This window comes from Gasterosteus aculeatus, chromosome 15, assembly GCF_964276395.1.
Source record: "Gasterosteus aculeatus chromosome 15, fGasAcu3.hap1.1, whole genome shotgun sequence".
NCBI classification, from domain to species: domain Eukaryota; kingdom Metazoa; phylum Chordata; class Actinopteri; order Perciformes; family Gasterosteidae; genus Gasterosteus; species Gasterosteus aculeatus.
Window position 1 is genome coordinate 320,001 of NC_135703.1, and position 130,000 is coordinate 450,000.

At 47.2% G+C, this 130,000-nt stretch overlaps 15 protein-coding genes and 13 long non-coding RNA genes across 36 annotated transcripts in view; 21 read left to right on the top strand and 7 right to left on the bottom strand.

Annotated features, from left to right (window-relative positions):
- Positions 1-1,605, top strand: part of lgals3b (lectin, galactoside binding soluble 3b) — a 5,270-nt gene extending 3,665 nt beyond the window's left edge. Inside the window, exons 4-7 of the mRNA XM_078089156.1 lie at positions 1-311; positions 590-678; positions 764-935; positions 1,118-1,605. The exon at positions 1-311 is cut by the window's left edge and continues 30 nt beyond it. Of these exons, the coding sequence (XP_077945282.1) occupies positions 1-311; positions 590-678; positions 764-935; positions 1,118-1,276 (731 nt within the window). The 3' untranslated portion in view covers positions 1,277-1,605. The remainder of the gene's footprint in view (positions 312-589; positions 679-763; positions 936-1,117) is intronic.
- A 1,849-nt stretch (positions 1,606-3,454) lies between these two features.
- fbxo34 (F-box protein 34) lies at positions 3,455-7,874 on the top strand. Its single transcript, XM_040198646.2, has 3 exons — positions 3,455-3,658; positions 4,276-4,422; positions 5,682-7,874. Exon 3 carries the CDS (start codon positions 5,689-5,691, stop codon positions 7,243-7,245), a length of 1,557 nt encoding a protein of 518 aa, XP_040054580.2. The 5' UTR covers positions 3,455-3,658; positions 4,276-4,422; positions 5,682-5,688; the 3' UTR covers positions 7,246-7,874.
- Positions 7,875-7,887: 13 nt separating this feature from the next.
- jmjd7 (jumonji domain containing 7) lies at positions 7,888-11,044 on the bottom strand. Of its 2 annotated transcripts, none has more exons than XM_040198652.2 (9): positions 10,863-11,044; positions 9,829-9,982; positions 9,621-9,759; positions 9,411-9,522; positions 8,763-8,819; positions 8,588-8,683; positions 8,441-8,517; positions 8,199-8,358; positions 7,888-8,044 (listed from the first exon to the last, which is right to left on the bottom strand). In XM_040198652.2, exons 1-9 carry the CDS (start codon positions 10,909-10,911, stop codon positions 7,956-7,958), a joined length of 933 nt encoding a protein of 310 aa, XP_040054586.1. In that variant the 5' UTR covers positions 10,912-11,044; the 3' UTR covers positions 7,888-7,955. The 2 variants fall into 2 exon arrangements, with proteins under 2 accessions (XP_040054586.1, XP_040054587.1); XM_040198653.2 differs by having other exon boundaries at positions 9,850-9,982; positions 10,863-11,003.
- On the top strand, positions 10,929-16,239 carry tbpl2 (TATA box binding protein like 2). 4 transcript variants are annotated; one of them, XM_040198650.2, is made up of 11 exons: positions 11,073-11,330; positions 11,673-11,869; positions 12,049-12,236; positions 13,131-13,296; positions 13,392-13,602; positions 13,690-13,777; positions 13,850-13,941; positions 14,117-14,284; positions 14,494-14,533; positions 15,527-15,622; positions 16,108-16,239. In XM_040198650.2, the coding sequence occupies exons 3-10, from the start codon at positions 12,189-12,191 to the stop codon at positions 15,581-15,583; spliced, it is 870 nt and encodes a 289-aa protein (XP_040054584.1). In that variant the 5' UTR covers positions 11,073-11,330; positions 11,673-11,869; positions 12,049-12,188; the 3' UTR covers positions 15,584-15,622; positions 16,108-16,239. The 4 variants fall into 4 exon arrangements, with proteins under 4 accessions (XP_040054581.1, XP_077945281.1, XP_040054584.1 ...); XM_040198647.2 differs by lacking the exon at positions 16,108-16,239 and having other exon boundaries at positions 10,929-11,330; positions 14,494-14,588; positions 15,527-15,643; XM_078089155.1 differs by lacking the exons at positions 15,527-15,622; positions 16,108-16,239 and adding an exon at positions 15,307-15,439 and having other exon boundaries at positions 10,929-11,330; positions 14,494-14,629.
- A 1,454-nt stretch (positions 16,240-17,693) lies between these two features.
- Positions 17,694-23,230, top strand: atg14 (autophagy related 14). The gene is made up of 11 exons (XM_040198658.2): positions 17,694-18,181; positions 18,871-18,933; positions 20,091-20,133; positions 20,978-21,059; positions 21,245-21,482; positions 21,607-21,836; positions 21,978-22,095; positions 22,203-22,293; positions 22,381-22,466; positions 22,556-22,730; positions 22,818-23,230. Exons 1-11 carry the CDS (start codon positions 17,913-17,915, stop codon positions 22,938-22,940), a joined length of 1,518 nt encoding a protein of 505 aa, XP_040054592.2. The 5' UTR covers positions 17,694-17,912; the 3' UTR covers positions 22,941-23,230.
- Positions 23,231-24,117: 887 nt separating this feature from the next.
- LOC144388407 (uncharacterized) lies at positions 24,118-28,838 on the top strand. Its single transcript, XM_078089517.1, has 4 exons — positions 24,118-24,720; positions 26,049-26,132; positions 28,542-28,604; positions 28,750-28,838. Exons 1-4 carry the CDS (start codon positions 24,198-24,200, stop codon positions 28,836-28,838), a joined length of 759 nt encoding a protein of 252 aa, XP_077945643.1. The 5' UTR covers positions 24,118-24,197.
- Positions 28,839-29,337: 499 nt separating this feature from the next.
- LOC144388359 (uncharacterized) lies at positions 29,338-29,967 on the top strand. Its single transcript, XR_013452708.1, has 3 exons — positions 29,338-29,415; positions 29,772-29,834; positions 29,905-29,967. It is a non-coding gene; the product is annotated as an uncharacterized LOC144388359 (long non-coding RNA).
- Positions 29,968-30,639: 672 nt separating this feature from the next.
- On the top strand, positions 30,640-31,257 carry LOC144388360 (uncharacterized). The gene is made up of 3 exons (XR_013452709.1): positions 30,640-30,705; positions 31,062-31,124; positions 31,195-31,257. It is a non-coding gene; the product is annotated as an uncharacterized LOC144388360 (long non-coding RNA).
- A 672-nt stretch (positions 31,258-31,929) lies between these two features.
- On the top strand, positions 31,930-32,547 carry LOC144388361 (uncharacterized). The gene is made up of 3 exons (XR_013452710.1): positions 31,930-31,995; positions 32,352-32,414; positions 32,485-32,547. It is a non-coding gene; the product is annotated as an uncharacterized LOC144388361 (long non-coding RNA).
- Positions 32,548-33,219: 672 nt separating this feature from the next.
- Positions 33,220-33,837, top strand: LOC144388362 (uncharacterized). Its single transcript, XR_013452711.1, has 3 exons — positions 33,220-33,285; positions 33,642-33,704; positions 33,775-33,837. It is a non-coding gene; the product is annotated as an uncharacterized LOC144388362 (long non-coding RNA).
- A 672-nt stretch (positions 33,838-34,509) lies between these two features.
- On the top strand, positions 34,510-35,127 carry LOC144388363 (uncharacterized). The gene is made up of 3 exons (XR_013452712.1): positions 34,510-34,575; positions 34,932-34,994; positions 35,065-35,127. It is a non-coding gene; the product is annotated as an uncharacterized LOC144388363 (long non-coding RNA).
- Positions 35,128-35,799: 672 nt separating this feature from the next.
- LOC144388364 (uncharacterized) lies at positions 35,800-36,417 on the top strand. The gene is made up of 3 exons (XR_013452713.1): positions 35,800-35,865; positions 36,222-36,284; positions 36,355-36,417. It is a non-coding gene; the product is annotated as an uncharacterized LOC144388364 (long non-coding RNA).
- A 1,410-nt stretch (positions 36,418-37,827) lies between these two features.
- On the top strand, positions 37,828-38,445 carry LOC144388365 (uncharacterized). The gene is made up of 3 exons (XR_013452714.1): positions 37,828-37,893; positions 38,250-38,312; positions 38,383-38,445. It is a non-coding gene; the product is annotated as an uncharacterized LOC144388365 (long non-coding RNA).
- Positions 38,446-39,855: 1,410 nt separating this feature from the next.
- On the top strand, positions 39,856-40,473 carry LOC144388366 (uncharacterized). Its single transcript, XR_013452715.1, has 3 exons — positions 39,856-39,921; positions 40,278-40,340; positions 40,411-40,473. It is a non-coding gene; the product is annotated as an uncharacterized LOC144388366 (long non-coding RNA).
- Positions 40,474-41,145: 672 nt separating this feature from the next.
- On the top strand, positions 41,146-41,763 carry LOC144388367 (uncharacterized). The gene is made up of 3 exons (XR_013452716.1): positions 41,146-41,211; positions 41,568-41,630; positions 41,701-41,763. It is a non-coding gene; the product is annotated as an uncharacterized LOC144388367 (long non-coding RNA).
- Positions 41,764-42,435: 672 nt separating this feature from the next.
- LOC144388368 (uncharacterized) lies at positions 42,436-43,067 on the top strand. Its single transcript, XR_013452717.1, has 3 exons — positions 42,436-42,501; positions 42,858-42,920; positions 42,991-43,067. It is a non-coding gene; the product is annotated as an uncharacterized LOC144388368 (long non-coding RNA).
- A 658-nt stretch (positions 43,068-43,725) lies between these two features.
- On the top strand, positions 43,726-44,343 carry LOC144388369 (uncharacterized). The gene is made up of 3 exons (XR_013452718.1): positions 43,726-43,791; positions 44,148-44,210; positions 44,281-44,343. It is a non-coding gene; the product is annotated as an uncharacterized LOC144388369 (long non-coding RNA).
- Positions 44,344-44,699: 356 nt separating this feature from the next.
- LOC120833034 (cerebellin-1) lies at positions 44,700-47,587 on the top strand. Its single transcript, XM_078089518.1, has 8 exons — positions 44,700-44,739; positions 45,019-45,081; positions 45,438-45,500; positions 45,571-45,633; positions 45,968-46,030; positions 46,164-46,226; positions 46,746-46,874; positions 46,968-47,587. Exons 1-8 carry the CDS (start codon positions 44,700-44,702, stop codon positions 47,246-47,248), a joined length of 765 nt encoding a protein of 254 aa, XP_077945644.1. The 3' UTR covers positions 47,249-47,587.
- On the bottom strand, positions 47,353-67,808 carry mapkbp1 (mitogen-activated protein kinase binding protein 1). 2 transcript variants are annotated; one of them, XM_078089161.1, is made up of 31 exons: positions 67,012-67,808; positions 66,003-66,094; positions 62,445-62,507; positions 62,245-62,302; positions 62,001-62,171; positions 61,126-61,446; positions 60,955-60,972; positions 59,732-59,892; positions 59,432-59,630; positions 57,749-57,880; positions 57,457-57,665; positions 57,260-57,351; positions 56,792-56,917; positions 56,631-56,701; positions 55,982-56,103; positions 55,826-55,901; positions 55,643-55,754; positions 54,243-54,306; positions 54,021-54,149; positions 53,780-53,910; positions 53,583-53,611; positions 53,084-53,224; positions 52,855-52,992; positions 52,641-52,768; positions 50,938-51,065; positions 50,429-50,605; positions 50,214-50,295; positions 49,769-50,124; positions 48,816-49,478; positions 48,520-48,605; positions 47,353-48,148 (listed from the first exon to the last, which is right to left on the bottom strand). In XM_078089161.1, the coding sequence occupies exons 1-31, from the start codon at positions 67,129-67,131 to the stop codon at positions 47,915-47,917; spliced, it is 4,629 nt and encodes a 1,542-aa protein (XP_077945287.1). In that variant the 5' UTR covers positions 67,132-67,808; the 3' UTR covers positions 47,353-47,914. The 2 variants fall into 2 exon arrangements, with proteins under 2 accessions (XP_077945287.1, XP_077945288.1); XM_078089162.1 differs by lacking the exon at positions 60,955-60,972.
- A 5-nt stretch (positions 67,809-67,813) lies between these two features.
- mgaa (MAX dimerization protein MGA a) lies at positions 67,814-90,032 on the bottom strand. 4 transcript variants are annotated; one of them, XM_078089158.1, is made up of 26 exons: positions 88,156-90,032; positions 84,307-85,447; positions 79,413-81,075; positions 78,458-78,563; positions 78,218-78,316; positions 77,839-77,955; positions 77,589-77,705; positions 76,748-77,517; positions 76,337-76,622; positions 75,542-75,669; positions 75,310-75,417; positions 75,053-75,128; positions 74,526-74,845; positions 73,544-74,137; positions 72,826-73,072; positions 72,277-72,561; positions 71,281-71,717; positions 71,053-71,175; positions 70,868-70,973; positions 70,656-70,789; positions 70,412-70,491; positions 70,235-70,322; positions 69,951-70,062; positions 69,368-69,838; positions 69,204-69,284; positions 67,814-69,013 (listed from the first exon to the last, which is right to left on the bottom strand). In XM_078089158.1, exons 2-26 carry the CDS (start codon positions 85,386-85,388, stop codon positions 68,313-68,315), a joined length of 8,331 nt encoding a protein of 2,776 aa, XP_077945284.1. In that variant the 5' UTR covers positions 85,389-85,447; positions 88,156-90,032; the 3' UTR covers positions 67,814-68,312. The 4 variants fall into 4 exon arrangements, with proteins under 4 accessions (XP_077945284.1, XP_077945285.1, XP_077945286.1 ...); XM_078089159.1 differs by having other exon boundaries at positions 87,879-89,396; XM_078089160.1 differs by having other exon boundaries at positions 89,053-89,193.
- A 103-nt stretch (positions 90,033-90,135) lies between these two features.
- Positions 90,136-98,790, bottom strand: tyro3 (TYRO3 protein tyrosine kinase). The gene is made up of 18 exons (XM_040199830.2): positions 98,504-98,790; positions 97,565-97,748; positions 97,094-97,194; positions 96,832-97,002; positions 95,536-95,622; positions 95,207-95,319; positions 94,936-95,116; positions 93,980-94,122; positions 93,633-93,892; positions 93,456-93,550; positions 93,057-93,152; positions 92,886-92,966; positions 92,581-92,673; positions 92,386-92,507; positions 92,099-92,208; positions 91,837-91,996; positions 91,609-91,745; positions 90,136-91,273 (listed from the first exon to the last, which is right to left on the bottom strand). The coding sequence occupies exons 1-18, from the start codon at positions 98,565-98,567 to the stop codon at positions 90,880-90,882; spliced, it is 2,592 nt and encodes an 863-aa protein (XP_040055764.1). The 5' UTR covers positions 98,568-98,790; the 3' UTR covers positions 90,136-90,879.
- Positions 98,181-98,823, top strand: LOC120833041 (uncharacterized). Its single transcript, XR_005714262.2, has 2 exons — positions 98,181-98,323; positions 98,405-98,823. It is a non-coding gene; the product is annotated as an uncharacterized LOC120833041 (long non-coding RNA).
- Positions 98,824-99,222: 399 nt separating this feature from the next.
- Positions 99,223-102,962, bottom strand: lrrc57 (leucine rich repeat containing 57). Its single transcript, XM_040199835.2, has 6 exons — positions 102,749-102,962; positions 102,165-102,480; positions 101,779-101,914; positions 101,187-101,455; positions 99,836-100,021; positions 99,223-99,698 (listed from the first exon to the last, which is right to left on the bottom strand). The coding sequence occupies exons 2-6, from the start codon at positions 102,246-102,248 to the stop codon at positions 99,657-99,659; spliced, it is 717 nt and encodes a 238-aa protein (XP_040055769.1). The 5' UTR covers positions 102,249-102,480; positions 102,749-102,962; the 3' UTR covers positions 99,223-99,656.
- Positions 102,963-103,925: 963 nt separating this feature from the next.
- On the top strand, positions 103,926-106,313 carry haus2 (HAUS augmin like complex subunit 2). The gene is made up of 7 exons (XM_040199836.2): positions 103,926-104,080; positions 105,231-105,314; positions 105,406-105,504; positions 105,624-105,693; positions 105,770-105,902; positions 105,972-106,080; positions 106,149-106,313. The coding sequence occupies exons 2-7, from the start codon at positions 105,231-105,233 to the stop codon at positions 106,254-106,256; spliced, it is 603 nt and encodes a 200-aa protein (XP_040055770.2). The 5' UTR covers positions 103,926-104,080; the 3' UTR covers positions 106,257-106,313.
- Positions 106,314-106,643: 330 nt separating this feature from the next.
- On the bottom strand, positions 106,644-107,174 carry LOC144388370 (uncharacterized). Its single transcript, XR_013452719.1, has 2 exons — positions 106,994-107,174; positions 106,644-106,871 (listed from the first exon to the last, which is right to left on the bottom strand). It is a non-coding gene; the product is annotated as an uncharacterized LOC144388370 (long non-coding RNA).
- A 22-nt stretch (positions 107,175-107,196) lies between these two features.
- hikeshi (heat shock protein nuclear import factor hikeshi) lies at positions 107,197-108,780 on the top strand. The gene has a single exon (XM_040199837.2). It carries the CDS (start codon positions 108,107-108,109, stop codon positions 108,689-108,691), a length of 585 nt encoding a protein of 194 aa, XP_040055771.1. The 5' UTR covers positions 107,197-108,106; the 3' UTR covers positions 108,692-108,780.
- Positions 108,781-109,203: 423 nt separating this feature from the next.
- Positions 109,204-114,957, top strand: LOC120832737 (dehydrogenase/reductase SDR family member 13). The gene is made up of 6 exons (XM_078089163.1): positions 109,204-110,429; positions 112,127-112,245; positions 112,719-112,842; positions 113,191-113,363; positions 113,588-113,741; positions 114,620-114,957. Exons 1-6 carry the CDS (start codon positions 110,303-110,305, stop codon positions 114,874-114,876), a joined length of 954 nt encoding a protein of 317 aa, XP_077945289.1. The 5' UTR covers positions 109,204-110,302; the 3' UTR covers positions 114,877-114,957.
- A 4,376-nt stretch (positions 114,958-119,333) lies between these two features.
- mdga2a (MAM domain containing glycosylphosphatidylinositol anchor 2a) overlaps positions 119,334-130,000 on the bottom strand; it is a 33,433-nt gene continuing 22,766 nt past the window's right edge. The window contains exons 7-17 of the mRNA XM_078089164.1: positions 129,204-129,533; positions 128,492-128,794; positions 126,575-126,847; positions 124,538-124,686; positions 123,605-123,782; positions 122,828-122,848; positions 122,520-122,675; positions 122,202-122,360; positions 121,901-122,031; positions 121,649-121,748; positions 119,334-121,548 (exon numbers count right to left, since the gene is read on the bottom strand). Of these exons, the coding sequence (XP_077945290.1) occupies positions 121,460-121,548; positions 121,649-121,748; positions 121,901-122,031; positions 122,202-122,360; positions 122,520-122,675; positions 122,828-122,848; positions 123,605-123,782; positions 124,538-124,686; positions 126,575-126,847; positions 128,492-128,794; positions 129,204-129,533 (1,889 nt within the window). The 3' untranslated portion in view covers positions 119,334-121,459. The remainder of the gene's footprint in view (positions 121,549-121,648; positions 121,749-121,900; positions 122,032-122,201; positions 122,361-122,519; positions 122,676-122,827; positions 122,849-123,604; positions 123,783-124,537; positions 124,687-126,574; positions 126,848-128,491; positions 128,795-129,203; positions 129,534-130,000) is intronic.

A 130,000-nucleotide genomic window follows, 5' to 3' on the forward strand; every position in this document is an offset into this window, starting at 1 on the left:
GTCAGCCTGGAGGAGGAGGGGCCTGGCCGGGACAGCCGAACCAACCAAGCCAGCCCGGTTGGCCTGGACAGCCCACCCAACCCGCCCAACCAAGCCAGCCCGGTTGGCCTGGACAGCCCACCCAACCCGCCCAACCAAGCCAGCCCGGTTGGCCTGGACAGCCCAACCAACCCAGTCAGCCGGCCTGGCCCTCTCCCAGTCCCCAACCATCTGCACCTGGAGGTTGGACCAATCCTTCTCCCGGACCTGTAATTGGACCTGGACCTGGACCCGGTTTTGGACCTGGACCCACTGCCCCCCAAAAGATTGTGGTGAGATCAGAATCAGAAACATGTATTGTCAAAGTATGTTGGACATACAAGGAATTTGAAATGAAAATGGATTGTCAATGAATGGATGGTCGATGATGGTTAATGGATGGATGGTTGATGCTTTATTATTGATGGATGGATGGTTGATGGTGGTTGATGGATGGATAACGGTTGGTGGTTAATGGTTGATGTACGGATGGTTGACAGATGATGATGGTTGATCGTGGGCAATAGTTGATGGTTGATGGGTGGTGCTAACAGCTGTTTCCCATTGACAGTCGGTTCCGTACAACGACACTCTGCGTAACGGAGTTTATGACAAACTCCTCATCACCATCGTTGGAACCATCAACCCCAAAGCTGACAAGTCCGTATGAACATTATATTATTAACCATGGACGGATGACCGGTCACCTCCGGATTTTCCGTTAAGTGAGCTGGTTCTGTTTCAGGGTCACAGTGGATCTGTCATCAGCACAAGACCTGGCGTTCCACTTCAACCCTCGCTTCAATGAAGGAGGCAAGAAGACGATCGTGAGGAACAGCTGCATTAGCACGAAATGGGGGAAAGAAGAGAGAGACCTTTCAGGGAGCTTTCCCTTCACCGCAGGACAGCCATTTGAGGTCAGAAAGCTCATTTAAGTCAAAAATACTAATCAATACTGAGTCCTTCTTAGCTTTTGTTTGTCTTCTAACTATGTAGTTGAAGTGCCGGAGAATACTTGAATGAAGCATAATGTGTGTTAAAAGTGCCAGTCCGTGAGAAAGCAGGTTGATGATGATCAGTTGGTGGCTTGTCGTTGCAGATGAAGATCATGTGCACCAACACAGAGTTTAAGGTTGCCGTCAACAATTCCCACGTGTTGTCGTACAAGCACCGGGTCGGCAACCTGAATTCCATCAACCGCCTCAGCATCTACAACGACCTCACCCTGAGTGACGTCCGCATGGAGACTGTGGCCTGAGGCACTTCATCCGAGGGTTAGGGTTAGGGTCCATCCAATTTAAGATCCACTAGAGATCTAGGGTCAATCTGCTGGAGATCTATGGATGACCCACTCAAGATCTATGGTTGATCTACAGATCCAACAGAGATCTGCTTGAGATCTTTCCAAGATCTACTGGTGATGAACCAAAAGTCTACCCGAGATCGTCATTAGATTGTCAGCTACAACAAAATGTATCTTTAATAAATCGGTGATTCATGTTACATCAACATTCCCAGAACGTTGTCATTGGATTCACTTTTACTGAGTTTTTTTTGCCTCAAATAAATCAAAATTTAATCTTAAAATTGAGTTATGTCTCATCATTCCTACTATTGGTTCGACTACTGCTAACTAACTAACCCAGTGTCTGGAGGAAGGACCTGCGGTACCTCTATTATATACTACTACTATACTATTACCACTATTACTTCTACTGCTGTTAACCTTATTAAGTCCATAAAGGATTATACAATCACCAGCAACGTGTCCGGCGGACCCCCCAGCATACTGCCGGCCATCTTAATCAGTTTATTCAGTCTCTTTCTGTCAGCTGTGCTGATCTAGAACAGTGGTTCTCAAATGGGGGTTCGTGTACCCCTGGTGGGGTACGTGAAGGTGCTCCATTGGTATGTGAGATTTTTTTAAATTATTTTAAAATGACCATCCATTCAAAAATCCTTTTAGAAATAGTTATTTAATAAATATTCAACAAGTGCAAGTTCATGAACTGAATTTTTTATTCAGTACGCTATTGAATAATAGAATTGAGTCTCCCCCCCACCAGGTTCCCTGACATAACCCGGCACGCCCCCCTGTCATCACCTGTCAATCACTGCTGACTTGAGAGTCGTGGTTGAAGCGCAGCTGAAAACAGGTGTGAGGGGAACAGTTTATCAAATCACACACTGACTGTTCACCTGTCGAGTACTTTTCAACCAATGCTGTGCACTAGGGCGAACGATCCACAGGGGTGCCCACCTGTAACCCTCCCCTGTATGACCATATTCTGAGCGTCACAGCAGTTAAATTCACTCTAGTGGTTGAGACCTGTGACCACTGACTGACATTAATACCACTGCTCACCGTCTTCTTTACTCACTTCATCTCTTCCGTCAGTCTAACTTTGTTTTAGGTGTCCGGCCCGCAAGTAAATATCACATGTTTGTCATAAGTGGCCCACTGGTCAACAGGACGCACATGGCTGACTCAAAAAGTCCCAGAACTTATATGATTTTACCACTCAATGTCTGTTCCCTGGATGTTCACTGGTGTTTTCCCGGCAGAAGTCCACCACGAGCTCTTTGGTTTCACCAGAGCGGATGTGACCTTGCTCTTGTGTTAGGGTCGCCACTGACGCCTTTTAGGTTTTTAGATGCATAAAAGAACCACATGCATTTGTTTATTGCATCAAGGCTTTTTTGACTTTGTCAGGAATCCCTATTTCAACAAAATAAAACAATGTTTTTCACTAAATTATAAAATGCTCTGGTTGAAATTATGACCTTTATTTTGTTTGGGTCAGTTTCAACCCAGTTATATCAATCAGAGCCAAAACTAAAATCATAAGTGTATTGTCAGCCAACACACTGACAGCCAGCTGCTCTCCCAATCGTTTAAGCTTTAGGGGATTCAGATTTTGCTTTATTATCTCGTATAACTGCACAAAAACCAACAAAGACAGCACATGAGGTCAATTCAGTATAGAGGCGGTGACTTCTAGCTGACAAAGGAAAGGCCTAGAGGCTCATACCAAATATATTAAATCCAATATTTTCATGGATAAGGAAGCCTAACAAGGTAACAAAGAGATGAGAAATAAATTGGATGATAGATACATTTTTGTGGATTTTACAGTGGATTTAAGACACAAAAAAGATGGTAACAGAAAGCTAACACAAGAGGAACGTTGAAGTAATACATCGCTCAATATGTTTAAATATTTTGGCCAATAAATGTTTCCTGAAATAGCTCCATTTATTTCTGCGAAACATAACAAAAAGTATTTGCAAATATGAAACTGAAATTGATTAACTTGGTCAAATGATAACAAAAGTATTTTTCAGATATTGTGTTATACCAAAGAAGGGGGGAAAGGCATCCTGTCAAACATAGAAGATCTTTGGTGGGCTTCTACGTCATGACGCAGCGACCGCCGCTGGACGTCGGTGGGTAAGTAACGTTAGCTAGTTGTTAGCTCAGAGGAGCAGAACAGAGCTCCGCTTAAAACCGATTTTGCGGTTAAACGCATCGTTTCACCAGCAGCGGACTGGAGGCACCGACGGACGGGAGGGTCCAGAATTAATGGGACGAGCCGAGGAAACCGGAGTTCTGTTGGGTTTCAGTGAGAGGCTCCTCATGGTTAGTTTGACCCTCGGCCTTTTCCCCGTCAGTCTGTTAGCTTCTGGAGCTAAGCTAGCGCCGTGTGAAAGCACGAGCTAACATGTAAACAAGCCAACACAACACGCTCACATTTACTCTAAATACCCTGACTGTGACGTGTCCTTCACCGCATCTCCGCGGGAGTTAGCCTCAAAGGCTAATCAGTTAGCCCGGTGAATCGTGGCTTTAGACGGCGGTTGGTACTAGCATGCTAGATAGTGTTTGTATTGTGTGTGTGTGTGTGTGTGTGTGTGTGTGTGTGTGTACATATAATATGTATGCATATGTGTTTGTGTATAATATGTATATGTATGTAGTATGGTGTATCCATGTAATGTGTGTGTGTATAATATCTATGTGTGATGAATAGGTCTGTCATGATATGTAATATATTTACCATATAAATGTTGGTGCAATAATCGCACAACAACAATTTGATATGTGACAGCCCTACATGTGTGTGTATAATATGTATGTGTATATATATATGTGTGTGTCTGTCTGTGTATAATGTGTGTGTAGTATACATCATACAGTCTGATCTGATGTGTGTGTGTGTGTGTGTGTGTGTGTGTGTGTGTGTGTGTGTGTTCCAGAGAGACAGTGTGTGTGTATCCTGAGGAGGAGGAAGAGACGTTGAACATCTGAGAGAATGTGAAGCTGAAGGATCAGAGGAGCTGTCACTCAAAACAGGACCACGCCCCCTCCCCCCCACCGTCAGCCAATCAGCACGCGGCCTGGAGGTAAACCCAGTGTGACAGGGAGTTCAGGTTATTCTTTCACATTCATTACTCAAGTAGAAGTCTAGATACTCGGCTTTAAAACGACTTCTGTAGAAGTATCAACTCAAGCTTACTTATGTATAAAAGTAATGTAAGGGAGAGAAAATGTCCATTAAGGACAAACTCTTAACGTGTAACCTGAACACAGAACATGTCAGTCCGTTACAATGTGATCGAAGGAGCCTTCAGATCACGTGACAACAGCAGAGGGACAATGTGTCCACCCGCGTGATGTACAACAACGGATAAAAGCAGAACGCACTTCACAGTGACGACTTAATGACACGGGTCGGAGGACGGACACGTTGTTCCCGGTGATTCGGCAGACTGCAGACTATAAAGACTGCAGGTTATCAATCAAAACATTGATAACCAAATGACCCGTTTCAGTCCCTATGTGTTCATTTCTAAAGCCGCATTAAGACACACATCACTTTATTTAAGACGCTGCGCTACTTGCAAGTCTCCGTGTGGTGCCAGACTCTCAATAAAGTAAGAAAAACCATTTACGGCGAACCCGCGGTCATGAGGATTCTCATCCAACGTTACGTGGAATCAGCATGTCAGGAGTAGAAAGTACAGACTGTAAGGAGAAGAAGTAAGGAGGAGTCTGAAAAATAAATACTCTCCTAAAGTATAGATACCCAAAATTTCTGCTTAAGGTAACGAAGTATTTGTACTTTGTTACTGCCCACCAGAGGTGTCACGTATCTGCTTTTACTTTAGTAAAGCAGAACAGCAGCTTTAGTGGTGTCCCTGCAGCTGTGGGAGGTTTGTCTGAGAGAAATGTCCCTTTATCTTATATGTTCTGTTGTTCGCTTCTAGCGCTGATCAATATGTGCACGATGTAGTTTGTTTGCATACGATATTTTATACCTGTAATACTTGTTGGAGTTGTGTTTGGAGCGTGTTCAAATGCATATGTTTGTCTTTGTAGTCCAGACTTGAAGCTCTCCAGCAGGTGTAGCTTAATGATTTGGGTTCATGACGAGTGTTCTAGATGTTGTAGACACAAACGGCAGAATGGCGGCGTCTCAGGCTTCCTGTCGCCGGCGACGGGGTTCGCAATGACACTTACTCGTCTCTATGAACAGAAGAAACTGTTCAGCTTAAATATTAAGTCCTTGTTTGCTTGCTACAGAAAATAAAAATAAGACCAGTTTTCATTTAGTCAAAATAACCTGAAAATTCTGATTGACCCGTCTGTCTGTCTCTCTCAGGACCATCATGCACCTGAAGTCTCACCCTAAGCTCGCCCGCTCAGAGTTGCGTCTTGGCGCGTCCGGCGTTCAGGCGTCTCTGTGCAGCCTGTTTGTGAGGACATGCAGCGGTAGCCATGGCAACATCAGCAGCAGCCGGCTCCAGCTCGGATTCATCGGCAAGAACAAAGTGGTGGTCACCGAGGAGGACGCCGACGCACCGCCGGACATCTGGACTGTCATCAGGCCCGGTCACGTGCGAGAGAAGATCGCCATCTATGCCTCGGACTCGCGTGACTCGCCCGGCCCCGTGACGGGACTCTTACGGGCCGGGAAGGTGAAGGGAAGCTGGGAGGAGAACTGCGGCTTCAAGAGGCGCCGCAGGTCAGGGAGCAACCAGAAGCTCCAGAGGAACCGGGTCCAGGATGCACTGCATCCGTCTCCATGGCAATCCGGCAGCGAGGCGCTGACGGAGGAGCAGAAGGTCTCGGTGGTGGAGATGGTGGCGTTCCTGGAGCAGAGAGCCAGTGAGAAGCAGCTAGACTCCAAACCACTGCTAACCCTGCAGAGGAGCTCCACCACCCTCACACTGTCCAGAGCTCCGCCCCCGGAGGTCAGGGAGGAGGAGCCAGAGAGCGTCAGGGTGTCTGACATGGTGGCCAAGCTTGAGTCCGAGTCTCTGAAGAGACGGTCGGAGGGAGATCTGTCGAGGAGCAACAGCCTGAGGGCGGTGGGACGTGCGCTGCCCGCCGCTGGAGATCAGAGCCCCGCCCCCTGCCAGCCTTCATCAACGACGTCATCGCCAGTGGCTCAGAGTTTGGGCAGAGTGCCAACCGGCTACCCAGAACCAGCTCCGTCCACGCCCCCCTCGGTTAAGGCCCAGGGGGTGCAGACGCAGAGAGGAGCCCCGCCCCCTCTGCTCAAGGAGGCAGAGCCTCTGCCAGGCTTGTTGTTTCTGTCTCCACCTACCACCCCACAGCCCCGCCCCCCTCATTACGGAATTACCTACAGCACGGAGCACCACCCACATCCTCCCGGTTTGGACTCCAGCGGCCAATCTGAGAAGAGGAGGAGGGCGGATCAGCCCCTGGACGAGGAGGACGCCGCTAATGTGCCTCCGAATCGGCGTGCGTCACAGGACTTCCTGACAACACGGCGCCGCCTGCAACAGCTGCTGGAGCCGCGGCCGTTCCTCGCCGCGCTGCCGCCCCACCTCCTGCTGGCTGTGCTGCGGCTGCTGCCCACGCGGAGCCTCGCCGCGCTGAAGTGCAGCTGCCGGTACTTCTGCTTTGTCATCAACAACTATGGCGTGCGACCCGCCGACTCGCTGTGGGTGTCTGACCCCCGGTACCGCGACGACCCCTGCAAGCAGTGCAAGAGGCGGTACGGGCGTGGCGACGTGTCGCCGTGCCGCTGGCACCACAAGCCGTTCTGCCAGGCGCTGCCCTACGGGCCCGGCTACTGGATGTGTTGCCACGGCGCGCACAGGGACACGCCCGGCTGTAACGTTGGTCTCCATGACAACCGCTGGGTGCCGGCGTTCCACAGCATGAACGTGCCGATTTACAGGACGAGCAACCACTGACTGTGTGTGTGAGAACTACAGTTCCCATCATGCAACATTAAAAAAGTCCTTACCTGCAGCTCCTCCGTCTCCTCATGGCTCCGTCACACGATCGGAGCAGGAGGAGGAGTCTCAGACAGGACCTCCCCCAGCTCCTCTTCTTCACTTTCTTCCTCTCTGTCATCCTCCTCACTGCTGCTCAGATGATGTAAACCTATATTTCATATCTTGATTTGAACTAAACTGTAATGGATTGATTATGATCGTTGATGCTGACTGTTCAGACCCCTCTCTTCATCTTCATCACGATGAAGAGTCAGGTCACTACAGAATGATCAATCAGCTGTTCTTAACAGATCAACTGCTGCCTTTGAGGAGGCGGAGCCTCAGAGGGATTTAATCTGCACCTTGTTTGTGTTTACACTTGTACATAAATCATAAAGTCTAAAGGAAACATGAGCTTCAATCAGCTGATCGATAATCATCTTATTGTTTGAAGGGAAAAAGGAAAACGTGGCCTTGTGTCCGGAGACGCTGCAATATTACAGATTATATATATATATATAAAAAGGTTTTGTTTTTAGAGTTGGTGGTTTTCAGGCTGCACTTCCTGTTTAATAAAGAGCTTTCTCATCTTGTTCAGGTTCAAAGAGACTCGACTCGTTTCACACGCTGGAGGAACCTTTATTTCTGTCTCATGTCCACACGCACGATGATGTCATGCTGTGAGGTCACGGCGGCCGTGTGACCTCAGACAGCGCCTCCAGCAGCTGGAAGTAGTTGTACTTGATGTCGTACTCCATGTCGTACCAGAAGTTAACTGCAGCAGAGGAAACAACGTCAGTACTGATTGTTGTCTTTAAACTGAGCAACTGGTTCCTTTATTTGCCTCTATATTGTTATTATACCTGTGGTGTGTTCAGGCTCCCCAGTGTTTGTATGTGTGGTGCGTTCAGGCTCCCCAGTGTTTGTACCTGCTATGCAGCCATGTGACTGCTGCACGTGGTGGAACCACAGCGACGGGAGGTACAACATCTCTCCGGCCTTCACGCTGCAGCGGAGTGGGCGAGCTCTCCGGTACTCGGGGTACCGGTCCAAATCTGGATCCAGAGGGTCCAGAGGGATCCACGGTACCTGGGCGGGGTGGAGGGGTTAGTTCAGCAGGGTATTAAATAGAATAGAGCGCTGAGATTAACTGGCAGTCGCCTGAACGCACCTTCTCAGAGTCGCTTTGGTTGACGACCTCAAACTCACCGTCATCCCGCTGCCGGTAAACGGCCGGCTGGTACACACCTGACGGACGGGTTGTCATGGTTACTGCATGGCTGCTCTAAAGGATGGCAGGCGTGGGCGCTATGGTTACCGTAAGGAATGAAAGGTCGGTCAGTGGGCGGCAGCAGGATGAAGTTCTTCTCCCCAGAGATCACGCAGTACAGATTCTCATAGTGATCTTTGTGCACTAAAAACACACACACACACACACGTGTGTACTAACACGTGTTACACACTATACAACGGGTGTGGCGTTCAGGTCTTACTGGAAGTCACAGCGCTCGCCTCTCCGAGCCAAAAGTTTACGGCGTCTGGTAACTTTCCTGGTGGAAAAAAAATAATAGAGACTGAACGTGATCTGATGCCATTGAATATTATTACATCAACATAATGGAAAGGGAGTAGTGAAGAACGTGCACATGGCTGCTGTAGTTCCATCTTGGATTCTACTGTCAGCTCCATCCGACTAACGAGTTCATGACCCCGTTGACCCTCGGCCACCCCCAGGTCCACGTTCCCTCCTGCAGGAACGACCTAGGAACAGATTGGACTACTGCTGAGGACGATGATGGAGTCTTCTGCTGTTTCAGGAGGAGGTGAAGAGTTTGTGAAGACAAACACAAAGACCCTTTGGGGTCATTTGCTTCAGTCACGTCGGAGATGGGGAGGGGCTTATCTCCATGGAAACCGTTGTCAACTATCACAGGAACAACCTGTTTGGTCGTCTCCAAACGGGGGGTGGGGGGTTGTAGTCGCGTGCTACAGTGTGACATCGGAACATTCTACATCCCATAAAAAGGACAAACTGAAGCTTTAATGTTAAATACATATAAATACGGTTGAGGTCATCACTTTAATCTTAATAAAACGTTTTTGAACGGTTTGTCTTTCTGTAACACGCGGTGTGAACTCACCCAGCGCGTCGCTCATCCAGGGAACGTGCGACTCGAGGTCGTCTGTGAGCTCCGGGAGCTCATCCAGAAGATTGGAGGACTGCTTCTGAACGTAGAACACGCCCACGTGCTCCTGCAACCAGAAGACGTCATTATTCAGACTGACATCTATGATAACTGATAATCTGACGATCAGCGGATCAATGACTTCCAGGGGGCGGAGCCTCTCACCTTCCCCTCAATGACGTCGAGCACGGAGGAGAAGCTCATGCGTCTCTCCTCGGGGGTCACGAAGCGGTCCCCGTTAACCGCGTCGGCATAGCCGTCGGGCGTCACCGCCACGGTAATGACCTTTGACCCCACCTTCTCCCTGTGGACAACAGGAAGCCGACGTGAGGCCGCGTTCCAACACCACAAAGAAGAAGAGCGGCGTCCTCACCGCAGGTACTCCGGCGTCCACCTGGTCAGAGCCGGCCAATGGCTGCAGGCGTTGCGGATGATGCAGGGCTTGTTTGGACCAATCCAGTCGCGGTAGAACTGCAGCGGATCAGGTGACCCCTCCAGGAAAGGCACCGATTGGTTCAGATACAGATCTGAAAGGTAATCAATAAATAGACACCCTGATAATGTTACTACTACTCGCTAGTACTACCTGTCAGGAGCAGTATCTGCAGTATAAATAGTACCTGTACTAGTCACTACCCACCAGTACTGGCAGCCATTAGTAGTACCTGAAGTATCCATAGTATCTGTGCATGTTGTACTTTTATTAACAGTGTGAGTAGTAGCAGTACTGTAGTGGTACTACTCGTGCCAGTCCGTAGTAATACCTGTAGTAGCGGTAGTATTAGAATTAGTAGTAGATGTAGTAGAAGTGTGGGTATTAGGAATCAGGAAACATTTATTGCCATAATATGTCAGACTTACAAGGAATTTGACTTAAACAAGAAAAAATAAAATAAAATCAGGGTTATAATTCTGTTCATTTTTTATTAAATAATAGCATTATTAGTATAAAACCTTGATGATAATTTATAATTCACTCAGATCTGTGTTGCACACTATCACCAGTATAGGTTAATGTAGTACTAGCATTAATACTCGCAGTACTAGTAGTATAGCTAGCTGTAGTGCTAGCAGTAGCACTAGCAGTATACCTAGCTGTAGTGCTAGCCGTAGCGCTAGCAGTAGCACTAGCAGTATACCTAGCCGTAGCGCTAGCAGTAGTGCTAGTTGTAGACCTAGCAGTAGTGCTAGCTGTAGTGCTAGTTGTAGACCTAGCAGTAGCACTAGCAGTAGTGCTAGCTGTAGACCTAGCAGTAGTGCTAGCTGTAGTGCTAGTTGTAGACCTAGCAGTAGCACTAGCAGTAGTGCTAGCTGTAGACCTAGCAGTAGTGCTAGCTGTAGTGCTAGTTGTAGACCTAGCAGTAGCACTAGCAGTAGTGCTAGCTGTAGTATTATCTGTAGTCTCACCATGAGCCTCTTGTGAAAACTCGGCCACACGCTTCTTCAAAGACTCCATCTTGTTTCTACGTCATCACACATAAACAACCGGAAGTTTGTCAGGGAGGAAACATCCGCGATGTGATCTTTCTCCTTCATGTTATTTGGGTTATTAGCTGTGGCTCAAGGTCGCTAGGCTGCATCCATCGACCGCATACGTCACTTCGGCTGCGACTATATATTTATGCTATATATATATATATATATATATATATATATATATATATATATATATATATATATATATATATATATATGCTATATATAATATATGCTATGTTCTCTGCTGCTCATATATAATATATATATATATATATTCTCTATGTTCTATGCTCATATATATATTACACACATATATATATATAGGTAGCCTCATTGATCACTACCACCACACAGATTATCAGCCTCTTAAATGTTTGAGTAACAAGAAGACAAACGGTAGGTGTGTGTGTGTGTGTGTGTGTGTGTGTGTGTGTGTGTGTGTTACTATCCAGTAAAATACTGTTTCATTGTTGTTACTGTATCCAACCTCCTCTTACTTTATGAAACCTGTATAAAGCTTATGCAGTGTGATGTAATACAACAGCCCTGAATTAATTGTTCACGTCAGTAACGTTTTATGTGTTTCTTCCATCTAATATGAATACAAATGAAACACCTGTCAGTGTGATCCAGTAAAGAACTACAGCTGCTCCTCTTCATCTTCTTAGAAAGATGTTTGACTGTATAACAACTGTGATCTGATCCTTTGAGACATTGTGCCTAATTATTCTGTGGCAGCTGTTCCAGCTGTGACCGGTCTCCGTTCTCCCGGACTCCCCGGTCTGGTCTCGCGGGAACGCAAGTCCGTTCTCGCCGTCTGATATTGATCGAACGATCATCGATCACCAATGAACTCCGTCGGGAGACCACGGCGCCATGCTGCTCTGTTTACACCCGCTGCGCATGCGCAGGACTGGGTCCCCGGAGCGGTTGAGGTGAGCAGGTCCCCCTGCAGGTGGGAGGATGAAATAAACAAAGAATTTAAAATTAGATCTGAACTAAGCAACGGGATATGAAGGAGATAACAACCGTTGTCATTTCTTGTGTTTATTTATTTTCATCATGTAATGGTTTGTAGTTCACTGTTGTACCTGCGTGTTGTCGTCTGGTTCAGTTCACACGCTGTGTCTTGGAGGACCTTCTCAGTCTGTTGATGAGCTCAGGATTGGAGGCACCTGTGCAGCTCTCAGTGTGGACCCAGAAGGTTCCGGATCAGGTCCTGTCTCCAAAATACAGTCCGATGGTGCTTTTCTCATGGACGAGTCGGCACTGGAACGTTACTTCGATGACTCCATTGCAAATGTAAGTAGATGTGGTCTCATATGAGAAAGCTTTGCTTAGATCATCAGGGAACATGTGATGAGCTGAGAGTTAGGCCCAATCCCAATATCCCTCCTGACCCCTGACCCCTCAGGGACTCACTGAAGTCGCCTGGTCACAAAAATACATATACATATATATAAATCTCATTAAAGAATGAGCCCAAATATGTGAATGAGTGAGATCAGAACTGCTGTCCAGTCTGTAATGTTTCTGATGAAGATGAAGAGGAGCAGCTGAACTTTACTGGATTACACTGAGATGTGTATATCTAATATTTATTCACGTTAAACACAAAGTACAGAGATGGTTTGATAAAGTAACAATAATGAATCCGTTCATGTTTTAATGGAAAGGGACACATTCCACACACACACCTACCGTTTGTCTCAAACATCAAGAGGCTGATAATCAGTGTGGTCCTCGTACAGGTAAATGCACAAACATCACTAGAAATGAAGTTGAACCTCTTCTGTGTGTCTACATCGATAGTGATTAATATAGTATTTAATATCTATGATACAGTGACAATGAGGCTGTAGGTGGAACCATGAAATGAATAGAAACATTCAAGCATGTAAGCAAGCAGCTCACCACACATGAAAGAAACATGTACTTCTTATATATATTGTAAAGAATCAAGTGTAAACGAGCATCTGTGACGTGGGAGACCAGCCCCCCACACTCCGTGTGTGTGTCAACTCTGCTTCTTTTTACACCGTGTGATAAAGACTAAACTTCCGTCAGCTGACAGTCTCTTAAAATTGTTTACGAAAGATTCACCTGTCAGAAGGTAAAACTAACAAAATAATACAAAACAATATGAAACAACTTCTCAATAAAAGCATGATTGTTTTACTTGACTTTTTATTGCAGGAATCTGACTTTCTTCTGGGGGAGGAGCTGGACCTTCAGAGCCCGCCCCCCCCGGGGAAGGGTCCCGCCCCCTCAAGGGGCGTGCAGGTGGCTGAGGAGCTCGACCTCAGCTTCCTACCTGATGAACTCAGTTCACGGGATGAGCAGAGTCGCCACGACAACACAGGTACGACGTCAACCGAAGACGTCCATGTCCTCGTGACTGGATGAGGGGCGTGGCCTCTTGGAGGTCACATGATGACCTCTGTGCTTTGGTTCCAGCTGACAGTCAGATCGTCCCTCTGGACGTGTCTCAGGACAGCGGCATCAGTGGAGACTACAACTCCCAAGATGCCACAGCAGAGTCCGAACAGGGGCCGTCCATGTCCGGACCGGGGACCGGCGTCTCCCCCTTCTACCCCATGACCCCAATGACCCCCATGACCCCTATGACCCCTGTGACCGAGAAGTCAGGAATCATCCCCCAGCTACAGTAAGCTACTGCTTCATCTGAAGTACTAGCACCTCATCTGTAGTATTAGTACTTCATCCGTAGTAATAGTACTTGTGTGTCCCACAGGAACATCGTCTCCACAGTGAACCTCGGCTGTCCTTTGGATCTTAAGTTCATCGCCCTCCAGGCCAGAAACGCAGAGTACAACCCGAAGGTACTGTGGGGTGTAATGGTTAGCCTTAGCTTAGCACGCAGTAAACGTGGAGTGATTGTTGTTGTGTTCCAGCGTTTTGCAGCTGTCATAATGAGGATCAGAGAACCACGAACCACCACACTGATCTTCAGCTCCGGGAAGATGGTCTGTACAGGAGCCAAGAGGTCTGTCTGCCCACCTGATCACCTGCTTACCTGTGTGTCTGTACCTGTCTGTCTGCCCACCTGATCACCTGCTTACCTGTGTGTCTGTACCTGTCTGTCTGCCCACCTGATCACCTGCTTACCTGTGTGTCTGTACCTGTCTGTCTGATCACCGGTCGGCCCGTCGACCACGCAGTGAGGATCAGTCTCGACTGGCGGCCAGGAAGTACGCTCGAGTGGTTCAGAAACTCGGGTTCCCCGCCCGCTTCATGGACTTTAAGATCCAGAACATGGTAGCCAGCTGTGACGTGTGCTTCCCCATCAGGCTGGAGGGACTGGTTCTGACCCACCGGCAGTTCAGCAGGTAAAGACCAGGACAGGGACTTAGTCTACATTCCAAAAAAATACTGTACGCAGGGCGAAACGGCTCTGTCAAACCAGAATAAACCAGCTCAGGTAACAAGATGTCAACTTGTAGTGTTTGTCAGCCTGGAAGCCGCTTCTAGATCTTTGTAGCTGTTTCCTTGAACAATCAGGTTATTGTGACTGATGAAAAGGTTCTCGTGTCTGCAGCTATGAACCGGAGCTGTTTCCAGGCCTCATCTATCGAATGGTGAAGCCCCGAATCGTCCTGCTCATCTTCGTGTCGGGGAAAGTGGTTCTGACTGGTAACGTGTGGAGGTCTTAGAATGGGGGGCCCTGACAGGAAGGTTTAGAGCAGGGGTCTCAAACTCGCGGCCCGCGGGCCAATTGCGGCCCTCGGGACGATATTTTGTGGCCCCATCCTTAATATGAAAGTGTAATGTTAGTGCGGCCCGCAAGTTTTATACTGTAACCCCACTGTCAGCTGCTGTGTGGGACATGTTATGATGTTCTGGTTTCCTACTGTGTGCTTGTCCAGTGAACGTGGCATGCATGTGACTGACATGGGGGGCGGGTCGTGTGTGTCGGCCGAGGTGCAGAGAGCAGGAGGGTGAAATTCAGTTTCCTGCCCTCTTTCGCGCAGGTGATCATGTGACTAACCGTCAGCATCGCTCGTTTAATAAAGTTTTCCTTTACGACTCACACTAACAACACATGAAGCATCTGACGTCACCGACGAGCGTCTCCGTCCATCACTACGCAGCTTCGATTCACGTAACTTCACGTTTGGCTATAAAGGAATTCCACGGTCACATGACCTTAGGTCTCCCCCGCTGAGTTAAAGGAGGACTAGTGTTGTAGTCTCATTCGGACCGATCCCCCAGGGTGGGGTTCAATGACTGCTTTTGAAAGTGAGTGTTAAGTTGTGTTATTGTCGACCATGCCGTTCGGACGCTAGTCTGGCCCGCGTTCGGTTGAAGTGGGCTGCATCTGGCCCGCAGCTGATTTGAGTTTGAGACCCCTGGTTTAGAGGGTACCGGCACTGTAACGTGGTTCAGAGGAGCGCTCACTTTAATCACCTTTAAACCTCAGACTCATGTTGTTGCCATAGAAACTAATGTGTTGTGTCACAACAATCAGTGGATGTAATCATAAGACAACATGTGCGTGTTCAGGTTAATGATGTGTGGCTCGCTGGTTCGTTGAAGGTGTGATAACTGCAGAGCTGTGTGTTTGATTCCAGGAGCCAAAGAGCGAGAGGAGATCTACGAGGCGTTTGAAAACATTTACCCGATCCTGAGAGGCTTCAGGAAACAGTGACATCACTTCCTGTTTATCTGTAAATAAATCATCTATTTTATGTTTGTTAGTGAGTTTCTGTTGAACGTTGCGCTCTCCAGAAAGAAAATAAATGTGTTAAAAAATGTTGATTATGTATTTTTAAATCCAATTTAAGCTGATTAAACCCATGAATATACAGCATGAAGTCAGAAATATCTGATTTAAATCATTTAGATTTCAAATAATGAAGAACTTAACTCTTTTTAAAATGTTATTTCCATTGTAGCTATCTCAGAACTTTTTATTTACTTATTCTAAATACAGTGGGTACAGTATTCAGACCCCTTTAAAATGTTCACTCTTTTCGTCAAAAGTTCATTTTATTTCTCATTAATTTACTCCACAGAAAAAAAACAAATGTATTAAAAAAGAGAACCTGAAACATCACATGGTCATAAGTATTCCGAGCCTTTGCTCAGTCTTGAGTAGAAGCTCCTTTGAGCTGCTGCAGCCATGAGCCTTCCTCCTCTGCTGCTCCGTCAGGTTGGATGATGAACGTTGGTGAGCCGCCATTGTCAGGTCTCTCAGAGATGTTCTGAAGCCACTCGTTGACATTGTGGAACCTTCTCCCGTCTCCCTACTGCGTCTCTGGAGCTCAGCCACAGTGATCTTTGGGTTCTTCTTCACCGCTCCACCTCACCAAGGCTCTTCTCCCACGATTGCTCAGTTTGACTGGACGTCTCAGGTCTAGGAAGAGTTCTTCTTCCATTAAAGGGTCATGGAGGCCACTGTTCTGAGGAACCTTGAGTGCTGCAGAAATTCTTTTGTTACCTTGGGCAGATCTGTGCTGTGCCACGATTCTGTCTGAGCTCCTTGGACAGTTCCTTCCATCAGAAGTTCTCAGTTAGAGTCTGACGGACGTCTCTCAGTGGATCCGCCCACCATCTGAAAATCAACCCCGACAGACTGAACTACTTCTCTTTCCAGGAAAAGATTCTCCTTCACAGGACCTGACTGTTAACTTTGAGACTCCGTCTTAACGTCCACTTTGACAGCAGGAACCTCGGCGTGACGTCGACAGCCGACTCTCCCTGACTCCAACATCACTGACAACACCATCCTGTAGATACTCGCTCTACAACATGAGGAGAACACGTCCTCTTCTCACTCAAAAGGTACTGATTCAGGCTCTTATCGTCTCCCTCCTGGACTACTGTAACTGTCTCCTGCAGGTCTCCTGCTACCACCATTCAGCCTCTGCAGCTCATCCACAATGCAGCAGCTCCACTGGTCTTTAACCTTCCTAAGTTCTCCCTCACTCCTCCACTCCTCCGCTCTCTTCACTGGTACCGGTGGCTCATCCAGTTCTAAACTCTGGTGCTCACGTACCAGGCTGTGAATGGATGGGGTCCAGCTTACATCCAGGACCTGGTCCAACCCGACATCCCGACCCGCACTCTCCGCTCTGCATGTGATAAACTGCTTGTTCCTCCTCACTGAGAGCAAAACACTCGACTAGATCTCCACTCTTTGCTGTCCTGCTCCTAAATGGTGGAAGGAGACATCAGGACCACAGAGAGCCTTCACATCTTCAGACTAAAGACACACCTCTTCACACTCTACCTCCACTAACACACTAACTAACTGCAGCACTTACATTGGACTTATAATGGTTCTTATCTACAGCAAGTTGGACATCGGCTTGTTTGAGGAAATCACACTTTCTTGTTCTTCTGAGTTTGTGTCCTTGTGGTTGATGCACTTATGGACTCGCTTTGGATAAAAGCGTCAGATAACTGGCATGTTATGTAATGTAGACTTGATGCAGCGCCTCAATTCATGTTCAATGTTCAGCTTGAGTCTGTATTTTGTTTAGAGAGGCAACAGCAGTCCGTTTAATCTGTACTTTTGTAAGATGGGAAGTTCGCAATAAAGTTCTTGAAATGAAATAATTGCGATGCGACGCACCTCCGGTATCACAGACACACTAGATGCTCTGTGCAATGTGTCATGTGTACAAAATAAAATGAATTGAATGGAATAGAGGGTCGCGCCCCTCAGTTTGAGAGACACTGGTGTTACTGAAGTTGCAGCGTTTCACTGACTCCGCCCACAACGATTACGTCACTTGATAAACAAACCGGTCACGTTTTTCAGAGGAAACCGGAAGTGGCGGACTCGTCGCTCGCGCATCAAAACAAAAACACATCTGTCCCTCGCTGTCTGTTCTGACCGTTAAAGCCACGTGACCGACATGGAGGAGTAGAACGCGCGGACAGCTCGCGCTAGCTTCAATACCCCAGCTTAGCTTAGCCAGTTAGCTTAGCTAGCCCCTAGCTTTCCCGTCCATGGCGTCCCCGGCGGGGCTCCAGCCGCTCGGCCCGGATCGCGCCGCCTCATCCTCCGGCGGCGGGAGGCCACCCCTCCGGCCCCAGCAGCCGCACGCGGGTCCCTCCGCGCCGCGCTGCCTGATGGTGGAGTCGGTGGACGACGCGGAGGGTCTGTACGTGGCGGTGGAGCGGTGCCCGCTGTGCAGCACCTCCCGCCGCAGGCTGACCTGCGCCCGCTGCGTCAAGGCCGGAGACTTCGTGTCCCTGGACGGGAGGAACGCGGAGAGGTAGGGCCGGTGTGTGGAGCTCCAACTCCCCCGCAGTCACACACCACACGTCGGCTTCCACACGACGTTTCATCGTTGTGTTCAGTTAATTCCAACAAATCCTCAACTTTTGCTGATTCACATCGCTGAAGTTGTTTTGGAGGAATAAACAAGCGATCAGCTGTTTGTACAAATAATCCGATTGAAAAGTGAATATCCATAATGAAAACAATAATCCTGTATTTTGTATCTTTGTTGTTCCGATATCATTTTCAGGTTGAATAGATTTTAGTTTTATATATACGGGTTTGCTTCTTATCAGATCTAGTTTCAAGAATCCAATTGAATCTCAAATAACTCGACAAGTAAGTTTCTTTACATGTTTGAAATCTAATAATCTAGTAATCTAGTAATCTAGTCGCCCCACCAACTCAATAGAGCTGCATTGTTTAGTTAGCATTAGCAGCTAACCAAGAGCAGTGATTGTGTTCAGGTTACGTGTCTCTGCTCAGTAAGACGTCCCCCAAATAACTGTCCTCATGTCAGAGGTCTGTTTCCAAAACAAGGCCTCAGAGACCACCAGGAGACCACCAGGAGACCACCAGGGGGCCACTGCGAGACCACCAGGGGGCCACAGCAACAAAATAAAGAACTATGACATCATTCTCTGTGCTGATCTGATCTACATATTTTAATATTTTGTTGTGCAGATACACTGAAAAGTTGGAGCGACTGAAGAAGCTGAAGGAGGAAAAGGAGCAGCTACAACAAAGGTGAAACGGGTGGAGAGGGTGGAGGTCTGAGAGGTGGGGGGCAGGTTGTTTAGGGTCATATTTGGATAGTGGAGGTTCCGTAGGACCGGGTGATGTGCTCATAGCGGCGGGTGGACGTGAGCAGTCGAACCGTTTGTTGAGGATCTTGTTGGGGGGCCGTAGAGGATACTGGTGCAGCAGTCGAGTCCGGAGGTTCTAGGGGCATGGATGAGAGGGGGGGGTCTCGTACGTCAGAAACCTCCTGCTCGAGTGATAGCGAAGGAACTTTCTTATCATTCTCTCGTCACTATGACATGGGAGGCTCTCTTACATGGCCATGGGGTCATGACCTCAGGGTCAAAAGTCTGAATCTGAAAAAAACAGTGAAAGTGAAAATATAAGTTTTGAATCAGAAAATATAAAATCTGCAATCAAAAAATATAGTGAAGTGAATATCGAAAAATATATATAAGTGAAGATTGAAAAAATATATTTTATTCAAAAAAAATATAGAGCTGAGTCAAAACTATATTCATCCTGAAATATATATTATTATATATAATATTTTTCGTCCACTTATTTCTATTTTGAATACATTGTTGTATTTTTCAATGTTCAACAGCAAAACTTGAACTTTCAGGTTCACATTTGTTTTTCAAATGAACAAAACTTTTGACCTGGATTTGGCTCCATAGTAAAATACCACGGGTCCTTTAAACCACAACATGAGTACACATGGTTTGATGCATAGAAACATCAGTGGAAACTCCTTAAAATGCTAACGTTAATATTACAACGTAGACGTTGTTAATACATTACATTCCATTACATGTCATTTAGCTGAGAGAATTAGTTGGTGTCATCAGCATCGCTGTGGTAGGAGAAGTCATGTGAGCGCAGGACAGCGGCGAGAGAGTTGGTGTAGAGCGAGAAGAGGAGGGGACCCAGGACGGAACCCTGAGGAACTCCAGTAGTAAGAGGACAAGGTTCCGACACAGATCCTCTCCAGGTTACCCGGTAGGTGCGTCCGTGGAGGTAGGACGAGAGAAGGGAGAGAGCAGAGCCTGAGGCACCAAGTTCCTGAAGGGAGGAAATAAGGATCTGGTGGTCACAAGGTGGTCATGGCAACATAAACTTGGAAGACGTTGAGATGATGCTGACCTAGTCTGTCCTCGCAGAGTTCTCCAGGACATGGACAGAAAGCAGCAGGCAGATAAGATGGTGAGTTTGTAAAAATACAATTTATTTTGACTTGTACACATACACAGCGTCTTGCATAAGTATTCACCCCACTGGGACCTTTCTACGTCTCGTCATGGTAGAACTACAGATTCAAATTTCTTTAATTGGGGTTTTATGTAAAGGACCAATATAAAACAGTCCATCATCTGGAAGTCAAGGAAAGTTTACATGGAAAGGTGATCTGCTCAGAGAAGACCGAAACCCAACACCACCCTGAGCACACCACGTGGTGGTAGCACCATGCTGTGGGCTGCTTCTCTTCAGCAGCTACAGGAAACGAATCACCATGAGGCAAAGCTCGCTGGAGACCAATGCATGAAGAGAACATGATGGTCTGCAGAAGACTTGAGACGGGGGCAGAGCTTCATTTTCCTGCAGGACAATGACTCTCAACATACAAGCAGAGCTACAATGGAATGTTCACATGTTCACGTGTTAATGGTTTAAAACGACCAGTCAACCCCATCAGAATACATGGTGAGATTTAAGTGACCGTTCGACGTCTCCATCCAGTCTGACTGCGCCTACAGAAGAACGGAGGAACATCTCCATCTGTAGATGTGCAAAGCTGGTGGAGACATTCTTCAATGTCTGTGTGTGTGTGTGTGTGTGTATACGCGTGCATAATTGACTAATTAATCACACATTTTGAAATTATTTGTGATCATTTGTGATTTATAAGTTTGTTATACTTGTATACATTCCTATCGTCAACATCTAGGAAGAAATCATAATTAAACATTAGTTATATATATAATTGTTACCCAGCACCAGTATCTATATAGATAATATGTTACTATTATTAATATTATACTGATCTCAGAAATGGAAGATCATGTCGTGTAAGATGAAGATCGAGCAGCTGAAGGAGGCGGTCGCCGGGGGCAACGCGGAGGTAAAGGGTGGTGAGTCATTTTGTTGTTGTTTTTTCATCATTTTGTCCGGTTTAGTTTTTTATTTTTCACTTTCCAAAACCCCTTTTGTTTGTAAAGTTTGAAGAGTGTTTTGTTGTTTTTATTATCAGTATTGCAGAAGTAACTGCACATCATGACCTCTCCTTCACGCTCCTCCTCTCCGTGACCTCCTGCAGATAAGGAGCTCCTGCTGCGCTGCCAGGAGGAGAGCCAGCGGCTGCAGCGTCGGGCCGGACGGCACCAGGAGAAACGGGACAAGATCGAGCGCCACAACGGGCGCCTCGGGGACCTGCTGGAGAGACGCAGCCGGGAGCTGCAGGGATGCCTCGGACAACTGGCGGCTCTGAGACGAGACCACATCCTGGAGCTCACCACCCACATCTTCCACACGCAGGAGGACAAGCAGGGCAGCAGGTGAACCCACCGGGGTCCAGAGGGGTCCAGAGGGGCCTGCAAAGCTGGAGCGTTTAGGTTGAGGTTGTCTCTTTGATGAAAGGTGCAAACACACCTGTCCTCTGGCCCTGCGTGTGTCCCTCAGAGACCCCGCAGACGTGGTGGCGGAGTGCGACCCTGCGTTGACCTCCAGCACAGTGAGCGAGCTGGCCGAGGCCCGGAGGACCACCTACCTGTCGGGCCGCTGGATCTGGGACGACCAGAACGGAGAGACCAGCATCAGCATCACGGGACCTCCCGTCACCTTGCCTAGCAACGGGGACTGCTCCGCCTACTACAGCTGGGTGGAGGAGAAGAGAACCAATCAGGGCCCAGGTGAGGGGGGGGGTTACAAACAGTTAATGAATCAACCAGCCAACCAATCAGCTAATATTATTGATTTAAATAATTCAATAAAACATTCTCTTTTAGAAGCTGCTCCACTGTCTGTCTGACCTTTGACCCCTGTCTCTTCAGAGCTGGACCACATCAACCCGGCCCACACCATCAGCGCTGCTCTCTGCTACGCCACGCAGCTCGTCACCATCCTGTCCCACATCCTGGACGTCAACCTGCCCAAGAAACTCTGCAACAGGTGAGACAGGAAACGCCTGCTGCTGCGTTCAGGGGCTCGTCACAACGTCTGTAAAGCAGAGCGTCACCTACTTTTCACAAGTTTCTCATGTTTGTTTTTTCCTTCAGTGAGTTCTGTGGAGAGAACCTCAGCCGGTACCGCTTCACCAGAGCCCTGAGCAAACTCAACACCAACATCCTCCACCTGTGCTTCTCCCAGGTGGGACTCGACGGGACTCTTAAAGCCTCACAGAGACCCTCTCACATAAATGATGAATAAAAAGTGGTTCCTCCTGTGTGTCTTCAGCACGTAGACAGCGAGAAGCTCCACCCACATCACACTCTGAGGAACATCATGTTTCTGGTGTCCCCCGACAACACCAACCTGGGCAGGTGTGTCTTTGTCTTCAGCTGAGGTTCTGTTTGTAGGAATGCAGACTCGCGCTCTTATCTGACTGGTCTCTGTTCCGGTTCTGGTCTAGAACGGGTCCGTTTGAGGTGAGCGCCGACCTGGAGGAGTCAATGGAGTTCGTGGAGCCGGAGGCCGCCGGACCAGCAGAGGAGAGCGGAGACGAGGCAGTGACGGACGAGGAGACGGACCTGGGGACGGACTGGGAGACTGTGCCGAGTCCTCGGTTCTGTGACATCCCATCGCAGGTAGAACCTGAACCCATCTGTCCGTGGCTCAGACCAGGTCCGTCCTTTCACTTGGTAAAACTACATAACGTGTCTCTTCTCCTTCAGTCCATGGATCTTTCCCAGAGTGCATTGCAAGTGTCGCAGCCCTCTGCTAACGCTGGAGGGATGATCTCGTCTGCCGCCGCCTCCGTCACCTCCTGGTTCAGAGCTTACACCGGCCAGCGCTGAGCCGCTGGAGGCCGGGCCTCCTGCAGGTCTCAGACTTTGGACTAAGGTCAGAGGTCATCGGCTGTACGAGGATGTCAATATCCAGTCAGATGATAATGTCCTGTGTGAGGTGTCCCGTGGCCTCTACAGGAGCAGGTGGGTCAGAACCGAGGGTGAAACGCATGAGTGGAGTTTAAATATTTAAGTGTAGAGACGAGAACTTGTGTGTTCTTCTTTCAAAGGAACAAAGTGTGTTTTAAAGTTTGTGTATTAAAACAATTTAAAATAAAATCCTGTTTCTTGGACATTGACACTTTTCATGTCAATCTTTTTTTTTAAGACTTGAGGTTTTCCATTAAGAAAGCAAAGTAATTAAATGGAGTTTTAGACGTCACCCTGTGGGGCGTTTGGTGGTTCGTGGATTCCTTTTCACCCACATCTCATTCAACTGATTCCGTCAATACAACAAAAAGGCCTCCGAACCTCCTCAAACATAACGTGGGCCGGTGTGGACGTTTCATTTACAGACTCGGATGCTGGTAAAGGAGAACTACAACAACCGGTGGGAGTAAATATCAACTATTATTGAGTCAAACAGAAGAGTAACTTTACTTTAACTACATCTGGATATTTCACCTGAAGCATGAAAACAAGGATTCACATGTAACTCACATCTTTAACACACCGTCGGCACGCACGTGACCGTTTAGTGCACAGATCCCTTGAGCTGCAGATTAGCGTGTTAGCTATGTTTGGTATGCGGCGCTGCAGAGAAACAACCGAGCTGAACCGAAGAAGTTTCACGTTTCTATGACCGGATCCACGTTGTTGTGACAACGTTTGTCCACCAGAGGACGTCGGCGAGTTCAAACCTCCCATCACATCATCATATCTTTTTATTTTCACACCTGTCGTCTTTCTCTACAATGTTTTGGATTTTTAAGTAAATTCCTGGAGATCCGATACAAGAGGTCGACTGTCGAGCTCCGGAAACTACTTCACCTCTGGAGCTTTGGGCCAAATAACATTAGGGACGTGTAGATTTATCATTGGGGTTCGATGTCTCACTCCAACGCAAATCCCTGAACCAACCAAATCTACTTCAATCATTCAGCACATGATTGTATTAGAAAGCTCCAGAATTCTATATAATCTACGTGACGAAAGTCATTGATCCATGCTGAAGGTTTCCACCAGGATTACTGTGTGTGTGTGTGTGTGTGTGTGTGTGTGTGTAAGCTGTTGGACTGTTGTTCAGCAGCAGGTTTTGGTTTCAGGATGAATTCTGCCGTTCTGGTTCTGCTGCTGTTCTGTTTGTCTCCAGCCGTCAGTCGGGGACAGTTGGTGGATTCTGTCCCTCAACAGCACGTATTGGAGACTAGATTGGAAGATGTTATAACAGAGGAGGACATGAAAACGGAGGACGATGTGGCGACGGACGACATTATGAAGATGGAGGAAGACGACGTGACAACCAGATTGGACGACCTGAGGACTGAGGCCGGCGTCCCTCCAGAGCTCGCTGTTCTCTGGGACGAGCTGAGGGGTCTGAAGGAGCTGGTCCTCAGCGTGAAGACGGTGGAGGTGGAGCGGCGTCAGGCCCTGAGGAGCATGGAGAGCCGGCTGAGGGACCGGGAGGTGGAGGCCTGGCTGCAGAAACGCAGCCTGGACGGACTGGAGGAGACAGCGGTTCGGCAGAACGAGGAGCTGAGGAGCACCGGGGAAATTATGGAGGCCAACAGGAAGCTTCTGAAGGAGCTGAACTCCGATCTGAAGAGGAAGATGGAGGAGCAGAGCAGAGGTTGGTGAAGGAGGAGTTTAAAAGTTCTATAAAAATGACCCTCATTAGTTTTTGTACGAGACTTTGTTGTTCATGGAAACCATCTGTTTTCTTTGACCGAAGTGAGCCGATAAAAGATCATGAATGTGAAGACTGCTTCAAAAATGTATTAATGACGTGTCCATAGGACCCAGGATGGAGCATTGTGAGACACGTTAGTTTCTAAAGTCTCCCATATGGACGTACAAGTGACACAAAACCGGGTCAGAACCAGAGACATTTCGGCTATTCATCATGAAAAAATGACTGCTTCACGTGTTCTGGCTACAATAAGCTACGATCCACTTGAAAAGTACAACTTCATTCAGTGTAATGTTAGTAAAATAAATGTAGTCCTTCCATGCTAAATGCTGCCATGGCAACACAAACACACCAAACAGCATCAGCAGATCACCGTGAATCTAGTGATGTAGTTTCCTCTCAGACAAACCAACCTACAGCAGTAAAGCCACCAAGCAGAAGGATGTCAGAGCGCCGCATCCACAACAGAGCGTCTCATCAGCAACACGGAGCTGCATGCATCCATCGTTTGACCCGTAGCCACAAAATACTCCAAACTAGCCAGTGCAGTGAGAGTAAAACAATATTCAATGCGAATTCATCCATAGATTTTGCACTCGGTTGTACAAAAAAACATTTCCGATGCTAAATGCTAAACGCCTAAGGGGGTGCTGCTGACCCGGAGATATCTTTAACATTTCTCTCAGACAAACCAGGCCGACATTTTTTAATCTCAAAATGTGAACTTTTTTTGTGTGTAGTATTGATATATTTCTTCACCAGTATGAACTGGCCTTTACACACCATAGCGCTCACGAGGTTCCCCTTTATCCCCACAAAGAGAATCGTCCAAATTGACAAAGCGGTTCCTGAGTTGTTGCACTTTTTATCGTCCATGTGCCATCAGGTTAAACAAGCTAGAATATATTACAACTTGGACACTTTGAATTGTTTTCAAACTATTCAATGTCTTTTGGAGAAACATTTCTTTTTACATTTGTGACGTCATTCAGCAGCTAAAAGTCATGTATTTGCTTAATGTGACACATAGATTCACCCGTCTGTGTCAAGTTCACCACTAGAACAGGTCAAGAGCACCAAGCTGCTGGTGTGGTCCCCAATGAACAGCTGGGTGGTATTAATAACTTCATTCCTGTTATAAATAAAGTCGTTTATTACTAACTTTGGTAATGAATAACATTGGTTATTAATAACTTTGGTTAATTAATCACTTAATTGATAACTTTGGTTAATTAATGACGTTGGTTAGTAATAACTTAACTTGTCAGCTCTGGCGTTGGAGCTTTCCTTCCTGCAGACCAGACTGAGGGCGAGTGAGACCACTGTGGAGCAGCTGAGGAGAAAAAGCACAGGTCGTCATCTTCATCGTCTTCACGAGTATCAACAGTTTGTCTCTTTGTGACCTGGTAAACTTTGGACGTCAGATTCATGATGACTTTGACTGAAGGCAGAAAGCCCCGTGACATTGGATGTAACGTGATGACTCGTGTTGTGTTTGGAACATTTATTGCCAAAATATGTTATACAAGGAATTTGACATGGTGGTCGTTAGCAAGTAGGAAACTAAATCATTGACATCAATAGAGTCAATGTCAAGATTATTAACAACATCTATGTACATGGTATAATCTACCATATACCCGCCATGACCAGTCTATACTGGTCTACCATATACCAGCCATGACCGGTCTATACTGGTCTACCATATACCAGCCATGACCGGTCTATACTGGTCTACCATATACCAGCAAGACCACTCTATACTGGTCTACCATATACTCGCCATGACCAGTCTATACTGGTCTACCATATACCAGCAAGACCACTCTATACTGGTCTACCATAAACCAGCCATGACCAGTCTATACTGGTCTACCATATACCAGCCATAACCACTCTATACTGGTCTACCATATACCAGCCATGACCAGTCTATACTGGTCTACCATATACCAGCCATGACCAGTCTATACTGGTCTACCATATACCAGCAAGACCACTCTATACTGGTCTACCATATACCCGCCATGACCAGTCTATACTGGTCTACCATATACCAGCAAGACCACTCTATACTGGTCTACCATATACCAGCCATGACCAGTCTATACTGGTCTACCATATACCAGCCATAACCACTCTATACTGGTCTACCATATACCAGCCATGACCAGTCTATACTGGTCTACCATATACCAGCCATGACCAGTCTATACTGGTCTACCATATACCCGCCATGACCGGTCTATACTGGTCTACCATATACCAGCCATGACCAGTCTATACTGGTCTACCATATACCAGCCATGACCAGTCTATACTGGTCTACCATATACCAGCCATAACCACTCTATACTGGTCTACCATATACCAGCCATGACCACTCTATACTGGTCTACCATATACCAGCCATGACCAGTCTATACTGGTCTACCATATACCCGCCATGACCAGTCTATACTGGTCTACCATATACCAGCCATAACCAGTCTATACTGGTCTACCATATACCAGCCATGACCAGTCTATACTGGTCTACCATATACCCGCCATGACCACTCTATACTGGTCTACCATATACCCGCCATGACCACTCTATACTGGTCTACCATTTACCAGCCATGACCAGTCTATACTGGTCTACCATATACCCGCCATGACCACTCTATACTGGTCTACCATATACCCGCCATGACCACTCTATACTGGTCTACCATTTACCAGCCATGACCAGTCTATACTGGTCTACTATATACCCGCCATGACCACTCTATACTGGTCTACCATATACCCGCCATGACCACTCTATACTGGTCTACCATATACCCGCCATGACCACTCTATACTGGTCTACCATATACCCGCCATGACCAGTCTATACTGGTCTACCATATACCCGCCATGACCAGTCTATACTGGTCTACCATTTACCAGCCATGACCAGTCTATACTGGCCTACCATATACCAGCCATGACCAGTCTATACTGGTCTACCATATACCAGCCATGACCAGTCTATACTGGTCTACCATATACCAGCCATAACCACTCTATACTGGTCTACCATATACCAGCCATGACCACTCTATACTGGTCTACCATATACCAGCCATGACCAGTCTATACTGGTCTACCATATACCCGCCATGACCAGTCTATACTGGTCTACCATATACCAGCCATAACCAGTCTATACTGGTCTACCATATACCAGCCATGACCAGTCTATACTGGTCTACCATATACCCGCCATGACCACTCTATACTGGTCTACCATATACCCGCCATGACCACTCTATACTGGTCTACCATTTACCAGCCATGACCAGTCTATACTGGTCTACCATATACCCGCCATGACCACTCTATACTGGTCTACCATATACCCGCCATGACCACTCTATACTGGTCTACCATTTACCAGCCATGACCAGTCTATACTGGTCTACTATATACCCGCCATGACCACTCTATACTGGTCTACCATATACCCGCCATGACCACTCTATACTGGTCTACCATATACCCGCCATGACCACTCTATACTGGTCTACCATATACCCGCCATGACCAGTCTATACTGGTCTACCATATACCCGCCATGACCAGTCTATACTGGTCTACCATTTACCAGCCATGACCAGTCTATACTGGCCTACCATATACCAGCCATGACCAGTCTATACTGGTCTACCATTTACCAGCCATGACCAGTCTATACTGGTCTACCATATACGTTGATCTTTAGTTTGTTTCCACAGTTCTGGCAGTCAGATTGTGTAACACTGAGCGTCTGATGGAGGAGCTGACGAGGCCGACATCAGGTCAGATTCAACCCTCTATTTCCTGTACCCTCTGATGGATCATTACTAATCAATATATAAACATGAGTTGATTAACAGGGTATGTAGCGGTGAGCAGATCTAATGTGTCTAAATAAGTTACCTTAAAGCTTTTACTTTCCAGCAGTCCAGAATTCTAACAGTTCTTCTCAGGCTGCATCGTCTGATCTGGAGGAGCTGAACACAAATACTCGAGGTGACCGCGGATCTCATTGATCAATTATTACAGTCACAGGACGTTTGTTCTTCTTTGTTTGTTTAGTCTCCAGATTGAGAACGTGCTGCAGACAAATGACGCTGATGTGTCTGTCTCTCTGCCTGTCTCCGATGTAACATGAGAGAGTGAGAGAGATGTAACACACATAGACTGAGACTGATATGACCGAGTGATAAAGAAGAAGACCGCAGCAAGTGATGGGAACCTTTATGATCAAAATATTGATTACTTTATTTTGTATACCTGTAAAATCGTATGAATCCAACAGAACTGTATGACTTTGATACAAACATTTTAGCTTGAAAAGTTTGAGATACAAACAGAACATAATAATCAATCTGGGTCAATCTGAGAATAGTTTAAATCTGATGAAGATTTTGAACGTATTCTGTCTTTTCATCTCAACGACATTCAACACAACAGTGTTTGCAAAGAGAAATCAGTGATGTGTAGTCAAACTCCATGTTGGTTCCCTAAGGAGTTCTGTTCTAAACAGAAATGTTCCCTCCTCAGAGCTAGAGGTCAGACTGAGAGTCAGTGAGGAAGATCTGGAGAACCTGAAGAGGGAGCATACAGGTAACGCTCTGAAGGTTAAAAAGTAACTGAATATTAGTACATTTCATCTTAATAAAGTGACACAAGGTTGAATATGATTGATTTGAGCTCTGATCGCAGATGTAATTCTTCTTCTAACTAAAGTTGTTGAGGATCTAGTGGGGTTCCCTGAGGAACTCCATCTTCCTGATGGTTATTGTAGGAACCTTTTTATAATTTCTAAATATAAAGGAATTCAAGCTCCACTATTCATAACATAATCAAATGCCTTGATTGGTATGTTGTAGTGGATGTACGTTTCTGCTTCTGCGGTATGTTTTCCCATAGAAGTCATCAAAATGTCACAAGTCGTTTATTCTGATTTTTTGTGTTTTCAGTTCAGTCTGTCCAACTTTCCTTGGTGGAGTCCAGACTGACAGAGAACCACAACAACACAACAGGTATATCTATATTCAATTTATTAAACTAATGCCGCAAGTGTTAATCAGATGTCTACTGTTTTCTCCTCAGAGCTGGAGGTCAGACTGAGAGTCAGTGAGGAACATCTGGGGAACCTGAAGACTGAAAACACAGGTAACACTCTGAAGGTTTATATTCATGTGTTGTATAAATATATTCACAATGACATTCATACAACATTTAGAGAAACTACCTATAGAGGATGTTAAGAGTTTAATGATGAGGGATCCAACATTGTTCCCTGAGGAACTCCGTCATGAACACGGAGGAAGCCTTGTGGTTCTTGTGGGAACGTTAGGTTTAGAGGATTCTTTAAGGAACCTGCTTCTCCTCTGAGCTCAGTGAGAGACTAATAATATTGAGTTTTCGTATTTTTTTCAATTTATTGCAATATACCTTATTGTTATAATTTCCTAGACATTTGATGATTCTGATTATGTCTTTTAGTTCAGTCCGTTCAACTTTCCTTGATGGAGTCCAGACTGACAGAGAACATCAAAAACACAACAGGTAGAGTCATATTTCCAGCAGTTATTTAAGTATCTATTAATGATGTAGTAATGCGGTTGATATAGACTCTACTCAATAGTTGGAATACCGACCCATTAAATATATGAATAAATCCATTGTGAATGTCCATCAGCTCTGGAGGTCAGGCTGAGATCGAGTGAGACGCAACGGGAGCAGCTGCAGAATCACACTGCAGGTAACATCACCCACTCGCCAGGATTACTTTTAATAAATAGAAAAATAAACCATTAAAACAAACATGCTGCTTTGGCTGTTCAGCTCTAGAGGTCAGACTGAGAGTCAGTGAGGAAGATCTGGAGAACCTGAAGAGGGAGCATACAGGTAACGCTCTGAAGGTTAAAAAGTAACTGAATATTAGTACATTTCATCTTAATAAAGTGACACAAGGTTGAATATGATTGATTTGAGCTCTGATCGCAGATGTAATTCTTCTTCTAACTAAAGTTGTTGAGGATCTAGTGGGGTTCCCTGAGGAACTCCATCTTCCTGATGGTTATTGTAGGAACCTTTTTATAATTTCTAAATATAAAGGAATTCAAGCTCCACTATTCATAACATAATCAAATGCCTTGATTGGTATGTTGTAGTGGATGTACGTTTCTGCTTCTGCGGTATGTTTTCCCATAGAAGTCATCAAAATGTCACAAGTCGTTTATTCTGATTTTTTGTGTTTTCAGTTCAGTCTGTCCAACTTTCCTTGGTGGAGTCCAGACTGACAGAGAACCACAACAACACAACAGGTATATCTATATTCAATTTATTAAACTAATGCCGCAAGTGTTAATCAGATGTCTACTGTTTTCTCCTCAGAGCTGGAGGTCAGACTGAGAGTCAGTGAGGAACATCTGGGGAACCTGAAGACTGAAAACACAGGTAACACTCTGAAGGTTTATATTCATGTGTTGTATAAATATATTCACAATGACATTCATACAACATTTAGAGAAACTACCTATAGAGGATGTTAAGAGTTTAATGATGAGGGATCCAACATTGTTCCCTGAGGAACTCCGTCATGAACACGGAGGAAGCCTTGTGGTTCTTGTGGGAACGTTAGGTTTAGAGGATTCTTTAAGGAACCTGCTTCTCCTCTGAGCTCAGTGAGAGACTAATAATATTGAGTTTTCGTATTTTTTTCAATTTATTGCAATATACCTTATTGTTATAATTTCCTAGACATTTGATGATTCTGATTATGTCTTTTAGTTCAGTCCGTTCAACTTTCCTTGATGGAGTCCAGACTGACAGAGAACATCAAAAACACAACAGGTAGAGTCATATTTCCAGCAGTTATTTAAGTATCTATTAATGATGTAGTAATGCGGTTGATATAGACTCTACTCAATAGTTGGAATACCGACCCATTAAATATATGAATAAATCCATTGTGAATGTCCATCAGCTCTGGAGGTCAGGCTGAGATCGAGTGAGACGCAACGGAAGCAGCTGCAGAATCACACTGCAGGTAACATCACCCACTCGCCAGGATTACTTTTAATAAATAGAAAAATAAACCATTAAAACAAACATGCTGCTTTGGCTGTTCAGCTCTAGAGGTCAGACTGAGAGTCAGTGAGGAAGATCTGGAGAACCTGAAGAGGGAGCATACAGGTAACGCTCTGAAGGTTAAAAAGTAACTGAATATTAGTACATTTCATCTTAATAAAGTGACACAAGGTTGAATATGATTGATTTGAGCTCTGATCGCAGATGTAATTCTTCTTCTAACTAAAGTTGTGGAGGATCTAGTGAGGTTCCCTGAGGAACTCCATCTTCCTGATGGTTATTGTAGGAACCTTTTTATAATTTCTAAATATAAAGGAATTCAAGCTCCACTATTCATAACATAATCAAATGCCTTGATTGGTATGTTGTAGTGGATGTACGTTTCTGCTTCTGCGGTATGTTTTCCCATAGAAGTCGTCAAAATGTCACAAGTCGTTTATTCTGATTTTTTGTGTTTTCAGTTCAGTCTGTCCAACTTTCCTTGGTGGAGTCCAGACTGACAGAGAACCACAACAACACAACAGGTATATCTATATTCACTTTATTAAACTAATGCCGCAAGTGTTAATCAGATGTCTACTGTTTTCTCCTCAGAGCTGGAGGTCAGACTGAGAGTCAGTGAGGAACATCTGGGGAACCTGAAGACTGAAAACACAGGTAACACTCTGAAGGTTCATATTCATGTGTTGTATAAATATATTCACAATGACATTCATACAACATTTAGAGAAACTACCTGTAGAGGATGTTAAGAGTTTAATGATGAGGGATCCAACATTGTTCCCTGAGGAACTCCGTCATGAACACGGAGGAAGCCTTATGGTTCTTGTGGGAACGTTAGGTTTAGAGGATTCTTTAAGGAACCTGCTTCTCCTCTGAGCTCAGTGAGAGACTAATAATATTGAGTTTTCGTATTTTTTTCAATTTATTGCAATATACCTTATTGTTATAATTTCCTAGACATTTGATGATTCTGATTATGTCTTTTAGTTCAGTCCGTTCAACTTTCCTTGATGGAGTCCAGACTGACAGAGAACATCAAAAACACAACAGGTAGAGTCATATTTCCAGCAGTTATTTAAGTATCTATTAATGATGTAGTAATGCGGTTGATATAGACTCTACTCAATAGTTGGAATACCGACCCATTAAATATATGAATAAATCCATTGTGAATGTCCATCAGCTCTGGAGGTCAGGCTGAGATCGAGTGAGACGCAACGGGAGCAGCTGCAGAATCACACTGCAGGTAACATCACCCACTCGCCAGGATTACTTTTAATAAATAGAAAAATAAACCATTAAAACAAACATGCTGCTTTGGCTGTTCAGCTCTAGAGGTCAGACTGAGAGTCAGTGAGGAAGATCTGGAGAACCTGAAGAGGGAGCATACAGGTAACGCTCTGAAGGTTAAAAAGTAACTGAATATTAGTACATTTCATCTTAATAAAGTGACACAAGGTTGAATATGATTGATTTGAGCTCTGATCGCAGATGTAATTCTTCTTCTAACTAAAGTTGTTGAGGATCTAGTGGGGTTCCCTGAGGAACTCCATCTTCCTGATGGTTATTGTAGGAACCTTTTTATAATTTCTAAATATAAAGGAATTCAAGCTCCACTATTCATAACATAATCAAATGCCTTGATTGGTATGTTGTAGTGGATGTACGTTTCTGCTTCTGCGGTATGTTTTCCCATAGAAGTCATCAAAATGTCACAAGTCGTTTATTCTGATTTTTTGTGTTTTCAGTTCAGTCTGTCCAACTTTCCTTGGTGGAGTCCAGACTGACAGAGAACCACAACAACACAACAGGTATATCTATATTCAATTTATTAAACTAATGCCGCAAGTGTTAATCAGATGTCTACTGTTTTCTCCTCAGAGCTGGAGGTCAGACTGAGAGTCAGTGAGGAACATCTGGGGAACCTGAAGACTGAAAACACAGGTAACACTCTGAAGGTTTATATTCATGTGTTGTATAAATATATTCACAATGACATTCATACAACATTTAGAGAAACTACCTATAGAGGATGTTAAGAGTTTAATGATGAGGGATCCAACATTGTTCCCTGAGGAACTCCGTCATGAACACGGAGGAAGCCTAGTGGTTCTTGTGGGAACGTTAGGTTTAGAGGATTCTTTAAGGAACCTGCTTCTCCTCTGAGCTCAGTGAGAGACTAATAATATTGAGTTTTCGTATTTTTTTCAATTTATTGCAATATACCTTATTGTTATAATTTCCTAGACATTTGATGATTCTGATTATGTCTTTTAGTTCAGTCCGTTCAACTTTCCTTGATGGAGTCCAGACTGACAGAGAACATCAAAAACACAACAGGTAGAGTCATATTTCCAGCAGTTATTTAAGTATCTATTAATGATGTAGTAATGCGGTTGATATAGACTCTACTCAATAGTTGGAATACCGACCCATTAAATATATGAATAAATCCATTGTGAATGTCCATCAGCTCTGGAGGTCAGGCTGAGATCGAGTGAGACGCAACGGAAGCAGCTGCAGAATCACACTGCAGGTAACATCACCCACTCGCCAGGATTACTTTTAATAAATAGAAAAATAAACCATTAAAACAAACATGCTACTTTGGCTGTTCAGCTCTAGAGGTCAGACTGAGAGTCAGTGAGGAAGATCTGGAGAACCTGAAGAGGGAGCATACAGGTAACGCTCTGAAGGTTAAAAAGTAACTGAATATTAGTACATTTCATCTTAATAAAGTGACACAAGGTTGAATATGATTGATTTGAGCTCTGATCGCAGATGTAATTCTTCTTCTAACTAAAGTTGTGGAGGATCTAGTGAGGTTCCCTCAGGAACTCCATCTTCCTGATGGTTATTGTAGGAACCTTTTTATAATTTCTAAATATAAAGGAATTCAAGCTCCACTATTCATAACATAATCAAATGCCTTGATTGGTATGTTGTAGTGGATGTACGTTTCTGCTTCTGCGGTATGTTTTCCCATAGAAGTCGTCAAAATGTCACAAGTCGTTTATTCTGATTTTTTGTGTTTTCAGTTCAGTCTGTCCAACTTTCCTTGGTGGAGTCCAGACTGACAGAGAACCACAACAACACAACAGGTATATCTATATTCACTTTATTAAACTAATGCCGCAAGTGTTAATCAGATGTCTACTGTTTTCTCCTCAGAGCTGGAGGTCAGACTGAGAGTCAGTGAGGAACATCTGGGGAACCTGAAGACTGAAAACACAGGTAACACTCTGAAGGTTCATATTCATGTGTTGTATAAATATATTCACAATGACATTCATACAACATTTAGAGAAACTACCTGTAGAGGATGTTAAGAGTTTAATGATGAGGGATCCAACATTGTTCCCTGAGGAACTCCGTCATGAACACGGAGGAAGCCTTGTGGTTCTTGTGGGAACGTTAGGTTTAGAGGATTCTTTAAGGAACCTGCTTCTCCTCTGAGCTCAGTGAGAGACTAATAATATTGAGTTTTCGTATTTTTTTCAATTTATTGCAATATACCTTATTGTTATAATTTCCTAGACATTTGATGATTCTGATTATGTCTTTTAGTTCAGTCCGTTCAACTTTCCTTGATGGAGTCCAGACTGACAGAGAACATCAAAAACACAACAGGTAGAGTCATATTTCCAGCAGTTATTTAAGTATCTATTAATGATGTAGTAATGCGGTTGATATAGACTCTACTCAATAGTTGGAATACCGACCCATTAAATATATGAATAAATCCATTGTGAATGTCCATCAGCTCTGGAGGTCAGGCTGAGATCGAGTGAGACGCAACGGAAGCAGCTGCAGAATCACACTGCAGGTAACATCACCCACTCGCCAGGATTACTTTTAATAAATAGAAAAATAAACCATTAAAACAAACATGCTGCTTTGGCTGTTCAGCTCTAGAGGTCAGACTGAGAGTCAGTGAGGAAGATCTGGAGAACCTGAAGAGGGAGCATACAGGTAACGCTCTGAAGGTTAAAAAGTAACTGAATATTAGTACATTTCATCTTAATAAAGTGACACAAGGTTGAATATGATTGATTTGAGCTCTGATCGCAGATGTAATTCTTCTTCTAACTAAAGTTGTGGAGGATCTAGTGAGGTTCCCTGAGGAACTCCATCTTCCTGATGGTTATTGTAGGAACCTTTTTATAATTTCTAAATATAAAGGAATTCAAGCTCCACTATTCATAACATAATCAAATGCCTTGATTGGTATGTTGTAGTGGATGTACGTTTCTGCTTCTGCGGTATGTTTTCCCATAGAAGTCGTCAAAATGTCACAAGTCGTTTATTCTGATTTTTTGTGTTTTCAGTTCAGTCTGTCCAACTTTCCTTGGTGGAGTCCAGACTGACAGAGAACCACAACAACACAACAGGTATATCTATATTCACTTTATTAAACTAATGCCGCAAGTGTTAATCAGATGTCTACTGTTTTCTCCTCAGAGCTGGAGGTCAGACTGAGAGTCAGTGAGGAACATCTGGGGAACCTGAAGACTGAAAACACAGGTAACACTCTGAAGGTTCATATTCATGTGTTGTATAAATATATTCACAATGACATTCATACAACATTTAGAGAAACTACCTGTAGAGGATGTTAAGAGTTTAATGATGAGGGATCCAACATTGTTCCCTGAGGAACTCCGTCATGAACACGGAGGAAGCCTTATGGTTCTTGTGGGAACGTTAGGTTTAGAGGATTCTTTAAGGAACCTGCTTCTCCTCTGAGCTCAGTGAGAGACTAATAATATTGAGTTTTCGTATTTTTTTCAATTGATTACAATATGCGTTATTGTTATGATTTCCTAGACATTTGATGATTCTGATTTTGTGTTTTAGTTCAGTCCGTTCAACTTTCCTTGATGGAGTCCAGACTGACAGAGAACCTCAACAACACAACAGGTAGAGTCATATTTCCAGCAGTTATTTAAGTATCTATTAATGATGTAGTAATGCGGTTGATATAGACTCTACTCAATAGTTGGAATACCGACCCATTAAATATATGAATAAATCCATTGTGAGTGTCCATCAGCTCTGGAGGTCAGGCTGAGATCGAGTGAGACGCAACGGGAGCAGCTGCAGAATCACACTGCAGGTAACATCATCCACTCGCCAGGATTACTTTCAATAAATAGAAAAATAAACCATTAAATCAATCATGCTGCTTTGGCTGTTCAGCTTTAGAGGTCAGACTGAGAGTCAGTGAGGAAGATCTGGAGAACCTGAAGACTGAAAACACAGGTAACACTCTGAAGGTTTATATTCATGTGTTGTATAAATATATTCACAATGACATTCATACAACATTTAGAGAAACTACCTATAGAGGATGTTAAGAGTTTAATGATGAGGGATCCAACATTGTTCCCTGAGGAACTCCGTCATGAACACGGAGGAAGCCTTGTGGTTCTTGTGGGAACGTTAGGTTTAGAGGATTCTTTAAGGAACCTGCTTCTCCTCTGAGCTCAGTGAGAGACTAATAATATTGAGTTTTCGTATTTTTTTCAATTTATTGCAATATACCTTATTGTTATAATTTCCTAGACATTTGATGATTCTGATTATGTCTTTTAGTTCAGTCCGTTCAACTTTCCTTGATGGAGTCCAGACTGACAGAGAACATCAAAAACACAACAGGTAGAGTCATATTTCCAGCAGTTATTTAAGTATCTATTAATGATGTAGTAATGCGGTTGATATAGACTCTACTCAATAGTTGGAATACCGACCCATTAAATATATGAATAAATCCATTGTGAATGTCCATCAGCTCTGGAGGTCAGGCTGAGATCGAGTGAGACGCAACGGAAGCAGCTGCAGAATCACACTGCAGGTAACATCACCCACTCGCCAGGATTACTTTTAATAAATAGAAAAATAAACCATTAAAACAAACATGCTGCTTTGGCTGTTCAGCTCTAGAGGTCAGACTGAGAGTCAGTGAGGAAGATCTGGAGAACCTGAAGAGGGAGCATACAGGTAACGCTCTGAAGGTTAAAAAGTAACTGAATATTAGTACATTTCATCTTAATAAAGTGACACAAGGTTGAATATGATTGATTTGAGCTCTGATCGCAGATGTAATTCTTCTTCTAACTAAAGTTGTGGAGGATCTAGTGAGGTTCCCTGAGGAACTCCATCTTCCTGATGGTTATTGTAGGAACCTTTTTATAATTTCTAAATATAAAGGAATTCAAGCTCCACTATTCATAACATAATCAAATGCCTTGATTGGTATGTTGTAGTGGATGTACGTTTCTGCTTCTGCGGTATGTTTTCCCATAGAAGTCGTCAAAATGTCACAAGTCGTTTATTCTGATTTTTTGTGTTTTCAGTTCAGTCTGTCCAACTTTCCTTGGTGGAGTCCAGACTGACAGAGAACCACAACAACACAACAGGTATATCTATATTCACTTTATTAAACTAATGCCGCAAGTGTTAATCAGATGTCTACTGTTTTCTCCTCAGAGCTGGAGGTCAGACTGAGAGTCAGTGAGGAACATCTGGGGAACCTGAAGACTGAAAACACAGGTAACACTCTGAAGGTTCATATTCATGTGTTGTATAAATATATTCACAATGACATTCATACAACATTTAGAGAAACTACCTGTAGAGGATGTTAAGAGTTTAATGATGAGGGATCCAACATTGTTCCCTGAGGAACTCCGTCATGAACACGGAGGAAGCCTTATGGTTCTTGTGGGAACGTTAGGTTTAGAGGATTCTTTAAGGAACCTGCTTCTCCTCTGAGCTCAGTGAGAGACTAATAATATTGAGTTTTCGTATTTTTTTCAATTGATTACAATATGCGTTATTGTTATGATTTCCTAGACATTTGATGATTCTGATTTTGTGTTTTAGTTCAGTCCGTTCAACTTTCCTTGATGGAGTCCAGACTGACAGAGAACCTCAACAACACAACAGGTAGAGTCATATTTCCAGCAGTTATTTAAGTATCTATTAATGATGTAGTAATGCGGTTGATATAGACTCTACTCAATAGTTGGAATACCGACCCATTAAATATATGAATAAATCCATTGTGAGTGTCCATCAGCTCTGGAGGTCAGGCTGAGATCGAGTGAGACGCAACGGGAGCAGCTGCAGAATCACACTGCAGGTAACATCATCCACTCGCCAGGATTACTTTCAATAAATAGAAAAATAAACCATTAAATCAATCATGCTGCTTTGGCTGTTCAGCTTTAGAGGTCAGACTGAGAGTCAGTGAGGAAGATCTGGAGAACCTGAAGACTGAAAACACAGGTAACACTCTGAAGGTTTATATTCATGTGTTGTATAAATATATTCACAATGACATTCATACAACATTTAGAGAAACTACCTATAGAGGATGTTAAGAGTTTAATGATGAGGGATCCAACATTGTTCCCTGAGGAACTCCGTCATGAACACGGAGGAAGCCTTGTGGTTCTTGTGGGAACGTTAGGTTTAGAGGATTCTTTAAGGAACCTGCTTCTCCTCTGAGCTCAGTGAGAGACTAATAATATTGAGTTTTCGTATTTTTTTCAATTTATTGCAATATACCTTATTGTTATAATTTCCTAGACATTTGATGATTCTGATTATGTCTTTTAGTTCAGTCCGTTCAACTTTCCTTGATGGAGTCCAGACTGACAGAGAACATCAAAAACACAACAGGTAGAGTCATATTTCCAGCAGTTATTTAAGTATCTATTAATGATGTAGTAATGCGGTTGATATAGACTCTACTCAATAGTTGGAATACCGACCCATTAAATATATGAATAAATCCATTGTGAATGTCCATCAGCTCTGGAGGTCAGGCTGAGATCGAGTGAGACGCAACGGAAGCAGCTGCAGAATCACACTGCAGGTAACATCACCCACTCGCCAGGATTACTTTTAATAAATAGAAAAATAAACCATTAAAACAAACATGCTGCTTTGGCTGTTCAGCTCTAGAGGTCAGACTGAGAGTCAGTGAGGAAGATCTGGAGAACCTGAAGAGGGAGCATACAGGTAACGCTCTGAAGGTTAAAAAGTAACTGAATATTAGTACATTTCATCTTAATAAAGTGACACAAGGTTGAATATGATTGATTTGAGCTCTGATCGCAGATGTAATTCTTCTTCTAACTAAAGTTGTGGAGGATCTAGTGAGGTTCCCTGAGGAACTCCATCTTCCTGATGGTTATTGTAGGAACCTTTTTATAATTTCTAAATATAAAGGAATTCAAGCTCCACTATTCATAACATAATCAAATGCCTTGATTGGTATGTTGTAGTGGATGTACGTTTCTGCTTCTGCGGTATGTTTTCCCATAGAAGTCGTCAAAATGTCACAAGTCGTTTATTCTGATTTTTTGTGTTTTCAGTTCAGTCTGTCCAACTTTCCTTGGTGGAGTCCAGACTGACAGAGAACCACAACAACACAACAGGTATATCTATATTCACTTTATTAAACTAATGCCGCAAGTGTTAATCAGATGTCTACTGTTTTCTCCTCAGAGCTGGAGGTCAGACTGAGAGTCAGTGAGGAACATCTGGGGAACCTGAAGACTGAAAACACAGGTAACACTCTGAAGGTTCATATTCATGTGTTGTATAAATATATTCACAATGACATTCATACAACATTTAGAGAAACTACCTGTAGAGGATGTTAAGAGTTTAATGATGAGGGATCCAACATTGTTCCCTGAGGAACTCCGTCATGAACACGGAGGAAGCCTTATGGTTCTTGTGGGAACGTTAGGTTTAGAGGATTCTTTAAGGAACCTGCTTCTCCTCTGAGCTCAGTGAGAGACTAATAATATTGAGTTTTCGTATTTTTTTCAATTTATTGCAATATACCTTATTGTTATAATTTCCTAGACATTTGATGATTCTGATTATGTCTTTTAGTTCAGTCCGTTCAACTTTCCTTGATGGAGTCCAGACTGACAGAGAACATCAAAAACACAACAGGTAGAGTCATATTTCCAGCAGTTATTTAAGTATCTATTAATGATGTAGTAATGCGGTTGATATAGACTCTACTCAATAGTTGGAATACCGACCCATTAAATATATGAATAAATCCATTGTGAATGTCCATCAGCTCTGGAGGTCAGGCTGAGATCGAGTGAGACGCAACGGGAGCAGCTGCAGAATCACACTGCAGGTAACATCACCCACTCGCCAGGATTACTTTTAATAAATAGAAAAATAAACCATTAAAACAAACATGCTGCTTTGGCTGTTCAGCTCTAGAGGTCAGACTGAGAGTCAGTGAGGAAGATCTGGAGAACCTGAAGAGGGAGCATACAGGTAACGCTCTGAAGGTTAAAAAGTAACTGAATATTAGTACATTTCATCTTAATAAAGTGACACAAGGTTGAATATGATTGATTTGAGCTCTGATCGCAGATGTAATTCTTCTTCTAACTAAAGTTGTTGAGGATCTAGTGGGGTTCCCTGAGGAACTCCATCTTCCTGATGGTTATTGTAGGAACCTTTTTATAATTTCTAAATATAAAGGAATTCAAGCTCCACTATTCATAACATAATCAAATGCCTTGATTGGTATGTTGTAGTGGATGTACGTTTCTGCTTCTGCGGTATGTTTTCCCATAGAAGTCATCAAAATGTCACAAGTCGTTTATTCTGATTTTTTGTGTTTTCAGTTCAGTCTGTCCAACTTTCCTTGGTGGAGTCCAGACTGACAGAGAACCACAACAACACAACAGGTATATCTATATTCAATTTATTAAACTAATGCCGCAAGTGTTAATCAGATGTCTACTGTTTTCTCCTCAGAGCTGGAGGTCAGACTGAGAGTCAGTGAGGAACATCTGGGGAACCTGAAGACTGAAAACACAGGTAACACTCTGAAGGTTTATATTCATGTGTTGTATAAATATATTCACAATGACATTCATACAACATTTAGAGAAACTACCTATAGAGGATGTTAAGAGTTTAATGATGAGGGATCCAACATTGTTCCCTGAGGAACTCCGTCATGAACACGGAGGAAGCCTAGTGGTTCTTGTGGGAACGTTAGGTTTAGAGGATTCTTTAAGGAACCTGCTTCTCCTCTGAGCTCAGTGAGAGACTAATAATATTGAGTTTTCGTATTTTTTTCAATTTATTGCAATATACCTTATTGTTATAATTTCCTAGACATTTGATGATTCTGATTATGTCTTTTAGTTCAGTCCGTTCAACTTTCCTTGATGGAGTCCAGACTGACAGAGAACATCAAAAACACAACAGGTAGAGTCATATTTCCAGCAGTTATTTAAGTATCTATTAATGATGTAGTAATGCGGTTGATATAGACTCTACTCAATAGTTGGAATACCGACCCATTAAATATATGAATAAATCCATTGTGAATGTCCATCAGCTCTGGAGGTCAGGCTGAGATCGAGTGAGACGCAACGGAAGCAGCTGCAGAATCACACTGCAGGTAACATCACCCACTCGCCAGGATTACTTTTAATAAATAGAAAAATAAACCATTAAAACAAACATGCTACTTTGGCTGTTCAGCTCTAGAGGTCAGACTGAGAGTCAGTGAGGAAGATCTGGAGAACCTGAAGAGGGAGCATACAGGTAACGCTCTGAAGGTTAAAAAGTAACTGAATATTAGTACATTTCATCTTAATAAAGTGACACAAGGTTGAATATGATTGATTTGAGCTCTGATCGCAGATGTAATTCTTCTTCTAACTAAAGTTGTGGAGGATCTAGTGAGGTTCCCTCAGGAACTCCATCTTCCTGATGGTTATTGTAGGAACCTTTTTATAATTTCTAAATATAAAGGAATTCAAGCTCCACTATTCATAACATAATCAAATGCCTTGATTGGTATGTTGTAGTGGATGTACGTTTCTGCTTCTGCGGTATGTTTTCCCATAGAAGTCGTCAAAATGTCACAAGTCGTTTATTCTGATTTTTTGTGTTTTCAGTTCAGTCTGTCCAACTTTCCTTGGTGGAGTCCAGACTGACAGAGAACCACAACAACACAACAGGTATATCTATATTCACTTTATTAAACTAATGCCGCAAGTGTTAATCAGATGTCTACTGTTTTCTCCTCAGAGCTGGAGGTCAGACTGAGAGTCAGTGAGGAACATCTGGGGAACCTGAAGACTGAAAACACAGGTAACACTCTGAAGGTTCATATTCATGTGTTGTATAAATATATTCACAATGACATTCATACAACATTTAGAGAAACTACCTGTAGAGGATGTTAAGAGTTTAATGATGAGGGATCCAACATTGTTCCCTGAGGAACTCCGTCATGAACACGGAGGAAGCCTTGTGGTTCTTGTGGGAACGTTAGGTTTAGAGGATTCTTTAAGGAACCTGCTTCTCCTCTGAGCTCAGTGAGAGACTAATAATATTGAGTTTTCGTATTTTTTTCAATTTATTGCAATATACCTTATTGTTATAATTTCCTAGACATTTGATGATTCTGATTATGTCTTTTAGTTCAGTCCGTTCAACTTTCCTTGATGGAGTCCAGACTGACAGAGAACATCAAAAACACAACAGGTAGAGTCATATTTCCAGCAGTTATTTAAGTATCTATTAATGATGTAGTAATGCGGTTGATATAGACTCTACTCAATAGTTGGAATACCGACCCATTAAATATATGAATAAATCCATTGTGAATGTCCATCAGCTCTGGAGGTCAGGCTGAGATCGAGTGAGACGCAACGGAAGCAGCTGCAGAATCACACTGCAGGTAACATCACCCACTCGCCAGGATTACTTTTAATAAATAGAAAAATAAACCATTAAAACAAACATGCTGCTTTGGCTGTTCAGCTCTAGAGGTCAGACTGAGAGTCAGTGAGGAAGATCTGGAGAACCTGAAGAGGGAGCATACAGGTAACGCTCTGAAGGTTAAAAAGTAACTGAATATTAGTACATTTCATCTTAATAAAGTGACACAAGGTTGAATATGATTGATTTGAGCTCTGATCGCAGATGTAATTCTTCTTCTAACTAAAGTTGTGGAGGATCTAGTGAGGTTCCCTGAGGAACTCCATCTTCCTGATGGTTATTGTAGGAACCTTTTTATAATTTCTAAATATAAAGGAATTCAAGCTCCACTATTCATAACATAATCAAATGCCTTGATTGGTATGTTGTAGTGGATGTACGTTTCTGCTTCTGCGGTATGTTTTCCCATAGAAGTCGTCAAAATGTCACAAGTCGTTTATTCTGATTTTTTGTGTTTTCAGTTCAGTCTGTCCAACTTTCCTTGGTGGAGTCCAGACTGACAGAGAACCACAACAACACAACAGGTATATCTATATTCACTTTATTAAACTAATGCCGCAAGTGTTAATCAGATGTCTACTGTTTTCTCCTCAGAGCTGGAGGTCAGACTGAGAGTCAGTGAGGAACATCTGGGGAACCTGAAGACTGAAAACACAGGTAACACTCTGAAGGTTCATATTCATGTGTTGTATAAATATATTCACAATGACATTCATACAACATTTAGAGAAACTACCTGTAGAGGATGTTAAGAGTTTAATGATGAGGGATCCAACATTGTTCCCTGAGGAACTCCGTCATGAACACGGAGGAAGCCTTATGGTTCTTGTGGGAACGTTAGGTTTAGAGGATTCTTTAAGGAACCTGCTTCTCCTCTGAGCTCAGTGAGAGACTAATAATATTGAGTTTTCGTATTTTTTTCAATTGATTACAATATGCGTTATTGTTATGATTTCCTAGACATTTGATGATTCTGATTTTGTGTTTTAGTTCAGTCCGTTCAACTTTCCTTGATGGAGTCCAGACTGACAGAGAACCTCAACAACACAACAGGTAGAGTCATATTTCCAGCAGTTATTTAAGTATCTATTAATGATGTAGTAATGCGGTTGATATAGACTCTACTCAATAGTTGGAATACCGACCCATTAAATATATGAATAAATCCATTGTGAGTGTCCATCAGCTCTGGAGGTCAGGCTGAGATCGAGTGAGACGCAACGGGAGCAGCTGCAGAATCACACTGCAGGTAACATCATCCACTCGCCAGGATTACTTTCAATAAATAGAAAAATAAACCATTAAATCAATCATGCTGCTTTGGCTGTTCAGCTTTAGAGGTCAGACTGAGAGTCAGTGAGGAAGATCTGGAGAACCTGAAGAGGGAGCATACAGGTAACGCTCTGAAGGTTAAAGAGTAACTGAATATTAGTACATCTTATCTTAATAAAGTGACACAAGGTGGAACATGATTGATTTGAGCTCTGATCGCAGATGTAATTCTTCTTCTAACTAAAGTTGTGGAGGATCTAGTGAGGTTCCCTGAGGAACTCCATCTTCCTGATGGTTATTGTAGGAACTTTTTTATAATTTCTAAATATAAAGGAATTCAAGCTCCACTATTCATAACATAATCAAATGCCTTGATTGGTATGTTGTAGTGGATGTACGTTTCTGCTTCTGCGGTATGTTTTCCCATAGAAGTCGTCAAAATGTCACAAGTCGTTTATTCTGATTTTTTGTGTTTTCAGTTCAGTCTGTCCAACTTTCCTTGGTGGAGTCCAGACTGACAGAGAACCACAACAACACAACAGGTATATCTATATTCACTTTATTAAACCGATGCCACAAGTGTTAATCAGATGTCTACTGTTTTCTCCTCAGAGATGGAGGTCAGACTGAGAGTCAGTGAGGAACATCTGGGGAACCTGAAGATTGAAAACACGGGTAACACTCTGAAGGTTTATATTCATGTGTTGTATAAATATATTCACAATGACATTCATACAACATTTAGAGAAACTACCTATAGAGGATGTTAAGAGTTTAATGATGAGGGATCCAACATTGTTCCCTGAGGAACTCCGTCATGAACACGAAGGAAGCCTTATGGTTCTTGTGGGAACGTTAGGTTTTAGAGGATTCTTTAAGGAACCTGCTCCTCCTCTGAGCTCAGTGAGAGACTAATAATATTGAGTTTTCGTATTTTTTTCAATTTATTACAATATGCGTTATTGTTATAATTTCCTAGACATTTGATGATTCTGATTTTGTGTCTCAGTTCAGTCTGTTCAACTTTCCTTGGTGGAGTCCAGACTGACAGAGAACCTCAACAACACAACAGGTAGAGTCATATTTACAGCAGTTATTTAAGTATCTATTAATGATGTAGTAATGCGGTTGATATAGACTCTACTCAATAGTTGGAATACCGACCCATTAAATATATGAATAAATCCATTGTGAGTGTCCATCAGCTCTGGAGGTCAGGCTGAGATCGAGTGAGACGCAACGGGAGCAGCTGCAGAATCACACTGCAGGTAACATCACCCACTCGCCAGGATTACTTTCAATAAATAGAAAAATAATAACAATAGTAGGAATTCAAGCTCCACTATTCATAACATAATCAAATGCCTTGATTGGTATGTTGTAGTAGATGTATGTTTCTGCGTCTGCGGTATGTTTTTCATCATCAGTGATATTGAAAAAAAGTTGAATTTGAAATAAATAGCCTATGCATTTGTAAACTGTTTAAATGGTAGTTGTTGCTGAAAGATTGAGGAAGAAGGATTTGAAAGTTGAACTTTGAGAGGATTTGAAAAAAAAAATCCATTGGGAACCATTTAAGAAATAGTATGAAAGGTACAAAGCTGAAAAGTAAAAGTGGCTCAGTTGTTTAATAGCTGAAAGTTTGCAGGACTTGAAAGGTGCGACGGAAGAAATAGAATAAGTTGAATAAAGATTCAAGCAACAATAAGTGGTTGAGAAATATTGCCATCAGAATATTAAACCGGTTTTTATTACGTTAGAACATTAATATCAAACTTATTCTCGAGGTGAGCTGAAGGTGGCGTTCTCAGCTGGTCTAACTGACCTAGGATCAGTCGGACCATTTGACGAGGAGAGGACTCTGATCTTCTCCAAGACCATCACCAACATCGGCCGAGCCTACAACCAGACTGCAGGTAAACCCCGTCCCGCTAAGACCCCGTCCCCTTAGGACCGTTACAACCTAGAGAAGGACTCGTGTTGACGGTCACCTGCTCTGTGTCTCTCAGGTGTCTTCACCGCTCCGATCAGAGGACTTTACTTCTTCAGCTTTACGGCCACAGATTACCTGAAGGGGTACATGGGTCTCCACCTGTACAGGAACAACCAGCCTATCGTCTTCAGCCTGGACCTGAACGACCATGGTGGCTACGCGTCCACGTCCTGCGGCGTGGCGCTCCAGCTCGAGGCAGGCGACGGCGTTCGCCTCAGCCTGCCGGCCAGCTACCGGCTCTACGACGACTCGCGGAACTTCAGCCTCTTCTCCGGCTTCCTGCTGTTCCCACTCTGACCCCGAAACAGCGAGAGCTCCTCTCAGCAACACACTCACTTTAGGTATCAGACCGGACTTTTATTTTAGGGCCCTGGGATGGACTAACGCCTGAATAATAACGATTTAAGAAAATTAACTCAAACTTTTATTACATTTTGATAAAAACAGAAACTTAACTTTGACCTGTTTGTTAGTGTTAAAATATTAAAGTGTTGCTTTGATGCCATACAAAAACATCAAGGTGTGACCTCTGGAGACAAAGAGTCTGATCAGTAGAATAAACACAAACTACAAATGTTGTTGAGTTTCAAGTGAACTCAGGAACAAAGATTTACATCAAATAAAATGTTACACAGTTTGTCTTCTTCTCTTTGTCTCTGCGGTCCAACATATCATCTTATCAAATAAAACACTCGGTGCTGAAACATCCTTAAAAAAACACGACTCAAGAGAAACTTTTGTCCTTAAAGGTTCCAAAAGATGGAAGTCGTTCCTTTAAGACGAGAGAGATTGTTGCATACAAATAAAGAAGGCGAAGAAAAGTGGATTCAGATCTTCATCTGTGGAGACGAGGAGGAGACAAGAAGGTAGAGGTCCGAGGAGAAGAGAAAATAAGAAGACAGTAGTAAGAAAGAAGAGAAGGAATAATTGGACAGGAAGCTGAGGAGGAGAAGATGAGGAGCATCAGTGGCGCGTCTCCATATTGTCCATCCTGCGGTGAACCGCCTGCAGCAGCAGCAGAGAATATTCCTCCAGCAGAGCTGCCGTCTTCCCCTCCCCCACTTCCCCGAGCCCCCCCCCTGCTCCCAGCACGGCCGACGCGCCGACCGGCAGACAGTTGAGCTCCGCCCTCATGGCCTGGAAGGCCTCGGATAGGATGCCTGCCATTTGACGCTGGTCGGGGGAGGAGCCACTCACCTGGAGGAGAGAGACCGGTGAAGAAGATGTCAGATCTCACCTGACAAATGATGGGTTCTTTTTATATTAAAAAGTCAAAGTGAATCCGGGAAATGTACCACAACCCTCCACTTCCTGTTAAACAACTTCTGATTCTTTAAAGTGAAGTCGAAGCTTCATCTGTAAACATGAGTTTATGGTCTCAGTCTCTAGTCTTCTTCATGCAGCATGATGTTCATTTAGTGAATTATGGTCCGTGTGGAGTCAGACAGACCATAAAGCAGGGGACGCTTTAGGGCGGGGCTACACGCTGACTGACAGACGTTTTAAAGGATGAGTTCACGTAAAACGTCTGTAATTTATGAACTTCAGGTATAAAGGTGACGACTTGCCTTCCTATACAGGTGTGTTGCTCTCTTGAAACAACTCTGCAGCTCATTGGTCAGAGCTCTGCAGGTCTCCACACTGATTGGCTGGTCTGATCACACACACACACACACACACACACACGCACACACACGCACACAGAGAGAGGGGTTAGGTCACTCTACCAACAACACACAACGGTTCAAAATCTTACATTAGGGAAACATCAAAGCCTTAGAAACAAACCGTTTCTAAGGCTTTGATGTCAGGAGGAAGAGGAGGGGGCGGAGCCAAGAGGTGACAGGATGAAGGAAGTTCAAACCTGCGTAGTCTGGTAGCTCTCTGATGCCGCCACCGCCTGCAGGAGTCTGAGGCTCCTCCCCCTGCCGGGGGGGAGTCAGTGGGGAGGCGGAGCCCGGAGGAAGCCACACAGAGGAGAAGGAGGCGAGGGAGGGCTTGTCAGGGAGCGGTCTGCTGTTGCCGGGTATCCGGGCCTGGAGGCCACGAGGGAAAGGGGCCGCCTGGTTACCATGGTTACTTAGAGACGAGGAGGCAGCAACGACAACGGGAACAATGGCAGCCTGGGGGGGCGTGGCCTGAGCAGTGTTGGAGGGCACCACAGCAGCAAGAGGGGGCGTGTCTTTGATCTGAGAGGAGGGGGTCACTGTCGACAATGAAGATGATATCACTGGGGGCTCCTCGCCAAAGTCTGACATGTTGATTTCGTCGCCCACTGAGACGGAGCGAGACATTTTGGCCATGGAGCTCGCCGTTGGGCTCATGTAGGAGCGCAACGGCGCCAGCGTGGAGGAGGAGGACTTCCTCAGGATGCCGCTAGCAGACAAAGTTGTGGGCAAGATTGCGGCCTCCTGTAGGGGGGAGCTGGGTGTGTGAGGGGCCGGTAGGGTAGTGGGGCGCTGCAGGAGAGGGAGCAGCTGAGGTCGGCCCTCTGTGGGGGGACAAGAGGTCGAGAGGGACGAATCACCTGAGCGAGAGACGGAGAGGTTTGGGTCATTATCCAACTCACCCGTGCTTCTAGAGCAGAGAACTCAAAGAGGTGCTTTTAAAAGGAAATAATGTGACTGTTGATTGTGATTTAAATAGATGATAGACTGGTATCAATATCTGCATGTAATCAATACACAACTAACCCACTACTGTAAAAACTAACACAGATGCGTTTTGAATCACAGCCGTCTGTTTTAGCTTCTGGGTCTGGATCCGGACCGCGGTCCGCCAGTTACTGACCCCTGTTCTAGACCTTCTGTGTGTCACCTGTGTCGGTCAGCAGGTTTTGGACTGACTGAGCCTTCCGAAGTCCGGACAAGGAACTCAGATGTGAGGCGGCGGCTCGGGCCGTCGGGCCCAGATTCCTCTTTGACTCCACCGCGGTTTGGACCTTCTTCTTTAGTGGGTTGGGGCGGTGGGTCGGCTGTGCCGCCACCTGGAGGTGACCTGCACCCTGCTGGTTCTGTGCCTGGTCGTAAGCTGAGGAGGTTTGGTCCTGGTTCCACGAGACCCTCCGGTCCTGGTTCTCATCCATCAGAGGGCGGACCTCTGAGACCAGAGGACGGGCCTTCACCTCCTCTCCTCCTCGGGTGGTCCGAGATGGGAGAGGAAACAGAGTCCGACTGAGGAGGAGAAACAGTACCTGGAGGTTCTAGTCTCAGTTGACTACTGATATGCTGAGTCATTACAAAGTGTGGATCTGATGTTTTACCTTCCAGCTGGATTTTGGGAGAGGAACCTGGAGGAGATGCTGATGCTCTCGCTGGAGCTGTGAGAAGCTTTGCTTGGACTTCCTGTCAATACACAGTTTATATTTTAATCCTCCAGATTATCGCAGAGGGCAAGAATGTCGGATACAGAGACAAAGTTCAGTTAAACCAAATCTTGAACTTCTCCAGAGTCCAGATGTTGCTGTGTGTTACAGACCTGGTTTTGAGAGGTTGGCCAGCGTTACAAAGTGTTCCTTCAGAAAGGCTTCCTGGTCTGGAGTCTGGGGAACCAGTTGAGAGGTCATGACATCTGGTCCTCCTCCTGCTGCGCCTCCTCCGTCCTCGTCCTCCTCCAGCTCAGAGGAGTTTCCATCCACACTGAGAGGCTCTGAGTCTACGAGGACGGAGACAGGTTAGGGGGTGAGAGACAGACAAGAGAGGTCTGTCTGCCTCGCTTCATCTGTCTGTCTCACCGTTTCCTGCAGGTTTGTCTCTCTGTATCTGTCTATGTCCTGCAGGTTTGTCTCTCTGTATCTGTCTATGTCCTGCAGGTTTGTCTCTCTGTATCTGTCCATGTCCTGCAGGTTTGTCTCTCTGTATCTGTCTATGTCCTGCAGGTGTGTCTCTCCGTATCTGTCTATGTCCTGCAGTTTTGTCTCTCTGTATCTGTCTATGTCCTGCAGCTGTGTCTCTCCTTATCTGTCTGTCTCCCGGTGTCGGTCTCACCATCTCCTGCAGGTCTCACTGGACTGGACAGCCTGGAGCTGAATCCCAGTGAGCAGCCGCTGTCTGGACTGGGTTTGTCCTGATGTTTGTCTGCAGCAGTAGGACACGCCTCCTTCACCTGGAACTCACTGACAGGAAGGGGCAGCGTTTAGAGGGGCGGCGTTCCAACATCCTACAAGCAGAATTAATTCACCTGGGACAAACTACTTCCTAAAATGGGACATTGAACTCTGACCCTGTTTATCATATTCAATTAATTGTCCTTAAATCCTTTTGTAAGGAGACGGTGTAAATATAAACGACCTGATGACCTGCTTGTGTTTCAATCTCTTCTCTCCTCTTTTTCTGCTTCTGTCTCTGCTGCCAAAAGCTCTTTCTACCGATCCAGAATCCAATCTTCATTTTCTAACCCAAAAAAACTATTTTCGATATTCTCCAACCTCCTCCAACCCCCTAGTCCTCCTCCCCCCTTCTTCTGGGTGACTGTCACTACTTTACCAAGAAAATAGCTGACATACGCTCCTCTTTCTCAAACCCACCTCCTACTTCTTGCTTCCCACTGGCTTCACCTCTATCGCCCTCACTTTCCTCTTTCACCCCCCCCGTCTCCTAACCAAGTTCTTACCCTAGTAACCTCTGACCCTCCGACCACCTGCCCTCTTGACCCCATTCCATCACATCTTCAACGGACGCTCCTACCGGGTAACCTGGAGAGGATCTGTGTCAGAACCTTGTCCTCTTACTACTGGAGTTCCTCAGGGTTCCGTCCTGGGTCCCCTCCTCTTCTCTCTCTACACCAACTCTCTCATTCGCTCACTTGGCTTCTCCTACCACAGCGATGCTGATGACACCCAACTAATTCTCTCCTTCCCTCACTCGGATCTCTGCCTGTCTGACTGACATCTCTCAGTGGATCCGCCCACCACCTGAAAATCAACCCCGACAAGATGGAACTACTTCTCTTTCCAGGAAAAGATTCTCCTTCACAGGACCTGACTGTTAACTTTGAGACTCCGTCTTAACGTCCACTTTGACTGCAGGAACCTCGGCGTGACGTCGACAGCCGACTCTCCCTGACTCCAACATCACTGACAACACCATCCTGTAGATACTCGCTCTACAACATGAGGAGAACACGTCCTCTTCTCACTCAGAAGGAGGTACTGATTCAGGCTCTTGTCGTCTCCCTCCTGGACTACTGTAACTCTCTCCTGCAGGTCTCCTGCTACCACCATTCCACCTCTGCAGCTCATCCAGAATGCAGCAGCTCCACTGGTCTTTAACCTTCCTAAGTTCTCCCTCAATCCTCCACTCCTCCAGTTCTAAACATGGTGCTCAGGTACCATGCTGTGAATGGATGGGGTCCAGCTCACATCCAGGACCTGGTCCAACCCGACACCCCGACCCGCACTCTCCGCTCTGCATGTGATAAACTGCTTGTTCCTCCTCACTGAGAGCAAAACACTCCACTAGATCTCCACTCTTTGCTGTCCTGCTCCTAAATGGTGGAAGGAGGTCTCTGAAGACATCAGGACCACAGAGAGCCTTCACATCTTCAGACTAAAGACACACCTCTTCAGACTCCACCTCCACTAACACACTAACTGTAGCACTTACATTGGACTTATAATGGTTCTTATCTACAGCAAGTTGTAAATTGAAGAAAGGATATCTGATTGTGGGTCAGAGTACAATCAACAGACCTTCCTGCCAGGCTCACTCTGTCCTCCCATTGGTCGGGATACAGAACCACAGCCTCCCCGTCGGGGCTCTGATTGGACAGCGGGATGAAGTCTGGCCTCTGATTGGTCCATGTCTCCCCGTCCTCTGCCTGGACACACAGAGAATATTTATAACTTCAAGGTGCTCAGCGGTGATGTGAGCTGGTACCTGAGCGAATTCAGCTGGAACGCTCACCCAGGCAGTGTTGACCTGCAGACTGACGGTGCTGCCCAGCTCCTGATTGGTCCTGTGAAGCCCCTCCCCCACACACTGGCCCATCCCACTCGGGCGACGGGGGTGGGGGCTGACCTCAACGGGGCGTGTCGTCTCCACCTGGGTAGGAGGGATAAAGGGGGCGCTTTAAACGCTGGATTTTCCTAATGGAGTCTGGTTGGTCGTAGTTTCTCCCCGAGAGCTTCCTGACCTCTCGCTCCACCCGCTGCTCCACCGGTCGGTCGCAGTACGAGTCCAGTAGCCTCAGGTCCAACATGGACTTCACCATCGGTGTGCCGTTACATGTCCTCCTGGACCAGCGGCGGCGGGGGAGGCGCTTCCCCGCCGCACCCTGAGGAGTCCCAGGAAGATTATTGTTTATACTGTTTATATTAGCGCTGCCAAAGTTAGCGCGTTAATCTGAGAGATTATTGTGGCTGAGATTAAGGCGATGAAACATTTTAAACGCAGCTTTGTTTCCTTCTGGTGTGCGTTGACCCCTGACCCCTGACTGCAGTCAGTTAGATGGAGAGAAGGGTCTCAAACAGGAAACGAATCACTTTAGGACTGATAGTGCCCGGAACATGTTGCTAGCTGCTAGGCTAAGCTAGCTGCTAGGCTACTTATCATCTCAACATCTACATTCAATGAGACTTTTGTCTTCTGGTCCTGTGAGGACATTAAACTCTGTAAACTAAATGTCTTCTCACCTTCTGTCCGAACTTTTCCTCAGACGTTTCTGTGGAACAAGCGAAAGAAAGTCATTTATGATCCGCTGCTGATCCGTAGTTTCATTTCATCAACATTATTATTATGAGAACAAAAGGTTCCACGTTAAGAGTTAATAACACCATCCCCATTGTTAGCTCGCTTTCATCGCTTTAGCATGCTGCGTCGCCACGGTAACCTGTCTCCTCCGGCAGGCATCCTGCTGTGACCATATAAGGACTCCGGCACTCCTCCTCCTCCTCTTCCTCTTCCTCCTCTTTGTCACTGTCAGACGACATGTTGACGACACGAGGAGACGACGCCTCCTGGCTACACACACACACACACACACACACACACACACACACAGTTAATTCAACAAGTTAGTTCTGGTAAATGATCACATAACAAACAACAGACACTTAAAGCCAAATGTTTACCTGAGGTTCACCACTTTTTGCTGAGGTGCATTCTGGGAGGTTTGAGTGATGCTGGAAGGTCGAAGGTCAGCGAGCCGCTGCCTCATCCTGATGGTCAACTCTGGACTGAGACGCCACACGAAGATGCAGCTACACACACGCACACACACACGCACACACAGGTTTGACTAAACTGTGTGAAATGGTTCCATGAGAGCTGATTGGAGGTCAGTGAGGACGCACCTGTCTCCAGAAACTGTGATCAGGTGTCTGCAGTCACTGCTGAACCTCAGACCTGTGACTATCTCTGAGAGAGACACACACTGTGAGTACACACACTGAGAGACACACACTGACAGTACGCACACTGAGAGTACACACACTGAGAGTACACACACACACACACACACACACGCACACTGTGAGTACACACACTGAGAGACACACACTGACAGTACGCACACTGACAGTACACACACTGAGAGTACACACACACACACACACACACACGCACACTGTGAGTACACACACTGAGAGACACACACTGACAGTACGCACACTGACAGTACACACACTGAGAGTACACACACACACACACACACACGCACACTGTGAGTACACACACTGAGAGACACACACTGACAGTACGCACACTGACAGTACACACACTGAGAGTACACACACACACACACACACACACGCACACTGTGAGTACACACACTGAGAGTACGCACACTGTGAGTACACACACTGAGAGTACACACACTGAGAGTACACACACACACACACACACACACGCACACTGTGAGTACGCACACTGTGAGTACACACACTGAGAGTACGCACACTGTGAGTACACACACTGAGAGTACGCACACTGTGAGTACACACACTGAGAGTACGCACACTGTGAGTACACACACTGAGAGTACACACACTGTGAGTACACACACTGAGAGACACACACTGAGAGTACACACACTGAGAGTACACACACACACACACACACACGCACACTGTGAGTACACACACTGAGAGACACACACTGACAGTACGCACACTGAGAGTACACACACTGACAGTACACACACTGACAGTACACACACACACTGAGAGTACGCACACTGACAGTACACACACACACACACGCACACTGAGAGTACGCACACTGTGAGTACACACACTGAGAGACACACACTGAGAGTACACACACACACACACACACACGCACACTGAGAGTACGCACACTGACAGTACACACACTGAGAGTACGCACACTCAGAGTACGCACACTGAGAGTACACACACACACACACACACACTGAGAGTACGCACACTGAGAGTACGCACACTGAGAGTACACACACACACACTGAGAGTACACACACTGAGAGTACGCACACTCAGAGTACACACACTGAGAGTACACACACTGAGAGTACACACACACACTGAGAGTACACACACTGAGAGTACGCACACTGTGAGTACACACACTACACAAGCACCATGGATCACAGGGGGCGTGTTTTTAAATGGTGGAACCAGGTCCTAAAGCCCTCCATGTACTGCGTCTCATGAACAATGTAGCACGATGCATCTAACCAGCAGTACGTAGAGTCTGTACTCAGGTGGTAACTCACCCGAGTGTCCGAACATGGTGGCCACGCACTCTCCAGAGTAGAAGTCAAATATGCTGATGTTCTTATCTGAACAGGAAGTGGCGATGTAGAGACCCGACGGGTCGATCTGTACCTGAAGGCAGCAGACGAGGGGCAGTTAGCGCCGCAAACACCTGCTGTCACTACGGAAACGCCACTACTCACCTTGATGAGAGTACCGTCTTCTCCCTGAGAGCCTTTATACATCTTCTTCTGTTTACCATTACTGATGTTAAAGATCCTGGGGGGGGGGGGGGGGGTCATCAATGTAATTCAAGGACACAAAGACAAGAATGTTTGCTGAACTGAGTCTCTCTCTACCGGATTCTGCGGTCCTGACAGCCCACCGCTGCGTACTTCCTGGTTGGTTCCACGTCCATGTCGTACAGAGTCGTCTTCCTCACTACGTGATGAGTGCGAGTGAACTCCAGCCCCTCCTCCACCTGAGGGGGGCGGGGGGAAGAAAATCATGTCTAAGGGCCGAGCGATTCACCTCCAGAACAACAGGTGGAGTCACGTGTTTTGTAGAAGACGACCTGGAGAGTCACGTCTTTGTGTGTGGAAGTCGCTGGTTGCTTTATTTATTTATCATAGACTTTATTGCCCCGTGCATCCACACTGCTGCTTTTCATCAAGGACACATTTGTCCCGTATTTTCCTCCACAACTTTGTTCCCCTCGTTTGTGGAGATCTCCCTCCATGAATCAGAGGCCATCCGGCGTCCTCATAGTCCGCCAATGACGGCTTGTACAAGCGCTCATATTTAAAAGCTCTTCAATCTGATCCGTTCTCTCGTAAACGTTCTTCCTTTTAATAACGGCCGTATTGTGCTGTGAAAACGGAGACGTGAGAAAGGTGTGAAAAGACACACAAGCGTCTCTGAAAACGCAGACGCATAAACGAGGCTTCAGGGTCCCTGTCTTTTGTCCTACCGGCTCCTTGCTGACTCCCCCCACGTTGAGACTCTCACCTGCTGAGCGGTGCGGAAGTAGACGCTCTTATCGGCCCCACAGCTGATCATCCTCACCTTCCCCTCATTGGCTGACAGACAGGAAGAACAGGTAGAGGTCAGAGCGATGACATAATTCATAGCGGCACCAACGTCAGAGGTCAGAGGTCACATTGTCTGACCGGCAAACCGGACGGCAGTGATGGAGGACGAGTGTTCGTCCAGCGTCTGGAGCAGACTGTAGTCTCTACCGGCATCGAGCACGTGGATCAGGCGATCCCGACTGGCTGTGGCTAACAGCTGGAGACCTGGGGGGGGGGAGAAGGTGATGTCACTCCTGCTGTGTGTGTAAAAGAATCACGACCTTAAACTGCTTGGACAAAAAAAGAGATCTGCGGTCGTGGCCGTATTTTTGTGCAGGTAATATGTTGTTAAATCGGTTTAAACTTAAATAAATTACCTGTACAGGTAGTTCTGTCTTGTTGTATCAATTTGTCCCGTTATTGACGCATCTAATGTGCAACCAGATGTTCAAATGTCTGTGATTTTTTAAAGCGAACATACGAACGCCATTTTTGACCATTTTTGACCAGACTAGTTTACATGTAGGGTTTGTAGTATGTAGTATGTAGTATGTAGTGTTTTCCCACCCGTGTCTGGTTTGGAGAACTCCAGGCAGAGGATCTCGGAGTCGTGAGCCTGAACATTCAGGATCTCCACCATTCCGTCCAGGTCATGGATCCTACAGTAGAAGAAGAAGAAAAGCAAGATGTCTGACACGTTCTGTGATGTAGCATTCTGATGTCTCAGGCTTTTATTGTGAAAGGTAGGAAGGGAAAGAGCTCACCTGAGGACTCCCATGCGGTCTCCAGAGGCCAGGTGCTGTCCATCAGGACTGACCCTCAGGGTCCTAATGCCCGCTCTGCTCTGGTCGGTTTGCAGCCCGTCTGAGCCCGATGACCCCCCCTTCTCCAGGTTTCCCCCCGTCACTGAGGTGCTGTCCGGGTCCAGGAGGGTGGAGACGTTGTCGTCCATGTAAATCACCTTCTGTAGATCCTGGGGGGGTCAAAGGTCAGTGTAGGTCAGGTTCCCAGGGTTAGATGAGGTGTAACAGGAGCTGCAGGTGTGTCTTCTCGTACCGGGCTCAGGATGTTCCTGGTGACGAGCTTGTGTCCCTCGGTGTTCCACAGGCGGATGGTGTTGTCTGAGGAGCAGGACAGGTACGATCCTGGGGGGAGACGTGCCTCCCCTCCCCCCTCCTCTGGGTACACCTGCAGGACGCACAATGGAACGTTTTAGAAAGCTACAGTTTGTTCACTAAATCAATGCCAGGGGCGAAAGACCAGGGGGCTTCAAATCAAATGTGTGGAGGAAATGTCCAGAAGATCATAATGTGACGACTCCTCACGAGCTCATCGAGCCTCACGGTGGCTTCACACGAGACGCTTTAGTGCTGCAGTGGGAAGATGAACAGAAACCAGTCCGTCCCTCACGGATCGAACGCTCCACTGTCCATTTCTTCCTCATTTTTCACTCGTCTTTTTCTAAAATGTTCTTTCTTTTCTTCCCACCGTCTTTTTATTTGTCATTTGCCGCGACCTCTCGTCTGTCATCGTCCTGCCTGTAACGCAGCGACTCCATTGGTCGAGTAGTATCACTCCTGTCTCGCGATCGAGTATCGCTTCTGGGTCCGGATCCGGACCGCGGTCCGCCAGTTAGTGACCTCAGTTTTAGAACAAAGGTTCTTTTTTCCAGACCAAAGCTTTTTTTTGAGACCCCAAATTTTTGTTTTGCAGCCAAAAATTCTGGTTTTATAAGCAAAACTAACCAATAATTATTCTCAGTTTATATATTTTTACTTACAAACTAGATTTTTGTTTGCAATGCAAGAAATTTCCTCTCAAAATGGGTTTTTTTGTTTGCATAATAAAGACACAGATCTACCATCATAGCAGTAGCAGCAACTATAGCGACAGCAGCTAACATTAGCATGTCAGGCTAACTTACATATTCAGTAGTAACTTAGTGCTTCCTTCCATTTATAACTCAACTCATTATTGTACCGTAGATTCTAGCAGAACGACTTTTGTCTAAAAGGCACATGAACGTCACGTGTAAGAGCCGAGGTGTGTCAGCTGATTGATGGGCGGGTCGGAACCTTTGGGGGCTCGGCAGGTGTTTCCAGCCGTGCCGGGTGGGTGTTTCTTAAATGTGCGACAGGAGAAAGTTGGCAAATAAATGGACTCGTTTTCAACTTAACACAGAGGCTACAGGACACAGAGGCTACAGGACACAGAGGCTACAGGACACAGAGGCTACAGGACACAGAGGCTACAGGACACAGAGGCTACAGGACACCGAGGCTACAGGACACAGAGGCTACAGGACACCGAGGCTACAGGACACAGAGGCTACAGGACACAGAGGCTACAGGACACACAGGCTACAGGACACAGAGGCTACAGGACACAGAGGCTACAGGACACAGAGGCTACAGGACACCGAGGCTACAGGACACAGAGGCTACAGGACACAGAGGCTACAGGACACAGAGGCTACAGGACACACAGGCTACAGGACACAGAGGCTACAGGACACAGAGGCTACAGGACACAGAGGCTACAGGACACAGAGGCTACAGGACTTTCATCCCTCAGGTTTCCGGACAAAGCGTCTGATGTGGTGCAGCAGATTGGAGCTGAACAGCACCATGACAAACATGACAACACGTTTGAATATATTCATGCATCTATGACTTGTTATTCCTGCAGACTGCTCCTTGACCTCTGACCTCTCGCTGGCCCACGTGTGGACCCACTGACCTCTAGGCTCCACACGCAGGACGAGTGGTAGAGGGCGGAGTAGAGTTTTCCCGCCCTGCGGGGGTCGCGGATGTCACGGACGTCCCACACGTAGACACTGTGGTCGTTGTAAACACACGACAGCCAGCAGCTGGCGGGGTCGTAGGTCACCGCCACCGTGTCCGGGTACCGGGCCTCCGGCCGGCCCGAGAACAGCTGACTGGGTAGAGGGGGGGGACAGAAGGACGGCTGATGGGGCTGTTTCCACGGTAACCTGTCTACGTGTCCATGGTTCAGTGTGTGTGTGTGCGTGCGCGGTACCTGGCGTCCACCATGCTCGCCACGTCGGCCCCCAGGCAGTGGGGGCGGGGCAGAGAGCACAGGAAGTGAAGGTTGACGGGGCTGAAGGCTCGAACCGTCCCGTCAGAGCAACCACAGAAGATCAGCTCGTCTGTGACGGACAGACAAGTGGCCTGAGACGCCTGTGGGGAGACACACAGGGAGACAGACAGGGGAGTCAGGTTGTCCACTGTGTCTCGCTGAGTCCTCAGGACACCACGAAGATGAAGACTGACTTTGTACCGTGTTGTTGTGAATGAAGAGAGAGAATGTGAGTGGAGGAGACAAAGAGGCTGTTTACTGAGTTTATTTGATGTATTTATACTCTAGTACTGAAAACTGGAGTACTGCAATTCTGGAATACTGTTGCACTGTAATACAGGGATACTGTAGTACAGTGGTACTATTACTGGTCAGTACGACCATATTAGTACCACAGTAGCAGCTGATGCTGCCTTCAGGCTCCTCTGTGAACCACAGTGTGCAGGAGAACAAGGTTTCTCAGCCAATCAGGTGGACTGAATGAATGAGCGCGTGCTGTGAAATCGACCAATGGGGTGAAAGGAGGCGGGCGTGTCTTCATCAGTCAGCTCAGCCAGTGAAGTTGAAGATGGAGATGATTTCAGTCTGATATAAAAACGTAATAGTTTATTAATAAATCAGTGTTTCCCCAAACATTGTAGTTAGAAATCTACAGTGATGAATGATTCACACGTCTGATTATCATCTTATTATTATCATTTCAATATTATTTTAGCCGTAGCAGCTAAGAAGCTAACTCTGTAGCTTCAATGGTCCAGCTACATACTGACGTTTAGGGCGAATGAGCTAATTAGCTTTTTAGCTATTGGGTTGTTTGACGCTAGAGGGAACCAAAACTGCTAAAAGGGTTTTATTGAAGGAATAAATCAAAATTGGCATCATTATGTCAGCAGGAAGACAGCATGTTGTCAGCTAGCTAGCGTGTTAGCTCAGGCGGTCGTGCTTTATAGTTTCTGTTCTGTACCAGCAGCTCCATATAACACGGTTCAGCTCACACGTAAAAAGTAATCAATCAATCTGGACTCATGTCGACTTTAGTTAGTTTGAGTCGTTGGTTCTGGAGTAAAACCTCACAGCCGGATGATGATGATAAATATGGAATTGGTCCATAATCAACGAGTCACAGGCTGAGCCAACCGAGTCCAGGTGAGGTGACGACTTACGGACGCAGAGTCGACTCTCTGCACAGGAAGCACGAAAAGAAGCAGAGGAACGTCAGGTTAAAGAGACACAGAGACTGTAAACGCCTGTGTCATCACGCCTGTGACATCACGCCTGTGACATCACGCCTGTGACATCACGCCTGTGACATCACGCCTAGAGGCTGAACTCACCCGCAGCTCCACCCATTTGTCGAGGAGGCGCCGGTCGTTGAACTCGCAGAGCAGGCCAGAGGAGGTGATGCAGAAGGTGGAGGAGGCCTGTCGGCCCCGCCCACACGCCACATCGCTGAAGAAGTTGTTCCTGAGCTCCCCCAGCAGCCCTGAGCGCCCCAGCAGGGGGACGGTGGCGTTGGCCTTGGAGGTCTTGCCGTGGTCCAGGTACCAGAACTTGACGTGGCGGTTGCCGGCGGTGACGAAGTAGGAGCTGTCGTCCGAGAAGGAGACAGCCGTCACTTTGCTGGACACCTTGTTGGCCGAGACGACCACGTTTTTCTGATAAATAGAACAAGTCAACAGAAGAAGAAGAAAGCAGTACCTTAGTGTTTGAGGGCTTCAATGCTGCGTGAAGCCTCACGGCCTCAGGGGGTAATTCTGCCACATAATAATAATAATAATAATAATAATAATAATAATAGGGTCTATTTGTATGTTTCCAGCCTCATCAGGATCCTGGCTGTTTGGGATGTCTTGTAGTTTCAGGAGATTCTTATGATCTCCACCTGATCAGTATCAGCTGGTCACTGAGGACGTTTCCTCCTCCGTCAAAAGAATAAAAACACACTTCGTTGATGAAGTCATCAATAACTCAAAGAGTTTCTTCATGTTTCTGTCCCCCTGCAGCACTGTCCCCCCTGTGCGTGTCCCGCCTGTGCGTGTCCCGCCTGTGCGTGTCCCGCCTGTGCGTGTCCCGCCTGTGCGTGTCCCCCCTGTGCGTGTCCCGCCTGTGCGTGTCCCGCCTGTGCGTGTCCCCCCTGTGCGTGTCCCCCCTGTGCGTGTCCCCCCTGTGCGTGTCCCCCCTGTGCGTGTCCCCCCTGTGTGTGTCTCACCTTCCAGCTCCACACGTTCACCATCATGTCGTGTTGGTATCCCACGCTGACGATGTACTTGCCGTTGGGGGAAAAGGACACGCAGGAGACGCCGTATTTATGCTGATGAAGCTCAGAGACCTGAAGCCGCTCTGAGACGTCCCAGACCCGAACCGCCGGCATGTGACCGCTCTGAGGAAGAGGAAGACAAACGGTCCGTCCTGTTGTCCTTCTGGTGGATCGATAAATCAATCAAGTGACTCACTTCTCCGGTGACGACGTACTTCCCGTCTGGAGAAAAGGCCAACGTGGTGATGGCTTTCCTGAACAGGTTAACCATGCATATCATTGGTGCTATGAATCATGGGAAATGGAGTTCCTATGTCGAACTATAGCAACAACAACAAAAATGCAAATATAATAAACAAATAAAGTAAAAAGACGAGAAAAGTGACGGAGCTTCACCTGCAGCTGTTGAAGATGTGAAGCTGTTTGTTTTTCCGAGGATTCAGCAGGACGACGACACACCTGCAGACACACAACAATGCTGGTAAACATTTACAGGCATTTCACACTGTACAGGTCTGAAAGACAACAAGGACACGACAACAAGACAAAAACAACACGACAACACAAAAAAAACAACACGACAACACTACAAAAACAACACAACACGAAAAAACAAGACGACAACAAGACAAAAACAACACGACAACAAGACAAAAACAACACACCACTCACAGGAAAATGACCAAAACCTGGTTTTATTTTATTTAAAACTATTTTAAAGAGTGTTTCTGCTCATGTTCTCACTCACACACACACACACACACACACACACACACACACACTCTGCTGTGTAAACAGTCAGCGGCTTTAATGAGTCTCTTTTTGGTGACTCAGTCTGTCCAACCTGAACCTCCATAAACAGCTCTCAGTGTGGACCAGTCTGTCTCTCTCTCTCTCAGTGTGGACCAGTCTGTCTCTCTCTCTCTCAGTGTGGACCAGTCTGTCTCTCTCAGTGTGGACCAGTCTGTCTCTCTCAGTGTGGACCAGTCTGTCTCTCTCTCTCAGTGTGGACCAGTCTCTCTCTCTCAGTGTGGACCAGTCTCTCTCTCTCAGTGTGGACCAGTCTGTCTCTCTCAGTGTGGACCAGTCTCTCTCTCTCAGTGTGGACCAGTCTGTCTCTCTGTCTCTCAGTGTGGACCAGTATCTCTCTCTCAGTGTGGACCAGTCTCTCTCTCTCAGTGTGGACCAGTCTGTCTCTCTCAGTGTGGACCAGTCTCTCTCTCTCAGTGTGGACCAGTCTGTCTCTCTCAGTGTGGACCAGTCTGTCTCTCTCTCTCTCAGTGTGGACCAGTCTGTCTCTCTCTCTCTCAGTGTGGACCAGTCTGTCTCTCTCTCTCTCAGTGTGGACCAGTCTGTCTCTCTCAGTGTGGACCAGTCTGTCTCTCTCAGTGTGGACCAGTCTGTCTCTCTCTCTCAGTGTGGACCAGTCTCTCTCTCTCAGTGTGGACCAGTCTCTCTCTCTCAGTGTGGACCAGTCTGTCTCTCTCAGTGTGGACCAGTCTGTCTCTCTCAGTGTGGACCAGTCTCTCTCTCTCAGTGTGGACCAGTCTGTCTCTCTCAGTGTGGACCAGTCTGTCTCTCTCAGTGTGGACCAGTCTGTCTCTCTCTCTCTCAGTGTGGACCAGTCTCTCTCTCTCAGTGTGGACCAGTCTGTCTCTCAGTGTGGACCAGTCTCTCTCTCAGTGTGGACCAGTCTGTCTCTCTCAGTGTGGACCAGTCTGTCTCTCTCAGTGTGGACCAGTCTGTCTCTCTCTCTCTCAGTGTGGACCAGTCTCTCTCTCTCAGTGTGGACCAGTCTCTCTCTCTCAGTGTGGACCAGTCTGTCTCTCTCAGTGTGGACCAGTCTGTCTCTCTCTCTCTCAGTGTGGACCAGTCTGTCTCTCTCTCTCTCAGTGTGGACCAGTCTGTCTCTCTCTCTCTCTCAGTGTGGACCAGTCTGTCTCTCTCAGTGTGGACCAGTCTGTCTCTCTCAGTGTGGACCAGTCTGTCTCTCTCTCTCAGTGTGGACCAGTCTCTCTCTCTCAGTGTGGACCAGTCTCTCTCTCTCAGTGTGGACCAGTCTGTCTCTCTCAGTGTGGACCAGTCTCTCTCTCTCAGTGTGGACCAGTCTGTCTCTCTCAGTGTGGACCAGTCTGTCTCTCTCAGTGTGGACCAGTCTGTCTCTCTCTCTCTCAGTGTGGACCAGTCTCTCTCTCTCAGTGTGGACCAGTCTGTCTCTCAGTGTGGACCAGTCTCTCTCTCAGTGTGGACCAGTCTGTCTCTCTCAGTGTGGACCAGTCTGTCTCTCTCAGTGTGGACCAGTCTGTCTCTCTCTCTCTCAGTGTGGACCAGTCTCTCTCTCTCAGTGTGGACCAGTCTCTCTCTCAGTGTGGACCAGTCTGTCTCTCTCAGTGTGGACCAGTCTGTCTCTCTCTCTCAGTGTGGACCAGTCTGTCTCTCTCAGTGTGGACCAGTCTCTCTCTCTCAGTGTGGACCAGTCTGTCTCTCTGTCTCTCAGTGTGGACCAGTATCTCTCTCTCAGTGTGGACCAGTCTGTCTCTCTCAGTGTGGACCAGTCTCTCTCTCTCAGTGTGGACCAGTCTGTCTCTCTCAGTGTGGACCAGTCTGTCTCTCTCTCTCTCAGTGTGGACCAGTCTGTCTCTCTCTCTCTCAGTGTGGACCAGTCTGTCTCTCTCTCTCTCAGTGTGGACCAGTCTGTCTCTCTCAGTGTGGACCAGTCTGTCTCTCTCAGTGTGGACCAGTCTGTCTCTCTCTCTCAGTGTGGACCAGTCTCTCTCTCTCAGTGTGGACCAGTCTCTCTCTCTCAGTGTGGACCAGTCTGTCTCTCTCAGTGTGGACCAGTCTGTCTCTCTCAGTGTGGACCAGTCTCTCTCTCTCAGTGTGGACCAGTCTGTCTCTCTCAGTGTGGACCAGTCTGTCTCTCTCAGTGTGGACCAGTCTGTCTCTCTCTCTCTCAGTGTGGACCAGTCTCTCTCTCTCAGTGTGGACCAGTCTCTCTCTCTCAGTGTGGACCAGTCTGTCTCTCAGTGTGGACCAGTCTCTCTCTCAGTGTGGACCAGTCTGTCTCTCTCAGTGTGGACCAGTCTGTCTCTCTCAGTGTGGACCAGTCTGTCTCTCTCTCTCTCAGTGTGGACCAGTCTCTCTCTCTCAGTGTGGACCAGTCTGTCTCTCAGTGTGGACCAGTCTCTCTCTCAGTGTGGACCAGTCTGTCTCTCAGTGTGGACCAGTCTCTCTCTCAGTGTGGACCAGTATCTCTCTCTCAGTGTGGACCAGTCTGTCTCTCTCAGTGTGGACCAGTCTCTCTCTCTCAGTGTGGACCAGTCTGTCTCTCTCAGTGTGGACCAGTCTCTCTCTCTCTCTCTCAGTCAAAGGAGAGACAGACTTGTCCACCAACTCTGTCTCTCCTTTGACTCTCAGCAGAAGGAAGAAGAAGACACAGCTGATTGTTTTGTTTTGACGCCCTGTGACATCATCGTCTGAGGAGGTGGGAGCCAATCAGAGCAGAGAAGAACAGCGACACACACTCATGCTCGTATTCCTGCCCTTGTGAGGACCACCCTTTGTCACCTCCGTGTTGAAAGGTTTCTGGAGTCTCGTGGAAGATAAAAGAGCAGGACTCCTAACGAGCCGCTGTGTGTGTGTGTGTGTGTGTGTGTGTGTGTGTGTGTGTGTGTGTGTGTGTGTGTGTGTGACGCCTTTAATCTGATAATCTGATGATGTCATTAGTCTTTAGAATCCTGAACATATCTGAGGCTTTAATCCTCTGAACATGAAGCAGCAGATACACAACAAGTGTGTTGCTCACGCTTCTCTTATCGCTTCAAGTCCTTTTACTGACAACACTTTGACAGAAGTGCGTCCACTTTAACGCACAACGATGAAACTTCATCATTTCAGTGATTCTGTCAACGTGCTCAACCGAACGCTTCCACTGCTCCAGAACGGTGTTCTCACCCGGCAGGATAAGCCAACAGTCCGGTCCGCGGGTCGCAGGCTAGAGCTCGGTTCCCCGGAGCCGTGATTCCCAAAACTTTCTCCAAGGTCACCTGGAGGGCAGAGGTCACGAAAGGTCATTGATCAGACAGGGAAGCAGAGCTACAACAGTAAGTGGACCAATCACATTGCTGTGTGGTCCGTCAATAACAGCTGTTAGCATGTTAGCACGTAATCAGCGTGCTGCCTCTGCGTTTTGGTGAAGTATTGTGCAACTCGATGAATCATCAGCTGACTTTATTCACGCCGTTGTCTACAGGCTAAAACCGACCCACAATCCTTCAGGGCGAGGAAGTTACCGTCACTAATGACAGTTCAACTGTAACATGAGTTAAAGCGCATCAATCGTTTTTAAAAAGAGACATTTCTGCGTAATTACACACGTCTTTCTTCTTCTGTGGTGAATCGCTGGGTGGCGCCTCACATTTACACGGCCCTTTACGGGGTCCCAACCCTCAGGTTGAGGAGGTCTTGTTTTCTTAGAAGCGGCGCATTCTGGGAGCTTTAGAGGCTACTCGCAGAGGGACAAACAGACGGGCGGACTGGGCGAACGGGAAGCTGGCTGAGCTTCAATCAGTTAACGAGAGAACTGGTTCTGGAGAACCACATCACGGTCAGACTGGACCTTCAGAAACACCCCACAAGTTTCTATTTTGTAATTCCCTCCTAAATACGTGGAGGGCTGTGGGGATTAGTTAACAAATGAAAGTAAAATATCTATTACCTATTCTAATTTATGAGCAAAGCTAACTGAACCGTTTTTGTCTGAATGTTTCAAAATGAGCGAAATTATGTTAAATAATCTAAATAATCACTATTTTCGATTGATTTATTGATCAATCGACTAATCGTTTCCTTCCAAAGTGAAAGATATGTCACAAATCAAAGAGATAAAACATATCCAGCAAGTTAAGAATCAAAAAATAATTTCGTAAATTGACAGTGTGCGCATGCGCCGCGCGGCGTCCACCTTGCCGCTCAGGTCCTCTTTGTGCCGCGCCGCGCCGCTCCGCCGCCTCAGTTTGATGGACGGAGACCGCAGCAGGTTCTTGATGCGGCTCCGGATCGTGCCGCTTCCCTCCGCGGCCATCGCGCGGCTAGCTGACGCGGCTAGCTGACGCAGCTAGCTGACGCGGCTAGCTGCGTCTCTCAGCGGCTGGAGCTCCTGTCTGTCGCGCGCTCCTCCCGTCAGTCATGCCGTCAGCGGGCCGAGCCGAGCCGAGGATTGGGAGAGTCTATCTAGGGTTCTGGTTCGGGGCTGATCCGGGCTACGGAATCCGGTTCCGCTCCGCATCTTATTCCTCCGCCGCTGCGGAGACACGATGAAGAGGAGGCGGCTTGTTCACAGGAGCCGGACCGGACTGAGCCGAGCGTCAAGACCGCGTGCGGCAACGTCACGGACACTTCCGGCCTGGCTTTTCAGAATAACGCTGCAAGGGACTCTGACTGAGCGGTTATGGAAAGTAGACCTTCAGTTTTGGTTTTACAACAACTTTCCGTCATAGAGATTATATGAAATGATATAAAGTACTAACTACACGATCGCAGTATTATGCAGCGGTACTTTCGCTCCAGTACGAGAACGACACCGCCGTGATTTTATTTCAACTCTAGATCCTGTGTTTGTTCCGAAGCTTGTTGACGCTTCAACGGACAAAACGTCCAGCGGCAGCGCCGCCCAGCGGCAGACACGCGAACTACAGCTCAGCGCGGGATGTTTGTCCGACACACGATAGACACATTAATACATTTAATTGACAAATGGACACAGGTTTAAATATAAACTTTATTTACATAATATTAGAGTTGTGATATGTGCAATTATTTACGTCAAAGTCTTAACACATACAAAAATGCAAATTCAGGAAAAAAAAGTGGCGGAGCAGCAACTTATATAGATAGAGTTTCTATATCAACGGAATTTTAAATGTAATACTTTACATTTGTACAATATTCAGCAGCTTTCAGACGGTTCAGATTTATTATGGACTCTGAATAAAAGTGTTTCTAAATAAAATCAGTTTAGTGCGAATCCTTGAAATTACAATGACACACAGACATAACATTGTGAAATTATTGCGGTTATGTGTATGTAACATGACTTTGGTCTTGCATGTTTCCTCAGTGAATCTGATATTCAAAGTAAACAAACTGCAGCAGAAACGAAGGTTCAGACTGAACAGCCAATCAGTCTGCAGACGACCCATGAGGTCATGCCTCTGCTGTGACATCACAGCGGGAGTCTGGTGATGTCTGCGGATCTGTGTGACGTCAGCTGGGGGGGGGGTTTCCTCTCAGTCCCAGAGGAACCAGCCTTGGCATCGGCCTCCAAGCCACGCCCCCTTCTCTCCTCCAGCCGCCTCCCCCTCCTTTCCCTCCAACTCCTACGTCGCTGCCGGCGGCGTCCACCACCTTGGCACCGCCCACCTTCATCTGGAGCGGAGGGGGCGGAGCCAGGGCATCAGCATTCTTGGTGGCGGGTGCGAGCTGCGTTTCATCCCGCGTGGTCGGTGCCACCGCCGCCTCCTCAGAGGAGGAGTTCTGCTGATTGAGGAAGAAGAGCTCGTCGAGGAGGGAGGTCAGACTTTCATCCTCCCCAGTCCGCTGCTCCGTACCAAGAGCGCCCCCCACTGTCACGTGAGCCTGACCAACGGCCCTCGGACCTGGGCACGGACATAAGGACGGGCCCCCCTGCGTGAAGGCCTCAGGCTGGTCCTGGTCCGATCCAGCAGAGACCGGGAGGGACGGACGAGCTGGCGGAGGCGACGGGGGAGGCGGGGATCGTGCTGGCATCTGCTGCGAGTGTAGTAGTATTTGTTGTTGTTTTGGTGGTTGTAGTATTTGATGTGGTAGTAGTGTTTGTTGAGATGGTAGTATTTGGTGTGGTTGTAGTATTATTTGTGGAAATGGGAGTATCCTCTGTACTCTGGTTGATGGTTGGAAACCCGGCAGCACGTTGTTGATGTTTGCAGCTGTAAACAATAAAAAAACATCAGCTGATGGCAGATGTTTACCTTCAATAAGTTCATTTAGTGGATGGGGAGCTAGTTATTGATTAACTACATTAAAGAGTCAATCAAGAAGTTGGTTAATTGAGTTAGTCAGCTGGTTCCTTAGCAGAGTTTAATGACAGTTATGGGGGCGGAGCTGCTGACATCTTACCGATTGGGGGGTGGGGCATTGAGGTGAGGCGGATCTGCTGGTTGGTCAGATTGGAGAGGTTAAGGGTGACGGTGGGCATGCCTACAGACAGGAAGAAGGCATGTCTTACTTCAAAATAAAAGCATCGTGAGGCAGAGCGTGGCGTGGCGGTGAGCGGCTCGTACCTGGTGAAGGTGACGTCTGCAGAGGACTCACTGCCAGGACCTGTTGCCCCGGCAACGCAGCACGGACCAGCGACCGAATTCCTTGTGGTGACAAAGCCGGCAAGGACGATGACGGAGCTGGGTTCCTACGCCGAGACAGGATATTGGGGAAAGTCTTTGGCCTGTCCCTCGCCACTGATGCATTGTGGGATACGCCAGGAGGAGCCAGGACGGACTTGGACACCGGAAGGACACTCTGAGGCCCCTGAACACATTCAGTGGTGGGAGGAGCTTGTGGTGCCAGCTGCCGCGGGTCGGAGGTCGGGATCGAGATGACGTAATCGGTTTTGCTCGAGCGCCCTGCCAGAGGAGCCGAGGCTCCGCCCCCTGCCGCTGGCGGCTGATTGGCTGTTGGGGATCTTTCCCCCTCCATCTTCCTCTGGCAGGTCGACTGGTTCTGCACCTCCCTGCAGATCGTCAGAGGACTTTTTCCTGCAGTAGATATAAATAGGTTTTAATAGCACACTACTCTTCCATCTGCAGCTCCTTCCTCCCGTCTGAGGCCATACTACTTAACAAACATGCCATCCTGTGACATCTTCACCTGATCGGAGGGAGATGTCTCTGACGAAGGCGTTTCTTTGCTGGCTCAGACACGTCTTCATACTCGTCAGTCTGGCCAACTCACTGTGGAGGGTCAGGATCTCCTGACGCGCCTGAAACACAAGAACATACAGTGTGTTCTGATGTGTTCAGACTCCTCACAGGTACCATGTCGATAAAAAGTAGTCCCCCCCCCCCCCTCCAATGGATGTTTTCCCCTTTTGTTGCTTTTATACATGAAACCATGGTCAGTATGAAGAGGAGGAGGGTGTTTCTATCTGGTACCTGGTCCAGCAGAAGTCCCTCTGAGCAGCAGGTGGTCTTCATGACCTCACACAGACGTCTAAAGGACGACGTGAGCCTCAAACTGCTCCTGGAGACACAGAACCAGCAGTATGAAGTAGTGTTCATCAAAGACAGGTGATGAGATGACGACATCATAGAGGTAGTTGATAATCTCACTCAGAGTCCACGTTGCTGATGTTGGAACGATAGCTCTCCTCTGCCGTCTCTATGGCAACGGGCCGGTCCTCACCCTCCGCCTGGCGAGACGATACCATCCTCATGTCAAAACTCATCGTCATTAATGTCACCCCTTATGTCTCCATGGCAACGTCTGTCTTAATGACTGATATTGTTGTTTTGTTTCTTGAAAACAGTTCAATAAACAGTCATATTTTACAGTTACAACCAAAACATTTCGTACTTTTGTCGTCATGGTAACAATGCTCGACCCGTCTGATTCCGATCCTGAATCAGACGAGTCGAGCAGATCCACCTCCATCAGGTCAGCGTCGCTGCTCCCTGTGTCTCCTCCCTCTGACAGCTCATCTGATCTCTCTGAGGAAGGAGGACATCATTGATCCCTTATTGGTCCCTGAGTGGAGAACCTCCTGCCTGCCTGAGTGGGTTTCGTACCTCCAAGGATGAAGCTGAGGTACTTGTCCCTTCTCTTCATCAGCCTCTTCTTCTCCTTCTCCAGATCGGAATTGTCCGTCTTCAGCAGCTGGATCACCTCCACCGCCTGAAATCCAAACAACCACTTACATTCTGGACACCAGAAACTCTCACATCTCTGAGGAACGTGAACGTAAGAGTCTGACCGTGTTCAGTGTGAAGATCTTTGACGTCTTCTCTTCAACCAGACCGACTTCTCTCCTCAGACCTTTGAACAGCTGGAAGAGCTTCCTCCTCCGACGCTTCTCCAGCACGTTGTGAAGGTGACGCTGCACAAGAACATGAGAAAGAACATCTGTAAAGAACATCAGCACATCACTCCGAGAGAGAGAACATCTGTAGATACTTTAAAAGATCTTCTCATTGTGAATTACCCCTTTCTCTCTTTCATCCACCTCGTCGGAGGGACTCTTCCCCTCTTTGCTGTCCAGCTCGTCCTCAGAGTTTGACGAGTTGTCCATCTCGCTGCTCCCTCCCTCTGACTCCCCCGGTTGGGGGACAGGTTCAGGAGGATGGCTTGAAGGTCGGGTCTCTATAGGGGTCTGGAGTGTCCTTCCACCAGAACCCGGAGACACAGTCAGCGCTTTGTCACCGAGATCGGCCCCCCCACGGGAGGGCTTGAGGGAGATGAGGCTCGGTGGAGCCGCCCTGGAGGAAACGTTAGGACAGGACAGGACGATCGGGTCCTTGCTGGAGTCGGACGGGAGGCTTTGAAAGGTGGTAGAGGAGGCGAGGGGGGAGGTGGGGGTCACTGTGGTCCTTGGAGTGGTTTGGTTATCAACAGGAGCCTGGAGGGATACAGAGGGGAAGACTGGGGGAGGGTGGAGGGGGGTGGGGGTCAGAGAGGAGATCGTTAAACGCATAGAAGCTCCTGCACATCACAAAGCCGCTTATCCTTCAGACTGGAACACAGGGAGGGGGGGGGGGGGTCTATCCCAGCTGACATCGGGCGATAGACAGGGTTTACCCTGGACTGCTAACACCAACGACTAGAAGGTCCTGAACACCAACGACTAGAAGGTCCTGAACACCAACGACTAGAAGGTCCTGAACACCAACGACTAGAAGGTCCTGAACACCAACGACTAGAAGGACCTGAACACCAACGACTAGAAGGACCTGAACACCAACGACTAGAAGGTGCTGAACACCAACGACTAGAAGGACCTGAACACCAACGACTAGAAGGTCCTGAACACCAACGACTAGAAGGTCCTGAACACCAACGACTAGAAGGTCCTGAACACCAACAACTAGAAGGTCCTGAACACCAACGACTAGAAGGACCTGAACACCAACGACTAGAAGGTGCTGAACACCAACGACTAGAAGGTCCTGAACACATCTGGTCAATGATCCTGCTGACTTACTTCTCTGGACAAACGTGCGGTTCTTGTTGACTGAGTTTAGTTTGCTGATGGGAACCAGTTGGACCAGTCGCCCGTCTTGTCTGCGGTAGTACTGCACGCCGGTCTTTGACCGGACTGGCCGCAGGAACATCATTGGACGGGTGGAGGAGGGAGGGGGGGGGCTGCATGAAGCCTGAATCGGCGAGGGAAGTTTCCCAGGAGGTGCTGGGGCCTGAAGCATCAGCAACAAGGCGCCATTGGGCGCCAGATTGACAGGTGAGGCCACGGAGCTGCTCACATGAGAGTCTGAAACACACCAGACCGAATGGTTCTCAACATGAGGTTCACAACCCATCGGAGTCACAACATAGATCTTCTATCACAGAGCTATAACATTAAGACACGAGGAATCTCTTTATATATTAGGCTGAGGTTGTTTTGTAAAAGCTTTTCAGTGAGAAAACGTGGAATCATCAACATTCATCTGTGTGTGTAAAGAGAATGAAGAAAACTATGGAGATACCCTGGAGATGGAGCTCTGGGGCCGAGGGAAGGGCAGATGAAGGTTACCTGAAGGGGGGGCCGGCATTGTGACTGATGGCTGAGACCTGGGTGACGGGGTGGGAACCACGAAGGGAGCTGGCAGGGAAGTCGGTCCTGCACTCTGGTTTTTGGGAGGTTTGGAGGACGAGGAGCCTCTGTGCTTCCAGTTGGGCCCCACCCGGCCAGTCAGATACGCTGCCAGCCGGTTGGCCGGATGGAGCGCTCCCATCTTCCCCAGCTGGATCTTAGCCAGAGGATAGAGCTTCCCATTCACCTGCCAAACAACGAGGAGACACGTCACAGATCACAGATTCATTTTCTACTCTTAAATTTAAATGCTTTTGTGTAAATCTGAAGTCATGATAAGAGTTCCATCCATCCATCTGCAAACCGCTCATCCTGCACACGGGGTCGGGGGGGGGCTGGAGTCCTGGACTGGTCGCCAGCCAATCACAGAGTCACACTCACATTCATGCTCACGAACATGCAGACTCCACACAGAAAGGCCACTGGGCGGAGTGGAACCAGGACCTTCTTGCTGTGAGGTGACGGTGAAAACCACCACACCACGTGCCGCCGTGATAAGAGTGGAAAGTGAAAAGTAGAAAAACAAAGATGTCGGCTGCAGCTCCATATGAAGTCTGAGGGCCAACCAGCTGCATCAGAAGATGGAAGATACTCTTGAAGATGAACCACCAAAATGGTTCAAATCCAAAACCTGTCGGGAATTTTAATGAACCCTCACCTGGACCCCGTGGTCTGTTTCTCCCAGCTGTTTCCTATTGGCTGAGAGGAAACCGGCGGGGGAGACTCCCGTCAGGAACGGCAGCGCCATGCTGACCATCGACTTCCTCTTCGATATTATCTTGATCACCTTCCTGCTGCTCAGATCTGTTGATCCCTCCTCCTGATCACCTTCCTCCACCTCCTTTTGTTCCTCCTTGATATCACCTTCCTCCACCTCCCGCTGCCACTCTTCAAGAGGCTCCGCCCCCACCTCCCGCTGCCACTCTTCAAGAGGCTCCGCCCCCACCTCCCGCTGCCACTCTTCAAGAGGCTCCGCCCCCACCTCCCGCTGCCACTCTTCAGGAGGCTCCGCCTCCACCTCCCGCTGCCACTCTTCAGGAGGCTCCGCCTCCACCTCCCGCTGCCACTCTTCAAGAGGCTCCGCCTCCACCTCCCGCTGCCACTCTTCAAGAGGCTCCGCCTCCACCTCCCGCTGCCACTCTTCAAGAGGCTCCGCCTCCACCTCCCGCTGCCACTCTTCAAGAGGCTCCGCCTCCACCTCCCGCTGCCACTCTTCAAGAGGCTCCGCCTCCTCGAACTTTTTGAGGGCCTCCTGTTCAAAGACACAGGCTGTGTTCAAAACACTTCCAAAAGCCCGTAAAGCAGCCCGCTCACGTCCTGGCTGACCGCTTTACACTGTGCAGTACAAACAGTGCATTATGGGAGTATTTGAATGGCGTGTGAATATTTAAGGCTCTTCAAAGAAAAAACATTTGTTTTCATAAATCAGGAATAAATATAGTGACACATTCCGGTAACGGACAAAGCTTAGAGCTTCCTGTTTGGGGCTTCACAATAAAACAGCGAGTTTGGAGGTCCAGTTAGAAACAATTCTGAGGATTTTAAAGCTGCCTCTAAATGACGGGAGGCCATTGATGAACAGTCATGGGGTATCTCTGCTCTCCTGACACCATTAATCATTAGTTCATCTTCAGACCGACCTGCTGCTGTTTACACTCCCTCCGTCGTTCAAGTGTCTCCAGGTGCTGCGGTTTCTCCGGATTGGGTCTGGAGATGTGCATCTTGTAGTGGATGCAGCGGTTGGCGGCGGCGTCCTCCACGGTGTGGCTGATGGGATTAACGAGGTAATCTCTGATCCAGAGAGGCTGGTCCAGATGGTCCTCAGCCATCGCCTCACACAGCATCTTGAGCACCAGGTTACGGTCGCCGGCCCTCGCCCACTTGCACTCCGCCATGATGGTCAAGCGCTTCGACGGCTTCGGCTCAGGCGGACAACTGGTGGGCTGAACCGGATCAGATGCTGAGGAAACAACACAAAAAGCCTGAATCACTTTTTAATCCATTAAAGACTCTCCATCGATGTCAGATCAAATCATGTCTGCTCACAGACGATTAGTTCTTCAATGGTCCATGTTGGTGGATACAGATCCGTTTTGGTGTAAAAGGATCCAGAATATTTATTTACCGATCCGAAGGGATCAGTACCAGTGGGTTTAGATCAGCACACCTGGTTTAGTCTTTGTGTCCTTTTGTCTCGAAGGCTTCAGTCGAACATCTTTAGGCTTCAACTCTTTGGACGTCTCCTAGAGGAAAAATATAATAATACCATGTGGTGTAAAATAATAAGTCAGTTCCCTCAGTCAATAAACAAACAAACAGCTCCACACTAGAACTCTTGATTTCTTATTCCTCTCGTTTCCTGTAAATTGATCCTTCAATCGCAGAGCTCATTTGTCCGGTTAGGTTTAAATATATAAAACGTACCGCTGTGTGATCACAACTCTCCATGTGACTCTTCCTCGTCCGTTTCCTCCTCTTCTTCAATTTATAAACTCTTATTCTGGCACAGCTGCTTTCTTCTTCTGCTCTCACCTGGAGGCACACACACACACACACACACACACACACACACACACATCAATTCAACATCTCGGTATTGAATGTTTGATCTGTTTTTCAAATATCTGATGAATATTCTTCTATAATAAACACTCACAGTTTTGACAGGCAGCGCTAATGGTTGTGGGACCAGGACCGGTTCTGGATCAAAGTCTCCAGCGCCCCTCTTCCACAGAGTCCGGACCCGCTCGGCAGGATGGGTAACGCTGTCCGCCTCCTTCAGGACTACAAGTGCAAAACAGGGAGGAAGCAGGGACCTTAATGCGACTAAATTGTTGTTTTTATCAGTAACTATTAGGGCTGTCAACATGAACACGTTAATCTGTGCCATTAATGCAACAGAATACTTTAACGTAGTTAACGTACGTGTGTGACCGCGGAAACGAAGCGAACGCTAGCTGCAGTCAGTGACGTCACGATGGAGAGAACTTTTTGCATCACAAGTAAAACAAACAGACGCGTGACATTCAGCAGAGAACCGAGCAGAGGAGTTACTCCACGCGTCAAACAGACCAGTTAAAGCACCGCTATGCTAAGCTAGCTGCTATGCTACTTCCATCTCAACATGTAACGTTACCCAGCGCGGCACACAGTCTGCAGAGGACCACCACCGTGTCCCTAAAAGACCTGGTTTGAAAACGTCCTGCTGAACGTGGGGACAATGTTGGCACTGATGAGAGTTGAGAGCAAAGTGCACGAGGACGACAGGAAGAGTCGCTAGTTCAACATGTTCCATCAGGTGCCTCCAAGATGATCAAATGTGTGTAGTTTTGTGTTTAAAATAACAATTAAAACAACAGTGTCTTTCCAAAGTGATTACTCATTACTTTGAAGTCTATTTTTGAATCTATCGACAGCCCTACTAACTATTAGTTATTAGAGGTGAACTGACCGTAGGCCATCTTCATCCTCCTCCTCCTGCTCCTCCTCCTTTTCTTGTTGTGGTGGTCCAGCTTGGAAGGGCTGGAGTCTGAGCCGTCGAGGTTCTTCAGGAGGACCACCTTCTGTTTCAGGCAGCTGCAGCCGAACATGCAGGCAGGCCGGCCGCAGTGGCTGACCCTGGAGCAGTAGGACAGACTGGAGCAGATGCAGCCCAGCCGGCAGGACTCATTCTGGCAGTGAGGGGCTGGTCTCCGGACCCACTGGATGGGGGCGGTAGGGTTCTCTCTGACGAAGCCCTGAGGAGGAACCGGAGAAGTCAGACAGGGACTAGAGCAGGGGTGTCAAACTCATTTCAGCTTCGGGCCAGATGCGCACTTTGATCGAAAGCGGGCCGGTAGATCGTAGATGTCGTGTGTCTTACCGTCAGAGTGAAGAGTGACGTCAGAGCAACGGAGGCCCGGTCCTCCGTGATGCTGGTCCGGGGTCGGCCCTCCCACAGCACCCCATCCTCTAGGTCCTTCTGTCTCAGTAGAGCCCGGGTCATCACAGGCCTTTTGTCCTTCTCGCTGTGATCGAGGGTCCCCAGTTCAGAGTCCGATTCCAGGGGAGCCATGTCCTGTGAGACGCGGGTCGGGGGGGGCGCAGGCTTCGCAGGGCTGAGGGTCTGGGACAAGGTCTTGGGTTTGAGCTTCCTTCTCTGCTTAGGTTGCGGTTTTGTGTGGTCGAGGTGGACTTTCTGCTGGTGCCGCTTTGATTTTTGAGGTTTAGTGACAGAGTTGGAGTTCTCCAATGGGGGGGGTGCTGGGATCTGGATTGGAGGATTCTTAGGAACCAGGTTTGATTCATCCGGAATCTCTTGGGTAGGATCTGGTCTGGGTTTAGTCGGCTTCAGACTCCTCCTCTTCCTAAACGTCTTGGCCTTCCTGAGGACAAGTTTGGGTCTCTTGGAGGGGGGGACGAATCTAGAGATGAGGTCTGAGGTAGGGGAGTCGGCAGTCTGCTTCTTCAGGACGCTGTCCAGGGTCCGGACATAGCTGGTACTCTGGGTGGGCAGCTGGTAGAGCACCGGCTCCGCCAGCGGCTGAGTAAAGGTGGAGGCCCGCTGGTCGATGAGCTTCCCCTCGTTCTCCAGGTACTCGTCCAACATGTCGCTGCAGAAGGCCGACAGGTTCTTTGGTGGGTCTGAACCAGCTAACGGATGAAGGACACATGGAATCACGCCCTGATCCTTTTCTCCATGAATCACCTCTTTGTTTGCTTACCTTCGGCGTTGACAGGTGCTGCTGTGGACGTGGCCTCAGACGGTGGGAATTTCTCCCTCCACCCTTTGATCTGAGTAAAGTCTGTTGTTTTCCCGGTTCGGGACACAAATGCTGCACCTGGAGAAAGGGATCAGGACGTTACGCTGCATAGTCGGACATTAACACAGCCAAACTCTCAGGGGGAATTATGGGGACCCGGAAAAAGCCGCCTATACAAGGCAGGACCTCCATCTGGTATGGCGGTAGTGACCTTGAGTGGGGGGCAGCGGCTCCAGAGGGACTCCGGTCGGGGGGATTGGCAGGCGGACTCCGAGGTACTGAAGGTCTATGGCCAAAGTGGGATCCAGCAGGTTCATCTTCAGACCAACTGGGTCCACAAAGAAAAGGCCACTGTTAGCATTATCTACACCCAACGCTAAAATGACTTCTTCCAAGGCTGTCCTATAAATACATTGACGAATCAACGTGATTGATTGATCGGAAAAAAGCCTTTGACTAGGTTCACTAAAAATTAACAAAAGTATTCACCAATAACTTAAATCGACTTAACGGTTAACGCTTCAAAACAGAAATATAACATCCACATCGAGTGGGAAAGCTTTCGATTTACATCGTTCTTCTGAAGATACCTTCCTGCAGCACGGGATGGATCGCCTGTCCGTGTCTCATCTGCTTCAAGTCTTTCAGCAGGATCTTCTCAAAGGAAGCAATCGACTCCTCCGGGCCCTCTGTTGGGGATCAAAAACATCCGTATGAAACAAACACTTTTCTTTAAACCAATGATTCCAACATGGGACCTTTGGTTCATGTTATACCAGATGTTAAATATATTCACGGTAAACATAGCATCGTCAATTGTGTAGCGTCACCGTTCTCAGGTGTGACTGCCGTTAGCTGCAGGTGACCTTCAGGTGTCATCTGAGGCTGTGAGGCCGTTCCATCGGAAAAGTCTGCAACGTGAAGTCTGAGGGCCTCCTGAAACATGAGTTTGTTTTTTGTATTATTGGAATTACATATCTTAAATTCTATGCTTCAATGCTCCACTTCCCAGTCTTTTGATATATTGAGATATTTGTTTGCTGGCTCACCTGATCTTTTTGATAGTAAGGGGGCGGACCCAGTCACCATGGTATCACTACATTATGGTATCACAAAAATGAGATAAGACGACGTGTGTTTTGACAACGTTTTATCTCAATCTTTTTTTGTGCGGAAATGGGCTTCTACAGTTCTGGAAATGCATAACTCCAGCCAATCCAAAGACGGGGTTTGTAACCGATTAGATGTAGAGATACCCTGGTGACTGGGTCCGCCCCCGTACTGCCAAAAAGAAACACAGCGAGGGAGCAGAAAACACCCTCCCAAGCGAGGAGATTCAAGTTTTGCACATTCACCGGATTTGCGGTCTCAGATTTTGACATTGATTTGACTTACATACATATATACACATACAAATGGACCATTTATTAAATGAACATCATTCTGTATTGAAGAAGACTTGAAACTAGAGACTGAGACCATAAACCCATGTTTACTGGAGGGAATAAAGTCATTTCCTCATAGACGTCTATGGGACCAGATGAGTCGCCCCTGCTGGTCACTACACAGAATGCAGCTTTAACACATGAAGCTGAACTTCAAATAACCAGGAGGTTGTCTCCTGCTTTTGAAGAGGATACATTTGAGCGAAGGAGGGAGGTCCGTCTGGTGTTAACTGGTTGTCATACATGAGTGGGCGTGATTCAACCCTAAGTGGGGGGTGAAGTTCGTCCCTGTTACACATTATTGCATCCCATGAAAACGGATTGCATTGTTTGGTCTTACCTTAGATGTGAAGGAGATAAATAACTGCTCCTCAACTTCCTCCAGGTTAGGCTGCATTTTAGCATAGGTGGAGGCATCCATCTTCTCATCCTCCTCATTCACAAGCTTTTGCCGCCGACACTTGTTCCTGCAGGGTTTGTCAGTTGGGATCATTGACACCTGCTGAGGAGGCTCCTGTGGATTTGCTTCTTCTATTACCAGAGGCGCACAGGGAACAGCCACCACATCCGTGTGTGAAAACTCCACCCCCATCCCGAGGTCATCATTGGAGAAAAAGTGCACAAGGTCAGCAATCGAAGGTGTCGGGGATAGGCCGTCTCCGTCCAGGGACGAAAAGGTTGGAGACAGCGTCATCTGGAGCGCAAGCGGCGAAAGTTCTGCGGGGAAGGGCAGCGGCTCGTCGTCCTCAAATGACGGAGCTGGGTCTGGCGCAGAGGTGAAGGTGGAGTGGTCAGGAGTCTGCGGTTCGGGGTAGGACGGAGTCTGGAGAGGCAGCAAAGGTGACGTTCGAGTAAGAGTTTGAGGCGCCGGCTGAAAGGTGGTGAATGAGGGGTCTACGTAAGCCTCGGCCGGGGGCAACACCGTGTGCCATTTGAACACGGATGGGTCTTCGCCGAGCACTTCGGGAGAAGCCGCTTTCAGTGTCACTTGAGAAACAGCAGAGTGAAGCTCTAGGGCAAACGAGACAGGCAGGGAAGGCAGTGGCTCCGGAGAGATAGTGGGGGAAGGAGGCTCGAAGCCAAACAATGACAATTCAGGATCTGGCAGTGGAGGATCTGACTTAGGCAAGTCGAGCGGACACAGCGAGGAGTTCTCAGCTGGCAACTCCGCATTGTGCGGGGGTAAAGAAACGGGTGATGCAGCGAGAGAAGAGGGGGGTGAAGTTGAGATGAGGGACAGCTGATAAGAGTTGAGTAACGCCGGTGTACCATCTGGGCTTCCGCTTTTGGCAACCAAATCGGAAGTGAGGAAATCATCGGGTCCCTCTGGGTCCGTAGAGGACACAGCGTTTGAACATGAATGACCGGTTTCAGCTGCCAGTCCGGTAACATTCAAAACCTCCTCCAGATGAACACGTGGCTCACTGTGTCCAGAGGCCTGGGGGCGGGCAGGTGTTGCGTCGTCATCGGCGAGGTTGTTCGCTTTGCTCCCGTGGTCAGAAGGAGGACATTCAGTGAGAGACCGGCACTCGGTCGGGGGTGCCGGTAGAGGAGAGTCTGGCTTGCTCTTGGCCAATCTGGATTTTGAGGAGTGCTGCCTTAGAAACCGAGCGAGGGCCGGCAGAGGCAGAGGTCGTTTGTGCTGCTTTAGCTTTGCCTCTGATGGAGCCTTGGCTTTAAGTTGAGGGTCAGAGTCCGCAGAGGAGTTGCAGGAACCCGCCAGACCGGCATTGCTGAGCCCAGAACAGTCGGTCCTGGTGGCGTCTTTGGAGTTCACTGAATTCGAAGGGCTGTTATCCTCTCGGACTTTCCTCTTTGTAACAATTGTCCCCCCGTCCCCTTTGCGGTCATACGGTCCGTGGCTTTTCAAAGCTGTGGTTTTGTTGTTGCTTTGCTCAGATCTGTTGTCGATGCCCAGCTGGTTCAGGTTGCATCTCTGCAGCGAGACGTGAGCCTCGCGAATTAGTTCAGAGAACAACTTCTGAGCTGGACTGAAATTTCCGCTGAAGGAAATAAGAACAAACAAAAAAATCATGTAAGTGTCATGTTAACTATTGATTGACAAAGTCAACAAATCCATGTTCCAGCTTAATTTATCTGACTAATGTTCGGTATTTGCGACTAATGTGGCCTTGTGGAAACATAGGTGCATTTAAAAATCGTAGACATATTCATCTAGCAGACTATAGGTACCTTGCAAGGTTGCAATACACAGGATCATTTTATTGCAGGAAAATTGGTGGATCTAAATGCTATAAAAACCATCCAAAATAATGCGTAGGGCAGTGGCGGCTGGTGGATCTTTTCTTTGGTAGGGCCAATCAGTTCCAGTAAACATCCCAGTATGATTCACGGCAAAAAAAAAAAAGTATAAAACGTGCATTCTAACTTTGTAGTTAAATATCTATTCTAATAGCTCAACATAATAAGGACATCTTATTATTCATAATATATATATTATATATATATAACAAAATCCAGAATATTTTATAACTACCATATCATTACTATAAATTTCCAATGTAAATATATTCACACTCTCTCACAAGCTTGTTGGCGGGATACTGCACGCCATTGTCATGTCGCTAAATGGGAGCGTCACGACTCGCCCTGACGAGGACGCAGCGTAGGGCGCCGAAGGGCGAGCCCAAGTCTCATTGCATTTTAGGACGCTGAAATTATAATGTCACTCATTTATCTTTGTCAGTGATTGGCTAACTGCTTCTTGGACCTGCGCTTTGGGGCCGTGCCCGAGCCCAGCTGAGACATGCAGAGCAGCAGAGAGGATGTGCAGAAAAAGCATATATTTTACGCAGATATTTACAAATATTAGCGGATATATAATCCACATTTCAAAAACACAAATATTGACTATTTGTAAACTGTATTTTAAATATAATTAAAGCTGCAAGCAGCGATGGACGGGCCCTTGGGGCACCGGCCGGACGGCTAGAAACGCAGGCAAGAACTCCTGCGGCCGTTGGCCAAAGAGTCAGTCATCGTTAACCATAAGGAGCGACACCAGGAATGCAGCTTTGCAAACTTCATCTTTAACATTATTAAGGTCTTAGGCCACTCACCAGCCAACTTCTGGTCAATTTCAGATTAGATTTAAAAGGAAACAATCAATAAGTACATGATAATTTCACATCAAATGGATAGTACACATCCCCAACATGCAATTTAGAGATACAGTCCATCCGGAAAAGTATTCACAGTGCTTCACTTTTCCCACATTTTGTTATGTTACAGCCTTATTCCAAAATGTATTAAATTCATTATTTTCCTCAACATTCTACACACAACAACCCATAATGACAAAGTGAAAACTGCTTTTTGCAAATTTTTGAAAATCTGTTAAAAATAAAGAATGAAAACACAACATGAACATAAGTATTCACAGCCTTTGCCATGACACTCAGAATGTAGCTCAGGTGCCTCCTGTTTCCACTGATCATCCTTCAGATGTTTCTACAACTTGATTGGAGTCCACCTGTGCTAAATTCAGTTGATAGGACATGATTGAGAAAGGAACACAGCGGTCTGTATAAGGTATCTCAGCTGACAGTGCATATCAGAGCATAAACCAAGCCATGAAGTCCAAGGAATTATCTGTAGACCGCCGAGACAGAATTGTATCGAGGCACAGATCTGGCGACGGGTACAGAAAGATTTCTGCAGCATTGAAAGTCCCAATGAGCACAGTGGCCTCCATCATCTGGAAAAGGAGGAAGTTTGGAACCACCAGGACTCTTCCTAGAGTTGGCCGCCCAGCCAGACTGAGCGATCGGGGGAGAAGGGCCTTAGTCAGGGAGGTGACCAGGAACCCGATGGTCACTCTGACAGAGCTCCAGCGTTGTTCTATGAAGATACGAGAACCTTCCAGAAGGACAACCATCTATGCAGTACTCCACAAATCAGGCCTGTTTGGTAGAGAGGCCAGACAGAAGCCACTGCTCAGTAAGAAGCACATGACAGCCCACCTGAAGGACTCTCAGACCATGCTCATCACCTGGCCAATACCATCCCTACAGTGAAGCATGGTGGTGGTGGTGGCAGCATCATGCTGTGGGGATGTTTTTCAGCGAGAGGAACTGGGAGACTCGTCAGGATTGAGGGAAAGATGAATGCAGCAATGTACAGAGACATCCTGGATGAAAACATGCTCCAAAGCGCTCTGGACCTCAGACTGGGGCGACGGTTCATCTTCCAACAGGACAACGACCCGAAGCACACAGCCAAGATAACAAAGGAGTGGCTTCGGCACAACTCTGTGAATGTCCTTGAGTGGCCCAGCCAGAGCCCTGACTTGAACCCCATTGAACATCTCTGGAGAGATCTGAAAATGGCTGGGCACCGACGCTCCCCATCCAACCTGATGGAACTTGAGAGGTTCTGCAATGAAGAATGGGAGAAACTGCCCAGAAACAGGTGTACCAAGCTTGTGGAATCACACCTAAGAAGACTTGAGGCTGTAATCGCTGCTAAAGGTGCTTCAACAAAGTATTGAGCAAAGGCTGTGAATACTTATGTACAACGCGCCGAGTGGGTTGGTCTGACAGTAACTTCTGGGCTTTTCCCCACAGTCCTCCCCTGGAACGCCTGTAGTTTTTGCCATTGAGTTGATGCAGTGAAATAAAAAGTTTCCCGTGGATTGGATGGTACATATTGCCCTGGTTCCCTCCTGAAAACATCAAATTTAATGACCCTGATCCTTCTGACCCGAGCATACACATAAAAACATTGACTTCCAGAAGTGTAGAATAACGACTGGTTCCTGGTTTTAGGACTCTCTACTTGTTGCACCATATCGATAAGCCAATATTATTTATCATATTGTCGTAAAAATGTCGTAAAAGGATTAAGGCTAAGGCCCGTTAGGTCGTGGCTGTAATTGAATCAGCTCCCGGGAGGAAGTACTACGTCAAGACAATTGTATGAAGGTAAACGGTATAGGACCATGTTAAAGTTCTGCTAGATGGAAAAGTATTAAGGTTCACTATGTATTTATTTATTTAAATTGTACCACAGATATGTACCACCTATATTGAGGGACGTACTGACGTACTGTTTTGAGAGGGAAAGAAACAAACCAAAAAAATACTTATTTTCCCAAACATGGCCGCAGACTTTTAAAACGTCTGCAACCTCGTACCTTGTTGCAAACTTGACATTTGGTACAAAAAAATCTGCAGGATAGCACACCATCGTAACCTTTACAGCTGAACTCTTACCACAAACTCTCCTCGGAGGCTTTGGCGGCTGATTGACCGTCGTTGGAAGTGGAATTCCTCTCCGGGTCACTTGACTCAGACAGCTTTGCGTCCGCAGCTTTTGTGCTTCTAGGTTTGTAGTTCGCCAGCAGCGACTTCAGACTCTTCTTCACGGGATGCTGCTCGTCAGCCGCCGCGCCTCCGTCTTTGCCAGAGATCAACTTCAGTTTCAGGCCGCCGGAAGCGTCCTCCTTCAGTCCTTTGGCGAACGGATTGTAGTCAACTTTGAGCTGAGAGAACCTTGAGTTCTGGTAAGTAGTGACCGCCATGAAGGCGGTCTGGTGGAACGCGAATGTGACGACAGCAGGTCCGGTCAGCTTCATGTCTTTGGCGTCTGTGTCTGTCTGGACCACGTGCATCCGTGGAAGGTAGCGGTGCATCGGGCGCAAGACCGTGTTTCCCTCCAGATCCGAGGTGCCGTTGGTGAGCTTCAGCTTGTAGAAGGACACCGGGCTCTGCATCCAGTGTTGACCCGTCGACGGTGACTCGGGGTGGGCAAACGGCCGGCTCGTCACGTGGCCCTCGGCCTTACCAGCCACCTGCCAGCTCTTACCGGTCCATCTGTAACGACTGCCGTCCAGCGGCTGGATGTCCATGTACAGAGAGTACTTCTTGGAAGGCTGCAAGCCGGAGATACGAAAGCGACAGTAGGGGAACATCCGGCTCCCCTGTTTGGTGAGGATCATCTCCGTTTTGCACCTGAAGAACTCGTTCCACATGCCGTTGTTGTCCAACGTCACTCTGATGCCTCTGCAGACGATGACGGGCGACAGGTTGTCCGACTTAGGGTTTGAGCCAGCGGAACATTTACCGGTGGTAAATCCGCCGGAGGTCCAATTGTCTTCCTGTAAGGGGATCCCGTTGGGTTTATCAGTCACGGCCACATCTTCTTCTGCAACATGTGGGTTTGGCTCTGTCCCGCCATCGCTCACCCTCCCCAGCTTGGGAATGGGGAGGCGTGCGGCTGGATGGTTGGTGGCAGCTGGGATGGTCGAACCGCCCTGATGGAACACCATTGCTCTCTGCTTCTTCTTAGAAGCCATGAACAGGCTCCGAACATCTAAAGGGCGGGAGGGTCGATGCAGCGGCTCACAGCAGCATCCTAGAACACAAGAATGTGACTTTTTTAAATTAACAAGATAAACTGAGGTAAGACCAAGAGGTTTGATGGATAACCTCAAAGTTCTTCAGCTACACTACATAAAAGTGTCATCTAGTAGTTGGTATCCTGCGTTTGTCCCATAGTCTGGTATTACAACACTAAAAAATAATCACTCACTGAGGACACCAAATGTTGGAGGAGCAGCCAGTTACTAAAATGAGAATAGCTAGTCCACTTTACTTTATGGTGAAGACCCAGGAGTCGTTTCATTTAATCACAAACTGCACACTGCTGCCTTCTCAGCTATGATTTACAATTGTAAACCAGGAGCCAACCTTCTTTAAAGTGACGTCAAACCATCTGTTAAAGCTGCATTCTCTGCAGTGACCAGCAGGGGGCGACTCTTCTGGTCCCATAGAAGTTTATGAGAAAATAACTACTTCTCTCTTGATTTATTCCCTCAGTAAACATTGTAAACATGGAGTCTTCAACACAGCATGATGTTCATTTAGTGAATTATGGTTAATGTAGAGTCAAACAAACATTAAGCAGCGGACGCTTTAGGGCGGGGCTACATGCTGATTGACAGGTCTCTACCAGTAGGATACAGTAGCGGTGTCTCATTTGGTCGACTGCCTCCTCCTGAGGCTGCTCATCATTCGTTGACTCTGGTGTCCCGTTCCGTCGGCCCCTTCAACGTGGGCCCTGAACCGTAACCCTCCAGGCTACGACTTGAAGGACACATCGGGCCCATCCAGCCGATCCCATCATGCGTTAACGCCGTCATGCTGTTGTAAACTAACTATGGATTTAGTTGTGTTTTAGGGAGCAGGAGGAAGCAGCATCACACTGAAGGAGAATGCCGTGTGTGGTGCGTTCATCTTCTGTAGCTTGGACATATTGCGTAATCTTAGGTTACAGTTAAATTAGCTTGTATATGCAAGAAGAAAAAGTCTTACAAGTCAATAAAGTTGTAGTTTTTATTGACTGTATTGATTGATTTTTTCTGATTTAAGATTAAAATCTTACTTTTGGCTAAAGGTTCAGAGCGTAGCTGATTTAATTCAAAATGGCTTGAAAAATATTTTTCTCTCAGCCTGAAATATATCATAACATTAAGATTCCCTTTTCGATCTTTATTTGATAGGTTTTTGGGGGGTTTAAGGCTTTCACTGTCGAGCACAATAGGTTAGTAGGCAACAGGATCGGCAGAGGAAAAGCTGATAACACAAGCAGGTCCCGTAGGCCAGACCTTCTCCTTTGGGTTGTCGAAGGACCCGGCCCACGCAGACCAGATGACCGGGTCCTTATGAGGATGCAGCCCACCAAATGAAACACAGGCTGGATCCAAGTCCTCCTAACGTCTATTCCTTGACCTCTGTGGAAAACGTCACAGGGTCAAGGAAAGATTTAGAGGAAAAGACAACCGCGGTGTTTCACTAGGCGACGTAGGTATGATGCGACAGGAGACGCATGTTAGTGACGTCAGTCTGCAGTGACTACAATTTCTCCTAAGACGGACTACAGAGAAGCATCTTGGATGCCTTCATGTGTTGATGTAGACGACATGAACAACCAGGTTCAAAGTATTTTGCAATATGAATGATTTATGCGACTGAGTACTTGCATGATCTGCGTTTCTCTGCCACGATTGCCATTTCTTGTATGTAGCACGGCCAAGATATATTTCACTATTTAAATATTGCTGCTGCAAGGAATTGTGAAAGAGAAAGATTTCCTTTTGTCCAGTGGTTCCTAAATTTGAGGCATGACAACATCAGTCCCCAAACTACCTGAATACTGATTAACATGGTTCCGTGTTAACATGGCTACCATTGAACAAGCCAGCTTGCTCTCAATTTTCCTCCACGCGAAGTTTTCCCCAAATAAAGTAGTTGGCTGGCAAACAACGTGCTAATGCAACGGCAAAGTAAACAAAATATTCAATCAAATACAACATTTTTAAAAGTTGAGACAAAGACATCTGATGTTAGGTAGAGACCTGTCAATCGGCGTGTAGCCCCGCCCTAAAGTTTTGTGGTCTGACTCTAATGGACCATCATTCACTAAATGAACATCATGTTCTATTGAAGAAGACGTGAAACCAGAGACTGAGACCATAAGAGACTCACGTTTACAATGTTTTATGTAAAGTGACTGAGCATTTTGAAAAAGCGCAATATAAATGAAATGTATTATTATTACTGAGTAATTTGATCATAGATTGAGGGGGCCGGAGGTGTCGCCCCCTGCTGTTCACTACAGAGAATGCAGCCTTAACACATGAAGCTTTGACCAGGGGTCGTCTCCTGGTTCTTTCACAGCGTGACAAACACGTCGATGAGCCTTTCAGTAACAATGGCGGACAAGTAGCTTCGATACCACGAACACGCGCAGAACACCACTTCATCAGGTGAGAAACTGCAGTTACCTGCTCAGTGAAGGGTCCTCTACACATTAAACCCATGCCCATCATTACAGCGGCAGGCCCACCCGCTGCTAGCATGTTACTATTGTCCACCAATAACACGCTTAAACTTAAATCTGACGCAATGTCCCCAACAACACGCAAACTCACCCCAACTCATTTAGAGTTTCTAGCGGCTTTAAGGGAAAACTAGAGCTCAGAACAGAGCAGTTGACTTGTGGTGTCCAGCTGCAGCTAGCTAGGCCCAGTAATGGCCGACCCACGGTGCAGTAAACCTCACCGGCTCCGGTCCCGTAGAGACCGTTTACGACCACGTGCGGCACACGGACGACCTTCTGCCTCGACGGGGAACCGTTAATCCGCGCGTTACGGTGCGTTTTCCGTCGTGTGAACCCGCCGTCGGCATCGCGGCTCTTTTCTAACGGAGGTTGGGGGGGCGGCGGACATGCGGCGTGCTGGCTCCACTACGTCATCGCCTCGTTCTTGCCGCGCTTGTGCGCAGACGCGGACGCCATCTTACTGCCGCCAGATGCGGTTTCAAAACGCGGGCCCGGCTGACCTCGCGGCACGACACCGAAGGATCTACGGTCCGTTTCCCGGGGAGAAGAGCACGCGGGGCGCCCGGCTGGTGGCGGAATCGCTGCCGGTGCGGGTCGGTTAGTGGGACGTCGAACCCGCCCGGAAGCCGAGGACCGACGCCATGACAGTTTCACAGATTAACGTTAGTGCCCTCCGGTCCCAACGGACCGTTAGCGAACGTGAAGCGGGTCAAAGGGAGCTAGTAACGGTTAGCTGGTGATCGATACGGTCCATTCATAGCTGAGGGGGAGTTCACCCGGCCGATAGTTGCCCCGCTGGGGGGGGCAATAGTTCACTGAATGGAACCGCTCCACCCAACGGATCTTAAGGCAGTTCATGGCTTCTGAAACCGGATCCGCGCGTCCCTCCGCTCCGTGAAACCGACACACGAGCCCTCCGAAGAGCCGCGACCCGTCACGGCGACCGGCTCCGTGGTAACACAGCAGCAGGTCGATGCATCGCTCGACCACTTCCCGTCCGAGACCCTGAACGCACCTCTTGGAACAAAGCGCTTCAGCCATGTTGCTCTGTAATATATAACACGTCCACAGTGACGTGGTAGCGGGCGGTATATTAACGCCTTAAAGGTCAGACTTACGGTAGCAACGTCAGATACGTTTAATGGCAGCATTGTCTATGGGATCGATAGCGTGGAATAACTAACGTTACGTCACGTTGTTAACGGTAGGCCGCGCGTGCACGCTCACGCGACAATGGGGCGCGTTATAAGCGGCGCATGCGCACCGGGAGCGATGAACGTGATGGAATGTGTTCGTTATCCAGTGGAGACGGAGCCTCTGCTAGCTTAGCTCCCGAGCTAACACGTCCCCGTCAGGTTGAACATTAAGATCAATCGACCTGCCGAGCGTCGCGTGTGGGTGACGTCATGGAACTTTAAGCTCCAGATCGATAGCCACCGATTCCTCTCCTGTTTCTCTATCTGATGCTTCGCAGTCACACGGAGCTCTTGATCGATCTCCGGTAATCCACCGGAAATGCGTCACAGCAGAAACGCGTTGTGATCTTGATTGTTCCAAAAGAAGAAGTTCCCTGATGTGACTAAATATGTTGCAGTACACTTTCAACAGCGCTACAGACACTGTTTCATTTGATTATACATCATATTCATGGGAACTTTTAAGTTACAGATTAAAGCAAAACATGTACGTTGTTTGTTTCTCATCAGTCAACGTGTCGATTTAAATAAAGAGAAACAATAAAAAGCATCAAATCAGCTGCACATTGAATTATTGACAAATGCAGCATCTTTGATGTTTGATCTGAACGTGGACTGTAACGTGTTCACGCATACTGGAGTATGTCATATGTTCACGTGTACTGGAATATGTTTACATGTTCTCTAGTATGTTCACGTGTTCTTTAGTATATCCATTGGCTGCGTTATATGTTTACAGGTACTGTAGTATGTGCACATCTTCTATAGTATGTTCATGTACACTGGAGTGTTTTCCTGTGTTTTTTAGTTCACGTGTACTGGAGTATTTTAAAATGTACATATGTTCTGTAGTATGTTCACGTATCCTCAAGTATGTCTTAATATGTGGTATGTTCTGCAGCATCTTCACGTGTTCTAGTATGTTTCCTGCAGAATGTGTTCTCTAACATGTTCACATGTTGCACACACTAATCAACGCGGATCAAAGCAGAGAGAAACTCCATGTGTGACACAATAACACTTTATTGACACGTGTAGTCAGTAGTACACAGTAGTGTCAGTAGTCTCCAGGTAATGCCGGGTTTGATCATATAAACACGAGACACACGCTCCCTTTATTGGATCAATAAGACTTATCGCTTAGTTTTAGTTTCGTTCCCCTGAAACCTTCAAGTAATCAAAAACGAGACTCTACAGCCCGTCATCATTCTCTAGTTTATTAAATGTAACATTTCTATATGAATAAAAACAGAATGTAACTGATATTGCACATAAACATTATAAAACTGCAGAGAATATTTGATCAATGAACTAAAGCAACAAGAAAATATAATTAGATTTAATAAACGTTATTTTTTTTAGTCAAACATCTTCACCTCACCAGACATGTGTGGTTTATAAAAGCAAAGTAGTCATCGGTCTCCTCGGTCTGGGTTAGCATGAGGCTAATGCTAGCTGACTTCAGATGAAGACGAGGATCAGGTTCTTCCTTTAGGTCAGTTTAGTCTGTCCCCTTAGAGCGGGACACTAGTAGACACAAGTACTAGTTCACAGTGAATACTACTAGTACACAGTGAGTACTTACAAAGCACTAACAGTACACAATAAGTACTAGTAGAGAGAGTACTACCAGTACACAGTAGCAGTGTTTTAGAAGTACCAGTTGTGTGTCTCCACCCGCCTGCTGCTCCTTGGTGCCATAAAATGAGCGTCTCAGGTCCTTCAGGTGGGAGGAGCATCGCTGATTGGTCAGACATTAATGACATCATCGTCGTCTCTGACCTGTAGCGGGTCCATTGGCTCCTCCTCCGGGGCTCCGCAGCGGCCAATGATGTACCTGTAGTCTCCTCCGATGGCCAGCGCGACCTCTGACCCCACCATCAGCCAGTCCTTCTCCTCGGTCTCTGGCTGCCGCTGCCAAGGAACGCTCCAGCTCGGGGCCCCGCCCCCACCCATCTCTGGCCCCCTCGCTCCGTCCTCGCCCCCCCCCTCCCCTCCCTCCAGGTTGACGTAGAGCAGGGGCTCCTTGAGCGGGTGGGCGGGGCTCAGACTGAGACACAGCGCCTCCAGCTGACTCACCAGATGCTGGAAGCTGGGACGGCATTTAGGGACGGGACTCCAGCAGCTGTGCATGACCTCATAGCTGACAGGAAGCACCACCAAAGAAGAAGAGTCAGGCCTACATATCGATTTCATCAGGCATCATTGATCCTACAATTATATTCTTCTTTGTGCTCTATTATTACAATAATAATTGTAATAATTATTGTTGTAATTATTGTAATTATTATTACAATAATAATTGTAATAATATATATATCTGTGATAATAATAATAATGCTCTATTAGAGACCTGTCAATCCAATCAAGGGTATGCATGTAGCATGTAGCATATATCATATAGTATGTAGCATGTGGTATATAGTACAGGTCTAGATGCCCCCTGGTGGTCAGCAGGGCGACTGCAGGAGGACTCACATGTCCTCTCTGCAGTCTGAAGGTCTCTTCAGTCGTTCTCCTCGGATCAGGAACTCGTACACCTCGGAGTTCTCCACTCCAGGATACGGAGTCTGACCTCGAGTCAGCACCTCCCACATGGTGACCCCGAACGCCCACTGAGGCACACACACACACACACACACACACAGATCATTGACATGTTCTGTACTGTACAGCGTGGATGTGTGTGTGGATGTGTTTGTTCACCACGTCGCTCTGCGTCGTGTACACGTTGTCAGCCAGACTCTCCAGAGCGATCCACTTCACAGGAAGTTTAGAAACAGAACCTTGTCTGTAATAATCTCCACTGTAGATCTTCTTAGAGAGGCCGAAGTCTGCTACACACACCACCATGTTCTCATTGAGCCTGCGAGACAGAGAAATGAGCTATAACAGTCAAAGTGAATGTGTGCTATGTAAATGAGGGGGCGGGGCCTGGTCCACGCTGCAAGCTGATTGGAGGACTGACATGCAGTTTCTTGCGGCGAGGTCTCGGTGGATGATGCTCCGACTGCTCAGGTAGTCCATCCCTCTGGCGATGTCCAACATGAAGCACAGCAGGGTCTGCAGAGACAAGCTCTGGTGGGGGACACGAGGACAGGAGGAGATTAGGACACAGAGTTCAAATAACTGAACATTATTTAAGTGAAATGATGTAGACGAAGAGGAATTGTGGGTGAACTGAATTCTCCTTAAGGCCTCCTGAGGCCTTTGACCTCTGAGCCCATGACACAGAGGAGTAAGAGGTTGTCTCACAAAGGGAGCGTCCCCCAGGCGGGACAGCAGCAGGAAGGTGTGCAGGTCCCCGTGCTCCATGAAGGGGAGAACCACCATCGGGACGGGCAGCCGCCAGCCGGGGCGCCGCTGGAGACTCACTCCTATTGGATGGCAGGGCCTGTCAAAACATCGCTCACGTGTGTGTGTGTGTGTGTGTGTGTGTGTGTGTGTTACCGATGAGCTGGATGACGTTGGGATGGTGGAAATCCTTCATGTAGGCCGCCTCCTTCAGACATTGCTCAATGTCACATGACGAGGTGATGTCAGCTGGACACACACACACACATTTCAAACAACACTTAATTTGGTACTGATGAAGTCAAACATTTGATTCTGTGTTTCCGAGTTACAATGAACCTGAATCAATAAAAAACTAAACTAAAAAGTGTATCAAACGTGAGCGTTTCTGTATTTAAACTTTTCTGCTTCGTTTAATCACTTCCTGTCTGCATCTCACCAACGAAGAAGAAAGGACTCACATTTCAGCACTTTGACGGCCACCTTCAGGACGGACGAGTCCTCCTTCTTCAGGAAGGCCTCACGCACCGAGCCAAACTCACCTGCACACACGCACGCACACGCACACACCTCATTACATCCATTTGTTGTGTGTGCACTCGTAGGTGTGTGTTAGTGTGTAGTTGTGTCACCTTTCCCCAGCATGTGTCCCAGTGTGAGAAGTCTCTCTGAGATCAGAACGTCCTGAAGTTTGTTCTTCAGGTCCTCGTTTATACCCAGACTGTCCACTGGAGACACACAGAGACAGACACACACGGACACACAACGAGACAAAAGACAAACACAAAGAGACTGTTTTAAAAAAGATAAACGATCTTAATGATTTTTTTTCTTATTCCACACTTTTATTTGCCTACATTACCCAGAGTGCACCTCTCCATCTGGCGTCATGCTAGCAGCTAAAGTCTCACGTCTACTCATTTATCTATTTCATAACGCAAGTGACATCACAACTGAAACAAAGTTCATATTCTCTTTGATTAAACGGCTCTGATCCGGTCCGGTCCGGTCTGGTCCGGGCCGCCACTCACAGGTGGACTCCTGCAGCTCCGCGCTGGTCCTGCTGAAGGTCCGAGCCGCCGTGAAGGACACCGAGCTCTCTGGACCTGGAGGCTTGAAGGCCGACCTGTTAGGAACACACGACACACGCGTCGGTGGGGACTACTTCCCGCGGTGGAGGGATCCTCAGCCTGTGTGTGTGTTTTTACCCAAACTGCGTCTCCTTGTTGCGGCGGCGGGCGGCGGCGGCGAGCAGCAGCCCGACCACGGTGGCCACCAGCAGGCCCAGAAGCAGGCCGACCCACATGTGGCTGCGCTGGTCCCGGACCTCGACGGGGGGCAGCACCAGCAGCGGGGCGCTCCAGGGCCCGCAGCCCACCGCGGTGCAGGCCGACACCTGGAAGGAGGCGTTGAAGAAGCGTCCTCCTCCTGAGAGCTGAGCCCGGTTCTCCTTGAACAGCAGCGGCTCCTGAGCACACGCACGTACAGGAGGAGGAATTCAGTGGGAGGAGCTTGGTCAGCTGACCCACATTCGACCAATCAACCAACCCTTCACCTGTGCTTCTCCTCCCAGAGTCCACTGCACCTTGTAGGCCAACAGTCGGCCCCGAAGCTGCTCCTCCTGCAGCCCGGCCCAGTCCAGAGCCAGGTGCTGCTCGGACAGCTGGAAGGAGAGGTTCCTGGGTGCCGAGGAGGGCGCTGGGGGGGTAAATCATTACTAATAAAGGTATTAAATCATTTAGCTACCGTGAGGGGCGACTCGCCGTGGAACCCAGACATGGTGGATGTTTCCGTCACATGGTGGTTAATAGAGAAGCAGCTGTACTGTGTGTACGTACCTTACATATACATCACAGTTTAATTACAGCCAAACGTGTGTATTGGTCCTTTGGAATATTCATTATTTAATGCTCACTGTGCAGGAACTAAAGATATATGTGACATATAATGAAAAGCATTGATGTGTGATTGACGCTCCTTGTTTGTCTCCACGTCTGACGTCATGAAGGCAGCATGAGGCGTGAACGCTTTGCTGCGTAAAATAGAGACGGAATGGAGTCACGTGTCTGCAGCTCAACGCATCGACCGAACACCGAGAGAACGCCGCTACACCCTCCGTTTAATACTTTGAGGGGGCGGCGCCGGTCTCACGCGGTGTCCGATGGTTGGGTTTCGGTACGGCAGATACCGGTCCTGTAGGAGCCGGTGCCATATTGGTACCGGTCTGCATCAGCAACACCCTACAACCAAGGGCCGTGCGTGGGACAGTCTGTGGGACAGTGTGTGGGACAGTCAGCCCCAGGAAGACTGTGGTCTTCAGCATCAATGGCGCTGGTACAGGAAGTGATGTCATAATGAATCATGTGATCTCGGAGATCGGTGATTTTGCCAAACTTGGCTTGTGGAAACGAAAAGCCTGACTTAAGTAATCCTGAAAATGATCCGGCTAACTCAGTTATCCAGGTACGAGGAACGGAGCCCAGGTTACCTGGTGATCAAGGACTTGTTTACCTGACTCAGGTGTGATGAAGTGGAGCCACGAGCTGAAGGGCGACGCCCCCACCTCGTTGATACAGGATACTCTGGCGCTGTAGTTTGAGTGACTCCTCAGACCAGAGAGCACCTGGAGGTGAGGAGGAACCTGCACCTCCTGCTGAGGGAGGTCCCACCTTTGGACCGCACGCCTGGACAGCTGAGGGGGGGTTGAGGAGCAGGACGAGGACGGAGGATGAGACGTGGGAGGAGACGTTAATTGGTTTATAATTATAGTGTTGTGTGTTACCTGGACAACACAGGTGGAGACCTCGGCGTAACCCGAGAATCCCGGTTTCCATGACAATGTGACGTTGTTGTCCAGCATCCTCACCTGCAGCCTGACCGGCGCCGCCGGCAACACTGAGATGGAGGGCCCGCCCCCAAAGAGTTATCATCCAAACACAGCGGAGCAACAGGTGGATCGCTGTCTCATTCTTCATTGTGTACAAAAACGTTGTTTATATAATAGAACATGCGACGGTTTGAATGTACAATCAGCTTCAATGCTACATGCTACATGCTACGCGCGGAAAACACACCTGTATGAGTCATTATGATCCACACAGGTGAACTCACCTTTGATGTGAACACTTCCTGTTCGAGACACAGAGATCCCTCTGGTGTTCTTTGCTTCACAGTAAAACTTCACACTGCTGTTTACTCCTGGAGAGACAGACAGGAAGAGAGGGAGACAGGAAGACAGACAGACAGGAAGACAGACAGGAAGAGAGGGAGACAGGAAGACAGACAGAGAGGAAGAGAGGGAGACAGGAAGACAGACAGCGAGGAAGAGAGGGAGACAGACAGGAAGACAGACAGACAGGAAGACAGACAGACAGGAAGAGAGACAGACAGACAGGAAGAGAGGTAGACATGAAGACAGACAGACAGACAGGAAGACAGACAGACATGAAGACAGACAGACAGGAAGAGAGGGAGACAGGAAGACAGACAGACAGGAAGAGAGGGAGACAGGAAGACAGACAGACAGACAGACAGGAAGAGAGGGAGACAGGAAGACAGACAGACAGGAAGAGAGGGAGACAGGAAGACAGACAGACAGGAAGAGAGGGAGACAGACAGGAAGAGAGGGAGACAGGAAGACAGACAGACAGGAAGAGAGGGAGACAGGAAGACAGACAGGGAGGAAGAGAGGGAGACAGACAGAGAGGAAGAGAGGGAGACAGACAGACAGACAGGAAGAGAGGGAGACAGACAGGAAGAGAGGGAGACAGGAAGACAGACAGACAGGAAGAGAGGGAGACAGGAAGACAGACAGGGAGGAAGAGAGGGAGACAGACAGAGAGGGAGACAGGAAGACAGACAGACAGGAAGAGAGGGAGACAGGAAGACAGACAGACAGGAAGAGAGGGAGACAGACAGGAAGAGAGGGAGACAGGAAGACAGACAGAGAGGAAGAGAGACAGACAGACAGACAGACAGACAGGAAGACAGACAGACAAAAAGAAGAGGAGAGCCCATACAGTGATATTATCATAACTATATATATTAATTATAACCCTAACCCTTATAAACAGTGTAATAACTACTTTGTCTAAAACCTGCGGATCTCATAAGTCCGTCGACCCGTCAGAGTCTATGGCTCATCTGGTCGCTGTGCTCGGCTTCTGGAAGCTTCGTCTGAGAGAAATGAATTGTTTTCTTGTTGCGTCTTGTTGTTTTACTTGTTTACTGAGTGTTTTAACGGGCTGGTGCAGATCGCAGCGCTGAGGTTTGAACGCTGTGAAGGAGAACACGATGTTCCTGGAGACGCTCGAGTGCATCGAGTTACTGAACTTCATCAGGTCGGCTTTAGCTGGAGGAACACTGGATCCTACATCGCCCATGATGCACCTGGGGGGCGTGTTTCACCTTGAACGTGGAGGACGGAGGGCGACGGTCGGGGGCCCCCCTCCTGGACACCCCCCAGCCACCACAGCACCTCCACAGGCTCGGGGGGGCCGACGGCAGCACAGGTGAGGTTGAAGGATACGTTGGGGAGCGTGGAGACGTCCTGGGGCTCCTGGAGGAAGTGAGGGACACCTGCAGGAGACAGGGAGCATCATGGGTAATCTCAGCACAACGGTGGGAGGCGGCGGACAGGAAGTAGAGCAGGTGCCTTCAGGGTCCTCACCTTCCACCGTGATCCAAGCTCGCTCAGAGGAGAAGGTCAGGTCATGGAACTCCACCTCGCACCAGTACTGACCCGCATCCTGCTGCTGGACCGACTTCACACTGGGGACCAGAACACACACACCGTCAGGACCTCAACCAGACCAGAACCACGGAAACAGGGACACCATCAGATTCATCACAGTCCGCCATGGTCAGCCATGGTCCTTCATGGTCTACCACAGTCCATCATGGTCTCCCGCAGTCCATCATGGTCTACGACAGTCCTTCATGGTCTCCCACAGTCCTTCATGGTCAGCCATAGTCCTTCATGGTCTACCACAGTCCATCATGGTCAGCCACGGTCCTTCATGGTCTACCACAGTCCATCATGGTCAGCCACGGTCCTTCATGGTCTCCCACAGTTCATTATGTACCACACTCCACCACATACCACGGTTGATTGATCTATGATTGATGTATTGATGTGTACCTGTGGTAGGTCTCCCAGTGCTGCTCTCCCAGCGTGATGAACATCTGGTCGGTGCTGTAGAGCTTCTCTCCGTCCTTCATCCACATGATATCCGGTTCCGTGAGACCCTGGACGGCACAGCCGAGCCGAGCCGCGTTGCCCTGAGACACCGTCTGATTGGTCGGGTGCTTGGTGAACGCCACGCCTACAAGACACGAGAAGAAGAAAGACGTCAAAGTCCAAAGAACACAGACAGACACAGACGGCTTTCTTCAATAGAGACTACAAAGATCAGTTTGTTTACTACAAAGATCAGTTTGTTTACTACAAAACTAGTGTCATCATCAACGAATGAAAGCACGTTTCATGTGATGAAATTTGTCAAAAGGGTTTTTATGTTTTCACAACTCAGGTAGGGGTGAACGTCCCGTGACCTTTGACCGCCCACATGTAGCGGTCTTCATATCCTCAGTAAGTTTATTAAAAGCTGTGTTAAGCCCACATTCCCTCAGGAACACGCGCACGCGCACTTTGCCCGGTGGCCGCAGTTCTCGCACCAAACTACATTCGAAAACACCTGAATTTAGAAACACGGAAGCTTGTTTGCTGCTTTCTCGACATTAACAGACTTCTCGCAGAGCAAAGCGAGATGGCGACGGTCTGCTGGACCATTCGGCGAACATTCGGAGAACCACTGAGCACCGGAAGTCACCGATAATGGAGGTTTGTTCTGGCCGGAGGGGTTAAAAGTGCACTTTGCAGGCGAAGACAACAGCTGAGGTTTGTTTGGTGAACGCTCATGAATATTCATACTAGGTTTTTAGACACGTTTCAAACTGTAAACTAATCTTTGCAAAAAAGACCGTGTGAACTTCACGACAGACGCGAAGTGTCCTTGAGCTTCGTTTGGACCCCGACAGACGAACCAGAACCACACGCACTGATCCCGGGTCCACTCACCACTCCCACAGATCCCCCCGCGGCTCCGCGCGAGAAACAGCAAAACCCACACGGACAGATTCATGCTCTCATTACACACGCGACCCGGGTTGACTCGGCTCGGCTCGGCTCGGTTCTGGTCTCCCTCCCCGTTCCCCGGGGGAAGAGGTGGTTAGTCGGCGGTCGTTTGGAGGATGAGACGCTGAATTCATGGAAGAGAAAAAACTTTCTTCTTCGGCAAAAGGAGGAAAGTGCAGAAAGTTGGTGACGTCAAGCAGCGTGCGTGAGGTCTCACACCGGAAGGGATGCCTTCAAAATAAATCCGACTTCTGCACTTTCTATTTCATTTGTTTCATTCTTGCATCATATTTTAATTGTAATACTGGTGGTGGATTTGGATTTACACCACATGTTTAATTCAAAACAAACGCCTTAAATAATATGTCTACCTATTTAAACATATTAAGGTGTTTACATTAGTAGTATTTTTTAATATTTCACATCATCATTTTTAACCACAAATCTCAATGTGAAGGAAACATTAATGACGTCACCGGAAGTGCGTGGTACATTCAGTCCACATTGACGTTGTTTGTTGATTTCTCCCTCGGGAAAATGTTCGTGCGTGCGTCACTGCGCATGACCAGTACCTGGTGGTGTGACGTCACAGATTGGGTACAGCGTGTAGATACACACTTATTACACGTATAAATAATCAGACATCAGAAGATGTTTAGCTATTTGGATTCATTAACACGTTTTTATTTCAATTAATCAAGTATGAAGTAACGTTTTTATTGATTTCATAGCATTTATTAATTAAATAAACAATGAAATTCTATTATACAAACTCACATCTTCTATTTCAGCGACATATCCAGGATTAATTCCATCGTGTATTCATCTCACATGAGATAATTCAGTAAATGATTACTTTATTGTTTTCATAATCTGTAACTGATCTGCTTGTCATGTTGAGCATTGCCAAATAAAATAAAACATCTTCTGCTTCATAACAGGAGACATATGCATTTAAACAGATTCACAAGAAGAAGTTATGTGCATTAAATATTACGGTAAGAAAAGTAATTATAATGTTATATATAATGTTAGTGAACGTTAATGACTGAACGCATCGCTGGAGGAACACTGGCAGCGTCGCAAACAGAGGTCTTCAGGTGAACTTCTTCTTGGTGGCCGTGAAACGCTCCATGTACTGAGAAGGGAACAGCAGAGACCATTACATTCCACTGGGCACCACTAGAGACCATCACAGAACAGTATAGACCAGTATCTGCTCCTCTCTCATCTCCCACAGGCCCTGAATGGAGCGTGACAGAAAGTGGTTCTAACCTTCTCGTATCCCTCCAGGTCTCTGAGGTCCTTCACCTCAAACAAGTTCCCCTCCACAGAGAACAGGGACACCTGAGAGCCCCCCAGGACGGACTGAGGGATGGAGGACAACTCCAGGCAGTTCTCCTCCAGACGGAGGACCTTAAGACGAGGACACAGGGAAACGTCCCCCGACAGCACCGAGATCTGGATCAAGAGCAAGACCAGACTAGTTACATCACATTACATCACATGTCATTTAGCTGACGCTTTTATCCAAAGCGACTTACAATAAGTTATTCAAACATAAGGACACAAACTCAGAAGAACAAGAAACAAGAAAGTGCAATTTCATCAAATAATCCAATGTACAACTTGCTGTAGATAAGAACCATTATAAGTCCAATGTAAGTGCTACAGGTAGTTAGTGTGTTAGTGGAGGGAGAGTGTGAAGATGTGAAGGCTCTCTGTCCGAGTGAGGGAACGAGAGAATTAGTTGGGTGTCATCAGCATCGCTGTGGTAGGAGAAGCCATGCGAGCGAATGAGAGCGCAGAGAGAGTTGGTGTAGAGCGAGAAGAGGAGGGGACCCAGGACGGAACCCTGAGGAACTCCAGTAGTAAGAGGACAAGGTTCTGACACAGATCCTCTCCAGGTTACCCGGTAGGAGCGTCCGTCGAGGTAGGACGAGAGAAGGGAGAGAGCAGAGCCTGAGACACCAAGTTCCTGAAGGGAGGAGACAAGGATCTGCTGGTTGACTGTGTCAAATGCAGCAGAAACGTCCAGAAGGACGAGGACAGAGGAGAGAGAGGAGCTCTAGCAGTGTGGAGTTGCTCTGAGACAGCGAGGAGAGCAGTCTCTGTGGAACCTTGAAGCCTGACTGGTGGGGGTCAAGGAGGTTGTAACGGTGAAGATAAGAGGAGAGTTGGTTAAAGGTATTATGTTCAAGAGTTTTGGACAGAAAGGGAAGAAGACAGACGGTCGTAGTTGTTTTCTTCAGAAGGGTTGAGGGTAGGATCAAAAAAGACAATAAAAGCATAATAAAATCTGATTAATTTATGTACAAAGCTAGCAAAGTTAGGAGGGCTCACTAACTGGCAGTAAAACGGCAAGAACTAAGGTACGTAGTCGTATTATTAGTATTTCAGGTCGCCCGCATGTCTGATGGCCTTGTAGTAGAGATGCACGCTGTTCAGGCCGGGAACCCGTCATCACACATGAGAACACTGACTTCATCTACTTCCTGTTGGTCCGTCCTTCAGACTCCCCCTTCCTCAATCTCACCATCTCCCTTCGTCTCCCTCACTCCTCACCTCTTCTCTGCTGCCCCTGGTGTTCATTGGACAGAATGCATCTTTAACTGGCCGGTGGTACCTGGTTCTGGTTGAGGTTCAGCTCGATGGTCTGCAGCTCAGACACGGCGGCCGGGACGCTCCGGATCTTGTTGCGGGACAGGTCCAGCAGGTCCAGGTGCCTCAGGGTCCCCAAACCGGGGGGGAACTCTGAGATCTGGTTCCCTGACAGGTTGAGGGTCCGCAGGGCTCTGAGCTGACCCAGGGTCGGGGGCAGCTGCTGGATCCGGTTGCCGTTGAGACTCAGAGTCTCCAGCTTCTTCAGCTTCCCGATCTCAGCGGGGAGTTCGGCTGAGGACAGAAACATTCGGAGGTTAAAGACCTTGTAGAACCGGACAGAGGGAACCGAAGCAGGAAGTCGCACAGTTCTTCTTCTGCAGTTGAGAAAACTATGATCTTCATGACAATATTGAGTCTCCCTGTTTATTATGTGTGACATCTACTTCCTGCCTGTCCTCCCACGTCTTTCTCTTCCCCTTCGTCCTCCTCTTCCCTTTTAGAAAAAGTGATGTCATTTTTCCCACTTGGGGTCCAGCAACCACAAAAAGCAACATCAGATGTGTTGTGGTGACGCAGCGTTGCATCATGGGAGTTCCTTTGGTCCACACACTCACCAAGCCGATTGGCGTTCAGCGTCAGACTTTTGAGCTGCAGGAAGTTCCCCACGGCGGCGGGAAGAACCTCGATCTTGTTGGCTGACAGGTCGACGGTCCGCAGGTTGGCGGCGAGTTTCTGCAGCTCCTCTGGGAACTGAAACGAGAGGTGGAGCCAAACGGAGGTCAAACCCAAAAGACGGCGGAGACTCACAGGTTTTCATCTCCACACTAGCTGATGAACGAGGACCAGGTGAGCCGTCCACAGATTCATGGAAGACGCCCGCTGACATGACTTCTGTTGTTGTGGGTGAACACAGCCGATGTTTCTGTGTCACCACGGCGATGTTGAGCCGTAAACAACAATGACGTCATCGAAGGCACAGGTGTGTGTGGGCGCCTCTCACCTCCTGCAGGCCCTTCGACGTCAGCTGGAACACTCCCGTCTTCTGGGAGGTCTCCAGGTGAGACTTCAGCGCGCTGTTCCCCATCTGGACCCCGGAGACAGGTACCTGCCCGTCTGTCTGTCTGCCCCGTCTTTTAGTCTGTCTGTCTCCCCCTCTCTGCGGGACACACAGTGGAGAAGCAGCTCCTCCCTCTCCACCTACAGCCGGACAGCTGGAGCCTCGGTGGTCACATTCAGACCGGATATGACGGCTTTATCGGTCCTCCACCTTCTTCTTCTTTTATGTTCCACGTGTAAGTGATCAGACTGAGGAATTACTGCAGAAGAAGAAACAGTCGTCAACAAAGAGCAACAGGCTGGGGAGCTAGCAACATTAGCTCGTTAGCTATGATAACAACAGATTATTAGTATTCATCTAGATAATATTGAAACGTTTTCAACACGAATACATAGTGTGACTAGATACCAACACACATGAACTATGTTAACGCTACTAATCCATAGCTAACGTTAGCATAGCTGCGTTAGCCTGCTAGCCATCGACAACAACAGCCTTACAAACCGGAAACAAGTGTCTTTACTTACACCCAATGTCCCTTCGGGTCCGAAATGTAGAAACTGTAGTTTGACCAAAGCTGTTGTGTCAATAATAATAATAATAATATTAAATCTGGAGTAGACGCCCCGTCCTGCTGAGGACCAAACGGCTGGAGCTGTGAGAGCCAATGGGAGCTGCGGAGAGGACGACGTCATGGCTTTTTCTTCTTCGCTTATGTTTTATTTACATTTAGCAAACACCCTGTGGGCGCATTACCGCCACCAAGCGACCGGTAGCGGGAACCACAGCCTCAACACTTCTATATGCCATAAATATCTACATACTATACGTATGAAGCCTAGTTTATGCTTCTGCGTTTTCAGAGACACGCAAGAAGCAAGAACGTCCCTTGCGTGTCTTTTCACACCTCGTTGTGCGTCGACACATTTTTCTAGACTAGGGTCAAAAGCTACGCAGCCCACAAGGCTGGCGCGGCGTGGCCTCCGATTGGAGATCTCCACAAACGCCGGTTTGTCTTTAGACTTTACAACCAGGAAGTGAAACCAGTCGACATGACGGTGCGTAAAGACGCCAAAACTCTATACAATCAGAATCAGAAAATATAAAAAGATTAAAAAAAAGTAAAAACAGGTGATGGTAAAATTGAACAACTATAGATCAGTCAGTCAATCAGCTTCAAAGTCGCAATCCCAGGACCTTCTAACCTTCTAACCTTGTAACCACCATGTCACCGTGCGCTGAGAAATAAAACATGTTTATTATATTTTCAATGTGGTGATGTCATTCAATTAAACTATTGTGTTGAGGCCCACTTCAGGTCTCGGGACATCGTGGATCCCAGAAACCTGAAGGTCTTCCCAGCAGACTCAGTGCTGTTGGGTATGGTGAGGGGGGGCAGTGTTGGAGGTCTCCTCCTGAAGTCCACTGTCCTCTGTGAGTTCAGCTCCCGGTGGTTCTGACCCCCCACCAGAGGACGAGTCCTCTGAGAACTTCAGGTCCTCTGAGGAGCGGTCGTTGTGTAGGAGAAGAGCGGTGGGGGAGCGAACAATCCTGGCGGGGCGCCTGAGACTCCGAGCCGGCGCTTCCGTGTGTCAGGAAGTTGTTGTAGCTAAAGAGATGAAATATCTGAGTCTGGGCGAGAAGATTCTAATGAAGACGTAAATGTCAGAAAAAACTCACCAATAAAAAACATTCAGATGATGTATTAATAAAACATTACTCCGTGATGCGGAATCACACCAGCGGGGGCGCTACGCGCCAATTCTGCCTACTGAGTAGAAGAAGAAGAAGAAGAAGCAGCTCTGCGCGCTCAGCTGGAGCCCGGTCATGTCTGCGGGAAGAAGTCCGGTGAATTAACGGTAAGAATGAAGCCGCTAACTGCCCACAATGTTCTGGTTCGTATTGATATCTGACCCCCGGAGGACGGGCCGACGGGGGTGAGAGAGAGAGAGAGAGAGAGAGAGAGAGAGAGGGAGAGAGAGAGAGAGAGGCTGTAGTGGTCAGATCAGAGGTGGGTAACTATGAACTTTGTGATCACACGGACCTCAACGCGCCGCGACTCACAGTGAAAGTCATAAACAATCAATGACAGTGAATAAATGTCTTCGTAGTTTATTCAATTTCAAGAAAACCGTAAAGAAAAGTCCTCAAAGAAACGACGGGCTGGAGGCAAAAGAAAGGAAACACGCGCGGGTGTTACAGCCGAACGTGTAATATGAAGAGAAGTTCTCACCTGCTGCTTCACCATAAAGAGAAAGTCAACGGAACCAGCGAATCATCCGAACAGGCGGGCGGATCCACGTGTCTGTGTGTTTGCATCCTGATTGGCGGAGCCGCGCGGACGGAGGCCGCTGATTGGTCGGTCACAGACCAACAACACAAACCGCGTTTACGTGTTCAACACTATGAAACCTGGTCTTCGGTGTTTTAAAATGACACCACATTTATGGTGTAACACACACACACACACACACACACCAGCAGTTATTACTTGGGTTTCAGGGGCGATCGCCCCCCCAAAAAGACGCGTACAACGTAGCTGGTGTGGTGACGTCAGCTGCACAAATGTGCAGTAACATCTGGATTTTAATTGGTCCGTGTTTGATACGTAACGTAGATGATTACTGGCATAACATATTTATGTGCACATGTGCAACGTGGCCTTTTCTCCGTTTCTTTGTATTTTGTGGCGACTGTGGGTCAGTGGGGAGCAGGTCGTCCTCCAGAGGGTTGTCGGTTCCATCCCAGGCTCTACTAACCCGCATGTCCATGTGTCCTTGGGCAAGACACTTAACCCAACGTTGCTCCTGTAGCTGCGACTACAGTGTGTGGATGTTAGTGACTGATGGGCCGGTGTCACTGTGTGTGGTTCTCCTGTCATCAGTGTATGAATGATGTCATCAGTGTGTGAATGGGTGTGAATGGGTGAATGATGTCATCAGTGTGTGAATCTATGTATTTAATGCATGTAGTTAGTCGACATATTTCTACCTTCATGTTTTCTTCCAGATGCAGTGGGACTCGTCTCATCTCTCTGTGACTCCAGCTGTTAGCTTCTTATCCAGATGTGTCGCCAGAGAGGTTTTGTCTCAGGTCACATGTTTTATTCTTAAGACTGTATGTGGACAGTGAAGATTAAAACAACAACAACAACAACTAAATAAACGTTTCTACCTGTCCTCAGGAGGAAATAGACTCCGCCTCCTCCCAGCTAAGCCCCGCCTTCTCCTCACAGCTGCACACGGCTGAGCAGCAAATCAAAACGCAGCGACAGCTGGAACAGGTGCTCGTCAGTGTGACATCACATCCTGTTTCATATGAGAAGTGGACCTGAGATCATTTCTCTTCCTTCTTCTTTGTGTCTGAATATTAAAAACGTTTCTGGTCCTTTTCCTCCGTCAGCTGCAGCTGCAGACGGAGCTGCTGCAGGCGGAGCGGCGCAGCGCCGACGTGTCGCACGGCTTCTTCCTGGGTGAGTCGCTGTCGTTGGGCTCTTCTCCTGAGCAGGACGGCTCCTAACTAACGGAACCTGGAATGTTCTCCTGCAGCTCCCAGGTTCCAGGTGCTGCAGACGTTCTGCGCTCACCTGCAGCACCTCCTGAAGGAGCAGAGCGGTCTGAGGCGGAGGCTGGCCAGGCCGCTGGGCCGCACCAACCTGCCGGTCCGGGCCCACCTGCACAGGTGAGGTTCTGCCGGTCCCCTCTGATCCCGGGTCAGACCCGTGGTCTAAGGAGTCTGCTTGTGGTTCAGGTCTCTGGTGGAGCTGGTGCAGCTGCTGCTGGACTTCATGGAGACGCTGGAGGAGAAGATGGACGCAGTTCGCCGCGGTCCGGCCCTGGGGGAGGAGCTGGCTCAGCTGGTGGGTCACATGACGTCATGGCGTTCCCGGTGAGGTCATCGCTGACTGTCTCTCTCTCTCTGCTTCAGGACGCCGCTGTCACACAGCTGCTGGCCCGCGTGGTGGAGGTGGAGGGTTTGTCCAATCAGGTTCTCCAGAGGAGCCGAGTGGACACTGCTCAGTGGGATGACCTCTGACAGACGACATCATCATTGTGTCAAATATTAAAGACTTGCTTTGTTTTCTTAATAAAATGTGACTTTGGTTTAATTCAACATGAACCTTTATAGCAGTGGTCCCCAAACTAAGGCGCGCGGGCCGGATACGGCCCCCTGAACACAACCAGAGACGGTCTGGCCGTGCAAATCCTAGACTAGCACCTGTCAAACCCAACGCAATACTGGAGAAAAGGTTTGGTGAGAAGAATGCAGAACATTTCATTCAAATATTCAAATACAATCTGCGCCGGCACTGTGAAGACCATGATAATGGACCATGATAACCATGATGATATTCTTGAACACTGACACAAAGATTAAGATTAAACATCTAAATGATCTACTGGGCTGAAGAACTGACAATGATTCGTTAAACAGCATTTCTTTTATTTTTTAGCATTGAGGAGCTTAACACATTAACAGAAAACGTAGAAAGGTTCTGCGCCTTTAAACGGAATTATAAGTCCAAGTGTTAGTTAGTGTGTTAGTGGAGGTAGAGTGTGAAGAGGTGAAGGCTCTCTGCGGTCCTGGTGTCTTCATTTTAGCCTCCTGACGGTTTCTTTTGTCTTCTCGTTCCTTTCTTTTTGCCTGGTTCTGTTCTTGTCCGTCATTGTAAAGTGTTATAAAAAACAAAACTTGTATTATTTTGTTTTCATGGAGCTGCTGCCTGTTTGCGATCGATCGCTCCACATGTTTGTGGGGTTTATGAGACTCACCTGACTGATAGATTCACAAATACAATTTTTTCAACACGGACCTGTAGCCAATCAGATGTCGCCCTCATCTTCCACCAATCACATGAGCACGGATCCCCCTCCCGCCCCCAGAAGCAGCCAACGGGTCAGAGGTCAGCAAACAATGGCGTCTGGTAGTGACGGCATGTGAAGCACAGAGGACCTGAAGCGAAGCGAAACGTTCAGAGGGTCCTGAGACCAGAGGCAGGTCTGCTGACGTTACTGATGCTCGGGGTGGCTGGTGGACGCCCCCCCCATGAGCCCAAAACAAAAAGATAATATAATATTCAATTCTAAAGCTTTGTGTTTTTGAAACATGGAACGGACCCACTAATGTTTGTAAAATCCGTCTGCTTCTCCTGCACGTCCTGCCTTCGTGCTGCGCTGGAGAAGAAGAAGCACGTCTAATCTGCTAAACCAGCTGTTCTCCATGTCTTCTCCAGACAACGATCACATCTGTTACGTTGTGTCCGACATGCAGGTGAATCCTCTCAGGATGTGTCACTGGAGCTGTGATATAAAGTGGTCCAATGATGCCCGAGTATCATTGTTTGCATTATAGCAGATAGAGGACACAAGACGTGATGAAGTTCATCACCAGGCAGCTTACAGAAGAGTCCCTCAGACAGCAGACCTCATGCAGGACTCAGGGGACTCCTCCGGGTTCCACATGTGGGTCAAAGGGAATGAGAGGAAGTCAACTTCAGCGAAGCAGAAGCCAGAAGGTGTCAGCAGCGACGGGCGGACAGAAACCACAGAACATGTTATTCTACACGGTCACACGAGTACACTTAGATTTACTACGTGTTCTGCAGTAAGATACTCCAGTACTTACCACACTCCACCAGGAGGAGGCGGCAGAGCAGCAAGAAGGAGGAGAAGAAGAAGAAGAAGAAGAAGAAGAAGAATAACATCCGGTCGGCAGCAGCAGCGGGTCTCAAGCAGCCCGGTGGCGGACCGGACTAGAAGCTTCTCCCGGTCCACCGGAGGATCACGTCCGCGGAGTTCTTCTTACGCCGCCACACGGAGGCCAGCCCGCGGGCTAAGCTAAAGATAAAGCTAACGGCTAAAGCTAGCGGCTAGCGGCGCGGGGCGATGTTCGGCTGTCTGGTCGCCGGCCGGTTGGTGCAGACGGACGCGGCGCAGGTCGCGCCAGACAAGTTCGTGTTCCACGTGGCGGACTACGAGACCGTGAACCACGTGGTGGTGTTCATGTTGGGCACCGTGCCGTTCCCCCCCGGTACCGGCGGGGCCGTGTACTTCTCCTTCCCGGATCCGGCGAGCGGCGGCGCGGTGTGGCAGCTGCTCGGCTTCATCACCAACGACAAGCCGAGCGCCATCTTCCGGATTTCCGGGCTGGCGGCCGGGGAGGGCGGGGCGCACCCTTTCGGCTCCTCCCCCTCCTCCGTGGCTCAGGTGGGCGTGTCCGTGGAGGCGCTGGGCCTCCTGGCCCAGCAGACCCCGGTGTCCGGCGCCGCCGCGGCCACCGTGGACGCCTTCGCGCAGTTCGCCCAGAAGACGCTGGACAGTTTGTACAACTTCGCCGCGTCGTTCGCCGTGACGCAGGCGCAGATGACGCCGAACCCGTCGGAGACCTTCATCCCTTCCAGCTGCGTCCTCAAGTGGTACCAGAACTTCCAGAGGAGGATGAGCCAGAACCCAAACTTCTGGAAGACCTGAGACCATGAACTACACACGGTGCCTTCAGGTGTTTAGCCTGTTACGCGCAATTTCATTCAAATAAAGAATACACATTCATAAGAAATACACTTTGTGTGTAGTTGCAATTCATTTTTCCAACAATTTAATCTGTAATCAAATCTCGACACGAAGAAAGTGACGAAATCTTTGCTTGATGAATTCCACTCAAACGTCTTTGTCTTAATAAATAAGATTCTGTGTGTGTGTGTGAAGCTAAATCCTGAAATAATTATGTCCATAAAGTAGTTTTGGGGGAGAGGATTGCGTGTGTTGCAGAGCGATTCACCTCCAGAACAACAGGTGGAGTCACGTGTTCTGTTGAAGACGACCTGGAGAGTCACGTCTTTGTGTGTGGAAGTCGCTGGTTGCTTTATTTATTGATCATAGACTTTATTGCCCCGTGCATCCACACTGCTGCTCTTCATCAAGGACACATTTGTCCCGTATTTTCCTCCACGACTTTGTCCCCCTCGTTGGTGGAGATCTCCCTCCATGAATCTAGCGTGTGTGTTTCCTTGCGTCGCTCTGACAACGCAGAAGCATAAACTAGGCTTAACGTGACGGGGAAATCTTCTAAATAAATGATTGTTGTCCTCAGCATCTGCAGCGCTCGTACAGGACGTCATGGTGACGTCATAACGCGTCTCTGTGATGTCATAGAAGTCTCTCCCTATAAAACGTTCATCTAACTGATGTCGCTCCTCCATCGATGAGGACTGATGAACTGATCCAGCAGGAGCAGCTTCAGGTGTTTCCTGTGTTGCTGTGGTGATTTAGACAAACCTGCTTCAGGGAACCGAAAAGCCTGAACTACATCATCTCATCCTGAAAGTGATCCGGCTAACTCAGTTAACCACAACAGGAACAGGTCTTATACTGTGTTTATTATTTATCAGTAATGACAGAAATAAATCATTGCAACAGATGTTAACGTTTAGAACTGTACCTGTGAGGTAAAGGTAAGTAGTAGAACGTCTGATTCTGTTTTAATACTGTGATTGTCCACCAGGTGAAGCTCACACATCACATTCAAAATGAAGATGAGCATTTTTAAGTCAAAGCTGATTCGTTTTTCCATCATTTTAATTGCCCTTTATTCATTTTGACTTACCATCTTATTATCTCAAAATGTAGATGTTTACATTGGCTTTAATTTATTATATTTCTCTTTCTATGTAATTTAAGTCATCATTTTGATTTTTTCTTGGCTAAATTTACAAAAAGTATCACGTCATTATATCATGAATAATATCTCAAATTAAAGTATTTCAATATAATCTTATTTATTGGTTATTTTGTCCAGAATATTTTTTCTCCTTTTCCGTCATTTATATAAAATAGACCTGGGTTTTATTTTGAAGGTTCCAACCGGAAGTCGCGTTCCCGTGTGTTCAGTAGGTGGAAGTTCAAACAGCAGCAAACGTTTCAGCTGAACGATGAGGACTGAGAGCAGAACCGGTCCAACCGGACCGGGCCGAGACACCCCACCCCGGGCAGGTAGAACCGGCCCGGCAGGTGAGTCCCGCCAGGTGTATAAGAGGCGGTCCGCGGGCCTTGGCGTGCTCCTCACACCGCCGCTCTGCTGAGACCATGTTCCACCTGCTGCTGCTGTCCGCCGCCCTGCTGGGCGCGTACCTGTTCCTCACGCGGACCCTCTTCAGGAGCTCCAGGTGCGAAGGGAACGCGGCGATGACCGGCAAGACCGTCATCATCACAGGTGAGTCAGCGGGGGGCGGGGCCACGGCCGCCGCAGCGCCGATGGAAATGAACGTTGCATCTGATCAGAGGAACAAAGAAAGCTTTAAACGTTCAGGATATTCTAACGAACCGGATCTATTCAGTCTGTGTGTGTGTATATATATATATATATATATATAGTATATATATATATATATATATATATATACATCAGGCCCATGAGGTCGTCACCTGGAAGGTTCTCCACTAACATGTGCATGTTGCCGAGAGCTAATTTGTGGCCTTCTTGCATTTGAATGTGTTTGGCGCCATGTGTTGTGTTGTTCACGGTTCTACAGTGAATAAATTTATTCCACTAGAGTTCTAATTCCGATTATGGAAACTCAACTAAATCCATCATTACTTTAAAACGAAGACAAAACAGTCAATCTGTCAACATTTCAAGAACTTCGAATGTCTTTTCAAGTGCAGTCGAGACAACTTTAAACGCTGTGATGAAAGTGGCTCTCATGAGGACCTGCCAGGACAGGAAGACCAGGAGGTTCCATTAGTTAGCAGCCTCAGAAGACTCTGATTAGAGCCAGAAATGCTTCTCAGAGTTCAAAGGCCGACGCATCTCAACATCTGAGTAAATCAGGCCGTCAGGGTGCAAAGGCTGCAAGAAGAAGAAGAAGGAGGAGGAACCCACTTGAGGGGGTCAGGGGTGCGTTGGGTGGCAGAGTGAAGGCAACAAGTGCTCAGAACCTCTGGAACTCTTTCAAGACATACTGTACATCCAGATGTTCCTTCAGAGTTTGAACGTCTCCAATATGAATCTACAATGTAGAAAAGAAAACACATTAAATGATAAACTTTAGACTGGTTCTTTCTAGCCTTGGGTGCTAGCTAGGTTAGCGTAGCTCCCCTCTCCTCTCTGGGTCCTCTATGTGTTCTGATCCGCTTTCCCTCTCAGTGCACCGTGTTCCTGTGGAGCAGTTTCGTTCTGTGGAGGACCGACGGCCATAAAACTCAACAATTCAATTTCAATTCATTTTGTAGAGCCCAAAACTCCAAATTTGCCTCGGAGGGCTTTACAGTCTGTACACATGTGACATCATCTGTCCTGAAACCCTCACATGACACAGGAGAACCTCAGTGAGAACGAGGAGGATCCGTCTCCTGATGGACAGACGACGATGACATGTGGACAGAATGAACAATGTAGAAGATGAACTATACGTAGAACCACCATCACGTAGATCCACCATCACATAGATCCACCATCGCGTAGAACCACCATCGCGTAGAACCACCATCACATAGATCCACCATCACATAGATCCACCATCACATAGATCCACCATCGCGTAGATCCACCATCGCGTAGATCCACCATCGCGTAGAACCACCATCACGTAGAACCACCATCGCGTAGAACCACCATCGCGTAGAACCACCATCACGTAGAACCACCATCACGCAGAACCACCATCACGTAGAACCACCATCACGTAGAACCACCATCACGTAGAACCACCATCACGTAGAACCACCATCACGTAGAACCACCATCACGCAGAACCACCATCTACGGAGACCTGCTAGGGGGAGAAAGCACAACAGAGCTCCTGTAAAGAAGCTGAATTGGTCGTCGATAAAACGTGATTATTGTAGCAGGAGAGGTGAGCGAGCAGCTCGTGTGTCCTAAGACGTCTCATGTTGGTTTTCCGGCTCCAGGAGGAAACACCGGCATCGGTAAAGCCACGGCTCTGCACCTCGCCAAGAGGGGCGCCAGGGTGGTCCTGGCCTGCAGGAACCGGGAGAAGGCCGAGCGCGCCATGGCAGAGATCCAGCAGGTAGGACGCGAGGACAAGACGTGTAACAACATGCAGCTTGTGGACGCCGGTCAGCGGGGACGGATCCCTTCAAGTTATTCTATTATACATTAGGTATTCTTTCTTTCTTAAGTTGTTGTAATTCTTTTTTTTAATTCAACTTGTTTTATTACATTTAAGTTGAATTATTTATTTTGACAGTTTACTGGATCTTAAATGTAAACATGTATAAATGTAAGTAAGTGTTCGGTGAACACAGAACTCTCGGGTTAAACGTCAGTGATGAAATGAGTTGAGGCGTAAGTTCAGACTGAAAGGAGTGGAAGTGGGCGAGTAGACGCGTCTGAACGGGCGGAGCAACGCGGTCGGCGTAGTTCACTGCGAGGCGCTGAGGTCCACGCTGAAAGGAGTGGAAGCGTTTGTTTCGTCGTTCTCATTTTAGTGCGAATGGAACATTGTGAGGATCTGACGGCGGCCTGATGATCTCGCTGCAGGAAACAGGAAGCGCCAACGTGCTCTTCATGCAGCTGGACCTCGCCAGCCTGAAGTCGGTCCGCTGCTTCTCAGAAAGGTTCCTGCAAACTGAGTCCAGGTTGGACCTGCTGATCAACAACGCCGGTAAACAAACAAGACTGAGATTCATTCATCAAGTGGAATCTGACTAAATGCATTTAACCAAGTACCTGAGTACAAATATTAGTACTTTCTACTTCTACCACATCTCAGAGGTAAATATTATACTTTTTATCAGAGTAAAACAGTTTTGAAATCAAATGTCTGGAACTAGTTTTTCATATTTACATTTTCATTAGAATGTAAAATGTCACAAACGAATCTTGGTAGAAGGTCGTAAACGTCCTCACATGAACAGATTTGAGTTGTTTTTATCATCATGTTTATTGTTTTTCCTTTGAGGCGTGTTAATCTTAAAGGGAAAGCAGCTGATTTCTGATTGGCTGGCTGCAGGTCTGGTGGCTGACGGGCGGACGGAAGACGGCTTCGGCATCGAGTTCGGGGTGAACCACCTGGGTCACTTCCTGTTGACCTACCTGCTGGTGGAGCGCCTGAAGGAGGCGGGTGGAGGACGCGTGGTCACCGTCTCCTCCATGGCGTACCGATGGGGACGCGTCGACCCCGATGTGAGTCGCGATATTGCTGCAACTTTTAGACCATTTGATGCCGCTGATCACACAATGACAATATAATAGTATATTAATAAAAGAAGGTTTTATTGGTCAGGATAGTTGGACATTAGAATCCGAATGTGAAAAATCTATTCTATATAAATAACACAAAAGAAATAAGTGCACGGGGCCACCTGTCACTCGTGCTAACAGCGCCCTTGTTGTCGTGATGCGTTCAGGCTCTGGCGGTGAACCGACACCTGGGCACCGGCCGCTACAGCTGGCAGTTCTTCCAGGCGTACTGCAACAGCAAACTGTGCAACATGCTCTTCACCCACGAGCTCGCCAAGAGGCTGAAAGGGTCCAACGTCTCCTGCTACAGCGTCCACCCAGGTAACAGGAAGTGAGCCTCACACCTGCAGGACACAACGCTCCACCTCCTCCAACACGCAACGGGAAGCAGCTTAATCCACCAGATGGTTCTGCTTATTCATGTCTGTCTGGACTGATTTCCACTGGAAGACCCACTGAGGGACAGACCCACAGACCCACTGAGGGACAGACTCACTGAGGGACAGACGGGTGAGGGACAGACACACTGAGGGACAGACCCACAGACCCACTGAGGGACAGACCCACTGAGGGACAGACGGGTGAGGGACAGACCGGGTGAGGGACAGACCCACTGAGGGACAGACTCACTGAGGGACAGACGGGTGAGGGACAGACACACTGAGGGACAGACCCACAGACCCACTGAGGGACAGACGGGTGAGGGACAGACCCACTGAGGGACAGACGGGTGAGGGACAGACACACTGAGGGACAGACCGGGTGAGGGACAGACCCACTGAGGGACAGACGGGCGAAGGACATGAAGAAGAACCTCAGAGAAATGCAGTGAGACGTGTTTGTGGGGAAACTGGTCTTTACATGGACTCCTGTGGAGTCTTGTGCACTTTTGTATTTTGTTGGTTCTAAACAATCTTCTCCCTCGTTTCCTGTTTAAGTTTTTTTGAAAAGACTAAAACAACAACAGTTTCCAAAGGTCTCAAATGTTTACTTTGACTTTTTAAATAAAAAAATAATTTTTTTTTTTTTTTTTATAGAACTGTTCATCCACTCATGTAAAATCACTACAACATCTAATTCCACAAAGACAGACCGTAAACCTCCGGGCTTTATGCTAAACTAAGCTAACCGTCTTAAGTCTAAGCTGATTCACCAAACGGCCTCAGCTTGTCTCCCCCCCCCCCCCCCCCCCCCCCCAGGCGTGGTGCGGACCGAGCTGTCCCGTAACGTGGGCCTGTGGCAGAAGGTCTTCATCGAGCCCATCGCCCGGCTGCTGTTCCTGGACCCCGAGGCCGGAGCTCAGACCACGCTGCACTGCTCCCTGCAGGAGGGCATCGAACCGCTGAGCGGACGCTACTTCTCCTGCTGCGCCGCGGAGGAGGTGCAGCCCTGCGGCCGGGACGACGCCGTGGCCCGGAAGCTGTGGGACGTCAGCGAGCGTCTCTGTGGACTCTGAGGAGGACCTCGTCCTCGCCTGCACTGTCATCAGAGTGTGACGCGTTTCCTTCATGTCGGTGAATAAAGTGGGTCAAACCTCCGCTGTGTGGCGTCTTCCCTCAGAGACGTGTGTGAGGACGTGCTGCTGCCCCCTGGTGGTGGACACCCATCATTTCCCGTTAAAAAATGGAACACCGTTTTTTTTCCCGTTAAAATTTGGAACACCGGTTTTTTTCCCGTTAAAAAATGGAACACCGGTTTTTTTCCCGTTAAAAAATGGAACACCGGTTTTTTTTCCCGTTAAAATTTGGAACACCGTTTTTTTACCGTTAAAAAATGAAACACCGTTTTTTTTTCCCGTTAAAATTTGGAACACCGGTTTTTTTCCCGTTAAAATTTGGAACACCGGTTTTTTTCCCGTTAAAATTTGGAACACCGGTTTTTTTCCCGTTAAAATTTGGAACACCGTTTTTTTTTACCGTTAAAAAATGGAACACCGTTTTTTTTTACTGTTAAAAAATGGAACACCGGTTTTTTTCCCCGTTAAAAAATGGAACACCGGTTTTTTTCCCCGTTAAAATTTGGAACACCGGTTTTTTTCCCCGTTAAAATTTGGAACACCGGTTTTTTTACCGTTAAAATTTGGAACACCGGGTTTTTTTACCGTTAAAAAATGGAACACCGTTTTTTTTACCGTTAAAATTCGGAACACCGGGTTTTTTTACCGTTAAAATTTGGAACACCGGGTTTTTTTACCGTTAAAAAATGGAACACCGGGTTTTTTTACCGTTAAAAAATGGAACACCGGGTTTTTTTCCCGTTAAAAAATGGAACACCGGTTTTTTTCCCGTTAAAAAATGGAACACCGGTTTTTTTCCCGTTAAAATTTGGAACACCGGTTTTTTTCCCGTTAAAATTTGGAACACCGTTTTTTTTTCCCGTTAAAATTTGGAACACCGTTTTTTTTTCCCGTTAAAATTTGGAACACCGTTTTTTTTTACCGTTAAAATTTGGAACACCGGGTTTTTTTTACCGTTAAAATTTGGAACACCGGGTTTTTTTACCGTTAAAAAATGGAACACCGTTTTTTTTTCCCGTTAAAATTTGGAACACCGGTTTTTTTACCGTTAAAAAATGGAACACCGGTTTTTTTACCGTTAAAATTTGGAACACCGGTTTTTTTCCCCGTTAAAATTTGGAACACCGGGTTTTTTTACCGTTAAAAAATGGAACACCGGGTTTTTTTACCGTTAAAATTTGGAACACCGGTTTTTTTTCCCGTTAAAAAATGGAACACCGGTTTTTTTTCCCGTTAAAAAATGGAACACCGGGTTTTTTTACCGTTAAAATTTGGAACACCGGGTTTTTTTACCGTTAAAAAATGGAACACCGGGTTTTTTCCCCGTTAAAATTTGGAACACCGGGTTTTTTTACCGTTAAAAAATGGAACACCGGGTTTTTTTACCGTTAAAATTTGGAACACCGGTTTTTTTTCCCGTTAAAAAATGGAACACCGGGTTTTTTTACCGTTAAAAAATGGAACACCGTTTTTTTTTACCGTTAAAAAATGGAACACCGGTTTTTTTCCCCGTTAAAAAATGGAACACCGGTTTTTTTCCCCGTTAAAAAATGGAACACCGGTTTTTTTCCCGTTAAAAAATGGAACACCGGTTTTTTTCCCGTTAAAATTTGGAACACCGGTTTTTTTCCCGTTAAAATTTGGAACACCGTTTTTTTTTACCGTTAAAATTTGGAACACCGGGTTTTTTTACCGTTAAAATTTGGAACACCGTTTTTTTTTACCGTTAAAATTTGGAACACCGGGTTTTTTTACCGTTAAAATTTGGAACACCGTTTTTTTTTCCCGTTAAAATTTGGAACACCGTTTTTTTTTACCGTTAAAATTTGGAACACCGTTTTTTTTTACCGTTAAAATTTGGAACACCGGGTTTTTTTACCGTTAAAATTTGGAACACCGGGTTTTTTTACCGTTAAAAAATGGAACACCGGTTTTTTTTACCGTTAAAAAATGGAACACCGGTTTTTTTTACCGTTAAAATTTGGAACACCGGTTTTTTTACCGTTAAAAAATGGAACACCGGTTTTTTTACCGTTAAAATTTGGAACACCGGTTTTTTTCCCCGTTAAAATTTGGAACACCGGGTTTTTTTACCGTTAAAAAATGGAACACCGGGTTTTTTTACCGTTAAAATTTGGAACACCGGTTTTTTTTCCCGTTAAAAAATGGAACACCGTTTTTTTTTACCGTTAAAATTTGGAACACCGGGTTTTTTTACCGTTAAAATTTGGAACACCGGGTTTTTTTACCGTTAAAATTTGGAACACCGGGTTTTTTTACCGTTAAAAAATGGAACACCGGTTTTTTTTACCGTTAAAAAATGGAACACCGGTTTTTTTTACCGTTAAAATTTGGAACACCGGTTTTTTTACCGTTAAAAAATGGAACACCGGTTTTTTTACCGTTAAAATTTGGAACACCGGTTTTTTTCCCCGTTAAAATTTGGAACACCGGGTTTTTTTACCGTTAAAAAATGGAACACCGGGTTTTTTTACCGTTAAAATTTGGAACACCGGTTTTTTTTCCCGTTAAAAAATGGAACACCGGTTTTTTTACCGTTAAAATTTGGAACACCGTTTTTTTTTACCGTTAAAATTTGGAACACCGGGTTTTTTTACCGTTAAAAAATGGAACACCGGGTTTTTTTACCGTTAAAAAATGGAACACCGTTTTTTTTTCCCGTTAAAATTTGGAACACCGGTTTTTTTACCGTTAAAAAATGGAACACCGGTTTTTTTACCGTTAAAATTTGGAACACCGGTTTTTTTCCCCGTTAAAATTTGGAACACCGGGTTTTTTTACCGTAAAAAAATGGAACACCGGGTTTTTTTACCGTTAAAATTTGGAACACCGGTTTTTTTTCCCGTTAAAAAATGGAACACCGGTTTTTTTACCGTTAAAATTTGGAACACCGGTTTTTTTTACCGTTAAAATTTGGAACACCGGGTTTTTTTACCGTTAAAAAATGGAACACCGGGTTTTTTCCCCGTTAAAATTTGGAACACCGGGTTTTTTTACCGTTAAAAAATGGAACACCGGGTTTTTTTACCGTTAAAATTTGGAACACCGGTTTTTTTTACCGTTAAAAAATGGAACACCGGTTTTTTTACCGTTAAAATTTGGAACACCGGTTTTTTTTACCGTTAAAATTTGGAACACCGGTTTTTTTTACCGTTAAAAAATGGAACACCGTTTTTTTTCCCCGTTAAAAAATGGAACACCGGTTTTTTTCCCGTTAAAAAATGGAACACCGGTTTTTTTCCCGTTAAAATTTGGAACACCGGTTTTTTTCCCGTTAAAATTTGGAACACCGTTTTTTTTTCCCGTTAAAATTTGGAACACGGTTTTTTTTTCCCGTTAAAATTTGGAACACCGTTTTTTTTTACCGTTAAAATTTGGAACACCGGGTTTTTTTACCGTTAAAATTTGGAACACCGTTTTTTTTTCCCGTTAAAATTTGGAACACCGTTTTTTTTTACCGTTAAAATTTGGAACACCGTTTTTTTTTACCGTTAAAATTTGGAACACCGGGTTTTTTTACCGTTAAAATTTGGAACACCGGGTTTTTTTACCGTTAAAAAATGGAACACCGGTTTTTTTTACCGTTAAAAAATGGAACACCGGTTTTTTTTCCCGTTAAAATTTGGAACACCGGTTTTTTTACCGTTAAAAAATGGAACACCGGTTTTTTTACCGTTAAAATTTGGAACACCGGTTTTTTTCCCCGTTAAAATTTGGAACACCGGGTTTTTTTACCGTTAAAAAATGGAACACCGGGTTTTTTTACCGTTAAAATTTGGAACACCGGTTTTTTTTCCCGTTAAAAAATGGAACACCGGTTTTTTTTCCCGTTAAAAAATGGAACACCGCTTTTTTTTACTGTTAAAAAATGGAACACCGTTTTTTTTTACCGTTAAAATTTGGAACACCGTTTTTTTTACCGTTAAAATTTGGAACACCGTTTTTTTTTACTGTTAAAAAATGGAACACCGTTTTTTTTTACCGTTAAAATTTGGAACACCGTTTTTTTCCCGTTAAAAAATGGAACACCGTTTTTTTTCCCGTTAAAATTTGGAACACCGGTTTTTTTCACCGTTAAAATTTGGAACACCGGTTTTTTTCCCCGTTAAAATTTGGAACAACGTTTTTTTTACCGTTAAAATTTGGAACAACGTTTTTTTTACCGTTAAAATTTGGAACACCGGGTTTTTTTACCGTTAAAATTTGGAACACCGGGTTTTTTTCCGTTGAAAAATGGAACACCGTTGATCCGAGGCGCCCCACGCACGCCGTTAACAGGATGATTGACACCGTCATGATCAACAGCTGCAGTGGAAGAACACAGCGGGAGAGGAAAAGCCAACATGTCATTAGAAATAAATCACAACGGACTTCTGTCATGAGAAACACGTGAAAACATGTTTATCCTCAATAAACACGTTTTATAAAGACACAATAAATCATAACAAAACTCTAAATAACTAAAGTTTAGTCGAACAAAACGATTCAAACTCGAGTGAATAAAATCTATAATCAGAAGGTTAGCTGATGTTTCACTGGGTCTTTAAAGGGAATTTATGGTTGAAATAATACGTTTTTTACAGGTGTTTTTAAGTTCAGCTGATGTACGAAGGCTCACTGATATCGAAGAAATGGAATGAACTTTTTCCGATATAATTAGAGAAGTTAGCTTGTTCATAAAAATTATGAAAAAATTGTTTGTTAACAAGGTCATGTGATGGAAAATAAAAATGAGAAATGAAGTGAGAGTCCTTCAAACAGAAAAAGGACTTTCAAAAGTGATATTGCATCAAGAGACTAACCTTTCTTTTTATTCATGCCTACTTGACTTATTTTAATTGGTATAATCTTAACTTTGCATCTATTCCTCCACTTCTCTGTGTGTACACAAACATTTAGTCTTTTTGTGCTTTGTTAATCGTATCGCTCACTTTGTCATTGAAATAAATGTGAAAAAGGAACAACATGATGAACATCTTTACTTTTTTCTCTTGGAGTCTTTGCAGAAATAACACATAAAAGAACCCTGAAACCCCCCCCCCCCCCCCCCCGCCCAGACAACCAAACAAAAGATGAGCGATTAAACGTGCCCCCCCCCCTTAATATTATAGGAACAATATAAGATTTGATTTAATACAATTTTGTTTAAGGTAACTGATGATCTCAGTCAAAGCTTATTTTGAAATACTAAAGCAGTTCCGGGAGACAAAATGCTTGAATCCTTTTGGCTCAGGGTTTAAAATGTACGAGCAGAGTCTTTTATTCTGAAAATCTCCAGACACGGTTCCTCCGGGTTGTGATCATGGGTTGTTCTGTAGGAGCTTCGAGTCTAACGGCGTCCCACATGGCTTCCTGTTTCCCAGAATCCTCTTGTGTTCACAAACATGTTCATCGTTAGAAAAAAGAAGGAATATTCTGTAAGAAACTAATTCTCTGCATAATCGGACCAGGAAGTATTTATCCGTTATTTCTTCTCTCCCGCTGTTTTTAAAACATTTTCTTTAATTGTTTCCGTGACGACGGCGGACCTCAAACCAGTGGTGCTCGGCCCAGTGGCGGTCCCCGTCCCGACAGCGACCACGTTCCGGCGCTCACTTTTCCGTTGCGAGTCTGAAGGCACTTGATGTCGTGGCAGAAGATTACGTTTCTTCCTCCAACAGACGTCAAAATAACATCTCAAAGTGTTTGAATAGTCTCGCAGTACAGTACTGTTGTTCTGTGGGGTGAGTATGAGTGGGGATGGATGGGCAGGGTTTTTTGGGGAGGGGAGGGGGGCATTTAAGCTTTTACTTCCTCTTTGAAAAATGGTGACCAGCAGGGGGCGACTCCTCTGCTCCCATAGACGTCTATGAGGAAATGACTCTACTTCTCTGTAGTGACCAGCAGGGGGCGACTCCTCTGCTCCCATAGACATCTATGAGGAAATGACTCTACTTCTCTGTAGTGACCAGCAGGGGGCGACTCCTCTGCTCCCATAGACGTCTATGAGGAAATGACTCTACTTCTCTGTAGTGACCAGCAGGGGGCGACTCCTCTGCTCCCATAGACGTCTATGAGGAAATGACTCTACTTCTCTGTAGTGACCAGCAGGGGGCGACTCCTCTGCTCCCATAGACGTCTATGAGGAAATGACTCTACTTCTCTGTAGTGACCAGCAGGGGGCGACTCCTCTGCTCCCATAGACGTCTATGAGGAAATGACTCTACTTCTCTGTAGTGACCAGCAGGGGGCGACTCCTCTGCTCCCATAGACGTCTATGAGGAAATGACTCTTCTTCTCTCTGGATTTATTCCCTCAGTAAACATTGTAAACATGAGTTTATGTCTCAGTCTCTAGTTTCAAGTCTTCTTCAACACAACATGATGTTCATTTAGTGAATTATGGTCCATTTAGAGTCAAACAGACCATGAAGCAGGGGACGCTTTAGGGCGGGGCTACATGCCCACTACTTGTTCCCGTTACTGCAGAAGAGTCAGGTGGTTGGGAGGATGGGGGGGGGGGGTCACCTCTGCCGACCAATCAAAGCCAGACTCAGAGTGACGCTCAGCTGCCATAAATGAGGAGATGAAGGCGGGGCGAGCGACCTCAGGTCTGTGTGAGACAGAAAGAGAGAGATTGTAAAACAGAACTTTCTATTCTTTGGTTTTAAATGTTCCTTCAGTGAAATGACAGTAAATGAAGGACTACTTACTGTTGGGCGGGGGGTCTTTGCACTCTCCCTCATTGATGCTGACATCATCAATGGCGATATCTCCCTCGATACCGGCGCCGCGGACTCCCTCCATCACCACCTACCACAGAAGAAGAAGACAGGAAGCTCAGAGAGACACACAGCTGTTTCACAATAAAAGCCAGCCGAGGTTGTTTTATTGTGAACTGCAGGGTTAGCATTAGCATTAGCATGAGCTGTGCCTTCTCCAGGGGAAGTGGGCGTGTCTTGTACCTGAAAGGCCGAGGTCGGGTGGATGTTGACCTTCGCCTGCCGCCAGTGGTCTCCTTGGTTACCGGTCAGACTCCACACCGAGCTGTTGGTCACCGCCGGAGTCTTCTGACGCAGGAAGACGTTCAGCGCTCCTGCAGACGCCAAGTACTACCGATCACGTATTCATATACATCCAAGTACTACCATGTATTCATATACATCCAAGTACTACCGATCACGTATTCATATACATCCAAGTACTACAGCTCATGTGTTCACATATTGATGTACTACTCATGTATGAGGAGTACTGGCGGCTTACCGACGTGCTTCCCGTACATGTGGTAGTAGAAGGTGAAGCAGTAGGTGGGGCTGTTGGTGACGGAGGAGGTCTTGGCGTTCATGTTGAAGGTGGGAGACAGCAGTCGGGCCTCGTCTCCCTCCTGCCTCGGCCTCGACGCCTCGATGTACATGTAGAAACCTGTGAGGGCACCACGACCCAGGGGTCAAAGGTCAGGACCCCGGACTACGTTCATGTGTTCATTCTGACACTGACTCACACGTTCCCCCTGAGACTGACCCATGACGATGTGTGTGTGTGTGTGTGTGTGTGTCTGTGTGTGTGTGTGTGTGTGCGCACCCTGCTTGGAGCCGCTGTGGTCGGCACTCGGCCCCGTGTTGGGCGTGTACTTGGTGTCCCGTGTGGCGGCGCTGTGACGAGTCCAGTCGAAGACGTCCGTTTTGTCCTGAGAGAACAAACACAAGGCCTCGTCCTCGAAGCCACACTGGAACTCCCCTGGACACACACACACACACACACAGACACACACACACACACACACACACACAGACACACACACACACAGGAGATGTATGTGCATGAGCTGTGGACATGTGGACCCATGTGTGTGTGTGTGTGTGTGTGTGTCTGTGTGTGTGGATACTCACTGAGATGCGGGTTAACAGGAGCTGAAGGGACAAAGACAGGACGTGTGTCAGATGATCAGAGGACAGTTCATTTATTCTTGAGTCTCTCTGTGCGACACACATTGTATTTACACAAATACACTAATGTGCTGGAAGTAAAGGACGAGGTGAGGTCAAAGGTCAAGTACCGGGTATCATTTAAATACAAGATGTACATATTTTATTTATGATTTCAATTAACAATGTTAAGCACATGTTTAAAACTGAGACCTTTAAAACGTTCATCGACCTCCAACATGTGAAAGTAGCTTCACGTGTTAAAGCTGCATTCCCATGCAGCAGGGGACGCTTTAGGGCGGGGCTACACGCTGATTGAATGGATGGGTCGACGCACGCAAGGAGGCATGAAAAGACACGCAAGGGACACGTAAGGGACACGCAAGGGACACGCAAGGGACTCTTGCGTCTTCGTGTCTCTGAAAACGCAGAAGCACAAACTAGGCTATAAACCTAATTGCTCCCCGGGCAAAATTAAAAAAGCCACGGGTTAAAAAATGTAATCGCTTTGGATAAAAGCGTCAGCTAATTGACCTGTAATGTTTTAAACTACCACTGGTACGTTTTAACCCCAAATATTATATATTTATATATCAAATATTATATATAATATTATATATATATATAAGATTTGAGCATTGAGCCTGCAATGGAGGAGCTAATCAGTGCTAGCATGTTGAGCTAACTGGGCTCACCAGTGAATGTGTTGTTGTTGTATCACTGTTGTGCATGTCGACGTACCGCTGTAAGTGATGGTGCGCTCGGTGACGTCTCCCTCGCCGTAGCGGGTGATGGGGGTGAGGCGGACCAGGTAGGACTCCGGCTTGACGAGCTCAGTCAGGTTGTAGGTCAACAGCTCCCCCCTCTGGACGCTCGTCTCCATGGCGATCTCCTGCTCCCACCAGCGGGACTGACTCATCTGACACACACAAGAAAGCGGGTTTGTGTCGCCGGCGAGACGCTGCCTCCTCGTCGCCTCGTCAGCGGTACTTTAGTCTTCCTCTTGTTGTCGTCCATGTTTCTCCTCCAATGCTTCTGCATCATCATCTTATAATATTCTGTCCCATCAGCACTTCCTCTTTCCCTCTTCGCTCTGTATGAATGCAAAGACAGGCAGGTCGTCGTGGCAACAAGCCTTCCTCCTCCTCATCCTCTTTAAATCCGGGCTGATGCTGCAGGAGCAGGTTCACACTCAGCCTTCTATTATATATCTATATAAATATAGATATATATAACATGTGCTCTGAATGTTTCATATTAAAACAGGATTCCGATTTCTCTCCTGGTGAAATGTGCTTTTATGTCACAGCTTTAATCTGCGTTGTTCTCAAATCTCTGGAAACAACATCTGATTTCGAGCAAACAAGCGTAGAACTCCACTGATCACTCTTTGTTGTTGAGGATTAGAGGAGCCGTCACCTACTTGGACGGAAACCTGAAAATCTATCAGCTGTTTATTATTTCCTTTTTACTTGAACGGACCTCGTGTCTGAATCCGTCTCACCGGGTTCCGTTTGATCTTCACAACAAACTCACGTCACTGTAGATTCGACCAAACGCGAGCAAATAGAGACTTTTTGGCGGCGGATGAATCTCCATCTGGTGCCCCAGTGCCGGTCAGAATGGGAGGATGAGGATGACGATGATGACTGACACACACGCAGGGTTGTGTACCTGTCTGATGCCCAGTCTGTAGGCCAGGATCCGGTCCACGGCGTTGGGCTCCATCTGCGTCCACTGCAGGTTGAAGCCGTAGACGCGAGGCCGGTTCTGCCACAAAGCGCTGTGAGTGTCGTAGTAGAACTCTGGAGCGTAGGCCTTCCCTGAGCAGACACACAGGGGTCAGAGGTCACCTACGATTATGTCTTCAAACTGTTCACATTTGTCGGTTGTCTAATTCTGGGTCAGGTTTGTGAGGAGTTCAGTTGTCACGTTCATTTGTGTCACGTCTCCATGTTTGTCTGTTCAAACGAGGGAGAGGAGGAAGAACTGATGAAAGAGGAAGAAGAGCGTTAATCCCAACAGCAGAAGGATTATAAAGTTAATATGACTGTGTGTGATTATGTGTTCCTGCTGATCTGCAGTGTGGTGGATTAAACCACCACAGAAGAAGAAACCTTCAACGTCAACAACCTGAGCTTCGTCCTGATTGGCTCACTCGGCTCAGGGAATCAAGTAACTAACGGTCTGTTTACTGGCTTTACAGTTCCATGACGATTAAACAGGACTATGAGATGTAGTTGAATAAACCTGAACTAAAACACCAGAGAACACTGGAGGAAACTCCATTCTATTCTTTGCTATTCTATTTTTTTCCTGTTCTACAACTTTTACGTTGGTCTGTTCAGGGTGGAGTCTGTTCAGGGGGGAGTCTGTTCAGGGGGGAGTCTGTTCAGGGCGGAGTCTGTTCAGGGCGGAGTCTGTTCAGGGCGGAGTCTGTTCAGGGTGGAGTCTGTTCAGGGGGGAGTCTGTTCAGGGCGGAGTCTGTTCAGGGCGGAGTCTGTTCAGGGTGGAGTCTGTTCAGGGCGCAGTCTGTTCAGGGTGGAGTCTGTTCAGGGGGGAGTCTGTTCAGGGCGGAGTCTGTTCAGGGTGGAGTCTGTTCAGGGGGGAGTCTGTTCAGGGCGGAGTCTGTTTTAGGTGGAGTCTGTTCAGGGGGGAGTCTGTTCAGGGCGGAGTCTGTTCAGGGTGGAGTCTGTTCAGGGCGGAGTCTGTTCAGGGGGGAGTCTGTTCAGGGCGGAGTCTGTTCAGGGTGGAGTCTGTTTTAGGTGGAGTCTGTTCAGGGGGGAGTCTGTTCAGGGCGGAGTCTGTTCAGGGTGGAGTCTGTTCAGGGCGGAGTCTGTTTTAGGTGGAGTCTGTTCAGGGGGGAGTCTGTTCAGGGCGGAGTCTGTTCAGGGTGGAGTCTGTTCAGGGCGGAGTCTGTTTTAGGTGGAGTCTGTTCAGGGGGGAGTCTGTTCAGGGCGGAGTCTGTTCAGGGTGGAGTCTGTTCAGGGCGGAGTCTGTTCAGGGGGGAGTCTGTTCAGGGCGGAGTCTGTTTTAGGTGGAGTCTGTTCAGGGCGGAGTCTGTTCAGGGCGGAGTCTGTTCAGGGTGGAGTCTGTTCAGGGCGGAGTCTGTTCAGGGCGGAGTCTGTTTTAGGTGGAGTCTGTTCAGGGGGGAGTCTGTTCAGGGCGCAGTCTGTTTTAGGTGGAGTCTGTTCAGGGCGGAGTCTGTTCAGGGCGGAGTCTGTTCTCGCTCTCGTCGTTCTCCATCGCCAGCTTACGGCTTCTCTTGTCCAGCCGCTGCTCGCCGGACGGCGCGAGTATGATAAACACCTGGAACAGCTCGTGGTTAAACGTCTGTCTACATTTTTGACAGTAAGAAGAATTCATTCAAAGAAACAGTTTCAGAATTCACAGTTAGTGGAATGAAACGTTCAGACGACGGAATGCAGCAGAAGTTTGAAGATGAAGATGAGTCACCGAGGATGAAGAAGTCTTCCTGATTATTATTCATGACGCTTGACACAGACCAACGCGCTCAGCGTCCTCCAGCAGGTCTTTTCATTGGACGTTAGAAGCCGGGAGGCGGAGCTGGAGGAAGACGCCAGCGCTGGTTTAAAGCCACGAGTCAAATGCGTCTACACCGAGTCAACTGTGCACCACCTCACGTCACCACTGGTGCTGTCCCGGGTCCTTTAAGCCATTTCCCATCATGCACCAGTCAAGCAGACTCACCTGTGACCAAGAAGGTGCAGCGCCCCGCCCCGGCCTCGTTGGTGATGTCACAGGTGTACTCGCCGTAGCCCTCTCGGTTCAGCGCTTTGACCAGGTAGCTGGTGTCGTCTCGCTGGTCGCTGAACTGCCCGACGGTGAGGAGGCGGGCGCCCAGCTTCCACTCGTACCGCAGGAGGCGTGCCGGGTGAGCTCGCAGCAGGCGGCAGGTGAGGCTGAAGGCCCGGCCCAGAGCCTGACGGATCTCTGTGAACGCCGGCTCCACGGTGGGGGGGTCTGTTGGAGGCCGACACAGGGACCAGAGAGACCATAAGGCACAGGGACTGTGAGACATGAGAGAAGCAGATCGAGTCCACGCGTTCTCTCTAATGTCCAGCAGACTCTGTGTGAACATCGGACGAGTGGCTTCTTGACAGGACCGGTGAACAGTGACCACATCTGGACCGAGGAGGACGTGTTCACAACCCTTGGACCACAGATTAAAATGAATGAATCGGCCGGCGGTCTGGAGTGACGTTGTTTCAATGACTGTGCGATGCGCTTCTATGTGAAGCAGGTCTATGTTATTTCACCAGCAAGGACCACACACACCCACTGAACTGTACGACAATTAGCTTCACTTAAATGACTGCAGACGCAGAAGCGCGCGCTGCTCATTGAGAGGGCGAGAACAACGATGGAGCGTGACCCCCCCCATCGATGGAAAATTTGGGTTGCAGCTTGTCATCAAGTTGTGATGGTGTCCCTGCTGCATCCCATCAGGGTGGAGATGGACCAGCCGTCTCATGACATCACAACATGTATAAATATCTAACATGCTGCTTCTGTTAGGGGTTTAAGGAAGAAGTGCACCCCTGGTGGTGGGGATTATAATACATGTAATAATGTTTAGTGTTACAACTGTAGTTTGTGTGATGTTAGATATTAGTTATTACATTAGATGATTGAGGCAAATGTCTTGAGGATTGGACCACGGGGGGGGGTCGTCGTGGCGCAGGGGTTAGAGAAGGTGTGCTTGGTGGTTCGAGTCCAGGCTGCCCCATGTTCCATGTGGAAGTGTCCCTGAGCAAGACACCTGACCCCTAGTTGCTCCCCAGGCAAAAATGTGAAAAAGCCACGTGTTTAAAGTGTAATGTAAGTCGCTTTGGATAAAAGCGTCTGCTAAATGACCTGTGATGTGATGTGATGTGATGTGATGTGATGTAACGTGAACTGTGTTGAACCTCATGATGTCGTGTGATGAACTGTGATCATTTATGACGTGTTGTAATTAAAGTCTACTAGTTATAAGATGAAGACAAACTATGTTTGCTTTGTTATATTCACTCATTGAGGCATGAAGCCAATATGTATATGTAGCCAATAAGGCGCAGGGAGGCGACCCTTTGGTCCACCGGGGTAAACTCCAATGTAGCAGCACTCAGCCGGGGACTTGTGAGTATCCTCACACCCGCCTGGCGCCTCACACCATGGCCCCTCCGGAGAAGAGTCCACCCCCTGATCCAGGAATGTGGTCCAGAGCCGAGGCGGTGCGTAGAGGTGAACCCCACCAGATCCAACTGGTAACGCTCCCCCCCCCAGAGAGCTGACGCTCCACGTCCCCAGAGCCGGCATCTGCCGCCCAGGTCTGTTCCGTCTAGCCCCCCCCACTGTCACTGCACCCGACCCCATCGGTTCCCCCACAGGTGGTGATCCTGATCATCACTTTGTTCAGTTATTAAAGACTTTTAGATTACTTTTTATTTGAGCAAGTCGGCTCTTTTGATTCCTCGTTTCCCTGCAGGTCACACAGAGCGTGACTGAAAGGTTGTGTATTCAAAGGCAACCTGTGTGTGTGCAGTAAACACACGTGTGTATCCTATCCGTGTGGTGGAACACACATGTTTGTGTGTATATGTGTGTACATTGTGCGTTACCCACACTGCACCACCAGCTGGATGAGGGCCTCCCTCGGCTTCACGTTGAACCCGTTGTACTGACTCGTCCGGCAGCGGAAGGTCCCGCCCATCTCTCTGCTGACATTGGTGATCCTCAGCACGCCGTCGTAGCTCTCCGTCTGCTCCGAGCCGTCCGGCATCAGAACCGCCGCCCCGCTCTCCTCCCCCCGGGACCAGAGGATGATGGGTTTGGGTTTCCCTGAGACCAGGCACTGCAGGTCCACGGTGTCGCCCTCCTGGGCTACGAGGTGGGAGCGCCCCCTGGGGACGGACAGCTCTGGAGGAACTGCGGGGAGGGAGACATTGTGGTCATGTGACGTGGTCACGTGACGGCTTGCTGGGCGGAGCATAGATATGTATATATATCTATGGGGCGGAGTCTGTCACGATATAATAACGTGACGTAAAGTCGCAGCGCAAACACGGACGAGAGCTCAGCTCTGCGACCTCATGGGTTACAGCCAATGAGAGCGCAGGACAGGGTCCGAGGGGGAGGAGCCACTTGTCACTCAGCCAATGATTGGCTTCAGAACGGGATGGATGATTGTCATCAAAATGTTTTACATCAGATCAATAATATTTAATAGACGGTAAAAGGTATTTTCTTGGATCAATAAACTAAAGGAGGATGATACTGTCCAACATATTAACCACAGTCTCCTCCCTCCTCTGTACCCCCCTTCCTTAGGTCTCACCTGTGGTGGAGGAGATGTTGACGTCGATGCTGATCTCCGGCGTTCCTCCGTTCCTCAGCGAGGCCACACATGTGTAGGTGCCGAAGTCGGTGAACTTGAGGTCGATGATGTCGAGGTTGGTGGTTCCCGGCATGACCTCGGTGTCGCTGTGGGTGATGACCATCCTCTCGGAGCTCCTCAGGGGACGCCCGTTCTTCAGCCAGCCGAACTGAAGCTCCTCGGGGGGCGTGGCTTCCACCTGGCAGCTGATCTTCACCTCACGGCCGATCTGGATATTGTCGTCGTTGTGGTACGGGTCGGGCGTGATCCAGAACCGACCTTTACGAAGACCTGAAGGGACGGAGACCGACACATTCATCATCAGAGTGACTAGAAGGGACAGCTGGGGACTGAGGACCACGAATGAACCTGCATATGAAAAGGGGACGACGTCATGGTGTCTCAGGGGTTTGAGGAGCGATGCTCGGATCAACACAGGACAAACTGCTGGGGGGAAAGGAGACCAGAGACGGGACTGAGAGGGACAGCCTGCAGTAAAATGGGAGGTTTTCTGAAGGGACCCTGGTGGAAGGACACACAGCAGTGTTCAAGGCCATAACAGTGACAGTTGGACACATGATATCATATCCGATATGAACTGAAATACAGATTTCAACACACAGAGATTTTAACGAGGGTCAAATGTCGCCCAGCATCCGGCGGCAGGTGGCCGTCGTTCCCACCAGAACATTGTGAATCGTCGCGGCGGCTCTTCCTGCTGGGGAGGACTAATCCGTCCAAATGGAGCTTAATTATGA

Bases quoted from the DNA above. Each gene is read 5' to 3' on its own strand.
- haus2 (XM_040199836.2), top strand. From the start codon at position 105,231: ATGCAGTGGGACTCGTCTCATCTCTCTGTGACTCCAGCTGTTAGCTTC. The intron at 105,315-105,405 runs GTCACATGTTTT...ACCTGTCCTCAG, and splicing joins CCAGAGAGGTTTTGTCTCAG to GAGGAAATAGACTCCGCCTC. The intron at 105,505-105,623 runs GTGCTCGTCAGT...TTCCTCCGTCAG, and splicing joins CGCAGCGACAGCTGGAACAG to CTGCAGCTGCAGACGGAGCT.
- mapkbp1 (XM_078089161.1), bottom strand. From the start codon at position 67,131: ATGGCCGCGGAGGGAAGCGGCACGATCCGGAGCCGCATCAAGAACCTG. The intron at 54,307-55,642 runs GTGAGTTACCAC...TGTCTCTCTCAG, and splicing joins CACCATGTTCGGACACTCGG to AGATAGTCACAGGTCTGAGG. The intron at 52,769-52,854 runs GTGAGCGTTCCA...CTGTGTGTCCAG, and splicing joins TGCAGGTCAACACTGCCTGG to GCAGAGGACGGGGAGACATG.
- fbxo34 (XM_040198646.2), top strand. From the start codon at position 5,689: ATGCACCTGAAGTCTCACCCTAAGCTCGCCCGCTCAGAGTTGCGTCTT.
- atg14 (XM_040198658.2), top strand. From the start codon at position 17,913: ATGGCGTCCCCGGCGGGGCTCCAGCCGCTCGGCCCGGATCGCGCCGCC. The intron at 18,182-18,870 runs GTAGGGCCGGTG...TTTGTTGTGCAG, and splicing joins GACGGGAGGAACGCGGAGAG to ATACACTGAAAAGTTGGAGC. The intron at 20,134-20,977 runs GTGAGTTTGTAA...TACTGATCTCAG, and splicing joins AGCAGCAGGCAGATAAGATG to AAATGGAAGATCATGTCGTG.
- lrrc57 (XM_040199835.2), bottom strand. From the start codon at position 102,248: ATGGGGAACAGCGCGCTGAAGTCTCACCTGGAGACCTCCCAGAAGACG. The intron at 101,915-102,164 runs GTGAGAGGCGCC...CTCTCGTTTCAG, and splicing joins CGTCGAAGGGCCTGCAGGAG to TTCCCAGAGGAGCTGCAGAA. The intron at 100,022-101,186 runs GTACCACCGGCC...CTCTTGATCCAG, and splicing joins TGAACCTCAACCAGAACCAG to ATCTCGGTGCTGTCGGGGGA.
- tyro3 (XM_040199830.2), bottom strand. From the start codon at position 98,567: ATGAATCTGTCCGTGTGGGTTTTGCTGTTTCTCGCGCGGAGCCGCGGG. The intron at 93,893-93,979 runs GTGAAGGGTTGG...GCGTGTGCTCAG, and splicing joins CTCTGGGAGGAGAAGCACAG to GAGCCGCTGCTGTTCAAGGA. The intron at 91,746-91,836 runs GTGAACAAACAC...TGTGTGCCTCAG, and splicing joins ACACGACGCAGAGCGACGTG to TGGGCGTTCGGGGTCACCAT.
- LOC120833034 (XM_078089518.1), top strand. From the start codon at position 44,700: ATGGAGTCCAGACTGACAGAGAACCTCAACAACACAACAG. The intron at 46,227-46,745 runs GTAACATCACCC...CTTATTCTCGAG, and splicing joins GCTGCAGAATCACACTGCAG to GTGAGCTGAAGGTGGCGTTC. The intron at 46,875-46,967 runs GTAAACCCCGTC...TGTGTCTCTCAG, and splicing joins AGCCTACAACCAGACTGCAG to GTGTCTTCACCGCTCCGATC.
- LOC120832737 (XM_078089163.1), top strand. From the start codon at position 110,303: ATGTTCCACCTGCTGCTGCTGTCCGCCGCCCTGCTGGGCGCGTACCTG. The intron at 110,430-112,126 runs GTGAGTCAGCGG...TTCCGGCTCCAG, and splicing joins CAAGACCGTCATCATCACAG to GAGGAAACACCGGCATCGGT. The intron at 112,246-112,718 runs GTAGGACGCGAG...ATCTCGCTGCAG, and splicing joins CCATGGCAGAGATCCAGCAG to GAAACAGGAAGCGCCAACGT.
- mgaa (XM_078089157.1), bottom strand. The intron at 78,317-78,457 runs GTGACGCTACAC...GATCCCCAACAG, and splicing joins GGCAGTCACACCTGAGAACG to AGGGCCCGGAGGAGTCGATT. The intron at 72,562-72,825 runs GTAACCTTCATC...GGTGTGTTTCAG, and splicing joins AATGCCGGCCCCCCCTTCAG to ACTCTCATGTGAGCAGCTCC.
- LOC144388407 (XM_078089517.1), top strand. From the start codon at position 24,198: ATGAATTCTGCCGTTCTGGTTCTGCTGCTGTTCTGTTTGTCTCCAGCC. The intron at 24,721-26,048 runs GTTGGTGAAGGA...TTAACTTGTCAG, and splicing joins GATGGAGGAGCAGAGCAGAG to CTCTGGCGTTGGAGCTTTCC. The intron at 26,133-28,541 runs GTCGTCATCTTC...TTGTTTCCACAG, and splicing joins GCTGAGGAGAAAAAGCACAG to TTCTGGCAGTCAGATTGTGT.
- tbpl2 (XM_040198647.2), top strand. From the start codon at position 12,189: ATGGACGAGTCGGCACTGGAACGTTACTTCGATGACTCCATTGCAAAT. The intron at 12,237-13,130 runs GTAAGTAGATGT...TTTTTATTGCAG, and splicing joins TCGATGACTCCATTGCAAAT to GAATCTGACTTTCTTCTGGG. The intron at 14,589-15,526 runs GTAACGTGTGGA...GTTTGATTCCAG, and splicing joins GGGGAAAGTGGTTCTGACTG to GAGCCAAAGAGCGAGAGGAG.
- jmjd7 (XM_040198652.2), bottom strand. From the start codon at position 10,911: ATGGAGTCTTTGAAGAAGCGTGTGGCCGAGTTTTCACAAGAGGCTCAT. The intron at 8,518-8,587 runs GTAACCATAGCG...CCCGTCCGTCAG, and splicing joins CCGACCTTTCATTCCTTACG to GTGTGTACCAGCCGGCCGTT. The intron at 8,045-8,198 runs GTACAAACACTG...CCTCTGCTGCAG, and splicing joins GTCACATGGCTGCATAGCAG to TTAACTTCTGGTACGACATG.
- hikeshi (XM_040199837.2), top strand. From the start codon at position 108,107: ATGTTCGGCTGTCTGGTCGCCGGCCGGTTGGTGCAGACGGACGCGGCG.